The following is a 144179-nucleotide window of genomic DNA, read 5'->3' as shown; positions in this document are numbered from 1 at the left end:
CTGGCAACACTTTAAGGGGACTCTTTCTTAGAGTGCAAGAGCTCTCTATTCCCATATGTAATAAATTAAGCAGGGAAAGTAGGAAACTGGCATGGTTGAACGAGGATCTGCTGGTTGAACTTAGGAAAAAGAAGAAACTGCACAGACAGTGGAAACAGGGCCATTGAAGACAGAGAACTGGTAACAACAGACATGGAGAAGGCTGAGGTACTTAACTTCTTTGCTTCGGTCTTCACTAGCGGTCAGGCTTCACAAGGCTCTCAAGTCCCCAAACCTCTAGGTAGAGGCTGGGGGAGCAGAGTCCCTCCCACTGTAAGAGAAGAGCAAGTCTGAGACCTCCTGACACAATAACTACAGGTCTATGGGACCTGATGTCATGCATCCCAGGGTCCTGAGGGGAACTGGCTGATGGAGTTGCCAAGCCACTCCCCATCATATTTGAAAAGTCCTGGCAGTCAGGTGAAGTCCTGGAAAAAGACAAGGGTCCAGAGGAGGGCTACAAAGATGATCAGAGGGCTGGAGTTCCTCTCCTATGAAGAAAGGCTGAGACAGCTTGGAGAAGAGAAAGCTCAGGGGTGACCTCATTACAGCCTTTAGGTACTTAAAGGGGGCTTATAAAAAGGATGGAGAGGGACTCTTTACTTGTGTGGATAATGATAGGACAAGGGGAAATGGTCTTAAACTAAAAGAGGATAGATTTATATTAGATATTAGGAAGAAATTATTCATTGTTAGGGTAGTGAGGTACTGGAACAGGTTGCCTAGAGAAGTTGTGGGTGCTCCATCCCCAGATGTGTTCGAGGCCAGGTTGGCCTTGGCCAACTTGATCTAGTGGGTGGCATCCCAATGGCAGTGGTGTTGGAGTTAGATAATCTTTAAGGTCTCTTCCAACCCAAGCCATTCTGTGATTCTATGAAAAGGAAGAACCTTTTGTCCTTCAGCACACTGTGAGAAAGGATTTAAGAAGCACAAGAAGAAAGCTGAGGAGTCCTGACAAGTGCCTTCTTGGCACACGTCAGTACTGGGTGGACTGGTCCTATTCAAGGCCATATCCTCCCTTCATGTTTTCTGTTTGCCAACTTAGGTAGCAACTGAAATCCTATCCTTGGAGCAAGATCTCACATCTTCAAAGTCCTGCATAAGCTACCTGAAAGAGCTTTGGTACCTGAAACAGTATTACACTGAGCAAACTTGACCCTGGAGGAGACTGATGCCATAAAAATAGCACTGTGAAAGCAAGGCCCTCAAGGTGAGCACTGTGAAATAAAACAAGTCCCAGAAGACTTTTTCCAAAGTCATTACTGCTTAATGAGATGACAATTGAAGGAGACAAAGAAAAAAGTAGTTTTCCCAAGGTTGTCAAACAGATGAAAATGCCAAGGAAGAGGACCTTGGCACCCAGCTGCTGGGCTGGGGCTCCCTTCCATGTTTTACTGTGATTATCTTGCACGATTCAGCGTCTTATCTGAAAATGCACTTCTCATTTAATCCCCACTCGGGGCATCTGAAAAATGCATCCAGTTTCCCGAAAGCCAGGCTGACGTTTTCTTTTGGGCCTCATCCCATTTTACTATTTCCTCTTGGCAAAGCTCACTAAATAATCTCTCGTTTCCTTTTATGTTCACATCTCAACTGAATCCTATCCTGTGATCCACCTCAGTCCTCTCCATGCCAATCTTTATGTATCAACCTCTTTAATCCTTCTTCACACGCCTCTAACTATCTAGGAACAAGGTTCCCATAAATGACACAGGCACGTGGAGACATACCACAGCTGTGGAGCACACCCATGTCTGCAGCTTGGGAAATGGGTGCAAGCAAAACTCTGTGCAAGCCATCTTCATCCAACGTTCTCCTTGCCACACGAAGTATGAAGAACACCTGGAAAGGTTCCTTCCAGCCTTCTTTAAGAGGTAGGAACAGACTGAGGTCTTTCAGACAAACTTTCCTTGAAGTTTCAAGCAGATTTTAGAGCTGTTTCATAACAGTAGTGGCACAAAGTACCTCTGCCTTTAGTTAGGGTGGTTGTAATTCAAGAGAGTGGTTGCAATTGCTTAAAACAGAATAGGTTCTTCAGCGGCAGTGGACAAGTAGTGGGAGGACTGATGGGGACCACTGTCTGCTCCTCAAAGAGCAGAGAGGATGTCACTCAATCCTGAACTAATTAATTTGACCTTTGAATTAAATGTAAATTGAATTTTCCATAAAGGTAGAAAGGGTGAGATTCAGTTGACCCAATGCACATGTCAGAGTTATCAGCTAAGCTGATGATATCCATCTAAAGGGAAATACACAGCGATAAGGTCAAATCCACATCTTCCTCAAAAGATACATAATATAAGGCAGTTGAGCCTCCAAAGTGTTCCTTTCTCTCCACTGACTATAAAATGAACCTGGGAAACCAGAACTCCTTGGGATGTCTCCACTACATGTACATCAAAATTACAGGAGATGAATCTCAGCTAAAATGTCTCAGCAGCAGCAAAATACTAAACAGACAATGGTCTGTTGCTGAAGAGCAGCATGATGCCAACTGGTAACCAGAAAGAGAAAAACTAATCTTAAACCAGAGTTATAAACACATTCTTAAATTAAAACTTGTAATTTGGTTCACTTTGACTAGCAATATTTTATTATTGGTTATTGGAGGGTTATGAGAGCATATCTGGGATCCTGAAGTGAATTGTAACATTCATTCACTTAAAAATTTATCACTGGAACTGTAATTTGGAGTTGTCGTCATGCTATTTAAGTTGTGTACAACCAGGGAGCTTAACTGATACCATATGTGCTATACGTAAAAAGAATAAAATAAAAATAAAAATAACAGAAGCAGAGGGTAGTGTAGACCCACATGAACAGTACAAGAACAACCAAGCATCCATCAGCAGCTCCCAAGTGAAAGGTCACCAAAGTTATGAGCAGGGTTATGAGACCGGTGGAAATTCAATTATTTTTGAACTGGGAACATTAGACAGATTAAAATAGAGCTAAATTTCAGAACTGGAGCCACAAGAGAAGAAATTGGGAACTTTTGCCACAGAATTAAAAAATTTCAGTGGAAATCTTCTTACAAATAATAACAGATACTCAGACATTTTGACTGATTAAGGAGCGATATTTCAAACCAGAAGGATTAATTTGTAGCAACTAGATTTGATATAAGTGCATAGTTCCCATTAGAAATAGCTAAATCCTCTTTTGGCAACACTTTGGTAGAAGCATCCATATTTTTTGCAACTCTGGATGAGTTAAATTAGAGCCTTCCTAAGAGTCAGACAGTGAACATCTGGTTTGCATCACTGAGATCTTAAGAGTGTGTATGCATGTGTGCAAAATAATTTCATTACTAACCTCCCCCTCTGTTGCTGCTCTCTCTGCTTTGAAATCAGAAAAAAATAAGAGGGAAAAAAATCACATGCCCTGTGATCTCAACACTTTGCCAAGGACTAGACCTCAGTTTCTCACAGGTTTTCTCTGAAAACCATCCTAATAGAATCAGCAAAGAGGAAAAATGAGATACTCATGAAATTAGTCATGGCTGTACATTTTCCATGTCCAAAAGATGTCAACTTTGGAGAGTATTTTCCAGCTAAAGACTTGTTTCATGGGGTTAAAAGTTTCTATGTAAACTAAGGCTGTCCTTTTCTCCCAGACTCCCCAGCTGTGTCCAGCTAAGCTGGTCTCAGAGGTCTCCAGACTGGCTGGGCTGTTTTCTGGTAGACGCCCCTTTGCTTCAGATGATTATCAGCTTTACCAAGAGGAGAGTTTATGAACTTAGTGCTTGGAAAAAAATAATAATATTTAAAAAAAAAGGCATTCAAGTCTCAGAAACTTTGACAAAAATGTCCAGGAATGGCTGACATGGGATAGAAAATAAACACTGGCATGGAGCCATTGCTGGTGGCCCATAGGCTACGTATACTTTATATCCCTGATTCTGGATTCGCTCCATGTATATGAAGTCTGTTGTATGAATCACAGCTGTCCCGGGGATCTCCATGACTCCTTGCCATCACCACCACCTTCTTTGGGGTGTATCCCGGCCTTGTAGGTGTGATGCTTGTGTTACATGAGTGCTTTTAACGTTTTCTGAAAGCCTGCCCAGGGACAGGACCCTTTCCCCACCCAGCTGAATTGAAAATGTCTTAATAACAGAGTGCTCAACTCAGCCAAGAGACAACAGTTCACATAAAAAGAGGAATGGGACACAAAATCCAAATGTCCTGACACCACTTATTATCCCATTTATAATGCTCTGAGAAACTAACTGAAGAAAAGAGGAACATTTATGAAAAATCACCTGCGTGTTGCTTTTCTCTCCACTTTGGCTGCTCCATGCGGTGTCAGGTCATGGCTCAAGATGGGAAGCACTGAGATCTGCTCTCAGAGTGTGAACTGATGATGGTGGATGGATGTAAATCGTGGCACAATTTCTCATGCAGAATGTATGATCCTTCCTTTAAACCCAGACTGTCCTTTCCACCCCTAAGTGCCAAGGATTTCAAATGGGCAATCAAGCTGCCTTTGGTTTGGAGTCTGAAGTATGATAAACCCTTGCTTTAAAGGTGACAGTCACACTTTTCCTGTGGACAGTATCTCTGTCTGTGTGCTGAAAGCTTGTGGCATCTGCAATACATCCCCTCCAGGGGATGTAGCTGTGATTACATTATCATTTCCTACCAGGATTTTCACACACTCTCAGGCCCATCATGCAGCTGCATGAACAAAGCAATCTCACCATCTGCATGCTCAGATGTCCGTGTCATTGGGATAATTTAGTTGGAGAAAAAAAAAGGGCATTAGTAAGAACAGCTCTAAAGTAGCACTTCAGTTTTTCAAGAGTGAAAAATCTTTGCTGGTAGGAGTACATAAAACCCAACAGATAAACAGCTCTACTTTGGCTTTAAATTTGGTGGAGATACACATGGTTGCAATTCATCTGTCCCAAATATTAGAATATTTTTCTGAATATGTGTCCTGGTATGCTTAGTTATCAGTCTTATTTCTCCTACCACACCCATGGGGTGATCAGCTAACCCCATGAGAAAAGGCAGTAGAAGAGCAAAGCGGGGGAAAATTAGTTTCTGAGTATGGTAATGTCTTTCTCCTAAAGGAGTCCCACCAAAGCCTGGCAAAGTAAGACTATGATCCCTTCACTGGCCTGGAGACCAAGACAATAAAAAAATAATGTGCCAAAAGTAACACCCTAATTTGCCTTCTCTACTGACCTAGGCAATGGCAAAACCAAAGATATTTAGAAACAAGGAACTACCAGATAATTAGCTATATGCATTTGGTATGACTGACTCAGTCTAGTCCCACTCAGTCCAGCTCCCAGTGCAATGAGAAATAAAGCAGAACTGGGACTTGAACAACTAATAATTGTAATGGTATTCACTGGGTGACAAACCATGATAAGTTGAGGATATACCAGATCCACCCAAGTGAGTAACACAAGCCTATGACAAGAACAGAAATCAGGTAGAGAAACAAATGTGGAACCACAACTTACTCCCAGGCCAAGAGTTAAAAGTATTACCCCCCTGCCACTAAAATCATTCAAACCGAAGGTTGGAGGAATCCTCCTCCCTTGTAGCTGACACATCAAAACCTGGCAGAACTTTCCTTAGAAGTAGTGAGATCCCGATCCTGGCAGTTTTGTTGTTGTCACTGCTGTTTGGTTTTGCTTCATGAAATAAAGCTGATCTTTCCTCCAGAGCATTAATGTCTGATGGCATTTATCTGTAGGCCCTTATGTTAAACTGACAACTCACTCGACACGCCTCTTCAAGACAAAAATGTGGAGGGAGTAAACTATGTTCTCTGATTTAAAACTATTTTCAATTGACCAGTCTAACCTTTCTGGCTCCCTTATCTGAGTATTATTCATTTCTCCTTTAACTCAGCTTGAACCCTAGGAAATTCTAGCACTGAAGCTTGAGACATTTCAGCTAAGAATTACTACATATTTTCAGTGCCCCCTCATGAGGTCAAGCTTTCTCAAGGAAATACAGGCAGAGGCTGCAGTTATTTTGAAGGTGTCTCATTCAGCAATGTAGGCTTTTGGATTATAAATCACCTGCAAAAAGATTTATCAAACTCCTACAGTCCACAGTTTTCTAAGCAACAAGGAGCTACATCTGGGTTTGCAGATACTCACTCTGATCTACTAACAGTGATGTAATTTTGACAGCCGTAGTCACAACAAATATCTGGGAGAGTTTTTTTGAATTTTTAGCATGTGGCAGTTTTTTAGATTTTTTTTTTTTTCCTTTTTCTAGTGCACAGCTCTTTAAAGTCTGTCAAGGAGGTGAAACTCCTGTTCGTTAAATCTCCAGGTTCATAAAAATATTATGAGACTGACCACAATAGCAAAAAAAATTATGTGGCAAAAAATAACACTCTACCTTGCCTTCTCTAACTGACCTGGACAACGACAGCAACAAAGATTGGTTCAACAAGTGTTTCTTTTGATAACCACTATGAACAGAAAAGGCCAATATTTTACCCCATGTTCAGCCTATCTAATTTGGGTTGCTGATGCTGTTGTTTTGATCATTGCTGTGTGTCCCACCTTTTACACTCCCTGCATATCCTTGCGTGGCAACTTTTGATGCTGAAACAGGTTTGTTGACCTAGCCTTGAATTATCTTCAAATTTCTTATAATTATTGGTGTGTTTTTTTGTTTGTTCGTGGGCTGTTTTTGTTGGTGGTGGTTTTGGTTTTGGTTGTTGATCTTTTTTTTTTTGTTTTGGTGTTTTTTTTTTTTTTTTGTTTATTTGTTTTTATGACAGGGCAATTTTCTTTTCCAAAAAAATAAGCTGATGTAATTCCTACCGTCAAGATTTGTGTTTGTACAAAATTACTGTATGCCACATCAGATCACCTCCTTTCACTTGCAGTAAATATACGGTACTAAAATTACCCTGAGTACTCCTCTAGCTCTAAGAGGAGGCTTTGCTCTTTCCTTACATCCACAGCAGCACAATTTACATGTATGGTTAAGTCTCAGGTAGAAGGACATCATGTTATATGATGAGTTACTCCATCTTTCAAGACACATGCCTGAGTCATCCCTTCTGGTACACAGGTGTAAAATTTGAAAACCTAGGTAGAAAAAAAAAAAAAAAAAATATATATATATATATATATATATATATATATGAAAAGGTCGTATTTCTTATCCCTTGGGAGGTTTGCAGGACTTTAATGACAGCATATGTAGATGGTAACACAGAGCACTCTGGCCCAGAGGCAAAATTCTTGCTAATCCAAATGTTTCCCAAAAGGACTGAGTAGGTCTCTAGGAAACAAACAGCAAGAAACAAGACAGACCACATCACCTTTTACTCATTTCTCCCAAGAACTCACTCTGGTGTACAGATGCTGTAAGAGTCCTTTCACTTTTCAGCTGCGGCCAACGGAGCTTCCAACATTTTCTCCATTTTTATCACAGAGATGACATTGTTCATTCCCTTTGATGAACATCTGGGGCCAATCATGAATGCATCCTCCAAGGCGTGCAGATCATGAATCAGCAAGCAGCTTGAAAATAAATCCAGCCCATCAAAACTGTCAAGTCTACAGCATGATCTACTGATACATTATCTTCTTTGATTCTTTGTCTTCAATAAATCTTAATTTCTGTCATCCAGATTTTGTCTCTATGGACATGACATTAAAACATAGTTTGTTATTTTCTGCCAGCGATAAAGAATTATTTCCTGTCTCATACCTGGAGACCCCAAAAGGGCAGGCCAACCATGCCAGGATGAGTTTATTGAAGCAAGAAATCATGTAAGAATTTGGAGCATCTAGGAACACAACTTATTAAAGGAGTCTCTGGTTGTATGAGCAGTGCTTTAGCTCTGATTAGGCTCCCATGTGAGGGCTCCTCTTCTCCTGGGGGCACAGAAACCAGTTTCCTTTTGCTACACTGTCCTGATGGGATGGGAGACCTTCTCTATTCCATACTTGTGCTGGGAGGGTGACCATGTGAGTAATCAGAAGGGGATGAGATGAGGTGATGACAGACACTATGCTGCTATGTAGGGAAACCACTACTACATCATGTACACATGTGGTGCTATAGTAGCTATGAATGTGAGCAGAAGTCCTTGGACACGAGGTCTTAGAGCATCTATCCAGGGATATCTATGCACTCCTAAATAAATACTTACTACACACTAATGAATAAAAGCATGTCAGGTGAGCTTGAGACCTCAGCTCCTCCATGTCCACCCTTATACAGTGTTCCCTAGCTCCCTGACTCCATTCAGGCCTGAGCTTGATCCAAGACAAGAACCAGCCATGCAGTCCTCCAACACTGGTTCAGCAAGCTTTGCACCTCCCAGCTCCTCCATACATCCTGCTCCACCACCCAGAGCATTCATCACTTTTGTGGTTTCATCCCATCACCACACCACACTGGTAGGATCAGCACTGCCTATATTGTCTTAGGGCCACAGAGTTCAGGTTATGTAAATCAATGCAAACTGTTGACTCTAGAGAGTGGTAACTGTAAGCAATAAAGATGAACCTTAGCCCAGGTCTCAGTCCCTGTCTCTCTTTGGTTTAGTGGAGTAGAAAATAAACACTTTCTATTAATTATAAAGTGAGCCTAGAGTGACGTCCTTGTAACATGGAAAGCACAGCTCATTGCCTATATTTAGGTAGGATGAATCTAGGCCCTTCTAAAATGTTTACAGTGCCTTTTATTTGCGGTTTGAAGCGGAAGATAGCAATTACACATATTCCAGATGGAGAAAGATGTTTAAAGGGAGGCTTGGCTGTAACAGGAACCCTGTTGATCACCTTTTCTATTTAGCTGTTTGGTCATTCTTCTACAGAAGGAGCAGGAAATCTTTAGGGACTGGTTTTCCCTCCTCTGCTATTTCCAAGAAACTGCACCACTTTGATTTTTTTTAGTCTTGCAAAACCTGGGCCTGCCCTTGTTCCAACTGAAGCGAGTGGAAGACTCAGAGAGTCAGATCTTGATCTTGATGTAAATAGGCACAACCTCTGCACTTCAAAAGAATCCTGTTTTACACCTCTTGTGGGCCATAATCCTCAAGGTCTTCACAGGATACAGACCTCATGTGGCTGACCTTGGTTAGTAAATTACTTAATTAAAAACAGTCATTAAATAATCTTTAGTCTAGTGTTTATTTCTCCAGACTGAACTGTTTACACTGCTTGTTGCTGCTCTGCATCATGCCAGCGCGATGGGAGGCTACAGTGAGGCCATTCCTGCAACGTGGTTGATTTCAGTGCCTGAGCTGCAGCTGGAAGTCTTGGGTGTTTGTTCTCATGAAAAAAAGTGCTGTCTGTTGCTTAGATGGGGAGAGGGAAGCGAATCCTGGCATGGGGAAACCCTGGATATATGTACAGAGTGGGGGACACCTGTACACACCTTGAGCACTGTGTGTAGTTTTGCAGTTGTGGACACCGCAAAGTAAAAAGGACATAAAACTACTAGAAAGTGTCCAAAGGAGGGCTATGAAGATGGTGAAGGGTCAGGAGGGGAAGGATATATAAGGACTGGCTGAGGTTCCTTGGTTTGTTCAGCCCAGAGCAGAGCAGGCCGAGGGGAGGCCTCATAGCGGCCTGCAGCTCCCTCACAAGGGGAGTGGAGGGGCAGGTGCTGAGCTCTGCTCTCTGGGGACAGCTACAGGACCCACAGGAATGGTATGGACCTACAGGACCCATAGGATTAAGGACAGGGGAGGATCAGGCTGGGTGTTAGGGATAGGGTTCTGCACCCAGAGATGGTGGTCAGGCACTGGGACAGGCTGCCCAGGGCAGTGGTCACAGCACTGAGCCTGCTGGAGTTCAAGAAGTGTTTGGACACCACTCTTAGAAGTATGGTTTGATTTTTGAGTGGTTCTGTGAAGACCCAGAATCTGGATTTGATGATACTTGTGGGTCTCTTTCCACTCAGGATATTCTCTGATTTTGTGATTCTATGATGCAAAACTTCAAAGTTGACACCTTTGCTAAGCAGACTCTTGTCCTCTTCTGTGTTTCCTCATTGCAAGAGAGTAAATTCTACCTCGAATCTCAGATCCAAGAAAAAAAACAGAACCAAAACCAAACCAAACCAAAACAAAAACAAACAAACAAAAAAATGGTCTCCTCCAGACTGAGGTTATGCAGGTGATTCTTGCTGCCAAAGAAAGGCTAACCTCATGCTCCAGCCTTTCACTCAGTCAGAGCCCTTACGGAGACTTTCTCAGAGCAGTACATTTTCATGACAGTCTTGAAGCCCTCTGGATGACATTCACTATTGGGTTCATAAACAAGGGCCTGGCAAACTGACCCTTCCTACAGCTAACTCGTGGAGCCACACCATCCTAGGAAGCAGCCCAAAACCCGAGGCTGATCAGGCTGCACAGCTCACTTGCACTGAAAGGAGGGTTTTATCACCTCACAGGTTGGAGGGCCAATGCCTTAAGGTCCTTAGCAAGGTTTTCCAGTGACTCTAGACTGAATTTGGGAGACCTGGTTTCTCGTAAAACTCAATTTTTGAGCTCCCCAGGAGCATTGACTTGCAGAGGACTCTCTTCCTTGGCCATTGGCTTTATGTGCTCAGGATAGGGATCGGGTCCTGCAGAGCAGCTCATCCAAAACTCAGCTCACTCTTCTCAGTTCTCTGTGCCCTTCTTCACCTCTGAAAAAGCAAATGGCAGGAAGACAGTCTCCTTAGCACACGTCATTTAATCTTTCAGCTTTTTTTTCTCCCGATTTATGTTTATGGTGTTAAATCCCAATTCCTCTCCAAAAAGGCATCCTTCCAACCTCCTTATTACACAACAGAGGAGAAAGACTTGGATCATTCTCACATGTACAGACAATTCCTGGTCAATTTGTAATAAAGAATAGGATCATTAACACATGTGTTTAGATATATTTTAGAAAAGCCACTTAAAAATGAAATTTGTGATGCAGATCTGCTAGGGATGGGTTCTCAAATGCTGAGGTTACTCCTTCAGGCAGATCACGCTGTCATAACAAACATTTCACCAAAATAGAAACAATACCCTGGGAATCTGAATGTCAGAATGGAAAGTCAGCTTCCTGGCAGATATTTAAAAAGTGCTTTGAAGATGCAAAGAATGACATTGCTACTAAAAAAGTATTTATTCTCCTTTTTTCACTATTATGTTGATGAGCCAATTTTTTTTTCAGTGTGTAATATGACAGAGAAGATGTCTTCTCCACACTTGGGGATAAAAACAAAATAAAAACCACTCTGTGATATCTCTGCTATCAGCAGAAATATAAACACTGCTGATTTATGTATAGATTTTTCCATGGCTCTCACCACTGTGGTATCTGAATGACTTTACAAGCATTTAACATAACAGCTACAATATTTTTGTGAAACAGTAAAGTATTGTTATTTATATTTTGCCCAGAGGGAACTGAAGCATAGAATTAATTAAGCAACACAAACTGAAATAGCAAATTACATACTGAATGCTGATCCCAGTTTGCTGTTTCTTCTATTAGATGATGTCTTTTAGCTAAAAAAAAAAAAAAAAAAAAAAAAAAAAAAAAAAAAAAGCTGTTTAGTGCAGTTCATTGGCCTGAGTTGTGCAACTCAGATAAGATTATTAGAAAGGTCCTGGCTAGCCCCAGAGCCTTGAAAATTATTAACTTTCTCTGATTCCTTTGTGAGCTTGGGTATAAGCCATTTTATCTATGTCTAGTCCACCAAAAGAAAGCTTTAGTGTGTTGTGAGGAGTGAGTGTCTTTGTCTATCCCATGTCTCAGCTGTGTTGTGTTACCATCAACTGCATGAGGACAGGCAGCTAGCTGGGCAGGAGACCTTACAAATGCTGATCTGAGAACCCACACAGGGGAGAGAAAAAGAGAAAGAGGCTCTATAAATGACTCCACAGCGAGAAAAATTTAACTTAGAGTTCACAGGCTTTTTAGGTACCAAAAGCAATCAACCAAGAACCACAGTTCAGTAGGAAACTTGGCTTCCCTATTTCCAGTGCTTGCAGGACTCCTGGGATTCTAAAAAGTCTGAGATGAACCTTTTACACTATAAACCATGTCTCCCCTAGACAGGAGATTATCAGATCACTATTCATTTTTGACATCAGTGGAGAGTGATAACCGAATCTGGCTGTAGATGAGACACCATCTGATGTTCAGTCAAGACTCAGCCCAATTAGTCATTCAGAAGACAGATTTGGGGCTGGTTTTTATTCTTCATCTCTGTTATCACTTCCAGCCAGGCTGAGACATCTGTCCTGCAGCCAGAGCTTTGCCTCACTTGGTTTGTACACCCCACATAATGTAGGTGTCTCCTGGGCTTTATATCAGGGTGGGGGCAGCCATACCCTGGTATCTGCAGGGTTTCGTGGGAAGGCTCATGTCTCTGAGGGAATGGGTGGGTCATCTCCCACCCTATCCTCATTGATAATCTCAGGAAATGTGGGACAAAGGAGTGGACACTGAGGTGGTTTGAGAACTGGCAGAGCTCATAGCGGTCTAGAGAACTGTGAGACCTTCTCTGGAGATATTCAAAACCCACATGGATGTGATCCTGTCTGATGTGTGATGGGTGTCCCTCCTTGCACAGGGGGTTTGGACCAGGTATCTCCAGGGATCCTTTCCAACCTCAACCATTCTGTGATTCCATGATGCTGTGAAGTCCTAGCACAGCCCACCCCACTGCTCCGTGGTGATTTGTACCCCACAGGGCTCAAAGAGCAGCCCTGGTGAGGGAAAACATTAACAGACCCTTGATGTGACCTGAATTGTGTGTGTTAAGGTGATTCAAATCAAGCTGAGGAAACAGTTCCTATGATTATTGTGAATTCACATTGTTATTCCAAAAATAAACCAGGAAAGACAAAGAAGTGAGATACCTATGTTGTACATACTGGAGAGAGAAGAGGAATGATAAATTATTCTGAGTCCCTGGATACGTGGTTCAGGTCAGACCCCAATTTTTTATTTTTCACTTTTTGCTTTGGGTCTTTTTGCTAGGAAAAGAATAGTAATAAATCATCCTGTCAAGATACCTAGAACAAGGTTTTCCAGGTCCATTTAGGTAATGAGAGTTTCTATGAAGAACAGATGGGGAAGTAGCTTTCTCGTCCAGTGTTCCCCTTGTTAACCATCTGTTTACATGGTGGTTGTCATTGGAAGTGCTCTGGGGTTTGGTTATTGTTCTCTCTCTGTTAAGGAGGACGGGTTAACCAAAAGCAAATATGTCAGTGGTGTCTCCTAACAAGCTGCTCACAGCTGTTCCACGTAGGAGCATGGACAAGAAGAGACAGTTTTGGATGTCTGGTATTTTATTTTTTGTTGTTTGTTTGTTTCTTTGTTTGCTGGAGGTTTTTAAGAAGCCTTCAGGTTTAGTAGAGCTAAAAGGAGACATTTCTTTTGTTTTAAACCCACCTAGCAGGAAGACAATTTTCTTGGACTGTAAGTCAGGAGGTTCTAAACCACTGAAGCAACCCACACAACATGTTTATTTCCACACTTAGGAAATAGTTATATTTGAACTCTTCCCAGAGATTCAATTTGGAAATGACCAGGCTCCCCTCTGCGGGGTAAGGTTTCTTTGTGGCAGCCATGGTTTGAAGCAGTCATAAAGGGGATGAGGTTTCTTCTGATGCATGTGAAGAAAACATATTAAACTGTGGGCAAGACAGAAAAGCATGACTGAAACATTTCATGCCTCCTCTTTGGCATGTTACAATTTTGGAATTGCCCTAGTCCTAGTTGCTATGAGTTTGATGTGGAAGAAACCCCTTACACTCTCCTCCTCTAAGTGCTTGCTGCTGACCACTGGCAGAGCTAGGAAAAAGGAATAGAGGGACTGTCAGGTACCACATAAACTGGGATTTCTACTGTTTGTTCTTCTAACTCACTAGAGTGAGTTAGAATCCATAAAATTCACCTTCTTTTTTGTCTGGAAAATATACACCCAGGAACACTGATGACTGCAGAGCTATTGTGCCCTCTGTATGGTATCTTCAAATCCCATCTCACAGGAGCCAAGGAAGATCCCTGTAATTCTCACAGTTTTCATTCCAGTCTGGTTGGCTGAATCTAATCTTGCTTTATTTTCATATTTGAAGGCTACAGATCTATTAATGAAAATTATGAGCCTTCAAACATCTTGCCTGCAGCCCTTGTCTTTGATACAATATCCATCAATATGCCCGTTAATTTTCCTGTATTCATCTGACGTTACTTCAAAATTTAGTCTCTCTACAAGAGAGAAATGTTATGAGTCATCTCATGGTATGAATTACTCCAAAGCATGTTTCATTTTGCATTGCATAGAGATGACTAGAAATAAAAATAATTAAAAAATGTTTAAAAAAAAAACTCTGGAGGGATACCTTGCATATTGATGTGTAAAGATGGTAAGTTCAATGAGAAAAATACAGTGCATCGTGTGTTCCTCATCAGTGCTTCATGAGTCTCTGTACAAAGGCAGGGCTTGAAATGGTGTTCTCATTGTCCATGAGGCATAAAGCTACTTCTACAGTCAGGAATGTATTTTCCTCTTACTCACACAGAGGAGAAAGCCTGGGAGACTTCAAAGGCAGATGAGTGGACCTTGGTGAAAAATACCCTGAAAAGACATAAATTAGGTGAATAATAAAGACCTAGAAGACTGTTTAATATAACAGAAGCAGATAGAAAATTTGTCTGAAGTTTCAGTGGAAATACTGAAGGTTTGTGGTGCTGCAGGTGTGTGTGGAGTTTAACTCCAGTGCTTAGCCTGGATTGTGAAAGGATAACTCTCATGAGAAAGAGTGTACAAGGCAGGAGCTAGGACTATAACAGAGATTTGCTACTCTCAGCAGAAGAGATGGGGAAACACAGTTCACTTCTATTGTGAACCAGAAAATATTTTGCAGTGCCACTTAGTATTGTAATGCTGTCAAACTGTTAAGACAATGGATTAGTGGAGTGGTGAGGTCTCAGGGATCTGGTGGTGAGGCTGGAAACTTTTTTCCATTCTCTAATCCATCATTTTCTGGATAAGTTGATCTTATTGGGGCTTTAGGCTTCATCCTGGAGAGACTCCAGGTCATTTGCCCATGCACAGAGACACCCTATTCCTTTTCCAAGACATGTCCCAAGGAAGATGCCCATTCCAAGAGAACTATCTCCAGGTGCCCATTAGCTAGACTAGCAGAAGAGAGCTACACAAACAGTAGCTCTCCAGCTTTGGAAGTGCAAATTTTTATATAAAAAATAAAATAAAATAAAGAAATTGGTATTCTCTACATACATGTAGAATTTCATGACTAATCCATTATCAGAGGACTGCTTCCCATCAATAGCAACTTGTCCACAGTAACAGCCAACTACAGCTGCATCAACAGAAAAACACACAAAAAAATCATATGAGCCTTTAGTTAAACATTAGTTTCAGAAGATTTTCACAAAATAGAAGGTGAAGTTTCAGGGACTGATACCACTTGAGAGGTAGAGATACATGACTGGTTTTTGCAGTGGAAGTATAACACCAGGCAGCATCTGTAGGATCTGGGATACAGACTGGAACATGCAGTACATCCATAATCATCTGAAAAAGGGGGAAGGAAAAATTAGGGGACGTTTTTGTGAAGGACATTCAGTTACTAGGAATCCTAAAGAGGAAAGCAGCTGTAAAAAGTCATAGCAAGAGATCATCTTGCAGAGCGGTTGAGGGATAAAAGCCAAAGGCAGTAAATGTTATGTGTGGATTGACTTAAACAACCTTTTTTCTATAAAGTGAAACTCCCTGAACTACCCCTTGGCACTCAGAAAAGAGAGGTTGGTGCCATAAGAGTAAGTTCTATGCAAACATCAGTTGAACATTCAGTTGTGGTTAAAAACCATTTAAAAGTTACCATGGGGAAGCTATTACTAGGGAAGGGATAGAAAACTACAGGATGATGTCAATAAAGAAACCACAGAGTACCCAAATTTTGAAAACTCTTCTGTCCTCTGAGCTTTGCTCCTCAACCAGGATATATAAGAAAAGTATTAAAAGGAAAATGTTTTTGCTACAAAAAGTGCACAAAAAGGATAGGACTGGTCAGCATGGTAAAAGCTTATACAAGAGAGATACAACAAATGTCTTAACAAAGAGGCACACTGAATAGAGAATAATTGTCAATTCTTTCCAATAATGGCAGAACCAGGGTCATCAAATGACGTTTTTAGGCACAAAGATGAGGAGGACCTCAAACTTCTGCGTTTTCACAAAGTCTGGAGATTAGTAATGGACCTTGTTGTTAGCAGGCATTATGAATACCAAACACTTGTACAGATCCTAAAGGGAAGTGAATAGATAAGGGAAGAAAAGTCCATCAGAGGCTCTTCAACACAAATGTACCACCTGGAGCTTGGCAAGTCCCTAAATATCGCTATCCTCTGCTTTTATTCCCCTTTACTAATCTTCCACCCCAGGAGCAATGTACAAAGGTCACCAGCACAGCTGCTCTTATGTCCTTACATGCTTCTGAAATAGCTTGTAGAGTTTTCTTGTCAACTCCAAGCCAGCAGCACTGTCTGCACAATGACCCAAACCCCTGCTTTTGTTCAGCACATCCAGCCCTTGCAAACTCAACGGCTTCCCAGGCATATTGGAGAGCTGGGCGAACCCAAGGCACTCCTTCATTCACTGTTGGCATGAAGAGCTTGTATCTTAGCACACAAGACAGGCAGAGAGAGGGTCTTCTTCAAAGAAGAAGTCCCAGGTCCAGTTAAGTTGTCTAGTAAAAATAAATAAATAAAGAGGCGGGACAGTACAGGAAGGAGTTTGGCCTCAATTTCCCAAGTTTTGATCCCATTTCTTGTTTCCGGCAGCTCTGTGATACATCTGTGGTGCTCTGCGAGTAATAAATGCCAATTCTACCCTAAACTAAAAGCAGGAGTAACTGAACAATGTAGACTTGGCCAGGAAATTCCTGTTCGTTGACCTTCAGACATGCTTGCATGTAAAACCTACAGCAGACAGTGAAGCTACATCTGCTTCAACCTCTCTTGCTCTGTGTCATCATTGGGCATTGTCCTTTTAATATTTGTCTCGGCGTCCCGGGAGTCTTCTTCTTGTTTACATATTGAAATATTCTCCCTTTTATCCCCTGTGGTGGCTTAATGTCTCATTCCCTGTTGGCTTAATTGTATTTCTGATTCAAACTTTCTCCGTATGGGGCCATTCAAATATGAAACAGCTCTGACCGAGGCAGCTGCCACATTGCCAGTTTTCATTTATACAGACGATGACTAATGCTTTCAGCTTATGATTTTGGTGGGTTTTCATCCTTGACCCCCGCACTTGGATTGCTGGCATGGGATTCGCCGTCTACAAAGTTCTCAACATATTGGTCGACTGCTAGGATTTCATCTGCATTTGGTGCCATCTCTGGCAATGTCTCTCTTCCCAGACACCCAGTTTAATTCATGTCATTGCCTTCTGTTAATGTGCCCTTGGTTTACCGTAGCGAATTGCTGGAATCGGCATCACACCCTCCGGTCCTTGTGTGGGAACGGGCTACTGTCTGTCCTCTGGGATCTCCCCCAGCCCCACCCTTTCTCCTTTTATATCTTACAGTCATCTCTGGAGCTACATAATGATCATATTTTGCTGTGGCCCGGGAATGTTAGTGATGGCTCCCCAGGAGTACTCATCATGCTGTGTGTGAAAGTTGATGGGAGGATGAAGACCCTTCTCTTGCCACTGACTCTGCAGACCCTTGTACATAACAGCAGCTTCAAGGCAAGAGAAAACCCAAAACTTGCATCCAAGTAGCTCTCAGGACAAAATTGCTCACTAAAAATCTGGGAAAAAAAAAAAAAAAAGACGATGATATGGGGCCACCCAGCCAAGTCTTTTGACTCTGATTGCTCTTACAGATATCCATAAGGGCTTGTGGACTCACATGGACTTCTGCCAACATCATCCCAAGAGATACAAGGTCGTAGCTATAGCATTCTGCTCCAAACACCCAGTAAAGGTTTGGTAAGAGATTCCCCGTTCCCAAAGAGCATCCCATGTACACCAACTAAAGGAAGGCTGTGCCATCACCTCCATTTTGCAGCAGATAAGATGAGCAGATCACAAGAGCAGTCAAATCCTATAGAGATCAGTAGGAGCTGGACAGTTGTGTACTTCTCAGTACTTCTGACTCTTTCAAAACAAATTGGTGACTGTTCTAGACCACAGCTTTTTCTGCCCATTGCCACATGATGAAATCCTGAGGTCTGCAAGAGGTAAGGTCTCCCTGCAGAGAGTATTTGCAGAGATAACCTGCTACCAGAAGAGATCTTCAAATGCAGGGGAACGGAGATCTTCCTCCACCAGTCAGGCTGAAAGAAGGGGACTTGCCTTAGCCACATACATCTTCTACTCCTTCTGCTTTAACACCAGACTTTGTATCCTTGCTACTAGATTTGATTGCTTTTTATTTAGAGAACGTTTCATGTCCCATGCAGTAAGAAGCTTTTTGGCTTGTGTCCTAGGGAAGAGCAATAGGGGTTTTGAACACATGGCGGACTGAAAGCAAGTGTCTTCTTCATATCCAGTGGAGCAAGAATGAGCTCCTGTGTCACCTCCATGATGAAGGACCCATGCAAACACCTACATTGCCACTTTCTCTTGTGCAGGATGTATCCAGCTGAGGCTCAGGGCTTTCCTGTAGCACCAGGTACCAAAAGGGACAAACCCAAGTCTCCTCCTTACAGCGTTAGCATAAAGTCTGATCAAGTTGTTGGCTACAGAAGACATAAATGTGTTGGTGCCAACTAGCAGAAATGTCTAGGTCTCAGGTCTAGACAGTGGCTGAGCAGCAGTTCTGCCTGCCATGCCCACCACGACAGCAGCAGACAATTACTAATATATTTAGTCCAGATCTGGCAAAGCATCTTAGGCAAGCTCACAGACTAGTCTGTGGCAGAGCTGGGAACACAATCTGATCCCTTGAGGTTCTGTCTAGTGCTTTAACCACATAAATAAATTTCTCATCTTATCTGCTCCCCTTTTCCTTGAACTCTACTTCACTGTATTTTTCATACTTAATTTGTTTCTGATCATAAGGCAAAAACAACTCCCTTTCAAATGCATCTTGCACCAAACGAAAAGCAGATTCATGGTCTGAGATCCTTAAAGCCTTTCCTGCTCTAAGCCTGCATGAAATATGTTCTTCGGGTGTTCATTAATTACAAAGATTGTGAGATGGGAATTTTAAGTATAGTAATAAATCTACTCAGCTAAATCATAGCGCTGTGGATTTCATCCAAGCAGGGGGTTATTCTATTAGGTTACAGAAAAAGTTTTCTGAGACAAGAGGAGCAAGTCAAGATGTCAGTGTCTTCAGTGACGAGGCAGTGAATGTGCTGATCCCTTGTACAGGATGAAGGGAAATCTCTTGCACTGTCCACAGAAGAAGTGGTAAGTGGTTCAGTGGTTTCTTGATGGCAAGGAAACAACAGATCCCCTAAATTAAGCAGGGTTGGTCATGAGAAATTGGTAGGTAGAAAGGTAAGACAGTAACACAGCGACCTGAAGACCTGGAAATTTATAACAGTCAAATGAGCAGCTTGGTCTTACGGGGGATGCAACTCTGCAGGCTGGACTTTTCACGCAGTTCACTACTCCAAGCCTTCAGGTGTTGCAATGTATTTGAGTTTGTACAGCTTGCAAAGAAATACACAGTTCATTACTTGCTGTTGAAGCTAAATACCTTCTGCCAGCCACACAGATATTCACACAACTTTTTGCCACTACCCTGGTGGCTGTCACGATGTTCCATGAGGAACAAGCATCGTGCTAGCCTTTTCCGTGACTTCCCTCCAGGCCATCTTCAAATCCCTCCTCCCTTAAACTAACTTGCCTGCAGAGATCAGCATCTAACAGGGACAGCTGATACTCTTCATCTCTCCCAGGCCTTCACGTCTCTGAAGAAATGGAGACGTTGAAGCACAACGTGTTTCATGTCCTGGCAGGATCCCATCTCAGGGACTCCCAGCCTGCACAAACGTGCTTGCTGTGCAAACTCCGAGCACCTTTTGCCTTCTCCTGGGAGCAAACCTCTCACAAGCGCTGCTTTAGATGCTCTCCCTGCTCCCTGTCCTCACTCTCTGACTCCTGGCATTTTCCATCTGTGCTATTTCAGCTGCTCTGCTGTGTGTCTTTCCAGCCGGGTGGGGCCAAGCTATAAAAGGGATCTGACTATCTTCCGTCCCTTGGCGCGAAGCCTTGGGTTATACACAGCTCAGCTCAATCATTCCATGCATTCCTTTCTCTCCCGGGGAAAAGTGTAATTCATTGCAATGGTGTTTTTTTCACCATGCCCTCCCAAGACAGAAAATTCTCCCCTTCACAGCTGCCTTCACACATAGGTCTTGGGATGAGCTTATCTCAAGCATCTTGTGTGTAGAAAGGTTCCATGGCAGCCTCGAATAATAAACAGATCTTGAAAGAGTGTGCAGCATGCATGCAGCCAAAAAAACGCTCTGTGTTCCTAGAGAGACGTTTCCACCCTGATCTTCCCGCTGCCATTATCCAGACAGAAAAACATGGCTTGAACTAACTACCTATTGATGCTCAAATGTCAGCATTTTTTTAAACCTGCTGCAGTTATCATTCAGTGTACTGTGATACAGCTGTGTTTTAGAATCCTAGAATCATTAGGGTTGGAGAAGCCCTCCAAGATCACCTGCTCCAACCACCCCCTGCCACCAATGTCACCCCCAAGCCCTGTCCCCAAGCACCACGTCCAACCTCTCCTTGAACACCCCCAGGGACGGGGACTCCCCCACCTCCCTGGGCAACCCGTCCCAAGGCCTGACCGCTCTTGCTGAGCAGAAATGTCTCCTCATTGCCAACCTGAGCCTCCCCTGGCACAACTCGAGGCCGTTCCCTCTGCTCCTGGCCCTGGTTCCCTGTGAGCAGAGGCCGCCCCCCAGCTCCCCACCCCTTCCTTTCAGGCAGTTGCAGAGAGCAATAAGCTCTGCCCTGAGCCTCCTCTTCTCCAGCCCAAACCCCCCAGGTCACTCAGCCGCTCCTCACAGGACTTGTGTCCCAGGCCCTTCCCCAGCTGTGGGTTCAGAGAATCACAGAATCACAGAATTTCTAGGTTGGAAGAGACCTCAAGATCATCGAGTCCAACCTCTGACCTAACACTAACAGTCCCCACTAAACCATATCCCTAAGTTCTACATCTAAACGTCTTTTGAAGACTTCCAGGGATGGTGACTCCACCACCTCCCTGGGCAGCCTGTTCCAGTGTCTAACAACCCTTTCAGTAAAGAAATTCTTCCTAACATCTAACCTAAAACTCCCCTGGCGTAACTTTAGCCCATTCCCCCTCGTCCTGTCACCAGGCACATGGGAGAACAGGCCAACCCCCACCTCGCTACAGCCTCCTTTAATGTACTTATACAGAGACTGAGGTATGGGATTAAGAAGGCCAGAGGAGCCTTCTGAGAGTTATGTCTCCTTCCTAGGAGACTGCCCTGTATATTTATCCAGCGCTTTTCTCGTGTCCAGAGTGGTAACCGAATGTGTTACAGAGCGAACGCACACCATCTCTGTGGTCTACGGAGCCAGTTTTGCTGGGAATTTGGAAAAACCAGCAAACCATCGTGCCTTTAAGATCTTCTGCATTTCAAGCTTCAGACCGCTGGATAAATATTTGGCTTACGCTGTGGGCAGCCTCTGGAATGCGGCTGTGAGCTGAACGGAGATGTGAATGCTTGGGCAGGGTGAGAGGGCACCGCCTCGCTCCGAGGGGTCTCGTAACTGGAGAATTAACTTCTTGGAACAGCCTTGCCATTGTGGGTTGGCTGTGCTGGGCATTCCCCAGAGGATGCTCTGGAGGAAATGGGTTTTCTCTAACACAGAAATATGACCGTGCATTCTGGGCTGTGGGTGACGCTCCCGCTGGATAAAGGGCGATGGGATTTTGGATGAGGAGCTCATGCAAGGAAGGAATATTTTGTCTGTTTTCTGGTCATCCGCTCCAGGGTTTGTGGGGCACATCCTGTTTGAAGAGTCCAGTTTTTGTAAGCAAAGGGCTTAATTTCCATTTGAATTGTGGAGGATTTAGCGTGTCCCTCCCTTCTTTGCTAGATTTGACAGCAGATTGAGCACGTACTCAGTGTTTTGGTGACTTCAATGAGAAAAAACTTCTGGGGGTCTGCTCAAGTGGTGACTAATTAATTACAGACATACCAATCTAGATGTTTATTCCTGTAGTTTTGAGCCAAAAGCGACTGTCATATTTCTTGCTGCTGACTCTATCTCCATTTCTTCTGCAAATTGATCAAATTAGGTCTGTGAAATAGAACAGTTAAGGATTCAAAGTTTATTGTCTGAAGATAAAACCACACAGATTTATCTCATTGCTACACCAAAATTCTAATATTTAGTATTGTGCAACAAACTTTCCAGTGTGAGGGGAAAAATTGAGTGGCTGAAATGCTCACAAAATGCCTGGTTTTCTGTCTCTTTCTCCAGGGACAGTGTCTGTGTTTGAGGGAACCAGAGCTCCAGGTAGTGCAGGATCTGTATTTAGTGGCTGTATTTCTCTTATCACGTCATTTATCACCATCACGTGGTCGAGGGGCTAACTTTTATAGGAGTAGACATTCAAAATGAGTTAAATTCATCAATGATAAAACACACGGGAATCTGACCACCTAAGTAGGCACTGGGTATCATGCCTTTCCAGAAAGTGGTTACCAGATATGTGTGCGATTCAAGACTGAAAACGAAAGAGGCTGCAAAAGAGAAAGAGCTGGGGACTTCTCCCTAATGGCAAGACTTCTCATTGAAACATTCCTGTTAGAGGGATTGCTCTTATCATTGGAGAATGCCTATTAATAAAGGAAATTTGTCTTATATTGTAGCCCTGGCTCTGAATTGGTATTTATTGTAGCAACTGGTTGCAGACCTCCTCATCTAAGCAATATTCAGTTTATGCACTAGATTATGGCAAATGAGATGTTTCCTCATAGATTTTTGGGGAGCAGGCCACAGCTCAGGCTTCCCTCTGAACTTTTTTTCTTCTCAGTTATGACCTGTACTACTGCTGATCTAATTCATCAGATAGGTACCTTATTCAGAACATACAGGCTGTGAGAATAAAACAAGATATGTTTGTCCCCTTAGTGAACCCGGATTAGAAAAACATACGGGGAATGGCTGAGTAAGCATTAGCATGGAACACACATGTTGTTAATTTCCACATATTGGGATGCCATTTAGTTTCGATAAGAGAGCTAAGACCTGTGTAAAAAGCTGCTTATTATGTGGTCTGATACCACTTGCTGGAGCCTGCAGGAGGATGCCTATAAGATGCTCCCTAGGCTGTAGCCTCCTTTGACAGTAGCATCACAGGAACAGGAGGACAACACATCAACACGGAACCTGCATTTTGCATCAGGATATCTCAAAAACCTGAAAAAAAAAAAAAAATCAAGACTCCTTATCAGTCACCCTTTACAGATGAGCAGGCCAATGAATGAGCACACAAAGAGATGCCCTGAGCATACCTCGCAGAGTGCAGTGTGGTACCCAGTGCACAGTGATGAGCACAAGCCACCCAGCTACCCTGCTCTGTGGCTCTGCAGACAAACAAGTGCCACGATCCCTCTCCCCACCAGCTCAGGACTGTGGCCAAAAGCCATAAAAGGCTTTTATTCCATTAAAGGAAATGGACATTTTTAAGGCCGTAAAAAAGCTGAGGTCAGGGTGACCTGAAAGCCTGGAAGACATCAGAGTTTTCCCGTAGTGCTGTCTTCGGCTTCAGACTTTCTGAGTTTTTCCATCCAGGCTATACGTCATTTTGCAGATTCTATGTTACACACATTCACGATATGGCCCCTCCTAACTACCCACACAGGTACGATGCTCTCATTGTCTTTGTGCTTCTGTTATTCCAACGTCCTTTACTCTCATCCTGACAAATACAAAGCAAAGATTTCTTGCCATTCATTAAATCATTTAAACTAATTTTATCCACCTTCCCCAACTTTATATCCCTCCATGCGTATTTATTTTTAGGGCATGATGAAATACAATCTGTTTTTCTTACTTCAGGCCTCTTCTCAAGTTATGCTTATATCTTATATTTTATATCTTCTTCCGTTCGGGGCTAAAAGTTCATGTCCCATCTACAATGGACATATTTGCTATGTCCTAGACCTCTAAAAATAATATTTTTAACTACTTTTGTTAGTTATGCATTTTTAGTCCATGTCTGTAGAATGTCTCATACAGAAAAGCCTTCATATGACCTTAGATGAAGTCTTCAGACATTACTGGAACCTAAAGATAAAGGTTTCTCTTGGAAAATCAGCTCTAGATTACAAATAATGTGATATATTCTGCTGCAGAAAAGTGTCCAAAGGTACTTTGATGAAATGCAGGTAACAGTAGATAAACTATAGCAAACAGAGCATGGAAACCTATTCTTGCTATTGTGTAGGGCTGGAGCAGAGGACCTCAGGCTCCTGAGGTCCTTAGCTGTAAAAGTAAGCTCTGGAAGAAAACAAAATTCCTCGAGCAACAGCAAAGGTGTTGCCATTAGCAGTCCAGTCACACTGTTGGTGTGGGAGTGGTTTTCATGCCCGTTCCAACAACTCAGCAGGAGCAGTTTGCAATTCTGAGCCTGGGGATATTTTGGGTGTATGTATATTTGTGCTATTTTTATTCTTTTTTTACCTACATGATTTTTTTCCAGTCGTAATCTGATAATCTTAATGTTCTGGGGAAAAAAAATAAATAATAATGGTGCAAACAATTATTGCTCCACGCAGTCAAGATTGTTTTCATTTACTCCATTACAGCACAGACTGGTCGGAAAAGAAGTCTTAGTCATGAATTTAATGCTGCATGAAGGGAAATTCCTGGGGAGTGACTGAAAGCAGCAATCTCTCGATGCCTTTTTTCTTTTCTTTTCTTTTCTTTTCTTTTCTTTTCTTTTCTTTTCTTTTCTTTTCTTTTCTTTTCTTTTCTTTTCTTTTCTTTTCTTTTCTTTTCTTTTCTTTTCTTTTCTTTTCTTTTCTTTTCTTTTCTTTTCTTTTCAGTACTCTATAAGAAATGTCTGCTAAAACCCTTTTTAATGATTTGTCATCATTTTAGTCTGAAGTCAGCACTTCACATCCACGTTCTGCTCCTCACTGAGTTAGCCTGTACTCACTTTACCTTTCCAGTGTCATGACTAGGTGTATTTTCACTGGGAGCAGAAAAAGGTCAAGATTTCCTCCCCTACCCAACCTGAGTCAGTATCTGGAGGGAACATTTCCAAACCTTGTGACGTAGTGATTGCTTTGCAGCTGGACAGCTTCCTGATTGAGATGGGGGGGGAAGGGGTTACCTGTAATAACCTGAATTTACATCTGTTAGCGTGACAGAGAAATTTTGCCAATATAAATAATGTTATCGAACCTCAATGTGTCTTATTCCATAGGAAGAAAGGCTTTAAGTTGTTTAAGTAGATCCCAGGAACTTCTGGAAAACACTGAAGGAACTAAATTATCCTTAGTGAACTGCAAATAGACCAATGCCCAATCTTTGGTCTTCATTTCCATCCCTGATGCTTAACAAGTGCAAAGACAGCAAAACACCCCTGGCCACATTCTCCGGGGAAACCTGAGGATATGTTTATTGCATGTTTAAGAATAAAAAGTGGGGCTTCCTAAATCTCTCTTGAAGTCTATTTGGAATGATTATGATGGAAACCAGAGTTCAAATACCACTGGAATCTCTTAGATGTGGGCTCCTACAGTTTCATTTTTCATTCTTCTGACTTTTGAGCACTACCACAAACTGATGAATGCCTAACTGTATGAAACACATTACATCCCACATTGCATTTCATCACTTCTGAACCCCCCAGGTCCTTCACAGAGAAAAACAGCAGCTGCCACTTACAAGTAACCGCTTGCATTCGAGGAACTTGGACATCCACCGAGTGACCACATGGACCCAGGTAAACCCATTTTACAGATACAAAATAGAGGCACAGATAACAGGACTGGAATCAGTCTGACCAAAATTCTCCCCCTGATTAGGGTTTGAGTCACCCTGGGCTCTCCCTCTAACTAAGGGGAGATGCCAGCACTCCTGGGGTGCGATTCACCTCCCGTGGAAGCAGACATCTAAAACAAATGAGATGAATTGCAACCTAAAAGTGACTATTTCTCCCTGCTGACTGCAAAGGGAGTCATGGGTGACTGGGTCATATATAGACGGCGACACAGCACACATCTAAAGCTGTGTGTGAGGTATCACATCTAGGGTTTGCCCAAGACCTGACAGCCAGCTAGCTATTGCAGCAAAATCTGAAGCTCATTTAAAAGTGACACTCATTTAATTAACAAAAAATGAAATAAATAATATAATACAATATAATTAAAAGCTTGTACTCTGGTCTGAGATCTGACTACTTTAACTGACTCAGAAGTTGTTATTCACCATTTTTAAATCTCTGTAGCAACAGGATGTCAATACATTGTGGACTACAGGATGTGTAGCAACTTTCTGTTGCAATAAGATTGTCGGCCACAATGAAAACTAGGGGGGATCTCTGGGGGATGAGCCTCATGCTGTGTGTACAAGGCTTACAGGAGATGCAAGTGATTTCACATCCTACAATGTGTTCCACAAAGCATGGAAGGCTGAAACACCCCGATTGGAAAACCTGACCTAAAATATCCTGGAATTTACCTTTTGTCTTACTGTTTATTCTCACAGTTGCTGCTGCAATTCTGAGTTCAAAACAACAGCGGAGCACCTGGACTGCTCTTGGTGCTTCCTCCTGGCAGGAGAAATGGAAATCTGACAAATCCCCCATGGATATGAGACTTGGGACAAATGGTATCAGCTCCAGGGGCTGAACTCAAAGCACACCCAGCTGTACCAGTGCTACGAGCTGTGGGTTTTAGGAGAAAGCTGGTGGTAACGAAAGCGTATTGTCATCTCTAGATGATCCATTGGTCTGTGCTTGGTGGTCTCAGGATATTTCAACAGTGGCCAGGTTCCTGTGGGAAAAAATCATCACCCCAGTAGTGTTCATCTGGGGCAGTTGTTTGTACTTGCAAAAGAAAAGAGAAGAACTGCTCAGAGCTGTACAGGTGTCCTTATCTTAGAGACTGGGGTTTATTCCTTGTTGTAGGGATGGCTCCAGCAGGCACAGCATGGAGAGCTGCAAGAAATGAGGGAATTTGCAATGCTTCTGGAGTGAGACCACCAGAAAGCTTGAAACTGTGGAGTGGTGCCTTCAACTGAAATAAGGTTTTCACCTCAAAGACCCCAAAAGGGTTTTTTTCCTCACCCTGGTGCAAGCTCTGTTCTTTGCTGGTCCCAGCTGAATACAGATCATGATGGGGAACGATGCTCTTGTCTTCTGCTATGATTTGTAAACATCTGTAACAACCCCTACATTATGGGCACATTAGAAAATCGATAAATATAATTCTCCAATATTACTGTCAGTTACCTTTCCTGGAGATGTTTTTGGCACATTTTTTTTTTGGTCAAATTCCTTGGTAAACCTTCATTCCTCTATAACAGATCACAACTACCATGCATTTGTTTCACAAGACCCCATAGCATTGCGGTTCGCTTCAGTAATTATTTACAGTCTCTGTGTTGGAAACTCAGTTTTACCATGAATTTTTCAGGCAAATGAGTCAAAACTGGGTGCCTACAGCCATACTTAGGCTTTCTGAGAAATGTGATCTCATTCAGAGAAGCGTCAAGAATTTTTCTGTGTCAATGGAAAGCAGAGGTGCTCAGCACCTTTGAAATACTTTCAAACTCAAGTATCTAAAGATAGATTTAAAAGCCTAATTTGAGAACCTGGTTTTAAAATGTTGGTCTAGAAAATTCTGTGGTTTAAATTTTCTTCCACTTGCATATCTACAGAATGTAAAAGGTCTGGGGCAATGAACTATGAAATACTTGTGAATGTTACATCTCAAAAGCAGTTGCATTTCAGTAGGGAATTTGTGGTAAAGACAGTAGAGATTTCTGTTCAAATTAGGTAAGTGTCAGTTAGATGATGGCCCATTTCCCTTGAGGAGGTTCTAAATAATAACAATAAATCATTTTAAATATCCTCTATGTGTAAAAATCCCATGAATTCGTTCAAGACGCAAACTATGTTTTTACTTTTATTGCATAATAAGTCTAGAGTAAACAAATATGTACAAAAATATACACATCCGTTATGCCATTTCCTTTAAAACCAGAGAACATTAATTTGGTAAGAAGTCATTTAACCGAGATTTCTGATGAACTTTCGCTGAATTATAGGAATTTACATTATGAATTTGGTTTACCATCTTGTCTGTTTTTGTTAGGAAATACTCAGAATAGCAGTGGGATCATCTGGGACAGCAAACCCCAAATCTCTCAGCGTCATCACTCCCCTAAAAAGAAACGGATTGCACAAAAGGATGTTTTGCTCACGATGTTGGTTTTCGATACAGAACGTGTTTTCTTCTGTATTTGAGTAATAAATTGAAAGAAATGTAGCAAATTTACTAGTTGCTTATTGAAATCTCATTTAAAATGATTTACTTGTCATTTATTTCTACTCAACTATTCTTTTTTATGGTCATGTTACCAGTAGGAAGTTAAAAAGAAAAAAAGTAATTATCTCATGCATAAATTTAATGATATCATTTTTAGGGTCACCTATACCTTTTAACAAGCAGTTTTAAAAATAACCATGACTTTCATTGCTGGTGTGAGTTTTCACCAGATACCTGCTGAGCTTCTGAGCATCCGCATTATCTTTAGTAAAATGACGTGTTTTCCCAGGCTCAGATATTTTAAGACATATTAAGACGTAATTTACAATTTACATCACTCTTTCCAAACAAACTGTCCCATGGAAAGTCCCCAGCTGCAAACGTTTCATACACACATACACACACACAAAAGTGATGAACTGATATTTGGCAACAAACCTGACAGACCATTGTAAAAATTAAACTCAAGAGGAAAAGGGTGGGGGTGTCTAGTTTTTAAAAAAAAATAACCAGCTTATATTACCCCTCCCTGTAAGCCTACGATTTTGCTGCACAACCAGTTCTATTCTCAAAAGAAAATTCACTTGGTAACACGGCCCCATATACAAAGACTCACACTGCACATTGCAACTGCAATGATGCATCCTGGGCCTGATCCAGTGTGGGCTAGAGGTGATGGAAAGGCTGTGCATGCCTGGAGACACCAACCCCAACCTCAAAGTCATCCTGAGAAGCACTTTGCAGAGCACCTCTGAACTCCCCAGGGCCTCTGAGGAGACCACAGCCCCCATCGCTGCTCCTCTCCCCAACAGCACATTGAGTGAAAGTTCAGTTGGGCAGTGAAAGATGTGTTGGTCATCATCTCCAAAGCATCTGGTGGCCTCCCCCAGCGTATCTGAGAGCCCTCTGCTCCACAAAGGAAACCCAAGCAGAGCTCTGTGGTTGTGTTTTGACTGCAACAATGCCATGACTGCATATTACAAGGCAGAGAAAAAAACTCAAGGCCACCTTCCATCCCTTCCTCTCTGGGAGGCCATGCACGCAGTGTTGGCCCAAAACACTGCTGAGATTCCTTATCTACCACCAAGAGGTGGTGTGGATCTGGTAGGAAGACAGAGGAGGGATCAAACCAAGCCAAGTCTTTCAGATCCAACCACCTTTACACCAACAGCAACACAACCAGCTTGCACCTCCAGAGAGTTACAGTGACATCAGAACCACAAGCAGTGGGATGAGTCCTAAGCAACTGAATCTGAAGAATGGAAAGAATTCATGAAAGACTGGAAAAGCAGGGAAAAAAATCTAGCTGGAAGTGTTTGGACTTTGTGCAAGAAGTGTGTTTGGCCTGGCTTTCCGTGGTTTTTGCCAATGTGAGGTGAAAACGTGAGTCAGTGTGGGCCTAGGTGGCCTGCTCTCTTCAGGCCTAGCTGTGGGAGCACAGCCCAGGGAAACTTGCTAAGAAGGAACAACTTGGAGAAAGCAAAAACTTGCACAAGATGATTTCCCTCATATCTTGGCAGTCACTGTTTGAGTTCAGCCACAGTTTCATAGCAAGAAACTACTGCTCACTGCAGACACATCCCAGACCCCTCACAGTTTGGAGGGGGACAGCACGACACCTCTATCTAGGCAGAAGCACACAGCTTAGGACATTACAATGTCATTTTTTTGATTTTTTTTAATGCTCTATATGCTTCCATCTGTTAAGCTCTCCCATCAGATGACTCCTAGACAGCAGCTGTGTGTCTTTGTGTTCAGTTTCAGCTGAATTTGGAACAGCAGCCTAAGAAACCTGAGCCCTCAGCAAAACCCGATGTGGGTCCATCCCATGCTGGAGGCTGAAAACATCCCTTAGAGGTCTTAGGAGTGAAGAAATCAAATGCTTGTTACCTCCAGGCCTCACCTGTGAGCTTCAGAAGCGGTTAATGGGGTGGGATGCTGCAATATTACACTTCAGGCCCTTTTCTGTGAACGAGGACCTCGGCTCCGCCAGGCACAGACGTGAGGCGACCTCAGCCATGGTTTGAAACTAGGCACAGGTAAACGTAATTAAAACGAAAGCTGCTCTGCAGACCTGAAGGTTGCTAGATAAGACCGAAAGCAGAATGCACCATCAGACCAGAGCAGAGGAAATGAAGAAATGGAAGCAGCCTATGCAATGGGGACCTTACCACCGGAGGAAACATCTTATCATACCTCTCTGACTGCTTGCCCGTAATTTCAGTGCTAGCGTCATTCAACTGGGAGCACAGCACCAACAGGTTTGGGGGATTTTTTCCCCCTCCACATCTGCTGGCAGAGGCCGTGCCAACCGAGACCGGCTTTGTGAGGCTCGCAATGAACTCTCACCGTGTGCGAAGGCGGCAGCGTGTTGGCAAATACATCCTGCCCTTCTCAGAAGTGAACCTCACAAATTGGGTGAAGACATGCTGAAATCCGTCCGAACCTTTACCACCTGCAAGTCCTTGTAATTAACTACAGCTGAGACAACCCTGCAGACCTCTGGGCTATAGGAAGCCCCATCCTCAGCTCCGATGGATGTCCCTCCAGCACAGATGGAGCTCCTGATAAGCCTAGCCCCCCCCTCTGCCACTCCAATCTTCTTCCACCAAGCCCTCACACCAACAAACAGCAAAAGAGTCAACAGCACTGCAGTGATGAGTGAAGTGAACCCTAAGCATCTGAGCTCAGGGGCAGTGCTTAGCTTGGGTATATTCATGGTTCTTCATCATTCATGGCTCTGTTGACCTGCACAAGCTGGGGATGGGATGGGGCTTGCACCAGCCGTGGTTTCAGCCCCTGACATTGCTGCAAGGACCATTGCAGATCCCCCTGCAGACACACACCTCTTGACTTCACCGTGTGCAAGGTGGGGACGTCCCCAGGGGCTGGTTTGGTGGCTGTTTCTGATGAACAGCCTGGAAACCACCACGGGAGGTGAAACCACCGAGGAGGCTCTCAGCAGCCTGCCAAGGCAGCAACTCAAGCACCGTGCAGCACAAGGGCACCTCAAAATGCTGACAGTGGCTGTGCATGGTGTTGATCCTTTATGTTCTGCAGCCCCCAGATAGAACAGGAGCAAGGTCTTTCTGGTACCTTTGGGGGTAGAAGATACCAAAATCCAGTCTTTGTGCCCCTCCCAGGGGCCTCCTGCTTGTTCCTGTACTTAATGGTACGTGAAGTGGTAAATGTGGTGAAAAACAATGATTTACATACAGCTTTGGAGCCTGAGGCTGCTTTGCTAAAGGACGAAAAGATCACGTTGACCAGCAACTTTTATGCCTTATTCCCACACACCAGATAAGATTTGTCTTTCAGATTAAAAGACTGTGACATTTACAAACCACCACGCAGTGCAGGCTTCCGGATAAATAATTATTCAATCCCAATTCACCTGCTGTTCCTGGTCAAAAGTAAACACTCATAGACAGAGAAAAAGACTCGTGGGACTTTACTACAGTGAGATAAGATTAAAGGGCTGGAGAGAAGAAGCCAATCAATGCACATATATAATTGGGCACAAAGACTTGCATTTACCTTGAGATGTGTGCAGCACTTTGGGTAGAAAGCCAATGAAACCGTGCTAAAAAAAGAGACAGGTAGCAAAGGTCAGGATTAGCCCTGCGTGCAAAGGTAACCCTCAGCTTTGTTCTGCATTGTGCAATAAGAGATAATTAGGCATGGCATTGAACAAAACCCCAAAGCTTGGCTGTTAATAGTCACAGCGATGCTACAAGCAGTTCTCAGATACATTGAAATTGCTCTGGGAAAGAAAACTCCAGGGGCAGCGAGATTTCGGTAAATGTCGATGAACCTTGTGTGGCACTGAGTTCCCGGTGAAGTGGAGGAATAAATCAATTTGCTTAGTCATTAGCGAGGTAGTCATTGCTATCCACAGAGCCACCCCCATTCGTATGTGGGATGACACCGTATCGATTGCATTTTTTTTCATGGGGTAACTGGGAGGAGTGGTGAGGGCTCCAATTGTCCCCAAATTTTCACCACAGACACTTACTCTGATGGAAGTTTTCGTCCCTGTGGAATTGTACTGGTGTGAATTTGGGGGAACGAGGGAAAGAATGACAACCGCTCCGGGAACAAAGCACAAAGCACTGAGATTTGACGTGACTTGATAATAGTTTTAATGAATTTCACTGGTGTGCAGGATCGGAGCTATGATACATCACTGACTGTATCCCTCTGCTAATTAACAAGAGCCCTGAAGCAATTTTTCCCCGTGTATGTCATTGAAGCACAGCCCGGTCTTTCCTGCCTGCCCCAATACACTGATTAATATAATTAACAGTCAGATTTTATGATTACTCCAACCCACTTATTACCAGTCAGCCTGAGCCAAAAATTCACTTCCCTCTTACTGACAAGCCAACTATTTGCATTATTATTTTGTTTCAGACTCTAAACACCCTTCAATTTATACTGGTGAGTCAATCTCCTCTAGCTGTAAACCGCTGGCTGGCAATTTCCCTGGGAAGAAAAAAAAAAAGAAAGAAAAGAAAAAAAAAAAGAACTAGCTTTCATCCTTAGCATCTTTGTGAGGGGGAATGAAAGCCACCATGCCAAGAGAATCATCCTCTTGATATTTTTCAGCCTCTCTGCCTTGACTCCAAACCTTTATGGGGACAAGAGGTGCCATTGGGGTGTTTCATTGGGGTGTTTTGTAACACCAAAGTCCCTGGGCAAGTTCCCTCTGCTGTTGGCAAATAGGGGTGAGCGTAAAGCTGGGATAAATGTGAGGAGGTAACATCACAGGAGAGACCCTCCTGGGGATGTCACAGGGTTTGGGAAAGGAAATCCATTTCTTCCATCAGGGTGGATACAAGCTGGCTGCAGTCTCTTCCTCCATGGTCCTCTTCCTCCACGTCTGCAGTTCCTGGTAAACCGCCGAGCGACTTCCAGATGGGCTAAAGGCCCGGGAGTATTTTTAAAGCTTTGTTGCTTTTATTTCTTCTGTTTATCTTTCTGTTCCGTGATGACAGCTGAAGTAATCCCAGCCTTTGTGAATAAACTCAGCGTTTCACCTGTGTTTAGTTAAAGACCACGAGGTACAACACTTCGCACAAACACAGCCTTGTCAAAGGAGCCATGCATCGTGCATTGTGCTGGAAATTGTATTACCCAATTAATTAATTACCTTATTTTCCATTCTGCCAAGACCTCAGCTGAAAGTTTGTTAAGAGCTGTCCCAGCCCACCTCCTTTCGTTACAGACTAGCTGACTCTCAACCTTTTTTTTTATTATTATTATTTTCATTTTAAAATATGCAGATGTGACTTGCAAATTGCATTATGGCATTCTTTTTTTCCAGTGAAATTCGCAATTTCCAGTGAAAATGTTACATCTGAGCAACCTACTGGCATCACTTTCTTCTCTGAGATGAATATTCATCCATCTTGCATTAAGCCCTTTAGCCAAGGCCTTTATTTGCCAAGTACAATTTCTTTAGTCCAAGCCCTTAACCTCCAGTCCTTCTTTTGCTGGCAGCCCGGAGCCTGAATATTTTGGGACAGATGCTCAGGGCCATGGATCATTAAGAAATAAAGATCGTTAAGAAATAGGAGTTTGCTTTTCTCGGAGTTAGTCTGGAACATTTCATCCAACGCTCATTTTCCTGCACTCTGCATTTTTCATTTTCATTTTAATTTTTAACTAAGAGGTCTAGTTCCTATTTTCTGGCTGTAAGTGAAATAAACCACACAGAATCTCACTTCTCATTAAAAAAAAAAAAAAAAAAAAAAAAAAGAGAGAGAGTGAGAGAGAGAGACTGTAACACTGGTCTTGTGTGGATCTCAGGAAAAGAGCACGTAAAAACCACAAAAGATTCAAGAGGAAAGCTCCACACCCTTCGCCCAGGAGACACAGACTGCAGCACTTTGTGTACCACATTTTGGAGCACCCACCTATTGCTCTGTGAGGTTGTAGAGATGCACCAAGGTGTTGTATCTGATAATCTTTTGGGAGATAAGAATTTACAACCTGAATGAAATGGGTGATCCAACAGAAGACTACACCGACTTCATCACCGGATGCCAAAGCTTGATCTCTAATTCCAGGGAAGGGTCAGGTTGGAAATGAGGAGACATTTCTTCTCAGAAAACTTGGCAGGAAAAACTTGGCAAAAAAGCAGGCAGAAAACTTGGGTGCATGTGCAGGGAGGGACCCCCAAGTACACCACAGCAGCTCTGGTGGCTGGGGAGAATCAACTCAGGTGAAGTAATGGATCATCTGCACTTCATGTGACTTTACTTTCCTGTTGTTTCTAAAGTAAACTCAAGTCTTCAGCTTTTCAAAAATCTCAGATGAATTTGCAAGAAAATTTTGGTTTCTGTCCCAAGCTTGGGTACCCCCTGAGTTCCCACCTAGGCTGCACCCAACACTCCTGAGTCTCATTTTCTCTCCTATTTCTATTAAGACCAACAGGAATTAAAGTCCCGTTCTACCAGAGGGGCACTTGGGTGGTACAAAAGGTGTTGTGATACATCCCATTGCATGGCCTAAAACCCAAGAAGCCAGCCTGGGAGAGTTTTGTAATGCCCAGCTGGGCACCCAGCTTGGCCACGCATTGCTCCTGAAATGGTGCTTTGTCTGGATTCCCTTCATCAGTCCACTGACACCCGGCAGTTCCATTTCCCCATTGCTCACCCTCCTTACACAAAAACCATAGCCAAGCTCTTTGTGCGTCATATGATGAACCTCCTGTCTGAGGCTCTGGAGCTTGCTTAAACTCACCGTTTCCCAAATGAAAGAGAAACTAGAAGATGAGCGCAATGAGATCACGCAGAGGAAAAATATAACATGCTGTGAATCCTATAAAGAAATCTTAGGTCTTCATCAGTTAGGATGGATGTCTATTGACTCATGAAAACATGTTTGAAATAAGTATCTATGTGTTTTTATCTTTTCTACACAGAAAAAAAAAATAAAAAAATAGACCAAGAGCACATGCAAATCTCTTCCAACAAACTGCTATCACTCTCTGGAGATAGTTTTTTGTTTTTCTAGTTTTTAATGATAATTTTTACATTTGAAAGCTGTAAAAATAAAGCTTCTGTGTTATTTTTTTTTTTTATTGTTATTTTACAGTTTTTTGTAGGAAGTACAGCATGGCGAGGCTGGGTTTCTGACTTGGGTCCATGGGAGAAGAAAGGCAGTAGTCCTCTTGCCTGACCGATGCAGAGCAGTATGTGGGCAAATTCGGGAAAAAAAGAAGAAATGAAGCATGTGAGCTCATTTAATTTTATTAGCTAGTTATGGAGTCCACCAAAGAAAATATTGCATAGGTCATTTCTTCCTTCCCTGTCTTCTAGAACTGAAAAATTACATTTTGGGAGGAGCACAACTCTTCCGGGATGTTTATATTGGTAAGGGAGCTGTTACAAATGTAATTGTACACAGAGGGAAAAAAGATACTTAGAAATTAATTAAAATATAGCAGGAAGGGATGATGTGATGGTTAATTCTGGAAAGAGGAACAACCCTGTGATCCACCTGACCTTGTAAAAGAGGTTGGGAGCCTAGGAAATGGTTGATTATGGGTCCAGTTTCCATTGGCAGAAATGCTGTCACTAGAAGTTTGTGGGTCCCAGAGTACCACAAAACTTCACTCGTCAGCCTTTTATTACCATCATTGGCATTGAAAGGACACGAGGACACCTGCACAAAAAATCACTGGGGGACATGTTCTCTGCCTTACCCTTACAAAAAGCAGGGTTTGCAAGAAAAAAAATTAATACGAAAACCAAGTTCCTACATGAGAATATGCTCTCCATCAGAATTTCTCAAGACATGGTGTGCAAAGACACATTCAGTGGTGCATAAAAGATCAGGAATTATCCCATCTTCGTAATATTTCCAGTTTCAAGTTTAATAGAAACATCTTGCTTCACATGAAATGTCAAGGACTTTGAAGGTTTGTGGTCCAAAATAATTGACAGTCTATTATCTAGACCAAAATTAATGTGCAAGGACTTTGTGAAAAAATAAAAATAGAGTATGAAGACTCTAAAAGATGAGCAGATAACTTGTGAAAAGTAATATCCAACCCTGCCTACTCTTTCAGGCATAATCCAGTTTAGTAAAATAATCACGAAGAGGCTCACAGTCTGAATATCAGCATCAGTGCTGCAGAGATATTTCTGCTACACGCCTGCCCTGGATGATCACTCCCTCTCCTGAAGTGCCACCAAGCACAGTTTGGGAAAAAGCACAGGATGTTCTGACACAGTGTTTGGTAGGGACTGTTGTTGTGCAACCTGGACCCAAAAGAAAGAGAGAATCCAAATCTATTTCTTGTGTCTTTGGGTAAAGGATTCACAGCAAATGCAACATTTTTAACTAGTTGGGTTGAATGTGGAGGTGTCATCAAAAGATGTTGAGTGGCTTGCTGCTTCTTACTTCAAACAATGAACATCATAAGGTCCATCAGCATTCCACTTTTCCCTTGCTTTGCTGTGCAAACACCCCTTTTTTGTCAAATTAGAGATTCAGCTTGGCTGCATAAAGCCAACAGTCAAGGAGGCAAAGAAGCAGTGCTGACACGTTTCAAGTAATTTTGCTTGGGATGAAAAGAAAAAAAAAAAAAAGGAAAAAAACTTTCATGGGCACAGATGTTACCCCACATATGATGAGTGGAACCTGTTTCCAGCAAAGCCAAAGAGTCAGTGATAAAGCCAGAAAATAAACTTGGGATTTGAGTCTTAAACTACAGACAACCCTGTTGTCTCTAACTGAATACTAAATGGAAATGAAAAATAGAGGGAAAAGAAAAAAAAAATAGAAAAAATAGAAAAAAAAAAAAAAAAGGAAAAAAGGAAAAAAAAATACTAAACAAGTAAAAAAGAAGAATAACTTCCGATAACTTTGCATGGAAACGTGGCTGAAGAAGCTATGGATATTGATAACAACATGGACACAAAGCAGATGTGCTGACCTGGTATTTGTTGGCAGGAATTGTCCAGCAACTCGACCCAGCCTGCTGAAGGCAGGGTGAGATGGGAAGGGAGCCTGCATGTGCTACGCATCGCTTGTGGTGTTTTTTCCTCCACCTACTCATACAGTAGGTTTGTGACTTGAATCTGTTTATTTTTAGTGGGAAGCCCGAGTAGGTAAATATGCGCTCTGAGCCGATATTTTAGACAGGGAGGTTTAATTATGTATGTGTGCTAATTGTTGTTATGTTTCTGAGCATTATTGATTTTGGACTCGCTCCTGCACACCCCTACGCACCAGAAGAGGAGAGGTTGTTTGGCTGCTCTTGCAAACACTGCTACTGCTGTACAAACCGATCAGGGTGCGGGATTTTTTTTCCACTGGGTTTTTGCTGGAAAAGTCGGAGCTGTTGGAAGCTGCCAAAAAGGTCTTGGGAAAGAAGCTGTCTGTTTATCTGCGGAGGAGAGGCTCTGGAGAGGCACATCCCTGCCTTACACCTGCAAAACACAGCCACCAAGAGGTACAGGTGACGTGGGACTGAACCTCTCTTCTTGCTCTGTGTTTGCTTTTTCCTGCAAGAAGCCATGAGATCAGCTGTGCCAGCACCAAAAATACCAACAAGCCTTGCCCACCCTGCCAAATTTGTTGATGGCTTACACCTTACCACGTCTGATAAGTCAATGAAGCCGATCAGGGTTCAGGTCAGTAAGAAATTGAGTCTTTCTCCTGCTCACATGGTAAATCTGCAATCCTTCAACTGGTTGTGTAAGCGCTTGGCCGTGCTCCAGTCACCCCAAGTCCCACAAGCAGCATGAGATTTCTGTGCTGTGCACAAATGTGTCCTAGGGCATCTGTGCATGGGAACTTTTCCTAATGAAAGCTTCATAAAATGGAAAATTAACACTGAACATGGGCGCTACAGGCTAATTTCATTTGGATACCAAATTTTCTCCAAACTTCTTGGTCAAGACCTCTGAGAATAAAGACCTTTTCTTTTTTTTTCTAGAAACACTCCAGTTCAGTCCCAAACCTGATCTACATTTTTTGGGTATTATCAGAAAAATAAAACTTACTATAAATAATAACAAACAAACAAACAAAAAACTTAAATCAGATGGGCAAATAAATTGCAAGGTGTAGTAAAATTACATGATCGTGATTAAAACTGAGCATGGAAAGGCAAACCAGAGTTTAGACTTTAAATGACCCAGACCAAGTTGGACTAGCTGAAGACCTATCTTAATATCACCCATAGATTTATCTCGTTTCCACTCATTTTCTAGTCTTTAAACCAAAAAAAAAAACTCTAATCACCCTCACCCCAAGCAGATCTCTCTTCTAATCACATTGTCATGACAATACGTCTTTTTAATATTGCAGATGCTCAGGAACATCTTATAAACAGGATGTAAGTGAAATATCTATTAAAAAAATTAACTAGATTGCTGCAGTTGCTAAATATTATTAGATGTTTCATAATACTCAGTGTTTTATGGCCAACATATAAACCAGCAGCTGCTGTTAAGACAACTTTGTTTTTCCACTCGTAATCAAATTTTGGCTTGTGGAAGGGTGTTATTTTGCTACTCTTATTCTTTTTTTTTTTTTTTTTTTTTTTTTTTTTTTTTTTTCTCTGGGAATTGTTGCACCAAGCACAGACAAACAGAAAAAACACTGTTATCTTAACTTTTATTTTTTTTCCTGGGTTTCTTTATTTTTGTGTTTAACCCACCCACCCACTCCCCCAGCTATTGCTGATAGCTGTCCTCTGTAGCTTTTATGCTGCTGGGGATGGCTCAATGTGTCTGCAGCTGCTGCTCGGGGGCTGTTTTCCAGGTCCCACACCTGGGTGGCTGCCCCAAACCCTTTCCTGAATCTGTACCATCGTGAAGCTGGGCTGTGTGTTGGCTTTTCCTTGTGTGCTGCTTTCCCTACAAAAGAAAACCTGGTGTTCAACTGGCTCCCAGTTTTGGTCCTCTGTATTTGTTTCCATCCACCTTCTCTCCTGATGTATTTCTACCAGGCTCTGGCCTCTACACTCCACCCTGGCGGTGCTCCTGGCACTCTCCACCCCACCACATGCCCAGGACCTGCAACTCAAACATTACTATTATTTTTTTTTATATATTTTTTTTTCTCCAGGAAATAACTCATTTTCCTTCCAGAACCACCTCTCCTCCTCCCATCGACTCCCACACCTTTGACTCTTTTTTCTCCTTTGCTTCCTTTGCTGCAACATGTCACTTGGTCTTTTCTTTGATTCCCAAGTCCACACTTTCCTCCTCCTTTTTTTTTGGGACTCACAAAAGAGTCCTCCTTTTTTTTTGGGACCAAGACCCCGCACAGTATGCAGCCGTACACTTGAAGTTCAAAACAGAGCTGTGCAAAGACCTCTTCTTTCCTACCTTCACCAATCCTGCCTTTAAAAACCTTCGTTTTTCCTGTAAGGGCCAAGATTTAGATAGACCCTCATTTCAAAACACACTGGCTTATCTCTATCTTCTCATCTAATTTCTCTTTTTTGTCTCTTCACATTCTTGGCCTTGTGCCTTTGCCCCTTCCTTGTGTTCATCTGTCAAACGTTCTCTTTTCTTCAAAGCACTGCTTACGACTCAGCCCTCCAAGCAGCACTCCTCTTTTTTAATCACTGGTAACCCCGGATAATCCTTACCATGAAATATTTTCCCATGCTCTGCCATGTGTTTAGCTACTTCAGATTTCAAAGTCTCCTAGACAGGGAGTATGTCTTATCTGTGATCTATAAAACACTGTTCACGTCTATGCTACCTTACAAACCTTATCTAACACATGGATTTCACTGCAGCGTGCTCTGATCAGCCACGAAAGGATGAGAAGGACCAACTAAGATGTGAAGTTAACCATTTAGAGCCTAAAACAAAGAACCCAACAACACGAAGAGATTGATTTCATGAGAGATTTTGATTTCTATTGTAAAGAAATTATTATTCACAACTACATTTGAGCAAAGGTTAGCTTTTTTTTTCCCCTTTTCTTTTTCTTTTTTTTTTTTTTTTTTTGGTACATTTGGGTGTTTTTTGTTTTGTTTGAGTGTGCTTTTGTTGTTGTTGTTGTTTGTTTTGTGTTTTTTTTTGCTCCATTGCTTCCACCCAGGAGGAATTTCCTCTGACCCATAAGTTTGTGAATAGGTATCTCACGTTGCTTTGTTCTGATGGCAACTGCTGTGCTAACACATCAGGTCTGGACAGTCACTGGACCATGTTCCTCAGGACCCTGACACCCTGACCCTGTCTGGCTTATTGGAAGAGTTGTAGACTGTGAAATAAAGCTGTTGGGAGCATGCGTACTGCCAAAAGCCAGGACGGTAGGGAATGAGGCAGAAAAGTCAGAAGTGGTTTTTGAAACCTAAGAAAGCAGGGTGACCTTCAGTACTGTTATAGTCCCCAAAATGGTACCTCCAGACCTCCTACATGGTGAGAAGATCATTTGGGAATAGGGGCAAAGACAACTTTTAACATCAGCCCCCTATTAAATCACCCCGGATCTCTAAAAACTACCTCGCTGCAAACGCAGTCAGCAGTTTCCCAGTCTCTAGCAGCAGAAGGTTTGGCAGGACACACAGCACCAGCTGCTGTGTCTTGTGTACAAAGTCAACACCTAGATTGCCGTTCCCTTGTAAACTGAAGTTACAACGTGCGGCTGTTGTTAATGTTTTCATATTCCACCCCAAGTGAAGTGGCTCAGCAGAGTGACTCTGGCTGACCTGCTGCGTGTGTAAGCATGGCCTTGGTGCTGAGGCCAGGAGGAAGGAAAACGAATGCTACTGGCAGCTAACAAAGCACAACTGCTGCAAAAGCTCCCAGAGCACCTCAGCGTCATCTGTTGCTGACCTGCACAAACCATGGTGGTTCCAGTGGAGAAGGAAGGACGTGCTGACATTTGCTTTCAGAAAGCAGCACACTTACCCAGCCTCCAGCAGATGTGTACTCCATGAGCATGTTACTGGAAATTTAGGTTGGATATTAGGAGAAATTTCTTTAAGGGTTGTGTGGCATTGGAACGGGCTGCCCAGGGAAGCGGTTGAGTCACCAGCCCTGGAGGTCTTCAAGAAAATTGTGGATGTGGAACTTGGTGACGTGGTTTAATGCTGGACTTTAGGACTAGGTTAAAGGTTGGACCAGATGATCTTAAAGGTCTTTTCCTACCTGAATGATTCTGTGATTCTGAGTGCTGCCAACCTAGCTTCTGGCTTCTTGAAAAGTCCAGATTATCCTACAGAGTATACGCATGCACAATAAAATGTAAGGCAACAAGTAATTTTCTTTACATTTGAAAAATGAATATCAACATCTAATTCATGGGAATTGAGGCTTCTGAGCAGGTAAGATCTAGTAGTGTAGCTCTCTTGCCATCAGTATGGGCTGATCGATGTACACACCATATGAACCCAGCCAAATGCTCTTAACCCAGCCCTGAAAACTGTTATATCTCCTATCAGAACCATGAAAACCTAACCAGCCTCGGACATCATACATTAATACTTGTAAAGTTGCAGCTATGACCTCTAAGGATGCACAGGGAACAGGTTATCTCTGGAAGAAACAATATATTTCACCGGGTCAGCTATGCAGCCCATAAACAGTAACATTTATGGCATGCAAAGCTATCTTCCCAGCTGAAATCAGCAGTGGAGAAGGTGAGTTGGATGCTACAGTCCAGAATTTACCCACCTAGCTTTGGCAGTTCATTTTGGCAGCCCCTAAGACATTGTTGATCGAGAGTGTGCAGCTCTCTGCAGTCAGACTCATCTTCTTGGCCTGGAATTAGGTAGTAAAGATGATCTATCTATAACCACATTAGGTAATAAAGATGATGTATCTATAACGATTTTAGGTAATGAAGATCATATATCCATAATAGCAAAATAAAGCTGAAAATGAGCACTGCTGGTCACCGATGGCACAGGCTTCCTCTGGGGAGCAGATAACACGGGGAGAGCCCTGGATGAGGACAGCAGTCGCGTTTTATTGTTCAGGCACCACCCGGGGACGTTGCAGGGCAGAGAGGAAGCAGGCGGGAAGAAAGTGATGAGTTGTCAATTAAAAGTTGCCAATTAAGAAAAGAAGTTGCAGGGCCCTGCAGGGAAGCTGCTGAACGAGGACACCAGATGAGCAGCGAGATCGGCAGCTCAGGATGGCAAACTAGCCCGAGGAAAGACACAGCAGTTGGTTAATTACATGAAGAAGGCTGAGGACCAGAGGGAAGACTCCAGAAGATGCATTTCTCTCTTTCTTTTTTTCTTTGAGAGAAAGAAAATAGCAGAACAAATGATTTATTTGCCTGGGGTCACAGAGACTCTCTAACCCAGATGATAAGAACCCCAGTTCAGCATTTTCACCACAAAGGCTTGCTCTCCCCGAAGGAGGGAAGCTGGTCAGCAACCTGCTGGGGTTTATTTGAGAAGAGAGGCCTGAGGACAAGAAAAACACTAAGAGAGAAGGGACAGAGATTTCTCTCACACATGTGCAGATCACTGTAGTATTATAGAAGTTTTTCACTGGTAAAAATTACATGTGTGTTATTTCCATCTATGCCTACACACTGGAGCAAAGCTCACCTTGCACAGCACCATTGGGTCAGCTCATGAAAGAGATGGGTCCTGGTAAAGGATTATGGACAACCATGGACCTATTTTTCCAAAGGCTGCATAAAAGGGACTTTTGCATCCTTTCCGACATGGAGGCTTCAGGTTTCCAAGCTGTCCCTTCCACCACCTGAACAGCGTGGTGATGGCGACGCATCTTCCCCAGTGCAGAAGCACTCCTTGTGGTTGTTAGACTGGTTGTTTAGTACTCAGTACTCGTAAAATCACTCAGTGCTGGATGGTCTCCTAGTCATTTGGATCCAACATGGTCTTCCTTGCTTCAACAAACAGCTTTCTTGTTCAGAGGTTTTCATATGAAAGTCCACTTGGATAAGCAGAGTCCAGGAGACAGTTCATCTCTGCACAAATCAGAATTTCTCTTCCTCCACTCCAGCTGTGTGTTCATCTCTGCTTCTCCAGAACTGGGAGCTGTTAATTTTCTCTTCCCTGAGGTTTCTACATTGCCCTCGGAAATGGAAGCTGGGTTGAAGCCCTGGAAATGTCATGAACACCAAGGCACCAACAGTGTCAGCTCTGTGACTCACAGTAAGTTTGTGTTTGGGACCCTGATGGATGCTCCAGTTTTGCCATCTCCAAGACTCCATTACAGTTTCCACCACCTGTCCCTAGAGACCATTAGAACATAACAGAAACTGCATTGGGCATATCCAGAAATATCATCTTTAGTTCCATTTCTCAAAGAAAATCCTGTAAGGTTCTCCAGGACAGCTGCCATCCTAAGCAAAGTTTACTTGCATGATGGCTGTATAGAGACAAAATTTAATTATGATTTCAGAGAATAAATTACTGCTCTCATTCTCTCCAACCCTCATTTGTTTCTCTTACACGTGTTTTCCACATAGCCTTCAGTGGTTAACATAAGCACATTATTCCATTACAGGAAACAGCTATCCTTCCTCCTTCTCAAAAGGACAAATAACGGAGGATTTCCCACAAATATTTTAATCCATCACAGTTTCTTCAGTTCTGGACTTCTGAGAACATTCTGTTCAAGATGCTTCTTTTCAAGTAATAGCTTTTCTATTCTTATGTAAATCGCTTATATAATGTCACCCATTAAGAGTTGCAGAAAACATATAAAGGACTAAACAGGGCCTGTGCCTTTTGGTCACTCTTAGACATCACTTCAAATGTCAAGGAATGAAGAGAAGGGTGAGAAACTAAAGGCAGATTGGTAAAAAACATCACTTCTCTTCCAGTTGAGTCTGGGAAAGAACTGAAGGATTCATGTCCATAATGCCATGGAACATGGCATGACCAGAGAAGAGGATTTGGGTTTTTTCTGGTAGTAATTTGTATTGTTTCATTTTAGAGCCATTTCCTTTGTCAAGTGATCATGAAGGAGACCAGCCTGCTACCAAGCTCAAAGTGCAAAATAAAAGAGTGATTAAATATTATTGTTCTTTGCAGGAAACTCTGCACCCCACTGTAAACAGCTTGTGCTGTTCTGGTTTGAGTTCAATGTGAAACATCTGCGTAGGGTTGTTTATGCTCCTGCAAAACAGCAGAGAGCTCACAGCATGGTTGGACAAACCTGGCTTGATTCCTACAGGGCTTCATGCAGGTGGCATCTGATAGACACACCTGAGCCTTTGATTTGTCTTTTACGTCAATAAGTATATGCTCTTAGGTCCGTCCTTCCCCCCAAATCACATGTTTGAGACAAAACTCACGTAAGTCATCTGCCAGCTCAGCCCTTCAGCATCCAAATACAAGGCCATGAAAGAAAGAAAAAAATAATGACGTGCTCATGTTTCAGAACTGAAGCATCCAATTAAACGAGTCAGTCTTTCCCAAGTAGCAACCTTTCTCCTCTCCCATTATAATCAAGTTCTATTCTTTTGACAAAACAATTTTATTTTCAATGAAACAATAAATGCTCAGCAGCTGAATCTAAAAGAAAACAGAACTTGGAGCAATGTCACATAAGCCCACGACGATCTAAAGTAACATTGGCCTTTAGTTCCTCAGATTAACCCATTCATATTACATGTTCCTCACTGTCAAGGACGTCAGAAATCTCGTGGACTCATTGATTTCATCTTACCACAAGTCTTACCACAAGCCAGCAGTATCCTACATAATTTGGAAGAGAGTGGCATCACCTAAATAGTAATGGAAATTAAAATTGTGTGCTAGTACAAGGCTGTAAGGGAGAAGAAACAGGAACAAGTCCCAGAGTCTTTCTCACCTTGCCCCATCCTATTTCAGTCCTCCCCACTGCTCCACCACAACTCAGGGTGAGGAGAAACTAGAGCATCCTTTGGTAAACATCCAAAAAACCTTGATGCTTCAGATTTGGAGAGTCTGCCAGGAATGATGCCAATGATATCCCAGACATCAAGCTTCCTAAAACCAAGCCCTTCTACCACAAATATCCTGTGCTCATTGTCTGAACTCTGGTCATTCAGCACATGGATTCTCCCCCAAGTTCTTCTGCAGGCAGCTTCTGATAATTCCTTGGGTCATTTTGCACCTTCTTTGATGCCTACCAGATGATACACTCTCTGGACAATTTGCAATCCTGCCCCATCACTGAAGAACTCACCATGGTGACTCCTCACAGAACCACAGAATGGTTTGGGTTGGAATGGGCCTTAAAGGTCATCTCATTCCAACCCCTGCCACTAGGTCAGGTTGCCCAGAGCCTCTTCCAGCTGGCCTTGGGCCCTGCCAGGGCTGGGGCACCCCCAGCTCCTCTGGGCAGCCTGGGCCAGGCCCTCAGCGCCCTCAGAGGGCAGAATTTCTTCCCAAGGCCTCCCTGAAGCCTCCCCCCTGCCAAGCTCCAGCCGCTACCCCTCATCCTTTCGCCCCAGCCCTGACCAAGAGTCCCTCCCCAGCTTTCCTCTAGGCCGCATTTAGGTACTGGAATGCCTCTGTAAGGTCTCCCTGGGGCCTTCTCTTCCCCAGTCCCACCACCCCCAGCTCTCTCAGCCTGGCCCCACAGCAGGGTCCAGCTTCTCACCCCCCATCACCCCCAGCTCCCTCTCCTCAGGGCTGCTCTCCAGCCATCCTCTGCCCATCCCAGATTTGGGCTTGGCATTGCCCTGGCCCTGCTTCAGGTCCTTGCACTCGGTCATGGTGAACCTCATGAGGTTTGATCCATCCATGAAGACGGATCAGCACATGACATTACAAAAAAACTTTTCAAAAACAAACAGTGTGTGGAAGGAGAGGATGAATTTGTACACACCACGACACCACAGTCACAAATTGGGAGGAGCAAGGCCGTAGCCGGGACACCATGCTCAGCATGGAGCTTGTTGCAACAACACAGCTCTGCTGGGTCCCTGCCAAGCCAACCAGAAGGTATCTACACTAAAGTCCTCTTGGGTTGGATTATTTATGTTTTGGTATTAAAATCTGACAAATAAACCTAACAATATTTTTGGCAGGACTCCAACGGCAGCAATAGTGTTATGTTAACATAAGTTACTACTTACTGCACTGCAATACGCAACGTGTCTGGCCAAGGGAAGCAGAAGACAAGTCTGCTCGACAAGACACTCCAGACAGCGTGAATTGCAGGAACGAGGCTGCCCCATTTCGCTTGACTTTTTTTCAGTATTTTCTTGACAATGAGGGATGAACTCTCTAGAAGAATTAGTACGATAAAATGAGTGGAACATAATAAATGGAGGACTCAAATTACAAGCATTTGAATTTTGATAAATCAACCAAAAGAAAAAAAAGAAAAAGAAAAAAAAAAAAAAAAAAGGACAAAAATTCTAAGTCTCCAGGAGAAACAATCATCATTTTCCAAAGAAACAGAACTTGGGCTACCCAAGTGCATCCCTACTTCCTTACTGCTTGTTGTCTTCCAGGGATCACCAATGATCTCAAAAACCAACGAAGGAGCTGTCATTACTTTAATGGACATTGCCATGGGACATTGTAGCCACTAGGCTGTCCAGGGAAGGTGAATGCTTTTGTAGGATTGGCTCATTCATTTGCAGGGGACTGTATGGTATTGACAAGGAGCCACAAAAATGTGAAGCAAAGGAAGAAGGGATCTAGGTTGCTTGCAGGAGACTCTAAGTTTGTGGCAGTAATTGCAAAGTTGGTGTCATCACACCTCTTGGTGGCATTGACCTGCTGAGCTCATCAGTCCTGGGCTACAAAAAGTGGTCCGTAGATGACTCCTCTGTCTCTCACCAGCCCCATCTGGGGGCCTTTATCTACCTGTGGGGTAGTTTATGCAGTCCTCCAAAGACAATGCACGTGTGCAACACAATGTCTTGCTTTGAGCCGTGCAAGCAGCGTGCCACACACACTCCTGCCTAAAATCCCATCCCAGAGCAGCCTCTCTTCTCCAAGGCACTGGGTCCAGGTCTGTTTGACCTCTGGTGAGGAGGTGGCTTCATGCTTTTCTGCAGCCATCTTAGCAGTCTACAAAACTTTTTGGTGATTTCCAATGGGAATCTCACCCAGACTCAACCTGAAAACCTCCATTCATTACATTACAGCCATCCTGCTAATCTCTGTGCTGTAGACATTACTGCAGCATGAACGTGACCTCCAGGAAGAAAAACGAAGAGAAGAAGGGAAAAGGTAACTGTGAAGTCCCTTGGCAGGCGCACAAAGGACATCCTTTCTGCCAGAACCAAGAACCAGGGTGTGATTCAGGATGAAAATGAAGCTCACTCTCTTAAGAAAGTTGTCAGACAGGAAAAGTGATTCTCAGTGGCTTTAAAAACTTCAGAAAATTTATTTTCTAGGGGTGGAAGGTGAGGAGGAATGAGGTAATGGAGTGCTTAGTTCACCTCAGTCAGGAATTTGATATCTTTGTTTTACTTTGAGAGCTACTGTAAGCTTTGCAAACAAGCATGCCACCACCAAGTTGCCCATCTGAGTACAAACCAGGACTAACCGTGTCTCACTATTACGGGGATTTTAGCCATCCCCCTCCAGTTGTCCTGCTGGCATCTGCACTCCATTGCTTCCCACATCCCACTCGCCCCTTGGCAAGCACCGCAAGGCAAGCAAGTGCCCAGATCACTCTTTCTGCTCAACTCTTGCAAAGCTTTGGGGTCAGAGTTGTCCATGTGTCTTCTTGCACCTTGCTTGAGAAAATTCAAATGGCCAAGGTTACGTTTACCCTCAGATTCAATGTCTGCAACTGCCTGGCTCCCAGCCCCAGTTTATTTTAGCTTCAGGTTCCTATTTTATTCTTATTTTATTCCTATTTTATTTCGAGACTCGCCCACAATATTGTTCTATAGAGCATCTGTACCGACATTTATAGTAACAGAAGCAACTCTGAGCCCCACGGTACATACAGAGTAGAGCATCTGATCAGATTAGGAAATTGATCTCCAACTCAATAATAATTTGTCATTAAGCCCTATTAGGTGCTCTCTGTACTCAACCAACTCTGTTTTGTAGTTCTTTGTCTTTAGACACTTTTGCAGATCTTTATCATGATTTTGGTCTCCACAACCCCACCTATTGCAGGAGAACTCGTCCAGCCCTCAGGATGAATTCACAGGAGGCACTGAAGCAGTATCAGCAACCAAATGGGTTCATATGGCCTCAAGACAAAGCCAGCCAGGCTCCGCTTTGACCAAAATCACTGCTTTACAGGGGAGGCACTCTCAAATTCACACACACAGGCTTGCATGTTGTGCGTTTACATAGTAGGGTAGCGCAAAAGCCATAAATCATGCCATAAAACCATGTTGTGGTCACCCGTGGATCTATATTTTGTATTTTCACACCAAAAGAGGAAGATGCGTGGTGCTCGCTAACAACAACTGCACCCAGTTGTAGATTGATGCAACTGAGAAAACATTTCTGAGGGCTCAAACCCTTGTCCAGACACTTTTTAATATTAAGGATGCTAGAAAGTAGGAGATCACTACAAAGCTGCGTTAGTTCCTTGCGTCACCGTAGTCCAAATGTGGCTGCAGGGTGTATGCACAAGTAAGAGTCGAGAGAGGAAAACAAATATCCCTATTTCTGGGAACGCTGGAGCTACAAAACTTTGTTCTCACTAAACTTGTGCTACTTCCTACTTCTTGTGGTTTGTTCTCAGGCTGTTTTTAACCTCTTCTCAACCCAATATAGTATTTCTATTTCATGTCCAAAACAAACTAAGGAAAAAACAGAAAACACAGCACATATGAAAAACAATTGAACAGAAACCTTTTCATTCCCAAAAGGATTTTAACCACAATTTAGGTCTTTTTTTTTCCCCCCTAATGAGTTCACATGTTCCTATTTTAGCTTATTACAAAAGCAGCACTGTGGTGCCTCTAAATAAAGCGTAGGCTCTATTTTCCTGTTAAATAACAAAATGGACAGCTTTGGAAAAAAAAAAAAATCAGCTGAATTTCTTGCTGTTTTAAAGGTGATTTTTCCTACCTCGTTACTACAACCTCATATTAAGAAAAACGGCCAGATGGGATGAGAAGGGGGTTGCATCCTATGTGCTTTGAGAACTTGTGAAGCAAGGTGTGAAGAGTAAAGATTTTAAGAGCTATTGAAGAGCTTCTCCTTGACCCTTTGCATTGGATTCCCATGTCATCCATGATGATATCCTTCTCCTGCAGGACCACAAGAAGGGTTTAAAATTTAGAAAAGGAGAAGAGGTCCCAAAGGTGCCACTAGCATGGGAAGAGCACCTTCTTGTCATAGGACAAGCAGAAGGGCAATCCCAACAGCAGCTCCTCGTTTTGGCTCAGGATCCTTACTTCTTTACACAGTCCCGCTGTCCAAAAAGGCTCTTCCCTCCCTCACAGTACCCCAAAGTAGCTGTTTATCCTACGGGCTCTGTTTTTACTGCTGATTTCAAAACAAACCTTTGCCATTTCCTGACCAGAAAAGCTGTGCTTTTAATTCAGCGCTAGAGACTTTGAAAGTCGAGGTACTGCTGCTTTCCACTATAAATAGCCCCGGCTCACTATGACATCTCGCTGTGACATTTAGTTCAAACAAAGAAAGAAATCTTGACAGGAAACAAACAAACAAAAAAGATACAAAGAAAAAAAAAAAAAAAAGAAAAAAAAAAGATAATGAGTTCTGGTATCTCTGGGAGAAAATCATTTCTGGATAAATTCGTAGCCTTGAACAAAGTCCTGGTTTCCAGCCCTTGGGACACGTACATACCCCATAGAAACTGCCTGAGCCTGATGCTGGAGGAGGCAGACCTTCTCCATATGACACACGGCAAGAAAAATTTATTCCATCATTTCTCAGTATAATTTCAAACTATTTCCTGGTATCGTTTTCACACTTCCCAAAACCCATGGCTATCATCCCTCCGAGTTATAACTGCCTTTATTTCCCAGAGCCCTGAGAGCAGAAGTTTGTATCACACAGTTGAAATCCTCCCATCATGTCACGTAAGGGTGGCTGAGCACTGGAGCAAGTCATCAAGTTTGGATCCTTGGAAACTTCCAAAACCCAGCTTGGCCCTGGTCCTGAGCAGCCTGCCCCAGCTGGCCCTGCTTTGAGCACAGGGCTGGAGCAGATAAACTTGCAAGAAGTTGATTTTCCTGCAAAAAGAGGAGCTGGGACAGATCACTGCGGTGAACTAAACTTGGAAGGAGAGCATCTACCTACGAACGAACTCAGAGAATTAGGAAAGGAGAGACCTGAAGCAAGCAGAAGACATTTGTGTGTTGGCTTGCTTCGCTTTGAGAAAAGGCTGCAGTGCCAGATAGCATTTTAAGGATTAATTATTGACGTTTAAGGATCAATTAATCTGCTGGGAAAGCCTGGCCGGATGAAACATCCATCTCAAAGGGTTTACACTGCTGGAGACAGTGGCCGTGGTGACGACAGGGTGGCAATGACACTCACTGTCATACGTAGAGAAAACCAGCCTGTTCTGCACTGTGTATGCATTAAAAATAAATAATAAATCCTTAATAGCAAATAAACGTCTCTGCAAAGAGACTTTCAGAGCCTTCAATTGGTCTCTGGTAGAGACTGATGTGAAGTCCCCAAGTCCTGGGGCCCTACGAGCATCCAGGACTGTTCTGGCCAACAGCTGCCAAAAGCTGGGCTTGTGACGAGGCACAGCAGTTCCTGAACAGGATTTTCTGTAACGAGCAGTAAATGAGGCAGGTTTGCCCACTAAGAACCGTCAAAGTTTTAGCCAAGGCTCCATCAGAGAGGAGGCAGTGTAATTTGGGCACCCGACTGACAAAACCTCTTCCAAGTCCCCCACAACATCCGTGACGGACGTGCTGATGTGCCCTGCTGCCCTCTGAAGGGTTTCTTGGTAACCCCAAAGTCCTAATTACTCACCTCAATTAGGCAATACAAGGTTTTCTTTTGTTTCAACAAAACCCACTTAAACGTGGCTACAGAAAATGGGATCCCAGGAAATTTCCACAATGCTAAGGGAAGTTTACAGACAAACAGAAAGCTGAGAAAGACATTGAGATATTTGTCATTAAATAAAGAAATGATCAGATTTATCAGAAGTGGCCAACTACTGGGCAAAGCCAAAGTTGTATGCAATTTTGAGTAGGAACTGATCTAATATTTATTGACAACTAAGAGTCTCATGCTCCAAAAATGATTCAAGGCTATACTACTGCTCTTCAAATAGCCTCCAGTGCTTACATTGTTCCAACCCCAAATAATTCTGACTCTTTTCTCTAGAAATGCTCTGCTGGACAACCACCAAGTTCCCACGTACTCATTTCCAACACCCCAGCAACTTTTCACCGCAGCCCAGTGCCGTAGGAACCACCACCTCCACCACAACCCACCCAAGCTCACCATTTACCTCCGTTTCCAGCCACACATGCCTCGAGTTCCAAAACGTGTCACCCAACGATGGGATTTCCATCATTTAAAGCCTCAAGATGCCAGTGCAGATGTCCAGAAGAGGTCACTGGATTTCAGCCTGCAGCCCGTGTTTGCTGGGAGAGCACAAACCCCAAAAAAGATTTTGAGAGAAAGCACATGACGCCCCCTGGTAGCCCTAGTTTGTTATCCTCAGTCTTACCATTAATTTTTGTAGGTTTTCATCTCCATTCATGTCTACCAGACTAAGGAGCCACTGCAGACAATTTCTTCTTGCACAGGAACCCACAAATACTCAAAATCTCAAAGCACTTCTTGCCTAGCTTTCTCTTTGTTAAGCTCATCATATCAACCTCTGAACTTATCATAAGCTAAGTCTTGCATTCCTACATGAAGAAACAAGACTCACAAATTGCAGTATGGTTTTAGGACAGACTTTGGTGGAGGGGAAAACAAAGTCCCATGGCCTGGAGGAAACTGCAGAGGCTGTTTTTTACCACTAATGGCTTACCTTGAACCTAGCGAAGGGAAAAAGTCCCAAGCCTGGTATGGCCAGACGGGCACTAAACATACTACAGCCAACACAGACAAACCTTTGAGTAGTGTGATTCTTCTAGCTCAGCACCATAAAAATTGTGAATGGCCTTTTCAGGACTGAACGCTGCCAAGCTGAAACTGCCTGCCTTTTCTGTGCCCCTATGGGGGATACAAAACTGGTGTTTCATCTCTGAAACATGTCTTAGATTTCAGGAGCTGTTCACACACCCAGGGAAAAAAGTACGGTCTCAAATTTTCCCGACTTTGATTTTTCTAAAGGTCATTGGTTTTGTTTTTAAATCCTATTTACTCAAGCATTCTGTTCAAAGGGCCCTCCACACGTAAGATGACATTCCTCACTTCTTCAAGCAGCTTCTGGTTTTCCATTTTGCTCTCAAATTTCAAAATCCCATTTTGTCAGTAGAAAGACTGAACGTGTATTTATCCCGATGGTCAAATCTTTCCAGGAAACGTAGCCCTCCGTGACATCCTTAAACCTCTCCCTTATTTCACTACTTCCTCCAACTTTGTTTCACTGCATCAGATTTTGTTGATTTACATATGTACTATTGCAGTGCCAGGGCACATTTGTTAAAATGTTGAATTCAAAGCAACTCTTCAGTCCTTTTTCACTTGCTCTCCAACTCACCCCCAGCTTCCCGCTGAGCTACAAGCCTATTACCTGCCAATTCCCAGGAGCACCGACTATGATCATCATCGTAGCTCACCTTTATTCTGTTCCAAGGACGGTCATCAAATTTATTTCAGGAAGGACGATGCGGCTTATTAGGGATAAGGGATATGCAAATGTTACTGTGCGCGCTGATCTTTTATTTTTAGCAGCTCGGTGATATTTATGAGGCTGTGGAGAACGGATGCAGGGCTGCAGGGGGATGAAGGAAGGACTTCAGGGACAGGTATGAAAACTCTGCACATCTGCAGGGCAGGATGAGTGCCTGAAATCCATGCAGAGAAGGCCAAAAGCCCCAAGCATCATCATGTCTTGTTGCAACTCTTCTCAGAAATCAAGTAACTAGGAAAAAATTAACAACTTGACCCTAACGCTTAGCTCATCTCGTACATTCCTCATTACTAAAGTTATTTATGTGGTTTAAAGTGCTAGAACAACAAAGTAAGGGAATCTGAAACATCTCCTTTGTGAAAGAATGGAGAGAGGAATTTCAAGGTAACCTGAATACACTGATTTCAACAGTCCTTTTCCTGAATGTCTTACACAATCCTTAGATACACCCCCCCAGAGTGCTTCAATTTGCCAATCCACAAAACAATTACCTCTCCTGGCAGCACTAAAAGCCTACTTGTTTTTCAGGATTTTGCTGTCTTCAAGGAACCGTCAAATATTCCACTGCAGATCCACTCGTGCCTTTGCTGTAAAGTCATCGGTAAAGGTGCAAACAAAATCCTTACATAAAACATTATGCTCAAAATGGAACAAGATCCCAGGTGATGATGAAAACTTGATCCAAGCCAGAGGAACTGTGTATGGAAAACTACAGAGGATGCCTTATGCTGGCACCTGCAAAGCCTAACAGGCTACTTGCCCGATCTCACTGGCAGACGAATCTGTATTTAAAAGCTTTTTGTCATTCTGTAGTATCAGGGAACTTCTGGATCACAACTTAGTCCCTTTTGTTGGTTATTTCCCTAAAACAAGGGTAACAGCTCCCAAATAGCTACCACAACCTGACCCACCTACAGCAGCATACAGGTAGGGTTATTTTAACTAGGTGAACACCTAAGCTATGTTTCACTTCATATATATCCTCTTCCATCCTAAGTAGCACAGAAATCAAATCAGCACCTATTCCAACATAAAGGTAATGCAAAAAGTAAAGTTTCCTACTCCACCTTTTCAGCATGTTGTATTTATCAGGATACCTCTCCACCATAATAAACTGCATGATTTTAGAACTACTTTTTAAAAGGTCTTTAAAAGACGTTTAGATGTAGAGCTCAGTGATATGGTTTAGCGGAGGACTTGTTAGTGTTAGGTCAGAGGTTGGACTAGGTGATCTTGGAGGTCTCTTCCAATTTAGATGACTCTGATATTAATGGAAAACAGTAGGAAAAAATCTGCATGGAAGTCACAGGAGCTTGCTTTTTCATCTAACTTTGGTTATTTTATAAAGGAACAGCACCATCTAGAGGATACTGCATGCTCTTAGGCAGCTGGATACTCAGCACAAGTAAGATGAATGTTTTTTTTTTAGGTTTTGTATTTTTAGTTGGAGAGTTTCTTGAGGTGGAATTTAGTCTAACTACAATATCAACAGTAAAATCACAGCTTAAAAAAAGACTGACGCAAAAAACTGTATTAGACTTTGGATGAAATCTACTTACAGTAGTACTTCAGCACCAAAAAGTGGGCAGTTAGGCTGATAGATGTATATACAATTAAATGATATGTCAAAGTCTTAAAATGCTTAGTTATTTATAATGAAATCTATACAAAACAGTTAAAAACGTGTTTTTATATACATTTGAGAAAAAAAAAAAAAGTATTGTCTTCATTAGCAGAATGTATTAAAACCGGTTCTGTTATCCCATCCGAACCCAAACCTCTCTCTGCGGCTTGTAACTATCACAAAAAACCCAATGTATTGCTTCGACAAGCCAAGTCATAAGGCTAATTTCCGAAACCTACCGCTGCATTACCGATTTCAGCTTTTAAACTCCCCAAAATGGTCACTTTAAAAACAGCATGTAAGAGTAAAATACAGATTTGTAAAAGCCTTAGCTCACTTCTAAATTCGGGGGTTCAGCTTTGAAAGATGCTGAACCGCTTATCCCCCAATTTTGAAAAACGGATTTATAACAAAATACATCCCCCGCACCTCTTTTGTACTAGAATTTACACACCTGCCTGTTTAACAGGAACTTTTTAAACAACTTGGCCTCACTTTAAGTTTCATATTTAAATAAATAATCACAGATTAACTAGAGTAGATGAGCATTTCACGTGCTTATGGCACAGAGAAACACCTCATACACTGTTACCCTAATTCTTGTAAAGCATGAAAACAAAAATCCACTAGCAAAGCCACATTGCTATCAGTTAGTGATTTTGCTTATTTCCAAACATTCACCAACAAGAATTTTAAAAAAATAAACTATATTTTTCGGCTTATGAAAAAATCTTAACTCTAAGTGAGCACAAGTGCAAGAAAGCTAACCAATTCCAAAATTCCTGGGGCTTTTCCAGCACTGTCAGAGACACTTTTTCTCTCACATGCTATTTAAAAATACAAATATTTATTAAACATCTTTTTTTTTTTTTTGATGGTGTTTTGCTCAACAGCTAACAAAAAGACACAGCAAAATAAGGATCCCTTTTCACTGAAAGCTCTTTCAGTACCTGGGCAAAGGCTTCGATAGCACGAGCTGTAGATTTCGCTGCAGATTTGTTTGTTAACAGGAGTACATTCCACTGTCACAGGTTTACTATATCTCAGTAACTACATCTTTTTTTTTCTTTTTTTTTTTTTTTTTTGGAAACGATTTTTAAGATGCAGCTTTTGCAATACTGTCTTGTTAAAACACACTGATGCTTCAAGGGTCCAATGAACGACTCTAATAGGCAAAGTGCTCTAAGACATCACAATACGAGGGCATCTTGGAGACTCGAATCCCAAGATATTTTAAAGTGCACTCCCGTGTCCCAATTCCTTAGGATTGTTCAGCAGAACTTTGTGAGGGGCTGGGCTCGGTGCCGTCCTCGGTGCTACTGTCCACGTCTTGCTCCATCGCCGTCTCCTCATCGTCGAGGCGCTGACTGGTGAAGTTGTTGAGTTCCAGGAGCCCGCTGGGTTCCACTACCACGTTGGAGCTGGAGTGACAAGGGATGGAATATTGTGGGATGGTCTGAAAGAAAGAAAGAGATTTAAGTTTTAACTTGCACAGCTTTTGCAGGTAAAGGTGTCTGCACAAGTGCAGGTACTCATGGAAAGGGGCAATTTGGTTTCTAAGAGCACTCCTCCCTAGCTAAGGCCTGTTGCATCTCACACTACGTTAGCCAAAGCTTCAGAGCACCCTCTCACAGGACTAGGTTGTGAAAGATAAAAACCTGAATGCTCTTGCTGGTAAGGCACTGCTCTTGAGCTTGGATCTTCACTACAGGTCTGTGACAGATTTCCAGCTGCTAAACTACTGATATCCACCACCCATCACTCCCCACATGCAAAGCAGAGAGAATACTCTCATCAGTCTTAACTTTTCCTAGTTCTGTTTCAGACTTGATGTCCAGTTTTAAGGACTAGCTATATTTCCTGTACATGATACGATACCAGCTCTGACCCTGCTTCAGAGCTGCAGTAGCACAGAGGCTGAGGAAACAAAATGGATCTAAGCTATTTATTTCTGCTTATGCTGCTGTTGGTTCTAGGAATTAACTCTACATCTTTATACAATTCAAGGTTCTGGGGAGTATTTTGGTTTGGAAAAGCTTGTAGCATGCCACAACGGTAAACGATACAGATTCTCAAAATACACAGTTTCGAAGTAAAATAGAAATCTACCTTCGTCTATTTAGGGAAATGAGGACTAAGAATTAGTACAAAAACGATTTCTACAAAAGCAAAAAGTTAGCTGCAATAAAGATTTTAACAAATTAACATGAAAAATTTGAAAGTTCTGTACACAAGTATTCTTTCCCCATCAAAAGCATTTCACTGTAACACGATACACAACAAAACCATTTCAATCCACACCATTTCTGTAAACATATACAGTGCCAACTTGTCTACAAAGATTCATCCTATAACACTGAGTCCTCAGATGACTTAAATACTTCACCAGTTGACATTTTGACCACATATTACATCATAAAACATCATATCAAGAACAGAATCAATTAAAAATATTCATCAGGTAGGCAACGATTCAAAGCATTTATAGTCATTTTATCTCCAAAGTGGCAAGACTTCATATGCAAAGTTAACAAACTTCCTTGTGAATCCAGACCATATTTGCTGAACTCTCCCCACCCACATAGCAAAACCCCTTTACTTCATTTTTTTGCCCTAATTATTATACTCAGAGGTAATTCTAAAAGGTATCAAAAAATTCTAGATGACAGTTCCATAGCAAGCGGTGATGGTCACACTTTTAACCGTTTCAAAGGGAGGTTTGTAAGAGATGAGCTTGTTTTGTTTTCTCAACAGAAAAACAAAGGAAGACACTAGGAACACCGTGAATGACATAGTGCCGGAGAAACTCATTTTAACGAGAGCTACCTGCTTTGAAGTAGCAATCCATTGCAAGCATAGGAGTGGAAAAACACAAAAACTGAAGAAAAAAATACTCGAACATTGTTCAGTTGCTATCATCACATTAGACAAAGCGAGTTTGCTCTGCTCAACCTTTGTCTCATTTGCTCTGGTCTTCTCTTACCTGGATAACAATTTCTGATGAGCTCTCTTCAGCTTTCTTTTGTGATATATTCTGAATGTGTATAAACTGCTTTGTTGTAGGCATTCCTTGTGCATCGAGTTTCCTCTCTGTTACAGAAGGAGCAGCAGCAGGAGGACTTGAACTGGATTCTTTACACGGCTGTTGCTGGGGGGTGGAAGTTGCCGTCATCCCTACTGCAGCCACCCTCGGCACCTGGGTACAAGGTGACGCCTCTGCTTCGCTAGCAGGTGTGCTAGTGGACGTGGCCTTGCTGGGGGGCTCCACTATCACAGTTTCTACGTTTGTATCACCTTCCACCACAGACATTCTCAAAACGTCTGCTACTGCTGTCTTCGTGGATGCCTGCGTGGGAAATAGGCTCGTGACCGGCAGTGCCAGCTGGGGCACGGAACTGCCACCTGCTACCTTTGAAACAGAAGGAGGCTGATGCCCCTCAAAAGTTATCTTTGTAACTGTGGATCCTTGCGTTATAATTGGATGCTGCACCTGAAAATCAAATTTTTGTTGTGCATGTTACAGCTAGACTTTTTTTTTTATTGAAAAATCTAATAATCATTTCCAAGGACAGTATGGCACAAACAACATACTTGCTTTTAGGAAGACAGTTGAAACTCAGTGTTTTAACAAAGGAATTAGCAATGATATGGTAACAGTTAATTGAAGCCTGGGGAAAAGCAGCTCTTTGGGCTGCTACGTAAGGATTGTAGCAGTATAATACCACAGCAGCCTCGTTTTCCTTTGGGATTTACATCCCCTTGTGATGTTTGTTAACCCTGTTGTTTTCACATGTACTCCTGAAAGGGCTAAAAAAAATTCTGGAGTTAATTTTTTTCTCCATGTTTCTTAGTCTTTTTGTTTTCCCCTCCCAAGGAAAATCAAATTACTCCTGTACATGAAAGACATTTAACTTCAGGAAGATGTAAACTACAAAGGAAGACGTACAATGGAGCCTTAGGAGACTGCAGTGTATTCATCTTTATTTCCACAGAAATAAAAGTGCTACGGGAACGGAAATTAATAACGTGTCATATCTAAAAAAATAAAAGAAAATAATTAGGGACAAATTCCATGCACCAATGGTGGCAGAAATTCATAAAAACTGTCCAACAAAACACGTTTGTGAGCTCTATGGATTTTTTTTTTCCCCTATAACATGTGCTTCTCTTTCCTAGTGTCAACCTTCTGATGGGGGTAATTAACACCAGCGGAATGAGGAGTTCTCTCTTGCCAGGACAAAACACTGCTACAGCGACAGGGTTGGTGTTTTGATTTTTTCCTTGAATAGCGACGTGTATTTTGCATGCTATCAATATTCCGTTACCTGGCTCGCTGGCTGTTTCTCTGAAGAGGCAGGTAGCTGCATTTGACTCTGGGGGGGTTGGGGTTGCACGTAGATTTTTTGTGCCGTTGGTGCCTGTTGCAGTTTGGGCAGCTGCTGCGTGGTTTTTACTGCAAGCACCTGTACTACAGTTTGCTGTGGCTGTGCCACTAAGGTAGGGAGTTGCCTTTCTTTGGCCATCATGTGGTGGGGGGGGTGCTGTGCATCTGGTTTGGTCTGTGCTTGCTCTTGCTGCAGGGGGGTTAGCTTTTGATGCCTTATGGAAAGCTGGGGCATTTGTGGGAGTTTGTGCTGGATTTGATCGGCCTGCAGGTGGATTGTCTGCTTCTGTTTAGTCTGGAAACACTGCAGAGTTTTCACTTGCAGTTGAGTCTGTTCCAGCTGCGGCTGACTCAGTTTTTGCTGTTTTTGTGCCTGCGATTGTGTCAGGGCAGATCTGTAGAACAGGCCGGTCTGAGGATCTAAGGTGTCCATCTCTTCCACTTCTCCCTCCTCCGTTCCAAGTTGTTCACTGTGTTTGGTGAACGCAGTGTGACTGCTTAAGGCCTTAGGAAGAAGAAGTGAAGAGTGAGTTAGTAAAGAGAAATCCAAATTATAAGGCCGCACAATCTAAAAACAATTTTAATTCTTCAGCTGTACTACTTCAACTTATTTAACAACTCACGTATACCCTTATGCAGAATTCATGGTTTCTATGCAATCAACAGCTATTTTTAACACCTTAAAACGTGGCAAGTCCCCAAGTGACAACATTAACTACATAACTAATCCTCAATGGAGATTGGGTAGCCCTTGCTTGCATCAGACAGAGGTTCAAAACTACTAGAACTGCATGGCAGTTGAGTAGGAAGGCGCAGGGATTAGCAGGTGGTTGAATCAGTAGCTACTCGCAACCAGAACATCTACACAAAACCAGAACATCTACACAAATTCTTACTATGCCTCTTGAAAGCCTTGCCACCTACTCCATGATTTCTGCTGCAGCTCCCCATGTACCTATCTATCTATCCTTTCTATTTCAGTACAAGCCCTGCTTTTTCTTTCCCTCCTCAAAATTTTATTACAATTTTTCTTGGGCATCACACAAACATCGTTTAATTTTTCTGATGGAGCAAGAGTTACTGTGCTTCGTAAACCATGGTACAGACATACTAACTAGTGACTCCAGCAGGAAGAAGCAGCCTACACAAACATCAGTGACAACGTCCTCTTTGCAGGGGGTTTATAACCCTAATGTGGCACTGCCCTGGGCCACAGCTGAGGCTGCCAGAGGTTAAAGCATCACAGAGTTGAGCAGCATGCATTCACTGGGTGGGAATCGATTGTACTTGACTGACAAAAACAATCAGTTCTTGAATGAAGGCAGCAGCATGGCTTCAGTAATATTTCTCCAGAAGCTCCCCAGCTTGGGATAAGCTACACAATTGTTTGGGATCCTTACCATAAATGTCTAAATACAATCTTGTTTTTTGGTTCAGCAAGAAGAGAAGTTTTCATATAATTCATAAACTAAAGACCCTGAATCCAAAAGCCACTTGTGCTCTGTGGACTGCTCAGATTCTGCTTCCTCTTTCCCTACACTAACACCAATGTAATCTGAAGAACACAAACCCCTAAAACACAACATAAAGAAAGAAACAGCTTGTTGCTGTCAAAGAGGTGTCACACAGACAGCAAGAACTGAGCTAGGAAAGTCTTTTCCATGGTGGCTGTGGATACCTCTTGCTTAACACTCTCAAGTCATCTCATTAACTGCTTCCCTTTTAATAGGGAAAATAACCACCACCTTCCCCACCAAAACAGGCAACGTTAAACTGAAGTTATGAATTTGCCCTCAGACTTGGCATTTTCAGTGGCACCAACATGCTCATTCTGAACAAGCCCTGGTCCCATACAAAATTCACTGTTTATAGACTGCTTGGAAAAGAAAGGGTACAACCTGCTGCATGATATGGGTAATTGCGCCTGTGGAGGATGCGGGGATAGATTTCACCACAACAGAAGTCTGCGTTGCTGTCTGTGACTGCGCCACGTGCTGCAGCAGAGTCCTCTGGGGCTGGGATGACTGCTGGTGGGGCTGGGACCGATGGCTAACTGAAAGTAAAGAGGTGAGTGGCACTTCTCCAGAACTGACTGAAGAACTTAATTACTTGCTTTCTATTTAACCTTCAGCTGAAAGCATGAGTGAAATAAAAACGTGCGTTTGAAATGCATCTTTTACTGCATGCTAGCTTCAACCTTTAAGTGCACAGCTATTCTGAGAAGCCTCTTAAAATAGCATCTCAGGGGTTTTGCTTTTGTCTTTAATTCCTAAGTAATCATGCTTGGTCCAAATCTCTCTGGTTTCCCTCTCCCAACACAACAACCTTGCATACAGGATCTATAATTTCAGCTAGGTTCATTTTATATAACCAGCACAACAGCACACAGCAAATTACAGTGTACAATTACTACAAATTATTCTGTAATCTTTACAGGTGCTAAAAGCACCTGCACAATTGACTGCAATTAAGAACAGCAAGCCTTGCTCACTGAATTTCTATCACTGATAAATCACAAGAAATGCTCTAGAGCATAGGCTAAACTTGCAAGATTAGCAATTGGAAAATGCTCTGGTATTAAAGAAAACAAGCAAGGTTGATAAGAAATCACAGCCCAAAAGTGGAGACCTTGTCTTAGGTCTGTGACTCTTGTTAGAGCAGTTACAGCTAAGTTCTGTCGCTACAGTTACGGCTCTGTAATTAAACAGTGGATTGACAGAGTAATGATATTCTGGTGAGAAAAAAACCCAACCATTCTATATTGCAGTCACTGATAAGATAAGAATCCAAATTATATGTCTGGCCATACCAATATGTAAATATTTGCTTTAATTAACTTTTTAGTCATACAATACTGAAAAAACAAAGGATAAGTAGTAGTTTATACCCAGATACAAAATAACTGAAAGTTAGAAGATACTAAAGACCTTGCTGAGAGTCTTAAGAAAGGTCTATTTTTGAATTAATATGACAATTTTACTTTCCCACTCCAGGAGAGGAGTTGGATTATATCAGTACCAGCCTGCATGCTGTGCCAGGTCCGTCGTGGATATCCCGCAACAGTTCCTGCACAATTTAAAGCTTCATTTAGAAGTAAAGTTTCTAACCTATATGGTTGTGTAGATATTCTTCCGAATGTGAACCAATACAGTGTTGTCTTCCTGAGTCTGCAGACAGACAAAAATAGTGACACTAAGACGCGTGAACTGCTCCCCTCATCTCACTCGGAAGCACAAGTTGAATCCCAGCTCCCAAACAGATTCAAAGGTATCTAAATCCTTCGGTCTAAGCACATGCAGGAGATTTCACAACAGATTCTAGCTTGCAGACTATCTTATGACTGAATTTTAGCAGAAAATACACCTCCGTGGATTACTGATGAATCCTGGGAAGCACAAATTAAAACAAAAGGAAACACTGCATTACCTGCATGCCCTGCCAGGGTGCACTTAACCTGAGTGAAAGGGAAGGGGCAAAAACTTGAGAGCAAAATAAGCAGTTTTGTGCTCTAACAGAGACTGTTGTTAGTCAACCCACAGTAGCCTGCACTTCTCTGGTGGATTCCTCTAAATCATCTCAAAGTTTAAAAAAAAAAATAAAAAAACAAAACACCATTTCAAGCAGTAATCACAGTTTGGGGAAGTTTTCAACTTTTATACTCCATATGGCTTCTGGGCTGCAGGAAAAGACTCCAGCCTACAGAGATACTGCCTGGAATTCCTTCTTCTCCCCCTAGTTTGCATGAGCTTTTACAAGATCCAGCAAAAACTAGAACCTTGAATGTCAGTGAACATGACTGACTTGTTAATTGGAGATCAGTTTAACATTATTTATGGTACTTTGGAGTCTCTTTAAACAGGGATCCAAGGGAGCATGACTCAAACATTCAAAGCTGAAGCCAGATACAGTTAAGTGCTATTTAAAAGAATAACACTAGTCCTCCACCCCCAGTTCCACAGTGCTTAAAATTAGATCGTACAAGGGATGAGAGCAAGGGGAGGAGGTGAGAACAGGAAAATGAAAAAAAGGAAAAGATCAAATTGGACATTTAACACTGAGAACACTGAAGTTATGGACAGGTATTTATTCCTCTTTTTCAATGCATATTTTCAACACACTTCTTTTTTCCTAATAAAGTCGGGAGACCAATAATGTGGAGTTAAGAAATTAAAACAGGAAACACATAATTTGATCCTTTCATGTATATATGAAAGGTAGCTCATAACTGGAATTCTGGGGGTAGCAGAGAGCATCAGAGATTCATGATACAATTAGAGAGCTGTCCAGTGGAAGGGATTCATTGGGTGAGACAAGAAAGGACAACCAGATAAGAGAATTCAAGAGTTAAAAAAAAAAAAAAAGGGTTTATTCCCAACCATAATTCCAGCTTAAATAATTAGTTTTAAAAGTACAAATTTAGCAGATCCTCTCAGCAAACAATGAAGCTGAGATCTACGCTACCACACTAAATGCCCACCTGTCTGAACAACCTAGATAATGGTTGTAATCAAGTAACATTTTGCAATTATGGATGAAAATAAATCAAAATCTGCCTTCTCTCAAAACAATTGGTGCAGTTCCTGTAACTTGGACTCAATGATCCTTACAGGTCCCTTCCAGCTCGGAATATTCTATGATTCTATGAACTTCATTTTTGCTTTTTCCTTACTAGACATTTTCCCTAAGGACAAGCGGAACTGCCTTTTCTCATCAGATCAGAGGACAGAATATCTTTCCACTAGGATGTCCTAAAGCAACAACCAATTGTTTCAGTTTGAAACATTCTCCAGCATGTCCTAGAAAAGCAGATGCAGTTTCTGCCCCTTTCTGCACAGGACTTCAGGAATGGAAGAAAACTCATTTCCATTCAGGACTGGAAGAGAATTCATTTCCTCTATTAAGCATTAGAGTGAAACAAGTGAAAGACAGAGTAAGAAAACTTCAAATGAAGTCCCCAGACTTCAACTGCAAACCCACAATCATGCTACCTTAAGTCACTTACCAGTTGTGATATATTCGGCAACTAATTCCGACTCCACTACAGCAATTGAAGGGCTTTCTGGAGAATGCCTCTTCTCTTGGGTCATCTGGATTGGGACAGCCATTTGGCTCAAGTCGATGGTGGGCTGCCTTGGCTTCGATTCTAACTTCTCCTTCACTGCTTTAGAAGAAAAGCAGAATTCATTAAAACACATCTCCAACACAAATGCAATGGTTTAATTAAATATACTGTGAATATTATGTAATTGTTTCAGATGGACTTTTACAGGAATTACGGTGATTATAGAAGATATCATAAATTGCTGCTAAAACAGGTGGCAGCTGAGTGCTTTGAAGTCATCTTAAACAACCACATGCGTTTTCACACCTGTTGTCTGCTGAAGTTCTAGCAAAGCTTTTATCGTGGAAGTAGCTGACTGAGACTCATTGGATACATCCTGGTAAATTATTGTAGGGCTTGTGTCCACAGCTATTTCATGTTCTGACCAATCTTGACTTCTTGAAGCAATCACATGGACTACAGGCTGAGAATCTGTTCACAAGAGAACAAAAGCACATCAGGTTGACATAGAACCAATTGAGTTGGAGGTCTCTCATCCAACCTCATGCTCAAAGCAGAGGTAGGGTTGAAAACTAAATCAGGTTGAACTTTAACAAGGATGCATCATCTCATTCTTCAGCTCTCTTGTTTAGTTTTTAATTACAAGCGACTCGAAGTAAAACACAGCTAATGTTATCAAGTTACTAACAAAAAGATCCTGTTTTTTAGTTGTTTATAAAAGCTTTGGTTTGAACAGTCAAAGTTCAGTAGGTTTCTGTGTATGCTGAATTCACTGCTTTTCAACAAGTTTTTCACAAGCTTTTCAACAAGTTTTTCACAAGCTTTTCAACAAGTTTTTCACAAGCTTTTCAACAAGTTTTAGTGGTTCAGATCATCAACATGTATTCGCATTCTCAATTTACACATCATATATTAAGTTTGCTGAATCTTTGACATTTTTAAAAAGCTACTTAAAATGGTTGTACAGACCAACAGATAGGAATTATTATAGAAAGTGACTGATAGCACATAAATAAGTGCACGTGTTTTACTGAGAGTCATTTGCTTGTTTGCTTTTTTGTTTGTTTTGTTTTTAAACACAGTGATATACCTTATGGCCACTCCTGACCAAAGGCTGGGTGTTAATTTATAGATAAATCTATTTATTCTCCTCTATCACATGAGAAGTTGCACAGAAGAGCAAGTCGGAGGCTGGGAAGAAAACATCATTCCCACTTTTTGCACAGGAAAATGCTGCGCGTAGTAAACAACTCATAGAAGTTAAATAAGCTCCTAATGGCAGCAAACGCTGACACTCACTGCTAAGAGACTGGGTGAAGAAATGTGCTAAAGAGATGCACTGAAATATATGAATCTTGCTGGCATGTTTGAGAGAAAGACCATTCATATGCTATGAAACACGAATACATACCTTGAGAGCTCTGGGAGGACTCTGTGGAAGAAGAACTGCTATCAGTGTAGCTTTGTGGTTCTTCTTTCACTTCTGGGAGAGACGAATTTCCTGTGTCTGCTACCCTTGATGCCTGCTGCAACGTTTCAGTTACCAACTGCCTAGTTTGTTCACTCACAACTGTCGCTTGAAATGTCACTGGCTTTGGTTTTATGAGGACCTAGTCAGAAAGACAGATGGTGTACAGTAAGAGGACTCAAGAAAACAGATCCGAGCAATCAGAGAACAGCGTGCCACGAAAAGATCAAAGTACAAGACTCGTATAATATTGGTAACTCACTATAAGAAATCTACCTGTAAATTCAGCAGCTCTGATTATGAAACCAGTAAACGGCAGTGCACAAGAATGCACATCTCAGTAATTTGGAGCACTTAACGCAGTGAAGCACTAAACAGTCATTCCTCATGGCTTGACACAATGGCGTGGACAAGGGAAAAGCTACACGGGTGAGCTGGAACATGCACTGGATTGATAAAGACAAGCACCTCTCTTCCTTAGCCCACAATAGTCTCGAATGATCAAGACATTAAATATTATACCTGATGTAACTTTAGGTTTTTTACATACAAAGTGCAACCAGAAAAAAAAGTCTTAACTGACAGTGTCCAGAAACAAGCCAGATTCTCTATCTACAGCCCCACCAACAATACAAGGCTACAGGGACAACCTGAACATACATCAGTGATAGAGCAGCTCCAATAAAGCTCTCACATTTGACACATGGCCTATGTCCAGTCTCCACATCTTTACCTTTAACAATCTGATCATTAGCTTTAACATTTAAGAGGCATCCAGAGCCATCGCCAGATAGCTTAAGTTTCAGCTATGTCATTATTTCAGCTATGTAAAGATTTACCAATTTCTTTCGGCTCGGTCGAGGCCTCCAAGAACAGCTAACGAATGCCAACACGGCGCTCAAGAAGCCAGAATCAAGGCCACCTCAATACTTCCCTAAGTCTCGTTCCCCAGAGACACATTCTGCATATATTCATCTTGCAACAGATGTGGCAACACAGTGAAAAAATGATCTATTTCCCGTTAAAATTTAGGGGTACATTTCAAAACAGAAATGGGTCCTCACTGTACCTGCGTTTTCCCTTGCTGACCATAAACAATTTTAGTTGGGATGATTTTGGTGGCTGGCTGGACCGTGGACCCTATTCCTTTTGGCTGTGTAACAATCATTTTTGTGATGGGTCTTGTGGCAGTGATGATAGCAGGTTTTGCTCCTGCTGGCACTGCCTGAATAGTTTTCTCCCCCTGTAGAGAAGCCAAAGTTTACAGGTTAACTGAGTGAAATTGTTCAGCGAGACCCACTTCTCTACAAAAATACACAGTTATTGGTGAGTGTGTGTACCACAAAATCAACCTGCTGCTGTTAGAACTAGATGTATTTAACACAAAGAACATTTAAAGACCAAGAACAAAAAACCCTATGGCTTTGAATGGAAAAGCTACCAAAATCCCCTTTTCCATTGCTTTACCTTTTGAGCTGCTCTGAAAGGCTGAGTAAAAAGAGTAACTAAATGACACTGAGAAGTTTTTGAAGTTGCTTCAAAGAATTCACCTAAGTTGGAACTTTCTTCAAATCCTTCACGAATGTTTTTTTTAAAACTTCTTGTTTCTATTAACACTAATTTTGGCACAACATCTATGAAACCTGAATTGAGATTCTAAAAATAAATTAATTAGAGATCTTTGTATTATCCTCATGACCAAGACATTAATTATGTCTGGACTTCTTTTTCCTAAGTAAAATTTCATTTATTAAAAAGAAAATGCAGATTCACAGCTGTTTCATGGGAAACATTTGATTTTGGAATAGTTCTGACACATGACTAGACTCTTGATAGCTTAAGAAGAGCAAAGAAATTGAGCATGCTTTTTTAGTTCTGCACAGTAACAAACCATACAAGGAACTACGTTAGTTAGCAGTTCTCACAGCACTCCTACTAATTCCCGTCAAGTAGCTGGAAATCCCAAGAGCCATAGTTGTTTCAGAAATATCATCACATTCTCATGTTTCCTACTGTGTAACATCACAAGATGCCCATTTTTGTGAAAGCATGGCTTTAGGTTTTTTTCTTATTTAAACTACAAAAGCAGAAGTTTTCAAAAAAAAAAAAATGTTTCCTATCAGGTTTCAAAAAAAAAATCCTACTGAGCTCTGCTAGCCAAGTAGACTTTAAAAGATTCCATGATTAAAGCACTACATCTCACAGTTTTAGCTAGGAATGTAAAGCAGGTTCATCATTTTTGCTAGCATTTGAAGGAAAACCCAGCTGAAGCTGGAAACATGACTTTGTTCTTTCTACACATCAGGTTATTCAAAAACTAATTTAGCATTATACAGGACTCTTGAACAGGCAATCAAAGGTGTGAAGGGACAGCTTATTTCTGCCCAAAAGATACACAGGTGGATATGCAAGCTTATAACAGGACTGGGGTTCTCATTAGACCACTAACAGGGTAAAATTTTACTTATTTTCCTGTGCTTAACCCCTTCAAGATTACAAAACAAGGGTAAGCACAAAAGTTTTTATTTTCATTTAACTCTGGGAACAATTCCAGCTTGTTTTAAAGATCTTTCGTATCCTATAAAACATACTCTCCAAACACCCCAAACATTAAAGCATGCTGTATCTGTTACTGAGCTCATGCACAATTTGCTTTTAATTGGCATGTTAGCATAAAGAACACAGCAGCTAACACATCCTGTCACTTGGCCATAGACTTTAAACTTTACTTACCCCAGCATTCAACAATGTTGTGACAACATTTTTGCCTGGAAGCCCTTGAATTGTAGTTCCTTTTCCAGTAGTCTTTTGCACAACAATCACATTGGGTTTGGATGTCATTGGAATCGTAGTGATTTTGGTTGTAGTTCCTTAATTTTAAAGGGAAAAGAAGCAGTGTGAAGTTTCTCACATGTACATTTCCTTTCACTTCAGAAGCTGATGAGCTGCACAAGGGTATTTAAATGTGACAGCACAACAAAACAAAGGGTAGCATACATTCCTGTTGTACGTGCTGCCAACTCAACATATAAAAATCAGTTAACCACTCTAAGAACCTTTCTTCTACAGTCAAGACGCGTGTGCAGGACAGGAATAATTCATTCTGTGTTAGTGCAGTCTGCCCCTTCTCATGAATTACAGAGCACACTAATGCAAGTTTCTCAATCTAATTCGTCTAACTTTTCAAAGACTCGTGTTAGGAGAGATAAGGGCAACACTAATACTCAAGTCAAGGTCCTATTTGCACAGATAAGTTGACTGAGATGACTTCAGAGCACACAGATAACCTCTCCAGAAGAACGTATGTACTGAGATAGAGAAAAGCCTTCACTTTCCAGAACTGAGCTGTTGCAATATAAATGACCAATAGTGTACTGGCAAAAAAAGCTATTGTTTTAAGAAGCAGTTCTTGAAAGTTGAGTATGTAAGTGTTTTTATTTTTATTTGTTTTTAAGTGCTGTGCTGAATATTTCTCTTCCTTTCCCAATTTTTATTAAGTTCTACTCCCCGCATCAGGTTATCTACCTACAGCAAGAGATAAATTTAGACAACCTCCCACAATCTACAAGAGTACACACGCTCATATTTAAGTAATTAATGTTATCAGACTGCCATTCCAAAGATGTACTCAGGCAGCTTTTTACCATCCCTTCCACTTTCTCCCTGAAGAATGTACTCCTCTATCAATATAGCTGCAATCCCAAGGATTCCTCTCACTACCTTCTACCCACTAGTCATATCTGCTGATACTTCATTAGGTATTTCTGATTAATAGTTGTATTAATTCTGAGAAAGGGAAGACTTGTTTGGACAAGACCATCATCAAGTTTTAGTGACCTAGGAATATTCTAGATGGCTAGGAAATTGCACCCACAGCTGGGAAAAGAAAAAAAAAAAAAGAATATGAATCAACAGCACTTAAAATAAAAACAGACATCCTTTCCAAACCTCACCCCACACCACTCACCATACCTGCAACAAGCTGAAGAAGCCCCTTGTTCCCAACAAAGCTACTCTATTAGTCCCAGGTACTATTTTGTAGAAATTAGGATGTGAAAAATTGAAGTCTCTCTACCAGACTACGCTCCAGGGTGGGTTTACCAAACTGCCTGTGCCAGGAGCTGGCTGGTGGCAGGCTGGGTCTCTGTTAATCAGCAACAGTGTAATTCAGAGACAGGAAGCACAGACCCAGCAAATTCTGCTTCACACCTGCACCCAGCTAGGAAAATGAGGCAGACCTTCTCTTCATAAGCACTGTCAAAGTCCAAAACAAACACTGAGAACTGCAATTGGTGCAAGCGTGCTTGGTCCTGACCCTAAGGAGACCCTATGTACTGTGGTTACATGGACAGAGAACATAGAGGGTGGTCAGCAGACTGACAAAGACAAGCAGCTGGATCTGCACAAAGCTGGGAGGGAAGATGTAAGGATGGTAAGGGAAAGACAGGCTGACACTATTAAAAAAGAGAAGGAAGGAGGAGACTGCGTAGCTAACTCTACAAGCTACGAAATTAATTTTATTCTTTTTTTTTTTTTTGGCTGTGCAGTGGAAGAAAAATAGCACCATCCACATTACCGAATGTTTTGAACTGGACAGTTTTATGACCTTCCAGCCCTCTAACAAGAGACAATATAGCAGTTTTTCTCCACATTTCTCTTTTCTTTCAGGCTTTCCTCACATTAGATGTTTCCATGTTAAATATGAGAATCACTGCAATTCACAGGAGTACTTTTCTTCCATACCTTCCACCTGCTATTTTCATTTTTATCCTCAGCTATTTTTCTTCTGAGTTAACTTCTCCAATAAAGCCCTAAAATTTATTTAAGCACGTAACCCATAGAAAAGCCCAATTAAAGCAAGTAAAAACTTGCTTGTGACAAAACTTTAAATATCAAACAACACATATGCCTACCAGAAACAATATTACTGCTGATAATCTTGCCTCCCAGCGTAGCCAGTGATTTTGGCACTACCGTAATGATGCTGCCACTTGTGGTTTTCACATATGTTGCAGCCCCTGGGGTTCCAGCCATCCGGGCCCCTATAGAGGGGCTAACTGTTGGCCGCGTATATGTTGCTTGAGTTCCTGTTTGGAAGAGAAAACAATAAAGTTTGTTGTTAGAATATAATTCCCCACTAGTATTTATTGGGAAAAATAAGTTAGTCTAGACAAAAAGCACTAGAATTTATTCAGAGAGCTCCTATGCTGAAATTTATCACTACCCCTTACGATCCCACAGGCAGTTTTTAAACCTGCAGAGAAACATTCAAGTATATGCCAGCTTTAAAATAGTCTAAGAGTTTTGTAAAATATTATATTGTACTTTACAACTGCTACTTTTTAATTCATATCCTTGTCCCGAAGGCTTTGTGCTTTTTTTTAAACTGTTCAATAGCTATGTAGATTCTACCTGTATGTTTGCCTCTTGTTCTGTCAGATGCCCAAGAATTCTCTGATGAAACTACCAGAATGGATTCCTCTCTCTCGAGGGATACCTATACTCTCACTTCACCCATGAGACAAATCATTTAAGAATGCTGACAATGACTGATCTAAGTATATCTTTAAGTGAAAAGTGCAATTTTACAATGACAACATAATTTACAGGTTTAGTAGTTGGATAAGTCCTACCTACTATTTTTTTTTAATCCCTGTTCCTCAGAATGGAAAGAGATTTGAGTCCACAAAAAAAACTTGCTCAAAATAATAACAGGAGTCAACACTTACACTAACACTGCAATTCCATTCTGCTTGTACGGCTGCAGATACTCTCTACAGACATTAATTGCTACCGATCACACAGCAAAACAACTTGCTTTAACAGGAAAACCACGTGTTCAGATCCAATGGAGCAGAATACAGGTTTTACCAATTAAATAAACTACAGAACTGCTACAACTTTTATATGCTTTGAAATGCTTGTGTGAAGTATTTCAAGAGGTAAAGTTTAAAAAAAGAACATTAACTGTTAGTTTATGCTACTATCCCCAACTCATGCTAAAAATTCAGCATGCAAATTAGAGTTTTCAGAAAACTGGGATAAAGCTGCCTTGCAAATTTTCCTCACACAAGTTTCACTTATTTATTTCTGCATTATTTCTGATCCTCAATCAGTAAGACACAAATACAATTAGATCCCCAGAAAAACACTGAGTTTAAAATTCAATTTATAGGCTTTTTTTTTTTTTTTTTAAGTTTACTGCGAGACTATGAGCAAGTCATCTGTCTTCTAAACTCCATATATGTAAACTAGGAATGACGATGAGCCATCTACTTAAGGCACCTAAAAATTAATTAATGTAAATTATGTAATACAAGGTACTACAGAAGTGCAAAGTATTGGTGTAAATTGCAAGAAAATTTCCTTTAAAACAAACTCAATGGCGATGGAATTTTCATGCTTTTGTGAATCAATTTAAAGGGATCATAAGGGAATAAAAGAGCACTAGATGCTACAAATCCTAATCTAGAACAATTATCAACATTTGTGAATGCACTGTTGTGCTCACTGTTTACAAGAGAGAAGTGCTTTTTTTTTTTTTTTTTAACCCTAGTAAACCTTGTTTTATTATTTGCATGTCTGGGTTTACCCTCCCTTCCCTTCTCAGAACCATAACTTACCAGTGGGAGTAGTGACCAGTTTAGTTGTCATGATAGTCCCATTACTGCTAACCACCATAATAGGTGAATTGCTACTGCTGGGCAAGGTCGCTGTAACTGGTTTGGGAAGGATTTTACTGGGCTGCACCTGCTGAGTGATTATTTTAACACCTAGGAAAGGAGAAAGGTCACTGTTAAAATACAGGCACGAAAAGTTACTTTCTGAAATGTTTTCTCAGACCAAGCCCTGGTGGGCAAGTAGCCTCACGAGGCTTTTATTCTGAGACCAAGTATTCTTGATCCTGAAAAAAATGGTTTTTGTTGTTTTTTTTTTTCTTTTCAGATTTCTTTGCAAATAACAAGACAATCATCATCTTTGCTTTTCACGTGCCTGTTTCAATTCCTAGCTACTCCCACTGAGGCATGGGATTCCATTCCATCATTGATTTGTTTTATTGATCTTTTCTGGATATTGATTTTTTTCATGATTCAAAAAGTAGAACACATTTCCCAGGAACCAACAGGTTACAACCAATACCAAATTGGATTGTATACAGTGAAGGATCTAAAAATGAAGAAGTTCTTCACATATTTAGCCTGTAAATTTTAATATGCCTTTAAGAGCATAGTTGAATTTCATCCCTGTGAAACAAAAAGCTTCCTGCACACTGAGTACTGATGTGCATAAGGAAGCAACTGTAACACTGGCTACACAAGGTTGCTTTCAGTAAACTATCATCTCTCCTCTTGATTTATTGGTTATCTTGAAGTTGCAAAGGAATTGGGATGAAACAAACTGAGTAGAAGCAGCAAGAACAAAAGGATGAGGGCACCTTATTATGGCAAGGATTCTGCTCGCTTTCTCTCAGTTTGTGTAGAGGAGTAGTATACGTGTGAGATTCACTTCTCAGTTGCAAACCACAATTCACGTTTGCTTTTCAGAAGTATCCCCAGGTCACTTGCATCTCAAGTGGTGTTTCATGTTGAGATAAATGAACTGAATTGTGTTGGGAAAATGTCATGAAACACCCAGGCTGAAATAAGCCCATCTAAATGCAGACATTTATACTTGTACAAATATTTCTAGGCAAACAATTTTGTCCGTTCAGGACATGAAACATCTTCCAGAGATATTTGCTTCTTTCTACGTTGACCATAAAAGCAGTACAAAGCAAGTAAGCTCCAAACTTAAGTGCCATAATGAAGTTGGGAAGACCAAGGCCTTTGCATTCTCCAGACAAACTGGATAAAAAGCCAAGTCTCCATGAAAATTAGCTCACATCTTTCAGAGAGTAGGTATCAAATGGCATTTCCAAAGATACTTTAACTAAAAAACACTCTGAGCCTAAAACTATAGTAGAATGCACAGAGTGAAGCTCTTATTGCTCAAGTATTGTCCTGTTACTAGGAGTAACGGGACAAGTATTCTCCTGTAACAGCTCAAGTATTCTCCTGTTACTAGGAGGATGGAGGCCTCCAATGTTTCCTCATTAGTGGATATTTTTTTCCCAGGCAATGGTGCTATAATCCAAGAGGAAGTTTATTAAAGGACAGGGGTAAGGTTGTTTTTTTTGTTTGTTTTGTTTTGCTTTGTTGTTTTTTTCCCCCATTCTATGGCCTGATAATACAAACAAAATAATCAAATACTGACCACATGACTAATCTAAAAATATGTACATAAAAATACTTTGCACTTTTATAGCATTTCTTGCTTTAGAATTTGGTAACTTTGCAAGCATCAGTTCTTACCACATCTCACTAAGAACTGCACTTTACAGCAGAGTAAAGCCAAGGCAGAAAGATCATGCGACTTGCCCAAAGTCAACTGAATGGATCAATGTTATAAAAAGAATCAAGTCCAACTCCCAGTCTCAGATCTAATTGTATTTTTGCTTTGACAAATATCTCAGAAATAGATTTCAATTTCTGGACCCAAGAAAATAATTAAAGCGCAGATTAACTTTTTTTTTTCCAGTCGATACTGTTGAACAGCTCTTGGATCTTCAGGAAACTGGTGTCTTCAAGTTGCCAACCAAGTTGCTTTTCAAGATATTTACATACCTTTAAGTGTCTAAAGATAAAACATTCATTCCTAAAACATAGTCTACAATACCTGAGTCAAACAAGAAGAATGACAGAACCAAATTCTTCAGTTATTTTTAGCTGAAAACATTAAGACATCCTTTACTACCTATCTATTTTTGTGTTTAATGCACAGTCCAGTACTCAGGTACTTGTGCCTTAATGACAGCTCCCCACGTACATTTGAGACAGAATTCAGCCCTGCTTTCTTGAGGTGTGGGGTTAGACCTCAACAATCAGCAATACAACCGAAGATTAACTCCAACTACCTGATTCCTGCTTGATCTGAATGGTGGGCTTGATGCCAGGTGGCAACTGAGATTGCTGTGGCTGCTGTTGAGCTACAGAAGACTGTGCCAGCTGCTGCTGCTGCTGTTGCTGCTGCTGCTGTTGTTGCTGTTGTTGTTGCTGCTGCTGCTGTTGCTGCTGCTGAGCCTGCTGTATTTGGTGCAGCTGCTGTTTGGGGGACTGCTGATGCTGTTTGGGGAACTGTGCTAAGATCTGGGTTGGATTCCCAACCAAACCTTTGGGGGAAGGTAGTCTGGTAGAGGCAACTTTAATCGCCGACGTAGATACACCTGTAAAAGAGCAAATAGTTTAAGATTGAATAATGTGATATAAAATTACAATTTCTTGTATACTTTTGCATTTAAACTGCCTCTACCATTGAAAGATGCAAATAAATATACATTAAAAAAACCCTCCTACTTAAAAAAGCTCCTACTTGTATCAGAAATGCTCTGTACAGAGTCAAGGGAGCTTTATGCAGATTTTCAGTGTGACAGTAAAACATATTACGGCAGCTAATACAAAGACTCAACAGTCTTAGTCTCCTTCCTGCACTTTTTGTAGTACAAATAACTCCACTAATCTTCACAAAGCCAGACTTTAATCTTCAATAAAGCAAAATATTTATAGTAAGAAAAAAAAACAACGAAGACTGCAACAAGCTTAGGGATGACAAATGTCAAATCCATCAATATAAGGGAGTATCCCTTAGTGAATGCAATGTCACCATACAGGATTGAATCAAGTAATCATGTTATGTAGAAAATTGTGGAACATTTTTTTATGCTGGTAGGTTAAACAATCTTACAAGTAATAAAGAAAAGCAATAGGATACAAAAACAAAGCTCCCACATACATAAATACTTAGGTCTTGCACTGTTGTCACAACATTTCCAACAAATTTTGGCTTTATCTAAGCTTCTCATCCATAAGCACCAAAAAAGACAAAGTATGTCTTACACTGGCAAGGGCTTGGTTAAAAACTGCCTAAGGGGAACATTGAAAGAAAATCTCCTCTTTTACTTCTCTATATTTATAGATGGCAGTGACAGTGCTAACAGCCATAATAAGTTACAATTCTGGCAATCTAAATAAGCAGCCTTCTTCTCACTACATCACTTAAGACAGATTCTCAATTTTCTTGCTCAGCTGTTTACATTCATAAATTTCACTTTCTTCTCAGGGGAAATGATTATTCGTTTGTCACAATGGTTCATCAGTATTTTCTGTAATGACATTGAATCTTTAACTGCATGGGTTACTTTAGAACTGTAGCTGTCTCTTCCAAGATTAAATCCAACTAAAAATCCACAGTTCATGTTATTTGATGTTCTATTGTATGCTTTTATGCTCCGTAAACTGATGGTCTACCTTTGGGACCTAATAAGTAAAAGTAATAGGGAATGCGGAATACCTCCTGAGTTGCCCAATTTTTTGTGGAATGGAACAAGAATAGAAAATAATGGACCAGGAAAAATTGGTGTGTAACACTTGTCATTTTTAGGCACAGTAAGTGCTGGTCACTGAGGTCCTTTCATTTTTCCACAGCTTCCCAGCCAAACAGCTGGAGGTTGTACAGCTGAATCAGTCAAGCTAGCACATAGATGAAGCTAGAAATTAGAAAACCAGGAATTTTAAGTTCAGGCTCACTCAGGTATTAATTTGAAGGACCTGAAAGTTAAGATGCTGAGAAAATACACAGATAAAAAGGTGTAAGTACTTCTCTATGTTTCAGAATTGTCATCAAGACTAGTTACCACAAGAAGTATCCTAAGATTAGGCATGTCAAGCATTAGTTTCAGTGAGCTGGTGTTAATTTGTTAATTTTGTGTATTTCTATAAGTTGGGCATTGAGGGAAACAATATTGGAAATGATCATTCTTTGTGCATGAGTTCTCAAAAGCCTTTTTTTTTTTTGTTTTAATGCCACAAGTTTTTTTTTTTTTTTTTTTTTCAAACTAAACAAAAGCTATGCCACACTATCTCAGATTCTCTTTAAGAACTGGATCTGCACACCACTTGTTGAAAAGGGAAAGAGCCGTATCCAGCAAGACCTTTTCTGGAGTACTTTGGATTAGTTTCCTCAGACTTTTTTCACGTGTCCTGTTCTTTACTCAGCACATGTAAACACAAAGCACGTCTCTACGCTATTCTCCAAGTCTAACTCAGCAGTGAAAGAGCTTTTACACACACAGAATTACTGCCATACCTTGTGCTACTGTTGACATAACGACAGATGGCGTTGATGATACCACAGCAGTCACTGCAATAGTACTTGCAGTACAGGAGGGAGTGGAACAGCTGCTGCTACTGCTGCTGCTACTGACCAAAGAGGACTGAGAAGCAGTTATAACCACCGGTTGCTTCTGAGTAGTTGAGGCAATGACTGACGTCGGGACAAGTTTCGTAACCGCTGCATAGTTGTGGGACTTGGAAAGGATGTTGGGTACAAAAGTTGAGCTTGGAGAGGTGGTTACTATGATCACCTGAAAGGAGAAAAGAAAAACAACAAGAAATTCATTTGTTCTTCGCACTTGTTTCAAAGCATAAAATTGCAGCAACATATCGGTGTATGAGTGTTTAGTTTTACGGATATATGCTTTTCAAGACCATTTGAGACTGGCAAACATTTGCTGGCAATAAAAAAATTCCCTTGGTTTGAAAAAACACTAATAAACATTTCCATAAAATTACAAATCTTTTTAAAAACACAATTGCTATTAATTAAAGTAGAATTATCTCATGTTCGAAGACAGACAGACAGGAATGAACTGCTTGGATTCATTTAACTGGGCCAGGTAGCCTGAAGCCCATTTTGAAAACAAAACCAACAACAACAACACAGCAGGGGTTTAAAGCAAGTTTTAAACACCATTCTCCCAAACCCTCCACTTATATCAAGAAACAGCAATGAAGAGAATAGAGATGTCTTGTTCTCTTTAACAAACAGTTGCTGAGTCAGTAATGGGCAATATTTTTGATCCATAATGCTGTAAACAACAATATTTCATCAGCGAAAAGCCTGGTTTAGGCTCAGAAACAATTTCTGCTTCAATTAGTGCTCTCAGTAACAGAAATTCTTTCCTATCTGTCTGAGAAACATTTGTCTGAAGACAATGAACGTTACTCCTAGTGCGAGTTACAATTCCAACCCCATGAATCTGATTTGACATTGAAATACATAGAATCCATTATAACGTTGGAACAAGTCTGCTCTTACGCAACTGACCTAGAAAGCTAACCATTTCCTACATTTTTAATACAGGGACTGCTTATGTAAGGAGGTTTGCTTTATTCTGTTTACACGTACCTCCTCGTACTTACAAACACAGTTAAAATGAAAAGGACACTGGAGAGAAATACAATGCATTCAGTTTACCACGCAAAAACTTGAAGAAATGGTTTCAGTAATGCAATTATCCCAATAAAAGTGTCATTTAGTAAAACCCTAGAACTTCAAAACCTATTCACGATTCCACATAACAAAATCAAATAGAAAAAAAAAATTACATAAGGAAGAAAGAAAAGCTTGGTCAGCTCCAATTGAAAATCTTACACTACCCAGGACTACAGAAATGCTGCCTGACACAGAAAAGAAATAATGTGATAATGGGACCAGAAATAGACTTAAGTGATAAACCAAACAGGAAGAGATTAAGAGTTTAAATTTTGTTTAAAAAAATAAAAATTAAAAAAAAAAAGATAACCACATGGATGGAATAAAAGCAGCATATTTCACCACCATGGTTGCCTCCGGCCCCCCTTTCTCCCTGTTGTGCCCAGTTTTATGGACATGCCACTTAGCTGAGCCTTTCACATCTTGATCTGAGGAAAACCAAAACTTTATTACCTCCATGAATAACAGGAGGCTGACCACACCTCACCACTGCCTGAAGGACAAGGTTTCCATAGCTGCTGCTCTACCACTTTATTGCTTTCTCCTGGGAGAATGTTTCTGCTGTGTCACTCTTCTTTTTGCCTCCTGCCTAAGCTTGATTTATTCAAAACACTTCTGAAATTGCTCTTAGGCTATGGCCAAGCACACAAGCTGAGCAGTGCACAGCTCCAATCTGGTACTAATCCTGCAGGTGAAAAGATCCTGGGATGTGCCTCTGGAGTTTCATTCTGTGTCTTACATGGTCACTTAACACTAGAAATACTTCCAAGTTTTTGAATTTTAGAGCCAGCTCCATTCCACCTACGATAAGTGATTGAGGAATACAAAGGATGAGTTGCAGTTTACTGCAAAAAAGGCAGATTACTCACACCAACCTTCCTACAAAACTCAGTGCAACAGGACAACGTCAGCATCTCCCTTAAGTACAGACATGCAGGATGCCTCTGGGCATCATCACAGCTCCTGACCAGCTTTGTTCTTCATTCAAAGCCAGAGATAAACCATCCAGTCTGAAATTATCACTTAATAACACTTTGTTTAACCACTTAAGGAGAATAGCTGGTAAAGGATTATAGTTCAACACCGACTGCTGTCCTGTGACTAAGCAGCTTGGGATCGGTATGATCTGTTACATTCATTTTTAGAGAAGAAATGGAATAAAAATTAGTGATCTTCACATGTGAAGCATATCCAGAAAGCAGAATTTTCTGATGAAAAATTTACAAACATTTAAGCTCAAGACACAATTACATTTTTGAAATACTATTTTCAAGTCAAAAAATTAAAAGTGAACTTGTCAGAGGTACCAAAACTGCATCACACCTTTCCACAGCAAAAAGACTGACTACTGTCTTAATAGCAAGTTGCCTTTTTTGTTGTTGATTTTAACTGTAAAGTTAAAAATAAAAAATAAAAATAAAAATCAATCCCTTACATACACTGAGGTACGTCCCACCAGCTCTATTTTGAGAAATATCAAAACCTAATTTCTGGAGAAATAAACACACTACATGGCCAGAAGCTTCAATTACTAGTTTCCTTCTAAGTCCCAGACAGAGGGCTTTATTTTAGGAGGATCCAGAAATTGGAGCTGTGACATTATTAGCTGTTACGACAAATCTTCCTCCAGCCTACTGAGATGTCAAAACAATTCTGAAAGCTGGCATGCAGAAACTAAGAATTACATTCATATCCAAGATCTTCACTCATACCCAACTGCACTTCTTTAAAATAGTACATTTCCAATTTGAGTCTAACAAGTCTGTCATTTAATTTGAAACTCCTAAGAGGGATCTCTCTCACCAAAATTATCCTGTGACGTATTTTACCATACCTAAATACAACGAAAGAGGGCAGTGTGACAAGTTCAGACAAACGCTATTATGGCTCCCTAATGAAACAAAACGATTTTCCTATCAGGAGATTAGCAAGAGAGTCAAATAATACTACACAAACCAAAACCTGAAATCTTCACGTCAGAGCAAGCAGAGGCACAACTGCAGAAGGCCCTACCAACACTCCATTCTCTTCCTTAAACAGCTTTAGCACCCTCCACCTTTAACTACCACAATATGCAACATGCATATTTAGTACACTACAGACATTTAAGGCAAAAAAAAGTCTTCTTGCACAGAAGATGAGCCTAAGAAGAGCAACAGGCTAGGGAGGTGAAACTCTAACCCAGCTGTGTGTTTGCAGGACATTTTAGTTGATGATATGTGCTTCCTGACAAATCTCTATGCGTGTGTTCTGAGTTTTGATTAAGGACGCTGTTAAAGCACAGTGAATCAAATGAAAACAAAGAGCTCTGAAGTGGGAAGAGGCCAGAAAGTAACCTCTTTGTTGCACGTTACTTCAGGTAAATCCTCTCCTTGTCTTTTAAACTTTCCCAAATCAGGACATGGGAACTCTGCTGATCCAAACAGAGCCATAAAACAATTAACAAGACTAATAGAACAAATAGTGTGTGAAGGTTTGAGCTCAAGAGTCTAACTCTCACAGTTGGGAAAAAATGCTTGTTAGCAGCCAGCCTACAATCAGTCTGTCAGTATCAATGCCAAATTCATTTTTTTCCTCTCCCAAGTCTGCCTTAATTAATAACTGCCCCAAGAACTAACTTGGTCTGACACATTAATCTTTTTTAAACCTCAAGGACAAAAAAGCAGAGACATGTGAAGTGCATTGTAAAGCATGGGAAAACAGCCATGCCGTAGATCAGGCACATAAAATCCGAGTCCATTACAAAATTTCACTATGGAAAACCTCTTCCACAGACTGTACTCTGCATTCTCACAAAGCCTGTGCACACTGAGCTCATGAAGTTGATTCTGACCACGATAATACTGTTAATGTAGAATGAGAAATGGCACACTAGAACTGAAAGGAAAATAAAACCCACCCCCCTGTCTTTGATCAGCTCCAAGAATAAGCCTTACAGACCCCCAGGAAGTAGTCTCTAGACAAAAGGAATGACAAGGGAAGGTCCATGCCACCTCTCCTGGAATTCTACTACTGCAAAGAATAATTATAAATAAGGAAAATAGAAATAAGAAAGATTACCTTTGACCAATAGTTGTTACCATCTGAAGGCTGTTCAGTGGCCTATGTGATCCAGTTCTCAGTGGACTAGTGTCCATATCACAAAACCCAACACCACAAATGGTACTAACTGGCAACCTTGTTGGCAGTCTCACCAGAGAGGCCAAGAATTGAATGAGCATGGAGACTGAATCCCCTCTCATCCCTAGAAGTGGTCCCTTCAGGTCAGGGTTGAGGCACATTGGTGGGGCAGTCTGGGGGAAGCTTGCACTCCCGCTGCCTGTGCTGTACCTGTTCTGTGGATAAAAAGAGGGCTTCAGTCTCCACGGCTGTCAATCCAGGTCCCTTCACACACAGGTGAACTAAATTCATACAAGACTTCGGTTTTCTCTTTGTTCTTTTTACAGAGGGATTACCTTATCCCCAGCGCAATCCTTAAAAAAACAGCTAGACAGTTCACAGAAAGGAAGAGTCAAACATCACATCTTATTCATTGATAAAACCAGAATAAAGGAACATTTGGCAGCTTCCCCCACATACCTTCTGTGTTGTCGTGTTTGTTGTCTGTGTTGAGGGCTTAGTGAAGGTTATTTTCACAGGCGACATGTGTGGTGGTAAGGAGTTGGCAATGCTCTGCATTATATTACTCATCTTGGGGCTGCCACTTACAGGCACTGTGATAGTTTTAGTGACAGGAGTCACTGCCTTTGGGACTTCTTTCAGGAGAACAGGGGAAGAACTAGAGGAATTAGTTCGCCGTCTTTTGCGGGGCTTTTCATCATCGTCCGAGCAGCTGACACCTGGAAGAGAAGTGCTTTGCTAAATTATATTTTCCCCCTCTGCAGTTCCCAGTGCTTTCTAAAACACTTCAGACTTGCTGAGTCCTGCACACACTTTCAAGTAAGAGAAGAAAAAATATAAATTACATCTTATGGTCACAACTAACCCATAACACACCACAGATGGTCTTAGTCCTTAATATAGACCACACTTACAGTGCCAGAAAGCAAAGAAACAACCCCTCAGATCCTGAGCTAGTCAGCCACTGGGTTACTTCATTCTTTTTAAGGGATTAAAAGAACACAAGAGCCAGTACACAAGTTTCATTCTGTCCCCAGAAGTTTGTCTAATGAAACTAAACACACAGCATTTGGAATAATGCCATGCATGTTTCAGTTTAAAACTTTACCCTACCCTGCAGTTATTGATTATGTTTTACTGGACAACTAAAGTTTATCCTCCTACAGTTTTCTCTGATTTCAACCTTTGCACCTACTTCCATGCCGTGCTTATTGTTACAGTAACCTCCTTTTCACCTCCATGCAGCATCTTGAGATCTAATTTTTTTTTTCGTAACATACAGCTGTGAAGGTCAAGCCTCACTTTATAAGCTTCTGCTTTGTTTTGTGCATCGTGTGGAGCAGTAAAATATCACCTAACATCAAATTGTGGAAAACAAGGCGAGTCTGGCCTTTAAGTAGTTCATTCATCCCCACAATCAACTTCTGCACATGTAGAAACAAATCTGTCGTAACATTCAGCTGAGCAACAGACATCTCTTTAGACAGCACTATCTAGGGATCTTAAATTCCTACGAAACTTTCCTAAGTAAGCAAGGGGTTCATAAATTGTTACGCATTAGAAAAAGACACGGTTTAACTACCTTGAAAATCTCTTACAATTATTAGGAAGCATTTATGTTTACCATCACCTAAGGATAAACAATTAAAAAAAAAACACACAAAGATATGCAGGAAAGACTCAGTTCCCCTATACAGAACATGACTGAAGACCTTCTTTTGTATGCCTGTGGCTTACAGACAGAAAACACTGTCATGGTAAAAAGCAGTCTTGCTGGTAACCCAAGCAAACTTGGTTGGCAGTCAGCTTCTAATTAGGGTCAGGATCTAATTACGGTCAATCTCTAATTAAAATAACTAAATATTCTGGTATTCAGAAAGTAAAAGTGCAGGAATTAATATGGACAAGAGAAGGCCTAGTGGCACAGCATGTGAAAAATGAAAGTTTCATAACTTGGTATTGTGTGTTAGTCTAGGAACAGCTCATCTGCAGGTATACTTCAGAGGCTGGAGGTTGTATCATGAAACTGAACTACAGAAAAGCCAAGGTTCTACTTTGACCTTGCTTTCAGCTTCAAAAAATAGTTTTAGAACACTGTAGCAGTATGGATGAAGTGTGTGTGGATCTATGAGTCAAAGCTCTAACCAACAATTTCCTTTATGGCAGTAAACTAGCCTAGAGGCCAGCTCCATCCACAAAGCAGACTCAGTTGCAGGGCTAAGATCTACTAAGAACAGGCTCTGAGTATACCGTGAGGGCACTTGGTAAACCTGTAACCACACGGCCACTGATGGCATCAAAATCCTGCAGGAGTTTCAGCATCCAAGTATCCACCTGAATCATGAATCCACGTTCAGCTTGGCTGGTACTTCAGTGGGTTACAAAGAAATACTGGAGGTAAGAAGTATTTGTAGGCGTCCCCTTCCACAAAACAAAAGGAGCAGCAAATTAAGCTAGCTGAATATTTATCTTTTGTTCTTAGGTACAGCTTGTTTCATTCCTTGTTTTCACTGCTGGGGTTTTGTAAGGATGCTATTCCTGTAATTTCATGGCAGAAATTCTGCTTGAGCCAAATATTCCACAAGCCCTTAGCTAAAAGGTAACAGTGCTGGGCTGTAACTCACACTGCAAGGAAGCAGAGGCACGGAGGGGTTAATAGCTCGATCAGACCGTGACATGAATGAGGACAAACAACAAACCTAACCCTAACTCAGGCCTCCTGGGCTTGCTCTTAACCAAATCGGTTAAAATGTGATTGGTAACAACATCCTCTGGAAGATGCACAATTACGTTAAAAAAAATAGAATAAAGTACTTCAAGTGTGTTTGGGGAGGGGAAAAAATCCAGGAACGGATGGAATAAAAATGAGAACCTTTCATCCCTCTATTGTGCGTCTAGACTGGTTTTATACTCATTACCATGTAATCATTCAACAGAAGTCTAAATTAAATTTTTAAGAGGTTAAGAACATTTTCCCCCGAATCTTCAAACTAAAGCCAAAGTGATTAGTGCAATAAATCAGAAAAATGAAAAATCTGAACGTAATGGCTTCTGTGGGTTGATACAGCCGATACAGATGATGGCTTGCAGTTAACATTGGGTTTATGTTCAATTTGACACTTCTGGCTAGCCAGAAGTTTATACAAACATGCACATATAGCACTAAGATTAATATTTATAATTTTAAATATTAACTGTCTCCAACATCCACAAAAACAGTAAATAGCACTTCTGATCAACTTCACTATTCATCTTTTTTTAAATCATTTGCATTTTAATAGGCATCAAAATTCAAATAAGGACAGATTAATGCATTTTTAATTATTAGATAAAACTATCTTGGATGAGCTGAACATATTTATGAGGACATACTCTGCTTTTGGAACTAGCTGATTTATTAGACAAGAAATTAAAAAAAAATATCAAACAAAACAACGTGAAGAAAGACTGATTCTAAACATTACACCCTGGGTTTCCAAACCTAGTAAATAAAAAATATGTGAAGATGGGTATCTGATAGGATTTCATATCTGATGGGATTTTCATAATTGCCTAGGTATGCAAACTTCACTAAAATCCGCTTCCAAATAAATCACAGAATGACTTGACTTATAAATATTGTAATTTGTTCAAACACAACTCAGAAATCTCTGTATTCTCTCAAGCTTCTAGCTGCATATAGTATGCAAAGAGCCAAATCCTTACCCAGCACAAGGCTAGATTTGATCACGGGGGAACAGCCCAATACCTGAATCTCTAATTAAAATAAGGGCACGCATAGTTTCCAAACTACTGTGTTCTGAAAAGGTCTAGGTCAACAGTGAAAGGGGGAAGGATCTTTTCTAACTCAACTAGAGTGACCACCATGCAATACTTAAGCAGGAGAGGGAAGAAGGGAGTCCTCTGAAGAACAGCATGCAGTGCCACCTCGGAGACAATTCCTGACCAAGCTGGATTAGAAATCCACTGAAATATAGCAATGACTATATTTTACTTTCAAAATACTTTCCAGTCTTGCTATCCTTGCCATTACTGCTCCCTGCAGCATTTGACAGTCCGTGGATTTATCCTGAACACGATCTCTCTGAAAAAGAGAACCAATTTATTCAGTCTTGAGACTGAACTAAGGCATAAAGGCATTAAATGACTCGCCCAAGGCCAGAGCGTCTAACTCGCTCCATGCTTCAGCCACAAGGTTGTCCTTTTCTTTCCCTTTTGTTAATCAGTTACTAGCATCACTTACTTTTGACGTAAAGAGTACTTCCACTTGGCAAGGCGACTACATTGGAGGCTGGACTGGCGGGTCTGGGGGACTTCACTGTTGCTACACTGCCACTTGGAACAGGGGTAGATGTTGGGGTTGAAGTGGTACTTGTGTAGGAATAGCAAACCACCACTGAAGAGGAGAAAAGACACCTTCCATATAACTGAAGTGCAGGATCCTGTAATTCTATCACTAGCTTAGCAACTGAAACTGAAGCCAAAGACTTATTGGGTCATTATCCACATCTCTGCCTCTGCAATCCTGTTACTGCTGAAAACTCACGGGTTTGACCTAAGCATGGCCATGGAATTAACTGCCTTCAAAGGTAGAAATCTAACCTTCTCTTCTCCCATACCCAGAAATTTGTGCTGCCAATTCTATGGTATGCTTTCTTCTTTTTCTTTATCATAATCAGATGTTTTACTTTCCAGCTTGATGTATTTTAAAAATTATTATTAACTCAATATTTGATCCTTGCTTTTCTATAAATGACCTACAATGCTTATCTAGACTGTTAACTGATAGAAAATAGTTTGTGCCTCTTCTTCAACTGATGTACCACTGAGGAACTAAAACATTCCTTGAATAATGAACAATAGGCTTTTTTTTTTAAAAAAAAATGTTGCTTACAAGTAATAGCACAGTGGTCCAACAGTTCTCAGAAGAACAGAAAAAAAAGCAGCCTATTTCAAGAAGTGTTACACACTCTCTAGTTGCTTTCAAGCCCATCCAGCCAAATCAGATGGAATGTGTACTAGCATTATTTCAAGCCACAGAAAAAGTGGAAATCAATCTTTTAACTTGATCCATTTTTAAAAAATAAAAAGAAAGACAACAGAATTTCCTTCACTTGCATCAAGACCTACAGAGATCTATACCTACCTTCCTAAAACAAAATATTCTGAACTTACAGAACTTTACAGAGCCTTTAACCATCAATCTAAGGTTTTATACTTTACAGAACTTAACAAGTTAAACAGTGCATTTCCTCACTTCGTGGCTTTTTTTCCTTTTTTTTTTCCCCACTTCCAGTTCCTTGTATACTCACTACTAACACAAAGCTCTCAGATTTACACTACAGACACTACAAAGGTATATTTAAAAGAAAAAAATATATATATTTCTACAAATATTGTGCAATAAAAAAAGATTCATTTTTTTTCTTCATTACCTAACACTAAGAAAACAATTTATACTGTGACATTATTTTTATATTCCCATAGTTTGTGCTAGAATCTCGGCGTTCTCTCACCTTCTTTGTTTCCAGTTTCTGCAGGAACTGGAAGAGATGCGTTGTGCTGAACAGCTGCGTTGGCAACAGCATTGGCAGTAACAGTAAAAGCTGTTTGCGGAACGAGTCGTGGCATCAGCGGCACCAGTCGACGACCTTCTATAGACCATTCCGAAGAGCTATTTGGTCCAGACATACTAAACAGAAATGCACATTCTTTAAGTATTCTGCTGACTTTCCAAAACGCTCAGTACTCTTATTTAACTTCCTTTTTGCAACAATGAAAATTTAAAAGGCTGTTACTAAAGCCATACTAGAGAAATCATCTAAAACCTTCCTTATTTCTTGAAAGCCCTTACACATTTTTCCCCATTTATGTCAAAATCCTCCCATAGCAAACCTAAGGGTTGCTGCTTCTTTTACTTTTAATGTTATGTTTTACAAACAGCCCTTAACGGGCCAGAGATCTGTGGATGTCATGTTCAACCCCTCCCCCAACAGATTATCTACTATTCAGGTAGAATTAATATACTCTCTATTTCTAGATGACAATAGATAGACATCCAATAGATTTCATAAAATTTTATGCAAACTGATCACATTACAGGAGAAAACCCTCAGCTTCTAATGCAAATCTTGTTTTACCTCAGCAGAAGTTTCTCAGACTTATTCATGTAGTCCCAAAGTAAAAGGACATGAAATGACTTAGGTACCTGTGCGACTTCTTCAAGAGAAACCAACCTGCTGCTCTGATTTTCTCTTAACCTTAGTACTTACACACAAACTAGAATGCTTCCCAAAAATGCTGTTCTCATCTAGATCGAGAGGTGTTTGTTTCCGACTGTTTTACACCAGTCATTTGTTAAATCAGCAAAACTCGAATTACAGATTATTTTTCAATGCTGTTATGTCGTTCTTAAACAAACCAACCCGTTTAATGTATTAATATATTCTGAAAACCAACTTCCCACATGAACTATTGCAAGCAAGTTGCAGCAAAATCTACCACAAATTAGTTCGTAAAATGCAGAGGATCTGCTCCATTGTTAAATTCTGATATGCTTCAGCATTCTTCATACATATTCACATCGTATAAGCAGAGCTGCATCAGCTGAGGTAAAAATACATTTTTTTAAATCAAAAACAAGACTACAAATGTTGCACATAGCAAAGCTAGCAAAGACTGCTCTCCTAGTGAGTTAGAGAATTATTTAAATCAAATACTATATTACCAACCATCACTTACAAAGAATTTACCAGAGGAAAAATAAAGAGATGCAGCACTTTATAGTTGCACCTTGTCTGGATTATAATATCTCATCCGTTTGAAGTTCGATACATCAGGACAAACTGTACGCTTGTTCTGTAAAATGCTAAAAACAGAACTACTACTTAAAAAGGATACTTGGTTCAAGAAAATAATCCAGATTTGACAATTAAATACTTAGTTATTATTTTTTCTCTTTCGCTAAAGAAGTTGGTGGGATTTTGTTTGGTAAACAGCAAGTTGTAACTCTTTAAACATAAGCATTAAAATACTAAAATGTCCTTCTGTAACACGACAGAGGCATGCTGATTTTGGCAAGTCTCAGTTCTGACAACTGCTAACTCCAAGCAACCTGCTACCTGCCCAATTTCCTTTTTTCCCTCCCCATAACACCTAAGCTACATGAGTCAAATTCAAAATCGGTGGTTATAACACGGAAAAAAATATGGAAAAAAAAACCACACTTAAAATCCATCGTTTTTCAAGCACGTTTCTTAAAGGTCAGGTTATTAACTACCTCCAGAGATACGTAAGCTCTTGCCCCCTTGCTCCTCTCCACCTCTCAAAATCACATGAAGCTAGCAAACGCAAGGAGGAACCAGCCCAGCTGATGCTAGCAGAGCAGCTGCATCAAGCCGGGAACAGTGGACACTGATGTCATCAGACAGCTTGCTGCAGGGTGTTGTTTTTTTTTTTTTTTTCTCTCCACCCTGACCATTTTTCCCCCCTCTATGCTGATATATGACTGTTTTCCACTGCTCTCTCCCACCTCTTTCCCTCCCTTTGTCTTTCTACAGTTAAGTCTCTTTTAAAATAACGTTTTCAAATGGATATGAATAAAACTAAATTTAAAAAACAACTATAAAACAAAGATGAAATTTGTACACAAGAAGCTGTTCATGCTGTTTGTTTTCCCTCTATTCTGTTTCTTCTGTTTATTTTACGGAAAGCTCCTCATGACAAAGGACTGTCTCCTACGTTGTGCTTGTGCAGCAAATGAGAGTAACGAGTACTAAAATAATCCTTTCCAGCACCCTGATCTCAATCAGATACAGTAACTCCTTTGGCCATATACTGTTTTAACTACTGTTCTTTAAACTACCATCAATTTTGAAAATTCTATCATTCAGCTAATAGCATAATGGGCACCTTTGGAAATTGTGTAGAAAATAACCCAGAACTTACTTGTGTGCAATAGTCGTGAGTCGTTCATCATTTACTGCTCTCCGAACTTCAGCGCGATGTCTCTCCGTTGAGATACTGTTAAAAAAAAAGCCAATATATTTTAGTCAGAGGGAGACATGAACATTTATCTAAAACTTCCAGCTAAAATGAAACTTATGAATAATCCAGTCAGGGAGATGAAAGGGAACAGGCAGTTACATTTAAGAGATTGTCACTTAATTTTTGCTATCATAGAGAGAAAGAATGAATGCGTTATTGTTCACAAAGTATTACTGAAGAATGAAGAGAACATTACTGTTCACTGGGTACCGCTGCAAAACAGTGCAATAAATTTAAAGTACATGATAGAAAAAATTGCACCAAACATGCAGCATTCTTCCTTGCTGCATCCTGGGCCTGAAGATCTTCAAATCCTACCTGGAATAAAATCCGAGCCAGCACGCACTCACGAGCTAGCTGTGATGCTTCTAATGCTAGATATCTCCAAAACCATCAACAAACAGTAAATCTTCAACTAGAGAGGAACAGTTGTTTTCTTTATTCAAAGCCAAACTGGAATCAAAGCTCCACAAGATGGAGAATTACTTCTCTAAATGAAGATTTGCTTTAGGATGTGAGTGATAGAAAAAGCACGTACTACCTTCAAAGAGAATGGGCCGCTTGTTCTTATTTTAAAAAGGTCAGGATTACCTAAGCACTTTCGAGAGCTCTCCAAGAAGATCCTTCTTCTCTTTCGTAAGGTCTCCTTGTGCACGTAAGGCACTGATGACACCTGCATATGCCTCCAGTTCTGAGGAATTAGAGCAAACGGTATTTCTATTTAACGCTCGCAGCAAAGGAAAAACATTATTTTCAGTATTACTGACAGTTTTCCATTAATTTTCAAAGTCATTAAAAGGAACACGTCTTTCAATTATTTAGTGCTTTTCAAAAGAGATTGATGGTTTAGAACTCTCTCAGTCAATTACGCCGCAGCGGACAGCTTTTCTATGAAACAATTCTATCATCACAGAGGATTATCTAGTTTATACACCCAACCGAACATCTCAAGCTCTGAGCTGGCAGTTCAAGTCAGGGACCTTGAAGAAACAGTCCCCAAACCCAGACAGTACCTTAGAATTCTCTAGAAACAATAGAAGAAGAAACTTAATGAATTAAGTTATTATTAAAAGTTCCATGGAAGTGCCTGACTTGCAGAAGAAATACACTACAAAGAGAGCAAATGATTTTTTCCTAACACTGTTCCTTCATTAGCATGGAGAACAGAAGCTCTGCTTTGTTAAATATGCTCACCATTATCTTTTATGCCCATTTATTTGATATGTACAACAGCTCGAATCTGAAAACAATGCACTGTGAGTGAATTAAACCTGTCCAGAGCATGAAAGAAACAATCCAGCTACTCTTAAACGTAGAAGCATCATTAGGATCAGCACGCAAAAACGTAACTCTGACGGAACAAATTGATTACGCCAGGTGATTCATGGAAATATTCCATCAGTGTTTTCAAAAAATAATAGTCTTAAAGCCTACTGGAATTTCTGAGTTTTGTCATATTGGGAAGGGTGAAAACACACCTAGTGCAAGTGACGTTGGAGCCTGCCAGATTCCCAAAGAATGACTTGCTGTTCTAGGCTTAGCATTAATGTTTTAAGAAAATGTTCCTGGGAACCACGCTGTGAGCCAGCAGGACAAATTCTTTCACTGCTTCTGAAGATGACTTTCATTCAGCACCCCTTTTCTGCAGCCAACCCACCCAACCCCACAACAGATCCCAGGTTAACCAAAAACACAAATCAAAGGGGCAGGCCACAAGCTAACAAGGGCCCAAAACCACACCGGAGCTTTCCTGCACAATAAAGAAGAGGATGCTGCTCTGAAAAGCTTCCAGATTAGGATTCCAAAGGGCTCATTTACAAATCAAATTGAGGAATTGTGTTGAAAAGAAGCCCTGCTCTCCTGTCCTGATTAAGCAGACAAAACCCAAAACAGAGTCGCTTTGGCTAAGCAGCCTGCACAGGGATGCTGAGTGACCTAGAGAAGCATTTACAGCTTCGGTTATAAAACATTTGCTAATTAACGCAACGGTTATTACTAATATCAACATTTATTTAGACAACCGTGTTACAATATTTAAGAAACTAATTATTTTCCTCTGTTAACAACGTAAAGTAATCCCCGCATACAACCATATAATTACTTAGCAAGGACAGATTTTTTTTTTCTTCTCCTTTTTGCAATTTTAATGGAGATGCTTCACACGAAGGTTTTTAAATGCACATTGCAGCTTTTGGGAAGTTGGTAAGCTAAGTAAATTACAGAGCAGCTATGACCAGCTTCCTCATCCTTCTGTCTTATATAGGGGTCACGAACCAGTGCACTCTCTTTTCAAGATGAAACACGTCAAAGAGGCAAAAAAAAGCTTCAAAAATTGGCTTTTACAAATAAACAACATTATTTCAGGTGCAAGGTTACAAACCCAGGACACCGCTAGGTATTGCACGCCTGGGGGATGCGTTTCAGCCTCACCTACACCGTGGCATTTCACTCGTGGAGCTGTGTGGAGCTGGCGAGGCAGGACTCTGCATCCAGCAATATCGATCTGCTGCACGGCTGTCAGACAGCTCTTTGCTCCCCCTGCCCCTGCTCCTTCCCCCTGCAGCCTCCTGCCGTGTCTGGATAAACCCAGAGCTTTCCTGTCCTCCGAGAGCCACGGCTGCTACAAGCTGCGATCCTCTGTTACGCTGGCAGGGCCCCCTTGTGGGGACACAGCTCATGCCAGCAAAGAAAAAAAAAAAAAGCTTTTTTTTTTATTTTTTTCCTGTCAGCCTAGGTTATGTCATTGAAGGAGGTGTAGCTGCAGTTCTGTTTGGCTCAGCTGCACCAGCAGGGTTCTGCCAGCACACCGCCATCAGCTGGGGTGGAAGTTGTTTTTTTTTTTTTCTTTTTTTCCACACTTCTAGCCAGCAGATCTACGTGAACATAATTCAGTAGCACAGATCCGGTCTGAATTTTTTGGCATCCCGCACTTTCTCCTAGTTTTTGTACTCCTTGAGCTTTGCTTAAGACGTAGAGCTGTCACCTCAACGGACGTACAGCTTCGTTTTGGTGCTGTGCACAACGTCTGTGCCACTGTCTGTTTCAACAGAACGCAAATCCCAGATTCCCGAGAAGAGAAATAAAGAGGAAATCAAGAAAAAATAACTTCTCAGTTCTCAGAAAATAAAGTCAGTGGCTTCATAACGTCTGAGAACCTTTGCACAGCCAAGGAGCACAGCACAAAAGCTTTTAAGTTCCAAGTAAAATACAAACAAGGAGCTAAGTGACTCAACTGTCACAGGAAGTTTGTGGCAGTCTCAGCTTTCTTCCTGACATCATCTCCTACATTATGCTCCTCAGAGGACAGCCTTTCCTTCTAATCCTATGCATCATTTAACTGGGGAAAAAAAAAACTAACTAAATACAAAAATTCAGTTCCTGAAGAATGCAAAAAGCACATTGCTTCGTCAGATCATTGATCTAACAAAAGATCTCCTCCCCTGTGACACCCAAAGGTGTGTGCGTGTGTGTTGGAAACAGCAAATATTTTTATTCTATAGACAGTGCTATATCTCCTTGTACTCATATATTTACAAGGATGGAACGTGAAAAATCTCACAATATATTTATTTTCCTGTTGGGCAAGGTACCCAGATGTTGAGCTAGATTTGAAACAATGCCAAAAGCTCCTGCTTCTTACAACAGTAAGGTGATAACACTGTTTTCACATTTCCCTGACAATCCATGTACCTGAAGACTGAAAAATCGCAACTTATCACACAGTTTGTTGGGTTCTTGTTTCAAATCTTTACACCAGAGCCTTTGCTACTTGTGCTCGATCTCGCTGCATCAAACAAACCAGGATTCCATGATTTTGGGGTATAAATAAAGAACCGAAAAGCAAATGAAAACCTCTCACATCTTAATAGCCATGAAAAATACAGCACTGCAACATCAAGGCTGAGATGGACCAGGACGTCCGTGAGAGATTCACCCAAACCAAACCAATTCCGTTCTACTCCTTTTGCTCAGGCAGAGCATCTGCCAACCATCATTTTAAGCCCGGGCTGTCAAACCAATGACACATGCAAAAGGCAGGAAATGACTTGTAAGTTGCCTGTAGACGCATTAAAGTGTTTCACGAAAGCAGCGGGCAGGCAGATCTGGGAAGGGCAAACATACAGACCCACAGACTGTTATCTTACTGTACCCAGTTTGCGAAGGATCCTCTTGCATTCATCTCTGCTGAGATCCAGGAGAGTTGGCCACACCACAGGCATCTTTCCCTCGCCTCTGTGCTCCCCCAGAGCTCGGCCTGGCTGAAAAGGAACAGAAATGCAGTCAGCGCGAGGCCACCATTTATCGATCTCCCAGGCTGATGAATGCAAACTCCGCTGCCTGCTCACAACTCCACCAACACATTCGCTGCCATTCCGGCTCCAGCTTTTGTGCTGGCATGTGTTACCGTGCAGGAATCCAGCGGCTCCGCAAGGGCACGGGCTTCTTATCCTCCCTTCCTCTGATCCACCAGCCGAGCCTTTCTCCTGAGTTTCCCATCTCCTCCTCAAGCCCTTTTTTTTTTTTTTTTTTTTCACGCCGAAACGCTCCCCGAATCGATGCTCTCCAGTCTCCTCCCTCCCTTTATGCACAGAGCACCTATTATAGGAACTCTTCCAGCTAACCGCACGCCCCCCCACACACCACCACCACCTTTCCCCTCGGGGAACACATTTAGCACGAGCCTCTCCTATGCCAGAAAAGCAAAAACACGGTGAAATTCGCTTTCCCCCCCAAAACGGGAACACCCCCTTTCCCCACTGCATGGCGGCGAGGTTTTGGGGAAGGAAAGGAGAAGGAAAAGGGGGGGCATCTCCTCGTTATAACGGGGAAAATAAACGGGAAAAAAGGACCGGAGGAGAGCGGGAGGGAAAGGAGGGGGGGGGGAGCTGCCAGCACGGCGGGAGGCGGGCACCGGGAACAAAAGCCCCGGCTCCACCGCAGCTCCCAGCGCCTTGCTGGCTCCCCTCAGGGGGCAGCCGCCACCGGGAGCCCCCCGCCCGCCTTTCCCCGGTACGGGGGCTGGCGGAGGAGAACCGGAGGGGCTGGAAAAAAGAGGGTTGGGAAGGGAAAAAGGGCAAAAGAGCCCTGAGGGGACCCCCCCTCAGCGAGCAACCGGCGGCCTGGGACCGTGGCGCTGCCGCCGGGCCGGGCCCTGAGGTGAGGCGGCGGAGGAAGGCACCGGGAGCCCCGGGGAGCGCGGAGCCTCGGCGAGCAGGACCCACCTGCCCGGCCGTGCCCGGTACATCGAAGGGGGCTCCTCAGAGGCAGGGCCCGGCCTCGGCTGCCTCCTCCTCCTCCTCCTCTTCCTCCCTTCCCCTTCCCCTCCCCCCCCTCCCGGTGCCGCGCTCCGGTTTGTTTGGCGGCGGCGGCGGCAGCAGCGCTTCACAGGACCAAGATGGCGGCGCGCCGCACTGCTCATGCGCCGCCGCCGCGGGGCACGCTGGGAGTTGTAGTCCCCTCGCTCCCCTCCCTTCCCCGGCTGAGATGGGAGAAGAGCGGAGGGGGGTAAGGTGGACACAGGGTGTTTGTGCGCATGCGCTTTGCCGCGGGGTGCTCATGGGAGTTGTAGTCTTTCGCCGCACACACGCTGTTGTGGACGCGCTGCTGGCCGTCCCGCCATTGCCCGGCGGCTGGGGACGGGTGGCGAGAGGGGACAAAAAGCCCGCGCGCGTTGCTGAGGCGCTGAGGGAGGCTGAGGCGGCGGGCGGCGGGCTCGTCACGCCCCGCAGAGCTTGGGGTTTAACCGCCGACCGCTGTTTGTGTGAGGAAATGTGGCGAGGTGGAGGCTGTCCGGCCGTTTTCTGGCTTAAAATCGTCACCGGTTCGGTGTGGCGATCAGTCAGCCCGATTCTGTGCAAATAAAGTGGTAATAAAGTGGTAATAAAGTGTGTGCCCCAAAAGCACCCAAAACATGGCTTCGTTTCACCCCAAAGCTGTGAGGGATGGATCCAGAGATCTGGGCCTGGCAGCACCCACGGGTGCTTCATGCGTGGTTTTCACAGAAAAACAAAACAAAACAACACAAAACACAATAAATTATATCTTCTAAACAGTCCTTAGATCAGATTAGAAATAGGAAAAGAAACCATCTCCAGTGCGCAGCTGAGGCTTGAAGGCGATGTGGTGTCAGTTTGTGGCTGCTGTGTCACGGCAAGAAAGAAAAAAAAAAAAAAAGCCTAAGCCTATTGGTAAAACAACAATAAAACAAACAAAAAAAAGCCTTTTCACAAAACTTTCTGTGAGGTAATCACTGAAAAAACACACAACCGGGTAAAGCTTTGGCCCCTGGGGCTTCATTTTTGCCATGTGCACTTGTTTTTTCCGCCCTTCCTCTCGCGGCTTTTCTGATTTTACGAAGGAAATGTGCACCCTGGGGCTGGATGAAGAGGAGGGAAGGTGTCCCGCCTCATGGCACCCATCCCGTGGGTGTTCCAGCTTGCATAAATCTCCTGCTTTTGGGTCCACACCTGCACTAAACACACCCATGCCCTGATTGCCTTACGGAAATTCGTTACCAGCTGCCTCACCCGCGGCGTGTCTTTTAACAGGAAATCGCGTAAAACGAAAGGAATCGAGCCTTTTTTTCTTTTTTTTTTTCCACCTATATAATTTGAAAGCTCCAGTGTGCGGAGGCTTCTGCTGGAAATGCCAGCAGGAGAAACTCCCTTTGTTCCCGTCTAGACGTTTTACTGGGGAAGTGTATAATGCAGTGCTCGGGAAGCTGGTGGCTTGCTCGAGAGAGGGCTCATTGATATGCTTCACAGCACTGCAAGGAAGGATTCTCGATGTCAGTGTCCACAAGGTAAACGCTGGCTACGGTGTCTTCCGTAGTTCTCCAGGAAAAAATAAAAAATAATAAAAAAAAATCTTAGAAATGAGCAATCTCTAAGGCGCAGTCTGAATCTAGATTTTGCCCACAGTTTGCAGCAAGGAAATAAAATCTTATTTTATAGTTTGCTTTCAGAAGGCCAGAAACAGCTGGAAGCTTTTTGAGGTGAAGACAAGGCGAATGGTGCGCTTTGATCAGCAACACCTATTTTCAGATCTGCAAGTGCTATTATTTCCACCCAACTACAGAAAAAAAAATAAATGTTTCTTCCCTGTGATCATTGATGAATGTTTTCTCACTTGCAATTTCCTATTGTTCTCCCCAGCGGTATAAATCTCAAGTACCTGAAAATAATTATGCTGAATGGTACAGAAGAGCTAGAACAATTTTCCTTTTTTTTTTTTTTCAATGCCTTCTTAAATAAGAAGTGGCTGAGGGCAAATAGTGTCATCCCTGCATAATATTACCTAACAAAACCAAATGCCATAAGCTTTGCACAGAGCTGAGGAAGAGGCAGACAAGGATGGTGCCAGAACTTGCACCTTTCCTTTGCAGGTCAGAGGATCCACTGCAAACCTGCCTGGAAATGTGACTTTTAGTACAATTATCCTGTTCAGTATGAGAAGTGCTTAACAGAATAATATAGCCCTTTTGAGGTTTACTCGTCAGTCATAACTGTGATGCTCTAGCAGAGAATCATTTTTATTGCATGAGGTGTTTAACAGCTGTCCCTTAAGTTTATAGAGTAAATTGTTCCCTGAGCAAGAAACTACTTAAACTTTTTTTTTTTTTAACAAAATATATCTAAGTTGTAAGATGAATGTTTTCTTGAAGTTTGTGTGTTGATGAATGCACTCTGTCCTCATACACGCTCTCCAGTGAAATCTCTGTGAACAACACAGCTCACCTTTTCTCAGAGAAAGCATTAATAATGTGTTTTCTCAGCCTGGATCAGCAGTTTCATTAAACTTAATGAGATTGCTTCTTTTTTTTTTTTAGATCTTTAATTTTCTTCCAGATGAGGACTAAACTGGCCAATGGGATCAGGTTATTCCAGGAGAGGTAGACAGATGCACAGCAACACTCACATGAGTACATATGTATGTGCTCAGGAAAATCATACACGCTTCATTTCCTTCTGTGCACAGAACAAAAGAGAGGTAAAAGCTGAGCCAGTTATGTATGAACTGCTTGAAGCTGTGACTGCCGTGTTTTCGCAGATGTCGTAACACGATTTCCAAGAATACTTCTTATTTTCATTAAGAATAAAGACCCAGACAGAGAACTATGCAGGAGAGGTCCAAAAAGTCTGAAGGCCAAATTCTGCCTGTAGTTACAGCAGCACAGTTGCCATTTACTTCAGACCCACCTACTCAGCTACAATCAATTGTCCATTACCTGTAACAATGGGGAGCCTGAGATACTGTGGACAAGGAAGAAAAGAAAACATAAATAATGAATCCTGAAAAGCGTAAGAGGCTACCCTGACTCAGAATGACTGCATAGGGTATTTTAGCAATCCAGGGAGGCTGCCCAAATGAGGCCAATACTTGACAGAATTTCTTTACGTCCGATGAACAAAATGTCAAGAGTCTTCCAATTATATACGAAAAAATGAAAATAAAGACAGGGTGGTTTAGACTTCATTAGCACAGAAACATAGCTAAATGTCTCATGGGTGAAATTTTCTCAGCAAATTCATATGAAATAGACTGATTCATTGTGGGTAAAAGAAGAAAAGGCAGTATGTGAAAATGCTATTTTTTTTATATATATATATATATTCTTAGTTGCCTTCCAAAAGTTAAGCATAGAACTATTAAGTTTGGAAAAGCCCTCCAAGATCACCTGGTCCAACCACCCCCTACCACCAGTGTCACCCCCAAGCCCTGTCCCCAAGCACCACGTCCAACCTCTCCTTGAACACCCCCAGGGACGGGGACTCCCCCACCTCCCTGGGCAACCCGTCCCAAGGCCTGACCCCTCTTGCTGAGCAGAAATGTCTCCTCATTGCCAACCTGAGCCTTCCCTGGCACAACTCGAGGCCGTTCCCTCTGCTCCTGGCCCTGGTTCCCTGTGAGCAGAGGCCGCCCCCCAGCTCCCCACCCCTTCCTTTCAGGCAGTTGCAGAGAGCAATAAGCTCTGCCCTGAGCCTCCTCTTCTCCAGCCCAAACCCCCCCCAGGTCCCTCAGCCGCTCCTCACAGGACTTGTGTCCCAGGCCCTTCCCCAGCTTCGGAGCCCTTCTCTGGCCACGCTCCAGGGCCTCGATGTCCTTCTGGGAGTGAGGGGCCCAAAGCTGAACCCAGCACTCGAGGGACGGCCTCAGCAGAGCAGAGCCCAGGGGGACGAGCACCTCCCTGGCCCTGCTGCCTGCACTAGTCCTGCCACAAGCCAGGATGCTGTTGGCCTTCTTGGCCACCTGGGCACCCTGCTGGCTCATGTTCAGGAGATCATCAATCAGTAATGCAGGACCCATCACTTGGCCATGTTGGACCTCATTCCACTGCCCTCTACCCATCGACCCATCCTGTCCAGGTCTCTCTGCAGGGAGAGAGACCTGGCAGATCTACCAGAGGGTAGATGTTGATCTACCCTCTGGCAGATCAACATGTCCCCCTAACTTGGTCTCATCTGCAAATTTACTGAGGGTGCACTCAATTCCCTAATCCAAATCATCAATAAAGATATTAAAAAGGCTGGGCCCCAACACCAACCGCTGGAGAACACCACTGGTGACCTGTCACCAGCTGGATTTCACTCTGTTCACCACCACTCCCTGGGCCCAGCCGTCCAGCCAATTTTTAACCCAGCCAAGCATGTACTTGTCCAAGCCATGGGCTGCTGGCTTCTCCAGGAGAATACTGTAGGAGACCATGTCAAAGGCCTTGCTGAAGTCTAAGTAGACTTCGTCAACAGCCTTTCCCTCATCGTTCATAGAAGAGTCACCCGTTCATAAGAGGAGATGATGTTGGTCAGGCAGGACTTGCCTTTCATGAACCCCTGCTGGCTGGGCTGGATCCCTTGGTTATCTTGCACACATTGTGTGATTGCACTCAAGATGACCTGTTCCACAAAGGTGATCTGTTCCATGAATCACTTTCTTAGCTCTCATTACCTACATCCTCCGTTACTGACTGAGTCACCAGTTAAGGAGACCCAAAATTATAGCGCGCTTTCTGACTTTTCCAAAAGGAAAACAAGAGAGAAACTTGTTGACAGCAGCTCCATTTCACCTTATTTCCATGAGTAAGGCTCGTGCAACCGTGCTGCCTGCCAGTTCTGCCCCAGGATAAGCAGTAAATCTACCGACAGTCCAACCAAATTCAACAAGTGACTCAGGAGCTGATCATACAGAACTGGTTCCTTAGGTATAAACGTGTCAACAACAGCTTGCTGTTAGCTTTCCTATTACAGCCAACTGACACAGATAAAACTGGAGCTCATTGGGACCTGGAGGATTCCTCATCTGATGGGGACCCACCAAAAAGTTGTTTCGCCTTTCTTGTGCCTCTGTTTCCTACTTTTATAAAGAATTTAAAAACCTAATGGCAGACTGATATACAAGAGCCATGCATTATCATTGATAACAGCCAACTGCTCGTCTTTTAAAGAAATTGCTCAATTATATGTATTTAAGCATAATTTGTTCCCCCTAAGAAACACTTCCAGTAAGAAATATAGTGACCACCACCAACAACTACTTTGTTTCATATTCTCCAGGACCTAACAACCTCAGATCCCCTATTAGTTTAACTAATTTGATTCTCATCAATTACAGGCACTGCTCTAATTAATTACAGACTTTCTGGGAGCTTAAATAATAATCCGTGTTTCACTATGTTTCCCTCTAGCATGCAAGGCGATGGAAGGGAGAAGACAACGCGCTGTAGTTTTGGGGCGCTGGCAGTGAGATGGCACAGCTCAGGGGAGAAGCGATGATTTTCACTTGGAGAATGCAATTTGTATGCAGCCCAGGTCACCAGCAGCAAAGCTGTTCCTCTCAGCTCTTTGGGGGCTCGTACAAAACGAGCACAGCAGCCTCACTGCAGCTCTTGCCGGATTATTAACTACACCTCGACTCACGCCACTACAAACTCCATTCTCGTTGTGGCACCCAGCTGACAGACTCACATTGATCCAAGCTAGATCCGGACTTCTACAAACCCCGAAATACCCCTTTTCTTCAGAGCAGTCTTCTGAGGGTAGAGCAGAAGTAAAATCAGCTCGCTACTACGGGGTGAACACGCGCAGCTATTGCAGCTGCTGCTTTTCTGCTGTAAATTGTAAATTTTCAACTTTCCAGTTTCACACTGGTAAGTTCAAAAGTAAAATTGGAAAATCAAGAAAATGGTTTTATCAGTCTGCTAGCAATCAAATTCCCGCTACACTCTTATATTAAGATAAATGCAACATTGTAGAGAAATTAAAATTTTAGGGAATTTAAAGATGTTTTAAAATATCTTCTATATTTTGTATAGGAGAGGAACAGTCAGCCCAGGTTCTAACAAAAGTGAAATCCTTTCTTGGTCAATTTTCTGGGCCTAGCCAACAGTTCACACTTCTCTTAGGAGATTATTCAGTGGCTCGATACATTTTCCTGACATAAGCATCTCCATTTTAGTTTTATTCTGTCACCCTTAGACTCCTAAACTCTTTCTTCTTCCCTAAACCCTTTCCCGTCACATTTTTCTCCCGGCTAAGATAAGAACAGAAGCCTCAGCAACATTCAGGCGCTGGCAGCTTGCCAGAGGAGTCCTTTTATACACAGCCTTGTCAGATGCAGGGATTGTCACTGTGGGCCCAGGACTAGATGTACTTAAATCCGTAACAATATTTCACCTTCTTTCCCTGAAGGTAGTTGTGCATTACCAGTTAATACAGATTTTTGCCTTTTTTAAGTAAGACATGCTGTATTCAATGCATATGTTTATTTTGCAAATCTTAAGAACTTCAGTGCTGAAAGCAGTCAAATTCAGCAAGATTTAAACCCATCCAAATGCCACCTTGCGTCAAGTTAAGCACCCATTTAAACACTTTGCTACACTGAGGCAAAAAACTTGATTATATAACCTAAAATAATATATATAAAAAAAAAAAACTTCATCGTGTCACTCTGCAGCACGTCAAAGAGCAGATTAAAGTCAGTGCCCTCTGCAATCTAGAGAGATGGATGCTTATCTCCATTCTCGTTGTAGCATTCAATATGTGTTAAGAATGTATAAAGGAGCAAAGGCACTTCTCAAGAGAGAAAGCATGGAAAAAATAAAATTATTAAAGATATTGGTACACTGTAACTCGTGTCCTTTCCTGTGGCCACATACATGTACTGCAAACTGTGGGTAACACGGCTGCAATTTAGGGCATTTAACCTAGATTAGCATGCAGCAGAATTTAGCCACTATAGCAACTGATCCGTGTTGTATTTTAGGTAAGCTTGCACCTTCTCTGCAGTTGCACTTTTCACCCAGCACACTTGGCATTGCTTCTAAGCTGAAGTCAACTCGTGATTGAATGACTTGTTCCCAGTTTAGACATAAATATTTTTACAAGGCTGGATGCACTAAAAATGAATGCTAGAGAAGCAAGGGATTGTATCCACTGTAAAGGATATATTCGATCACATTACAGAGACTGGACAACTAAAGCAGCTCGATTGACCGTAGGAGAAATGGTTAAAGAGTGCAGTACCTAATGGCTGATGACACCCAGCATTTCCTTATCTGGACAGCCACTGTCCTTATTTTTCCTAGCAATATGATCACTTATCCAGCCAATTTTGGAGTATTCCATGCCAGAACACCTTCCAAATGAAAATTTACTTAAACACACGGTATTGAGGCAAGATGAAAACACCCATGGAAAAAAATGGATTGATGAAGATGTAGAAAAGAATTTGGCCAAGTGGCAACATACCTTGTGGCACCCATATTAAACACACATCCGACAGTGCCCGATTAGCTACTATTTGTTTTGGAAGTTTTTCTGTCTCTATGTACTCATATCAATATATTGTGCAATCAAGACAAGGTATTGAGGAAACACAAGGGCTGTAAATTAAGGTTAGCATCAACAATTAAAAATGAACGCCTGCACACAGGGGCAGATGGGCAGGAATTCGCTTGGTTGCTGCTTTGTGCATCTCTGCCAGGAAGCTAGATACGGCTCCGCCAGCGTGCGCTGCCCACAGAGCAGCACAGAACGTTGCAATCGTCTGCTTTGGCTGGAGGAACGCTTCAGAAATTGCAGCAGCTGAGGTGGAAGTGAAGACTGAGCACAGAGCATAACTGAGAAGGCTGCTTCCTACATGGGGAAGAATAGCTGTAGTCCAGAATACAGGCAGCTTGGAGTAAATAGCTCAGTACAGGTTATCTGGAAAGCTATGGCAGCACACAAAATCACATTATTTTGGCAGACCCTTACTGAAACAGACTGCACCCTCGCTTAAAAGTTGAGTGGCACAAAGCCAATCACCCTCTGTGTTTTCCTGTATCGAAGACTTGATACTAAACCTTCAAAACCCAGTGTTCTTTGAATCAGCCACGACTTCCATGAAACGGATTCCAGTAAAACAGGGAAAATGCAATGGGAGATGGGTCTGATGACCTAAAATGTCATCCTAGATACGGTAACTATAATTTGCAAAAAGCTAAACTGCGATGATGGCACCAGGATTCTGCATTACTCCAATTTACAGTTGCAGTTATGTTGCATGTACATCACCAGCATGGTCTCAGAGGTCCTCTTGTACATAAGAATTGGTTATTCCCCACCTTTGCCTTCCAGTTCTCCAAAAGCTTAAGCAAGCCCTAGACACAAGGATCTTGTTTTTCATCCTGCCATCACAAATTTCAGCCTGTCTCAAAGGGGAGCACAGATACATCTGTGGGATTAACCTGATGTCTCTTCAGTTCCTACAGACAGGTCATCCCACCAACAATGTGGCTGTAGGGCTTGTTACAGATTATATAACAAAGAATCATTACAGCAAATTAGACTACAAATATTCTGTTGCAAAGCATTTTTAAAGTTTTATTAACAGGAAGCCTCCAGAACACCACAATCATACTTGAACGGTATTATTAGAAAATAAAGGCATACTAAGCTTCGCCTTGTCAAAGAGACACCCAGCTCATTTCCAGAAATAAATTAAAGAGATTCTTTTGCAACCACTGTAATGTTACACAGAGTCCAGGATTTAATAGACAGATAACTTTAAGAGGGGAGAAATGAAGCAATTAAAAATCTGTATGAACACACACAATTCCTTTAATAATTTATCCAGATGATACAGATGACTTGCACAACACTACTACTACAGTACGTAATCTCTATTAAATGTGAAGAGAATATAGAGATAAATTTGGAAATGTAATTGTGAACAATACTTGAATAATCTAAAGTTTTTTAAAAAAATCAACATACAAATTATGCATTCAGTTTTCAGAGGCTACACAGAAAAGGTGTCAATGATGTCTGTACTCCACAACAGAAGCTAATTTTTGGAACTTCCAACTAAGTAATATAAACTAATTTGATTTTAAGAGAACATACTTTGAGTAATATTTTTTTTTGAAAGCAATTGATTTTTGTTTCTGTTCAATGGAAATCACTTAAAAAATTGCTCTCCTTATAAAAGTACCATCCAGCAAGCTTCAGTAAGTTAACTTTAAGCATAAGCCATTCCATCCACTTAATTAGGAAATCCTATATACTTATATATACACATCCAGAACATAACAGCTACAACATGCTTCTATGGTGATTGACACGATAGAATATGAACTGAAGTTTTGATGAGAAGTAGCCATTTAGAAATACGTGCCAGGATTAATTTCTTTTTAATGCTGCCATTATAATCTTCTCGTTTGGCTTTTCAGAATCCTCAAAGTAGGTTCTACACACAATCCCTCTGTTTGGAGAATCAATTTGAAGGGAAAAAGGCCCTTTGCTCTTGGGTAAAATAAACTAACAATTTTGTTATTAATTAAGGGTGAATAATTATTTTTTCATACTGAAACAGGTTTTAAAAGTGTTTTTAAATTACGGAGCTTCACCTTAACATTATACATTCATGCTCCTCAACTATTTCTTCAACCAAAAATGATCCTGCTCTCTCCTGCATGAGCATGAACATTCATGCAATCTGCATAGGAAATCAAAGAACAAATTTACCTGAATTAGAACTGACCTATCAAAGATATGTATTTTTTTTTCCAAATTTTTTTTTCTTTAAACAAACAGCTTTATTCACTGTTTTGAAAGACACATTCTTTGTCTGTTTCGTATATATAGATTATGTTTCCATAATCCCGCTAAGTCTCCTTGTCAGGATTCTTCTCCCATGACTTTAAAGGTATGTAAGAGATGTCTACATCAAAGCTAAACTCTTGCACAACAGTGCTACTGTATCTGAAACAATTCTTGTTTGACATCACCATTTATACATTTCAGAGCTGCTGGGTCTAATTCCTCAAATTACCAGCAGGCCATTCTTGGTGCATGAGTCTCTTCTTCTATCTACTTTTCTATTTCCTATTTTTTTTTAATTATTATTATTATTATTTTTTCCTCTAAGCTCTGTTTTATTTTTGCCTATGATAGAGCTGATGAAGTCTTCACATTAGGTATACTCCCTGTTTCATTTACTTTATTACTTATAATACTCTTTTTCAGCTCTTGGCTCGTCTCGATATCCATCCAGGCTGTGGATTAACACCTCCCTAAAAGAGAAAACAGGATACACCAGATAAAAAGGTCATGACCTCATTCTGCAACTTAAGTTCATTTTTAGGGTAAACTTACTCAATATAACACATACTTGAACATTATTCATACTGTTTGAGTATTATATTGTCTGTACAGTTTGCGCTTGAAAACTATAAACTAGCTAAAGCTATAATAAATCAGCTTGTTTATCTAGTATCAAGTGCAGGTTTCTTGATTTTAAGCACTGTGATTCTTGAAGGCACCACAATTAAGTGGATAGAGGAATTAATTAATTAAATTGCCTCTCCCAGGGAAAGCAGGCTGTGCCGCCCAATGGAAGGAGCTGGGAACCAAGAGTGACCAGGATTACCTAACTGACCACCAGCAATACTTAATTTTTATTAAAAAAAAAAAAAAAAAAAGAAGGTGTTAAGAGTCATTTTTATGGCTTTAATGGATGGGTTTCATTAGTGAGATAAACTTTGAGCCTGGAGAAGAGGAGGCTCAGGGGCGACCTTATCGCTCTCTACAGGTACCTCAAAGGAGGCTGTAGCGAGGTGGGGGTTGGCCTGTTCTCCCACGTGCCTGGTGACAGGACGAGGGGGAATGGGCTTAAGTTGCGCCAGGGGAGTTTTAGGTTAGATGTTAGGAAGAACTTCTTTACTGAAAGGGTTGTGAGGCACTGGAACAGGCTGCCCAGGGAGGTGGTGGAGTCACCATCCCTGGAGGTCTTCAAAAGACGTTTAGATGTAGAGCTTAGGGATATGGTTTAGTGGGGACTGTTAGCGTTAGGTAAAGGTTGGACTCGATGATCTTGAGGTCTCTTCCAACCTAGAAATTCTGTGATTCTGTGATAAAACCTCAGGAGCCTGAATTTATTGGCAACGAGGAATTAACCCATTGGAGGGGGTTGCCATGTTACTCTTAGCTCTTCCTCAGCCTACAGAGCGTCTACAAGCAGCCTAGAGCCTTAATTATTGATTAACGAAGCATTAATTAGGGATTTAACCCCTTATTAACACCCCTAGGCCTTGCCCTCACCCCCCCCCACTTTGCCTTCACCCTCCCTCTCCGCGCATGCGCCGCGCATCTTCCCGCGCAACACCCCCCCCCCTTTACCCATTACCGCGCATGCGCGCGGCTCGGCGGGAAGCACCCCCGCTGCCGCGCGGCGCCTTGTGGGAAGGAGGCGGCCCCGGCGCGCTCCCCGTCCCGGCGGTGAATCCTCCCGGCCGCTCACAGCACTGTGGAGCCGCTCCCCCCCCCCCCCCCCCCCAACCGCCCCCCTCTTCATCTTCCTCCTCCTCCTCTTCCTCCTCCACCCCCCTTCCCCCCCACCCCCCCTTTCGGATTTAAAGGGGCCGCTTCCCTCCTCCTCCTCCTCCTCTATCGGCGTGGGGGGAGGGGGAGGGCTTTATTTATTTTTATTTATTTTATTATTTTTTTCTTGTGGCCATGCCGAACTTCTGCGCGGCCCCCAACTGCACCCGCAAGAGCACGCAGTCCGACCTCGCCTTCTTCCGCTTCCCCCGCGACCCCGTCAGGTGAGGGGATGGGGATTTGAAGGGGGGGGGCGGCTTCACCTCCTTTATTTTTTTATTTTTTTACCCCCACACCTCGCTAGCAGCTCGGCCTCATCCTAAAAGGGGGGAAAAATGGGGAAGGGGGAGCGTTAAGGGAATAAAAAAAGGGGGTTGTGAGGAGCTGCGGGCTCCCGGTGGAGGCCGCCCGCCGTGTGGTGCCCGGGGCGGGGCGCTGCGGGACCCCCCGGCCTGAGGGGGGGAAGGGGGAGGGCGGCTGCGCATGCGCTGGGACGGCCGTTGGGTGCCCCCCCCCTGTGAGGGGATGAGGGGTGATAAAGGGGTGAGGGGGGAGATGGGGGAGAGGGGATTTGGAGGGGGTGAGGGGGGGGGTCTGGGGGAGATGAGGGTGTTGGGGGGGAGCTGAGAGTATGAGGAGGGGGGCCTGGGGGGAGATGAGGGTGTGAAGGGGGGGTCTGGGGGGCACTGAGGCAGGGGGAGGGAGCTGAGGGTGTGAGGAGGGGTCTGGGGGGGAGCTAAGAGTGTGAGGAGGGGGTTTGGGGGAAGCTGAGGGTGTGGGGGGGGGGCCTGGGGGAGATGAGGGTGTTGGGGGGATCTGAGAGTATGAGGTGGGGGAGCTGAGGGGGTGAGGGAGGGGGCTGGGGGAGAGTTGAGGCCCTGTGTGTGTAGGGAGCTGAGGCTGGGGGAGGGAGTTGAGGGTGTGGGGGGGACATGGAGGGAGCTAAGGCTGGGGGGGTGAGCCGAGGGTCTGGGGGGGGAGCTGATGGTGTGTGTGGAGGGGCCTGGGGGGAGCTGAGAGGATGAGGAGGGGGCCTGGGGGGGTGTGGGGGGGCATGGAGGGAGCTGAGGCTGTGTGGGGGGAGCTGAGGGTGTGCGTGTGGGGTCTGGGGGGAGATGAGGGTGTTGGGGGGGAGCTGAGATTATGAGGAGGGGGCCTGGGGGGGAGCTGAGGGTATGAGGGGGGGTCTGGGGGAGAGTTGAGGCTCTGTGTGTGTAGGGGAGGAGCTAAGGGTATGAGGAGAGGGTCTGGGGTGTGCTGAGGTTATGAGGGGGGGGCCTGGGGGAGATGAGGGTATTGGGGGGAGCTGAGAGTATGAGGAGGGTGTCTGGGGGGGAGCTGAGGGTGTGAGGAGGGGGTTTGGGGGGGGCTGGGGGAGATGAGGGTGTTGGGTGGAGCTGAGGAAGCTGAGGCTGTGAGGGGGGGGTGTAGGGGGAGCTGAGGTATGGGGGAAAGGGGGGAGGGAGTTGAGGGGGGGGCATGGAGGGAGCTGAGGGTCTGGAGGTCGGGGGGGGGGTTGAGGGTCTGGGGGAGGAGCTGAGGGTCTGGGGGGAGTCCTGGGGGGAGATGAGGGTGTTGGGGGGGGGGCTGAGAGTATGAGGAGGGGGCCTGGGGGGGGAGCTGAGTGTATGAGGGGGGGTCTGGGGGAGCGTTGAGGCTCTGTGTGTGTAGGGGGGCAGCTGAGGGTATGAGGAGGGGGTTTGGGGGGTGCTGAGGTTATGAGGGGGGGCCTGGGGGAGATGAGGGTGTTGGGAGGGAGCTGAGAGGATGAGGTGGGGGCCTGGGGGGGGAGCTGAGGGTGTAAAGGGGAGGGTCTAGGGGGAGCTGAGGCTGGGGGGGGGTGGGAGGAAGCTGAGGCTGTGAGGGGGGGTGTAGGGGGAGCTGAGGTATAGGGGGGAGCTGAGGCTGGGGGAGGGAGTTGAGGGTGTGTGGGGGGGGGTCTGGGGGGAGATGAGGGTGTTGGGGGGTAGCTGAGAGTATGAGGAGGGGGCCTAGGGGGGTGCTGAGGGTGAGAGGAGGGGTCTGGGGTAGAGTTGAGGCCCTGTGTGTGTAGGGGGGCAGCTGAGGGTATGAGGAGAGGGTCTGGGGGGAGCTGAGGGGTTGAGGCGGGGGGGTCTGGGGGAAGCTGAAGGTGTGAGAGGGGGGTCTTGGGGGAGCTGAGGCTCTGTGTGGGGGCGGGGGGTTGGGGGTAAGCTGAGGGTGTGAGGGAGGGTCTGGGGGGCACTGAGGCAGGGTGAGGGAGTTGAAGGTGTGAGGAGGGGGACATGGAGGGAGCTGAGGCTGTTGGGGGGGAGCTGAGGGTGTGAAGGGGGGTCTGGGGGGGAATTGAGGCTGTGTGAGGGGGGATGTAGGGGGAGCTGAGATTTTTTTCTGGGGGGAGAGCTGAGGGTGGGTATGTGGAGGTCTGGGGGGAGCTGAGGCTGGGGGGTGGGACCTGAGAGTGAGGGGAGGGGTCTGGGGGAAACTGAGGCTCTGTGGGGAGGTTTAGGGGGAAGCTGGGATTTGGGGAGGCGCTTGGGTGTCAGGGGGTGCCTGGACATGGGGTCTGAGGGGATGCATGTGTGTGGGGGGGTGCGAAGGGGTGCAGGAAGAGGGCCAGTACTGCCTCAGGTGGTGGAAGCCCCTCGGACAGTCCACATGAGGTGGGCTGGGACAGTGGGTGAGAGGAGTGGGACACGTGCAAGAAATAAATCCTGCATTTAGATGTAGAAATTCCTATGTAGAAGCTCACTGTGTCTACCTGCCACCTCTTCACTTGCTCCTTGCACTTTCGGAAGGTGTCATCCCTGCAGCAGTGGCAGTTCTAACAGCAGGCAGTTAAGGATGAACTTCCAGCGACGGATACGTGACACCTGCTGGTTTCCTCCAGGTGCTTGACACATATGAAAGAAATACACAGAAATATGTGACAGAAATATATCCAAAAATGTGCATCATCTATGTTAAGTTAAACAACATAAATTACTGAAACGTCCATAGAAGTAGATCACAGACGTGGTTTTAGGCAGGGTGTACTGGCTTATATGTCTACAAAGGCACTGGTACGGGTAGGAGTTCTTTCTGTTTTCATGACTACTTTATAATCCCCGTGAAGTAGTTCAGGCTAAAATGATTAACATTCCTCTAAGGGAGTAGTAGAAAATAGGTAAAATCAACCCTGAAGGATGATCTAGACAGTTTCTTTGCAGAGGAAGGAGAACCTATACCTGAGCTCTTTCTAACATTTTTTGTCTGTTGTGCTCTTAAAAACATGCAGTTACGATGCTAGCTACATTTTTTTCCCTAATACCTTATACTTGTTATATCCAAACCTGTAGCAAAATGTCCAAAATGATCGTATATTCAATTTAATAACTATTAACATGAACTGCAGCACTGCTCTGCAAGTAACTGTAGATGTCAGGCAATGTTACTGCTGTGGCCTTGCAGTGCTGCTTGCTGTTGTAGAGACCTCTTACCCTCGTAGGTCAAACGGGAATGGGGAGCAAGGTAGTTTGTGCCAAAAATGTGGTTTGTTCTTGGCAGCTAACAGAATTAGAGTGAGTCTTGGAAACTTTTAATTAAAAAAATCATTGAGAAATACATAATTCTAGGTGAATCGTCTGTACAACCTTACTGCTTTCAGGTTTTCTACAATAACTGAGTAATTGCCTTTACTTTTTTTCCAATTCAGTGCTAGGAGCTCTAACCCTAAAGTCATTAGGGTTGGAAAAGCCCTCCAAGATCACCTGGTCCAACCGTCCCCCTACCACCAATGTCACCACCCAGCCCTGTCCCCAAGCACCACGTCCAACCTCTCCTTGAACACCCCCAGGGACGGGGACTCCCCCACCTCCCTGGACAACCCGTCCCAAGGCCTGACCGCTCTTGCTGAGCAGAAATGTCTCCTCATTGCCAACCTGACCCTCCCCTGGCACAACTTTAAGACTGGCTTCACTGCTTGTTGCTATCTGAGAAAAGCAAGAGCAGGTGCACAGGTTAGGCTTTGGAAATGAACCAATTGAATGTAATGGATTTTGTTTAGCATTTTCACATCAAACATGAATGTAAGTAAATAAGTAGCCTCTGTTATGCCAGTAAGGAAGAGTATTTATCATTTCATGCAGCCCAGGCAGACAGTAAGATCCGTGTTTGTCATCGAAGGAAACCTCCTTAAAACTTGATGAATGGCTTCTAAGCGGAGGTGCAAAATACCGTACTGGAATGTATTTTAATTTCTGCCAAATATTTTGCAACTGAAGCACTCACACCACAGTGTACAGCGTGAGTTAGTTGAACGCTTAAACAGCAAAGAAAGTTTTGTACCTAGTTTTATTCTAAAATCTTTCTAATTGCATGGTGTTATCCAAGCAGCACAGCTACGCTGTGTATATTCAGGCATCTGACCTTTTTTTTCCTTTGTTCTGCTCATTCTTTGGAGAGAACTTGTTGAAGAGCCAAACCAGTAGACAGACTGAGGTGCCAAATGATGAAATGATGGAGTTTGTATCCAAGAGCTTGGGTCCAGTCATTTAACCTCGACCATCTCCCTTTCATCCTGTGGCTACCTGAGAAAATATCATCACTCCAGCCTTTGCCAGTAAAGTTTCCTAGACATCTGGAGCTTCATTTACTGATCTTCTGCTCCAGTGGGGTGAGGAGCCTGGTGCCTCTGCCTGATCAGGATCCACAAACTCAGGCTGTCCGTGCCGAGGCTTCTTTGGGACTCTGTGCTCAGAGTTAACCAGCCCAGAAGGTCGCAGCTGCTCTAATATAACTGGGAGAGAAGTCAGGAAGGGAGAGGTGTATTTGGAGGTTGATTTTATCTTTGTTAAACTCATTTCCTGAGACCATTCTGAGAAGCTTTTGGTATCTTTCTTGATCTGGTGCCTACCTGCTGCTACCATCTTCTTAACTTGTCTTCTGGATGGTAACATCAGAGGTAAAGGGATTCGGGCTGACTTTGTCCATGACAACTGTGGGGCAGTTCTGGGATGTGTGCTGCAGACACATTATTGCTGCCACCAGTTTGTTGCCGTGGGTTTGCCAGGAGGTTATTCAGAGGAGTAGTAACGTGAGGAGCTTTGACTTTGCTCCATGGTGGTCTTCCACGGCTTCCTTGAGTCCTTGGAGAGAACAGGTAAAAGATCTGCCAAGGTCAAGCTCTTGCTCTGGACTGAAGCCCTCACCACAATAGGAAGGTTCATCAGCCTGTGTGGCAGCCCGATGTGATTACTTTTAATTAACTGGCTCGTAACTGGAGCAACTGCTCAAAGTACTAAAGCCAGATTCAGTATAACCTGCACATTAAAGGTGTCCCATGGGAGAGGTCCGTGTTTATGCTGCTTGGTGAAATGAACAACGCAAGAGTGCAAGGTCTGTGCTGCCAAAAGGCTGAGCAAGAGAAGATATTTTTCTTTTAAGCCTTAATTAATAATATTATGTGTAGATCTATAATAACAATCTATTAGAAGTTATCCCTGTTTTATGGTACTTGCTGCCAGTGTTATTTTTATGTTTTGCATGAGCTAAAGTTACAATGCACAAACAGCGCAGGGAGCAGGATCCAAGATTCCTTTTTCGCTTGCACAGTTGTCCTTTGGTTACTCAGTTAAAGTAGATGTGGTGGGGAATCCACACAGAGCTGTGGGTTTCTTCATTTAGGTCGCCCACCAAAACACCTTGAGAAACTGTCAACCCTAAATTGTTGAAAAATCACTCATTATTGTTCTTCCTTGCTCCAGTGAGCAATAATTTTATTTTTGTAGTGAAAAAGAATCATAGATTTACTTATAGCTTCTAGCAATTTATTAGCTAAGAAATTTGAGTTGAAAAGCTGAAAAGTATGTAACTGAGAGATGTGTTGTAAAGTACAGTAAGAATATAATGAAAATTCCTCGCTTTTCCTGTAGCATTACTGTAATAGCATCAGGATTCCTTACCATGTAGCTGTCCCTGGCCTTCTTGTGTTTGACTGGGGGGAGATTTAGCCTAGAAGGGAGCTTCTGCAACCTCATTACGCAGTTAGAACAATGATCAAATCATCAGCTACATTCATGTGAAGGTTTTAATCATCTGTGTTTTCAGCTGTATTTCCTCATGTGCAGTTGTGGTCGATCTGTGATGCCACAAAGTGCGTGTACATGACAATAATGCTTCAGGGAATTATTTTTGCAGGATGGAAATGATTGGGTTTATCTTTTAAATACTGAGATATTAATGGCTGCTGGAATCTCGTTAATTTGTATGTGTATATTTACTGCGTGGATAAAATAGATGAGTTGTACTGGAGTAGCTGTACAGAGTCAGTCTGTGCATGGCGTTGCTCAGAGGTAACTGTGCAGACCCCCTTGGGGGCAATACAAGCTGGCTGATACGCTTGCATCAATTACTGAAAGTCGTTTACTCACCAGAGGAAATATTATCTTGTGTATCTAAAAGGAGCCCTATTACTTGGTAAAATGTTTCTTTAGCTTTGTGTTGTATCTCGGAGAACTAATCTAAAGCAGAAATAAATGTCATCAAAATCTAATGAAAACTTACTTCAGGCTTCGCTGTCTGTGGAATGGTTGCTTTTGAATTTTTATTATTTCACCTTTTGAAATTCAACTCTAAATTCCCAGGTGATGAGAATAGATAAGGAAAAAATAATTTTTTTTAAAGGTGGGCAGAGAATATGACTATTTTCACAGTGCTTTGAAAAGCCATGGCTGTATCTAGTCTACAAGCTTTTTTTTGAATATAATTCTTGTTCAGAATTAGACGGTTGGGCTTCGTGAGCAATTGCATTGCCATGTTGTACATATGTGACAAAGGTGAGAGGGAAAAGATTCATGACTTTGCTGTTAAATGGTGAACAAAAGGAGAAAAGCAGATTTTAAAAAAGATGTCATGGTACTTTCCAGGGGAAGGTGCACAGAGCTTTCCTCAGCCCTGCGTGGAGGGCAGGGATTGCTGCACTCCAGTTGTGAGTAAGTTTTGAAATTGAAAGGGATTTTATTTAAACTGAAGACTAATTTTTTCTTTTTGCTTACTTGCAGATGTCAAAGATGGGTGGAGAACTGTCGAAGGGCAGATTTGGAAGATAAAACTCCAGATCAACTCAACAAGCACTACAGACTGTGCGCTAAACATTTTGAGACTTCTATGATATGCAGAAGTGTGAGTAAAACCAAGCATTTGTTTATTGCACATTGCAAAATGTAATTAAGGTTTTTAATCAGTATGCTGCATTTTAATTTTTGGTCCCTTGGGTAAGTGGTCCCTGGGAAAATGAATCTCCTTGTCTTAATTGACATCCTTGTCATGGTCCAGGGCACCGCACAGACTCACAGATGTTTGTACTGGCACAAAGGATGAGGTGGAAATGAGCAGTTTGGGAAGAGAAACTGCTTCAGCTGGCTTAATGTGTTTGTGGCCTTCATTGCAGTTCTTTTCTCTTGCAAAACCATGCTTATTTTGTTTACTGTCACTAGATGTTACAACATTATATAATGTATTCCGTGTAAAAATGTAAGTTTGCATACCCCTAATTACTTAAAATCACTAATGTGCTGTTAGTGAAGTATGTGGTGTAATTCAGTTAAATTGCACTCGGCTGTGGCCAAGAGGTTTACACACACTGTATGTTTGTCAGGCTTCTGGTTCCTGCTGTATTCTATCCAGTTAAATCATGTTACTGTTTCCTGTTAATGAAATAATAGCTTTCAATTCTTCTTGTTAAACTGATGCTGATTTTAATAGCTTGCTTAGCAGTAGGAACCGATGGATTTGTGGCTTTGTACCAAGTCTTGATTTCTAGGCTGAAAGACACAAAGTTGGTTCTGTGGGGTAATTAAAATACGTAGGTCAAACTTGGAGCCCTCGTTGGTATTACACATGACAGGGTCTCTGATTAGGCTGCTTCCCAGAAACAAACCAACAGATGACTATTGGAAGAAATTCTGAATATGAAATGAAGCTTTGTGAAACTGCTTGAAATCCACTTCAGTGTAATGACATGTAGAAACACGATCAGTCAAAGGTCTGTGCTTGATGGAAATGGTCCAGTTTAGATGACACAAGTTCACAGCATATTCAAATATATGTTATTTAAAACACTTTTAACTGCTAGAAACATTTACATGACCACATGGAAGCCTTCCTCCTACTCATTTGACAGTTGTGTTTTCCTTCAGTATGGTCATTCACTGGAGTTTTTTGTGGGTATGCATAATTTGATGTAAAGAAGCAGATGAACGTTTTCATTGCGAAAATGTTTGTGTGATTGTTTCTAGAACTGTGAAACAAGTGATGATAAACACAGCACTAGTAATAAGCAGTTTCCTTTCTGAGGCATAGGTGTCTCTATATCCAGAATATTTATTTTGTTAGAAATTTTAATATTCAAGTAAATTGAAATTATGGCATTGGGGATCTGTGATGTGAATACAAAGGGGAAGAAAAAGTAGTAGTGCTTTGTTTTCTTTTTTTTTGAAAACATCTTCTAATTTTCAGTGTTCTCGTTAAATCTCTGAAATGTGAATTGCGTAGCACAACTTCCTATTTGTTCTGATGCATCAGAAAGTGAAAATAATAAACAGGAAAAAAATTCTGTGCACCCACTGAATTTCATAGGCCATGCTCTTTGTACACACTGCACAAAAAAATGAAATTACACAGAGGCTATTTTTTTAAATGTACATTCTGTTCGAAAACACGAAATTTCAGAGGCCATGCCAATTTCCTAAAGGCATTGCTAATCTAGATGTCTCTTCACAGAGTCCTTACAGAACAGTTTTACGGGATAATGCCGTGCCAACTATATTTGATCTTACAAGTCACCTGAACAATCCCCACAGCAGACATAGAAAAAGGATAAAAGAGCTGGTAAGTTTTTAATGTAAGATTTTTTGTTTCATGTTAAAACACTGAAGACAAGGAAGTTCATATGAAACCATATAATGTCTAATAATACGTAGCACTTGGGTGTTTGCAGTTTCTGTGCTGCTATTCTAGTACAATTTTGCTGATAGTAAGTTACATGTAAATACCCAAGTATTACACTGGTAGAACTCTTATCTACTCAGAAAAGTTTAATGAAATAATTTGGAAGATGAGAACTGATCCTGTCTTCAAAAGCAGGCGTATAACTTCCTTTTACTTGTTAATGCAGCACTAACTGAATACAACTTAGGCATGCTACCCTGAAATTCTTGCTATATGATGACTCTGATCTTCAGTTTGCCTGATACTGCTCTGAAGTCTGCAGTAATTCAGACATGCATGTTTTAGCTTATTGTTTTCAAAAGATGATCATGTGTAAAACCAAGATCAAGCAGTTTCTCGTGGAATTGTGACTTGTCAATGGCTCTTCTGTGTCATTTACACAAAATGTCTATAGATCTCTGGATTTAAGTATATTGAAAATTATGAGGAATTCAACTCCTAAACTCAGCTTGTATGTCAGAGAAATACGATTTTTAAATATTTCTTCATGAGTTTAATAAGTCTGTTGTTTAACTGAATCTTAGGAAATGATTAAGACAGTTCTTTCTGTTGGCATAGTGCATGTTCGTACTGAAACAGAATTTTTTAACGAAAAGAATTTGCTCATAATGCAGATTCAACAAACTCCTAATACAAGTATGGGAACCTGAGTAGTAGCAACAAAGTATTGCCGTGTTGTTACTAGTTATGCTGTGACAGCAATAAACTACCTAAAGAACCTCCTTCTCTCAGACCTTCTAGCACTTTTTAAGTATTAAAAATCTCAATATGGTCTCATCTACAATATTTGTATCTTTGTGTTTTAGTATCTTAAGGTTATGTGGTAGACATTGACATCAATTTTATTTTATTTTTTTTTAAGAGTGAAGATGAAATAAGAACACTGAAGCAGCAAAAGAGTAAGTGGGCAAAATAATTGTTTGAAAAACTTTGAAAATCTTAAGGCTGATGAAGTAACGTAGAATATGTAACTTTATGTACAGCAGGAGGATAATTGAGTTGCTGCTTGATTCAAGTAGCCAGTCTAAACTCATTCCAAATTATTCACTTTTCAACTGGAAACACACTCTCAACTCCAGTAACTTAATGGTAATGGGGATAGTAGGGAAAAGCAAATATTATGTTTTTGTCGTGTTATTTTAACATGGTATTTTACGTTTTGTAGTTGATGAAGCTTTTGAACGGGAACAGGCAACCCAAGAACTGAATGAAAGCAATGCACAAAACACTGTCTCAGAGGAAGGCGGGGAAGAGCAAGAAGAAGAAGCCACTCCTTTAACACTGGAAGAAAGAGAAAACAAAGACTACCTTAAATCTTTGTTTGAAATTTTGATCCTAATGGGGAAACAAAATATTCCCCTGGATGGCCATAATGTTGATGAGCTTCCAGAAGGTATTTTTGCCTCAGATAACTTTCAGGCTCTGCTGGAATGTAGAATAAATTCTGGAGATGAAGTTCTGAGGAAACGGTTTGAGATGACTGCGGTCAATCTGGAGTATTGTTCAAAAACTCAGCAGAAACAAATGCTTGAGATCTGTGAGAGCTGTATCAGAGAAGAGACACTGAGGGAAGTAAGAGACTCGCACTTCTTTTCTATTGTTACTGACGAAGTGGTAGACATAGCAGGAGAGGAACACTTGCCAGTCTTGGTGAGATTTGTTGATGATTCTCACAATCTACGAGAAGAATTCATTGGGTTTTTACCTTATGAGGCTGATCCTGACATTTTGGCTGTTAAGTTCCATACGACTATTACTGAAAAGTGGGGACTAAACATGGAGTACTGTCGAGGTCAAGCCTACATTGTCTCCAGCGGGTTTGCTTCTAAAATGAAAGTTGTGGCTACAAGACTCTTGGAGAAGTATCCGCAAGCCGTTTATACGCTGTGTTCCTCTTGTGCCTTAAACGTCTGGTTGGCAAAATCCGTTCCTGTTGTTGGAGTTTCCACGGCACTGGGAACAATCGAGGAAATTTGCTGTCTTTTTCGGCAGTCCCCGCAGTTGCTGGAAGAACTGGATAATACAATTTCTGTTCTTTTTCAGAACAATAAGGAGAAGAGCAATGAGCTGAAGGAGATCTGCCGTTCTCACTGGACAGGCAGGCACGATACTTTTGAGGTGTTAGTGGACCTCATACAAGCCTTGGTGCTGTGTTTGGATGCGGTAAACAGTGACACGTCTGTCAGGTGGAACAACTCCATTGCCGGTCGAGCATTTGTACTTTCAAGCGCAATAACGGATTTTGATTTCATTGTGACTATTGTAATTCTGAAACATGCTCTGTCTTTTACGAGAGCATTTGGGAGAAATCTCCAGGGGCAAACGTCAGATGTGTTCTTTGCAGCTAGCAGCCTAACGGCAGTGTTGCATTCTCTGAACGAAGTGGTGGAGAATGTCGACGTTTACCATGAGTTTTGGTTTGAGGAAGCAACAAATTTGGCTACAAAACTGGATGTACAAATTAAACTCCCTGGAAAATTTCGCAGAGCACAACAGGGTAACTTGGACTCTGAGCTAACATCAGAGAATTACTACAAGGAGGTCCTTAGTATCCCCACATTGGAACATATAATTCAAGAATTAAAAGATATATTCTCAGAACAACATTTAAAAGCTCTTAAATGTTTATCATTAGTGCCCTCAGTCATGGGTCAGCTCAAATTCAATACGTCTGAGGAGCATCACGCTGACATGTACAAAAATGACTTGCCTAATCCGGACACTCTCTCTGCTGAGCTTCATTGTTGGAGAATCAAGTGGAAGCACCGAGGGAAAGATATTGAACTTCCATCTACTATTTATGAAGCACTTCACCTGCCTGACATAAAGTTTTTCCCTAACGTTTACGCGTTGCTTAAAGTCTTGTCCATACTTCCAGTGATGAAGGTGGAGAACGAGAAATACGAAGTAGGACGGAAGCGCTTAAAGGCGTACCTGAAAAACACCTTGACAGAGCAAAGGTCCAGCAACCTAGCTTTGTTAAACATAAACTTTGATATAAAACACGACCTAGATTTAATGGTGGACACCTACATTAAACTCTATCCAGATAAAGTTGAATTTCAAGAAGACTTTATTCCCTCAAACAACTCTGAAGTAACAAAAGATGCTTAATTTTTTAAGCTCTAGCCAGCCTCGTGAAACAGCTTTTTGCTCACTGAGTTTCAAGGCTGAAGGAAAAAATGACTTTGAAATCCCAATAAATAAACACACAAATAAATTACTGCAAATGTATTTCCATTTTAGGTCTCAGATTTGAGAAGGTGTGGTCCGTGACCCAAATCACGTTTTGTTAGTCTGCATTAAATATGTGATGTGAACAAACAAGCCTGAAAATAAGCCCATGCTCTTAGCAGAAGTGCTTTCTGCATCTGATTGACTTAACTAGGTACTTACTTTGTTGCATCTTGGCAAAAGAACGTTGTGGTGATTGTAGATCCGATGGGGCTGTTACATATTTGCTCATGAATTAGGGTAAGAAAAAAAACCTGAAAATGTTAAGGGTATAATCCATTTCACTTCTGTTACTTAGAATTTTTTTTTTTCGTAAACTTGTCTTTAACTGATGTGCATTCAATTGGCATTTTGGAGAGTGAATCCAGCAACCGCACAAGCTTCGTGCTGTGGACTGGTCTTTGTGTAAAGCGAATGTTGGTGGTACAGAGGTACGTTTAAGGTTTCACTGGAAGAGTCAACCTCTTTAATCTCGTGACTGTTTACATTCCTTTGTGTGAGACACACAACCTTTTTCTTTAGGCTTTTAACAGGCATGGCAGGAGTAATGAAGTTCCTTAAAGACACTAAAAATCAAGATTATTCCAAAAAAAAACATTGAAATCCGTTTGTTCAACGCAAAAAATGTGCATCTTATTATTTGTTTACTTGTAAACTCACCCTGGAAAGAATAAAATAAAAGTTTGCTGTTTGTCTAGAAGTAAGATTGAAAATATTGCTGATATTTTTGGCAAGAATAAAACATTTTTGTACAGTTTAATGCAATTTAAATAAAATGTGAATTGCTTTTTACGTAGTATTGAGTTTATTAGTAAAGTAGTGCCTCTTTAAGAATGCCTACGCTTTTGTAAGGTACCTTTTAGTTTTTATTGTTGTTTTCACAATCCTAGTGAGTGGCATTGTCTTAAGACACGAGAGAAAAAAATGTGTAATAGTGCTTATGGTCTGTTGGTTCTGCTGAAGGTTTTTTTTAAACTATTTTGAGATGGTTCTAAATACAGAGCTTTTAATTGTGGAAACTTTGTCCAACTGAAACACTGACAGGTGGAAATGGCTTACGTTTGAAATGGCTGAGAAGTTAGCAGTTTTGCAGCTATCCTGATGCATGCCAATTTTATCACTTAGTTGTCCTTTTATGTACTTGCTTTCCTGTTACAGTGGAGAAAAACTCCAGCAACGGAAAACTGCTTGTAGAGACTTGGATAAAATACAACTCTCAGGGTATTAGCACAGTCAAACAATAAGAATAAATTTGAAGAAAAGAAAATAAAACACTTGAGTTACAACAAACTTAGATATTCAAGTGGCTGTGTGCATCTTAATGCTTTCAGGAGCTTTTATTTACATGGGAGTAGTTAAAAATTACTCTTTAAAGCGTTTATCTTTTCTTCCCCTGCTATTTGTATTTGCTTTCTAACTACCATGCTTTCCTGCTAATGCAATTATTGCCTCAACCAGTAAAAAGTGTCCTAACTAAGAGCTTGTTCTTTTCCTTTGGCTATATGAAAATAGACAAAATCTTTGACTTCTATTAAAAAGAAAATTTAATATTAGAATTCAGACTTTTTTTTTTATTTTAAAGAACATCTCAATTGCAATTTTAATTAAAATAATGGAAAAAAAAAAAAAGCTTTTCCACCCTGGGAGTGTTTGAGTTCCTCTGCTGAATCGAACACAGCAATGTGAGATGGTGGTGGCCTCTGAGATATGAAATGGTGAGCCTCATCAGCCCTCTCTAAGGGTGCTCTCTGTTTTGTTCTGATCGTATTTGTTCCAGTTTGTCTACTTTTCATCGCTGATGATGCAGAGAGAACAAATACTGCAGTGCAGCTGGCACAGTCAGGTTGGATGAGTCCAGATTTAGGTGTAGTCAGAGAAGGAAAATTGATACCCAGTGCCATCTACTCAGCCAAAGGAGCTGAAGACTCTATGTAAATGAGATCTTTTGACTGATGCACTGAGACAAATTGAAGAGAAATGCTGTAAAATGCCCCTTTAGCTACCAGAATCTTCTGGAGCCGAATTGTGGCTAGCTTTGCTAATTAGCTGGCTCCGAGTGCCTCGATTGCTTGCTGTGCTTGATCATTGCACTGCCTTTCACAGAGATCCTTAGGCTGCTGTAATCAATCAAAAGCTCCTTACTTAGGCTGTTTGAATTGTCCCTTTGCTGTAGAATGCCTCTTTTTTTTCTCTTTTTCACTTTTTTTAGGCATTTCAGTGCATCTGTTAACCTGTAGCAGGAAGTCTGAATAGTGATGGCTTTGCATGGTGCACAGGACTAGCAGATTGCAGTGGTAGGTACCCCCCTAATTTAGGAGAATTGCGTGGAAGAAAGCCATCTACCAAAAATACAGTGGCTCCCACCTTATTGCTGAAGGTGCAAATAAAGGTTATGACCCAAGGAGAATCCAGTAATGATTTGAAAGACAACATTAATGCTAGAAGAGGCCAGAGATTGATAGAGAAGTATCTGCAAATGGGACAAATAATCACTGAAAGTAATTTTTGGTTCCATTTTGTAACAGATTCTTGAGACAGATGGAATTGTCCTCTTAAATATCCTACCAATACAGGGCAGTGTGTATTTCCAAGATGCACCCGAGGTACTTACTTTGCTTTGACCTTGCTTTTTGGAATATTCCATGTGATGAGGCAGTATGTCTGCTTTAAATTATTTTAAGTATCCTTCCTCAGAGACTGATAGGTTTTAGTGAAAGTGGATTTTTCCTCAGCTGATGGTGTTTTGTGAAAGCAACGCTTGTCTTAAGACTATACATTCTTTCCTTTTCCCATGCACAAAATTCCTGTACTATAGCTTTGAAAAGTTGCATGTAGCTTTGTCTCCTGCAGTGCTTTTTCTATCGCTGGCTGTAGAAACCCTGTAACTTCTTGTCTGGCTGCCAAGGTTTTGCTGGGAGGAAGCAGAGGACCAGAACCGCTTAATGATTCTGGATGCAGCTATCCTGTTCCCCCTGCACCCTGTTTCTGTGAAACCCTGCAAATCTCAGCGTTGCCAGAAACATCCAAATTACCCTGAAAAGATGAAAATAAATCTCCTTGCTGGATCACTTTCAGGAAACGGTTCCTAACCTAGCATAACAATAGGTGTTATCCCAAAGTAGGCTTAGCATTCAATAATAGCCAGACCTCTAATGCTCCCTAGCTTCCCTAAGGAAAAAAAAAAAAAAACTTACAGAATAGCATTCTCCCCACTGTTGTGCATGTACATATGCAGCGAGGCATCAGCACAAATAATAGAGCTGGAAATTACTGGAGACACCTACAGCAGTTATAAAATACGTGTGTGTTCATTGTAAGCTGCCCTTGTTGTGCACAATAAGGTTGTGTTAATCAAAGGGAAGTCTATGGGCTTGTTCCACAGCACAGTAATTGTTTGCTGCTTTATTGCCCTAATTGTCCGTTTCTTCTATTATTTATTTTCATGTAGCAAGCTTGTGCGTCTTCTGTTTTAGCTGATAACACGGTGACCTCTGGAAGTGCCCTTGTAGGAAGGTGCTAGTAGGATTTGTTGGGTGATAGCACCCTATTCCTCTCTTTTGCAGTGTCCCAAAGTTAAACGAGTCATCGAGTAAGCTGGCAGTGTGAATGCCCAAGGGATCTGACAGTAAATGTCGATGCTGTTGTGTTGCAAAAGGTTCCCAACCACTTTGTGGTGCTTGGGGTATGGACTGCAGGATGGTCTCAGAGCTGCCTTCACGGCCATATAGCTCCATGAGCCACACAAAAATTTGCAGGGATGGCAAAGGTTGTTTTTTTACTAAAAACCCAGCTTCTATCACTGCTGCTTCAGCCAGCAAATATCTCCGGATCTGGGAAAGGGCTTAATTGAAAGGACTTAAATTCTCCTGGCAGAGCACCCAGAAGGGCAGCTCGGTGAGATGAGACCCCTGCCACGGCCCCAGAACCTCTGAGTTTTTCTGGTAGGTAGATTCTGGCTGCTAGGAGACCTCAGCATCTGCCATCGATGGGACGTGGCATTTGAGGGCGAAGAATGTAACACCAGCAGCTTGTTTTTTTGTCCCTTCTGATTTCCAGCACCGAGGAATTTCAAACTTCATGGCTGGATCCTAGTGGAGCAACAAGATTCTTCCATCTAGTGAGATTTCTATCGTTGTCTTTCTCCCTAACAGCTACTTGGGGTGCTTTCTGTCATGACTGTGGACTGCACTTCGCCTTCAGATGAATTTCATCCTTGTCAGGCACACGTTGCCCTTTAAGGACAGGTCTCAGAGCCCTGCATACCTTTTCCTGAATTCTTTGCCAAAATCTGTGAGATGGAGACTGCCTCCTTCTTGGCATACAACGGGCTGCACTGACCCATCTCCCTTAGTACTGTGCTCGGACTGATAAGGATGTTGGAAGGAGGCTGGAGGAACAAGGAAACATCTTTATTTGTATGTAAAGATTTTCCCAGATGATCACTATCACAGAATGGTTGGGATGGGAAGGCACCTCTGGGTCCATCTGATCCATCCTGCCTAGAGCAGGTTGTCCAGGATTGTCTAGGTGGCTTTCCAACACCTCCAAGGAGGCATTTATTTCTGAGAAATAAAGATGGGAGGCACCAATACAAGGTCACCCCCCAGTGGTCCCTTCCCCTCATCGCCTGGTGGATGCACGCCTGATAGAAAATGCTCCTTGTGTAATTGACTCACCTCAATTTTTATTCTGTATCCCTCAAATCCAGCGTCAGATGCTTGCAGGATGCATCCAGGAGCTGGTTCCTATCAAAAACCTCTTAGAGTCAGTGGTCTGAAGGTACGTTTCTTCTGTCTCTCTTTGGGAAGGGCTGGTTTGGGGAATAGGACGCTGTGTCTCGAGGCTCCAGGCAGAACCGACCCCTGTCTTTTCTCCCACAGTTAAAACCTGGTGGAAAAAGCCCAGCTCTGGCTGCTCGGAGGCTGATGGCAGCGCTCACCAGACCCCAAAGCATCAGGCTGCCTGCCTAAGGTCTGTAACAACACCCAAGGGGGATTAAGGAAGAGCTCTTGGCCAAAATGGGTGGGCCTGAGAGAAGTCCTTAGGGACATCCAGGGGTGGGAGGGATCAGGGATGAGTTGGCTCAAGCCCTCATTTGGTGGTTATTTGGTCAAATTCCCAGTCTGGAGCCTCTCAGACAGCAGCCGAGGCTGTGATTAGTGTAACGATGGGTGGGAGCATGTAATGAGGAGGGAAACGGGGAAACCACGTCTTTCTTGTATCCCAACAGGCAAATGTTCTTGCAGGCATCCTTATACTTTATTTTTATACCATCTTTACATTTACCAAGTTTGGGACATGGGGGTGGCAAAACTACTTGCAGTGTTGATGCTGGAAGCTCTGATTTGTATCTTGAAGGTTCTTGGTGGCTTTTTCTGCTTTCTCTCCCCTATCCAGAAACCATACACCAGGAACAACAACAGGCATGGGCAAAATTCAGCCTAATCCAGGATCCAGCGTGCAAGGGCATCCTCAAGAGAGCACGTCTAGAGGGGAAAGGGCAGGAGGAAGGGACCACAGCTAAACAGGCATTGCCTTCAGGAAAGAGAAGCTGCTTGGGAAACTGGCTCTGCAGTCCCTTCTAGTGTAAAGGGAGGTGGACTGGTGGTGGTGAGGAAAGATGTTTATGAGCTATTGGGGAGGAGGGAGAATTGGTTTTGGAGCACCACACAAGTCCTGGCCTTCTCCATCCCCATCCACCAGCCCACAGTGGCATCAGGCAGCCCAGAACTGGGCTGGAGAGTTTTGGAAAGCTCCCTCACACAAAGCACGTTGGAGGCAAGCGGCTGTGAGGAGGCTGATGGTGCTGGAGCAGTTAAACCTGGAGAACTTAAACCCTTACTCCGCATCCCCGTGGATCCACCATCATGCAGGCAGCCAGCTGAAGGCACACTTGACCTAAGCTGGGGGACTTAACAAGTTGAAGGTGAATCATCTGTTTTATTAACTCGGAGGCCACTTCAAGGACCGCAGCCCAATTATGCCACATGTTGTACATATCCTGAAAGGAATATTCGCGGAGAAATGGGATCCATATGGGCTGATCCTTACTGGTAAGCACGTCCCGCTGAAGAACAGCCTTGGGTATCTGCCCGCACAGATCAGCTTAACAGGATTCAGGCTTTAGCTCTTAATTTATAGCGTTGAACAGCTCTCCAGAAGAGGGAGGGATCTCTAGGAGGCACGGTATTAAGCGGACGGTGCTGTGACATGCATTTCCCCTCCAAGGATTGAGGCTTGCTGCCTTCGCTTCGGTGTAAGGCTCTGTGCTCCAGAAATAAGCAGGAATATCACGGTCTGGCCTGAATTCCTCTCCTGAGGAAAGAGACAGATGATATCATTGTTGGAGTTGCTTGGACATCATAAAGGTACTTATTGAAATGAGAAAAATATGGTTTTAATTCCTTTTTTTTTTTTTTTAATAATAAAAAAGTAACAGAAAGCCACGAGTGCCAGGAACCTCGCTGAGAAAAGAGTCTTTGCACCCTGGAGAACTTTGCCTAATGAATAAGCACTTCTAAGTCATTTTTGGGTTCATTTTTGTCTCTCTCTCTATATATATATATGTATCTAAAATATACAAAGCCAGATGTAAAGAAGTTACTCATTTGTCTTGCAGATGTCAACGTTGTTGAGCAGCTATGATGAAGAAGAAGCAAGCCCACAGTGAAGTGCTCACAGCTCATTCCTGCAAGGCTTTGTCCACACCGTATAGCTCCTCCTGAACCTTGCACCCTAAGAGCCAAGCAGACAACAATTAGCAAAACGCATGAGCCTAAATGTTAATTATCACATAGTTTCCGCTCTGATGGAAGAGATGAAGTGAGCAATGACTACGTTTTCAGGTACGCCATGCAGAGCTACACCTTCCAAATGTCATGCAGGGTGCTCTGTTCAATGTCAGCAGAGACGGCCGTAAGCTTGAAGGAATTGCTCCTTGGCAGGTGAGCAGAGCTCTCCCCATTTAGCTGTTGGTATAAACTTTAATCCCACAAGTGTATCATCACTGTAGATGTGTTTATTGAGAAACCCGTGCTTTCAGTGTGGTTTTTAGTGTATGTAAAAGTGCCCTTCTGCATTACTATAAAAGTTGGATTTGGCAAGTACTTGTAATATGTATAATTTAACTTCAGGTATTCCTGCACTTTCCAGACTATTTCACATTCTCCTTGTAACAAAGGGAATAATGGAGCAGATTCGCAGCTCAGATCCTGAGTCTTTGCACCTTTCAGGCAGGACAAAAAAGAACCTGGATGTAATGGCCCAGCTGGGAGCACACCATTGCTCCTGCGAAGCTCTTCAAGGGCAAGATGAATGCTGACACAGCCATTTCCTGCACTATTTGCTTCTGCAAGGAATGCTTAAGGTACCACGCTTCTTTCCTCCCAACACTGATATGCAAAGAGCCGCAAGGAGGACAGGTCTCTCCAGAGCCAGCTGCAATTTTTCTGCCCATGTGGCCCATGGTTTTAGGCCTCCACTGCTATCCTTTAAAGCCATGCTTTTCAAAAGTGAGTTCCTGCATGCCTGTGCTTTAGATTTCTCAACTCGAGGCTATGCTTTTTAGAAAGTGGTTAGCATTACCCTGCTCTGTGAAAAGAAGCTTTAAAGCTTCAAGCTGGCCAGATGCAGTTCAAGGCACCGAAACACACAGATTTTGAGAATCTTGGTATAGGAAGAAAATTCAACGCCCAAGGAGAGTGCTGGGTCTGTATTTGTTTTGCTACCTTGGTATTATGTTGGATTTCCCATGTGGTTTTCAGTAGATAATAAAGTAGACGATATCTTTCCCCCCAAATTTGATCTTTTTTAATATATCTTCCCATTTTAATTATGGTTTGGAGAATAGAAGAACTCCACTGAATTCCATTTTTGCTATTATATATTGAACGTGCAATTCTTTTCTTCATTTACTATATTTTACTTTACTTTTCTTTTCTTCAGTTACTTCTTTTACTTCAATTACTTTCTCGTTCCCAAATGCAGCCCCACAGTCCTTCATGCTTTTTGTCCACCAAGTTGCATTCTCTTCTCAATTCTAATTCAAGTTGCTTCTGATCTTTACTGAACTCTTTTATTCTAACCATGATAAAATTGCAAGTTGATGAGCAATCCATAAGTTTTTGGTGCAAAGGTAATTTCTTTTATAGAGGGTGTATTTACTTTATGATGGTTGCTAGATGAGCTGCTAACAACTAAAGAGATATAAACACATTTCTTGGATCTCTTGGATATGGCTGGTAACTAGGAAGGGAGATGAAAAAGTAGCTGAATCTCCAACAAATAGTATCCTTAAAAATGTATGTGCAACTTCAAGAGGAAGCGATATGACCAAAATCTACAAGAAAATTCCCTTGCTCCAGGTCCTGTTGTGTCTCTCTCCACAGCAACCATGTTCAGCCCTGTCAGAACAAGCCTTGTGGTCAACTCTTAAGTTGTGTAACTGGGAATTGCACTGCCTGTTGAAAACACTACATATTTCTAGTGCTGGCTTTTACTAAGTGCTATTAACTCATTTCAGCTTGGCTTTATGAGATGTTATAGACTTCCCAAAAGAGGCAGGCATTTAGTACTCCTCATCTTTAGTTCTTGAACATGCTCTCATTTCTTCCCAGCTCTGAAAATTCTGGTTAGAGTCACTTTTTAAACAAACAAAATCACCCATTTTCTCACCTAGCCTCCTGGTTTTTCCCAGTCCTAAACGTCTGCTTTTACAGATCACGCTTTTAGAAAAGCAGCAAGTTCCTCTTCATTCTTCTTCCAATACCAGCTGTAGGGATTTGTGCTTTCCTTCTGTACCTTGCTATGCAAGGAAGCCAGCCAAGAGAATAACTCTTACAGTCCTATGGGAGAAGGTGCCCTTCAAACAACCAGGACTGATGAATAAAGCTTCTAGGCTTTACACTGGAATGTCTCCTATGTGAATCCTCCACTGTGAGTACAGGAAAGTATTATATATTAATTAGTAAACTACAATCCTAAATAGTATAAACCCAAGGAATGCTTTGCCCACTGACTGTGGCAACCTGTTCAGCCTGGATTTACATGCAGCACTTAGTTATTTTGTTTGCTGCTTCTTGGGTTTACCACCATGTTGTTTGTAATTACCTATTGTTTAAATTAAAGACATAGAAAACCCTCACAAATGCCTTTTTAGCCAGTTAGCAACTTTTTAGTTGCTCAATTTCTCTGCTTCTTTGCTCAAAGATAAGAACGTTATGAGGTGTTGCAGAGTATTGACCACTCTGGTCACACAGTCAACATGGTATTCCAGCAATGAGGATTTGGGTTACATATCAGATCCTATGGATCCATACACTTTGCTTTTTGCACGTCGTCATGTCCATGCTGACTCTCAACTTCTAAAATGTTTGTGTCATCACATTCCTCCTCCTACCCATCTGCATAAATTGTGAATCTCACCATGCTTGGCCTGAAGTCTTGTGCAGGTCTCTGGTCTTTGCGAGCAGGTTTCATTCACCCTCTGCTCTGCCCACGCTCCAAGCAAACTGGAAATCAGGAAGCTCCAGGACTGCTGGTTGGCTGGAGACACAGGTGAACTCATTTTCTTTTGTATACAAAAAGCCATATGAACATAGTCATGGATATTCATGCAACTTCCATTCCTGAAATATTTTTAATTTCATTGAGCTATTTATTTGCATAAAATCCCTAGGATATAAAGCCCAGTTATTAGATACCTGAAGTTATTATTGTCTACATCTTTGTCACATGAAAAAATATCAGTGAATCAGGACACTAAATTAAGGTTTTCCTAAGTCCTGACTAGTGCCAAAATAAATGTCTCTAGTCCAGGAGGCTTACAGATATGACATGACGAGAGACAGTGAAAACAAGACATGAAGTAGAAAGCAGAAGGCGCAGCAGGGGAATTAGTGTGGGGTAAATGAACGTACAATCCATGTTATTCATAAAAGATGACAGTCCCTTCTAACGTAAGTATCATTTTGGATTCACGCTCAGTGTAGGACAAGGAAGGATCACCAGCAGAGGATGAATCTTCAAAACTTTCTCCATGTGGTTTTGGTTACATAGGCATCTTTGCCTCCCGTGACTGTCTCCTCTTACAGTGACAGCGGTTTATGAATGTTTCCACTTCACATCTTCCTCACTGCACTGACACTCTCATCCTAAAACTGAGCATCTCTGCCAAAATGAAGGTGGGAACAAGTTAGAGACAGGAATGTCAGTGTAGGAAAGGAGCACGGGTTGGTAAAATCCATTCAAAACACTCCATATCCACAGCTGCCTCAGAAACCTACCTCCTGTGTTTATCTAATTACAAAAAAATTAATATGGTCATTTCTTCATTTTCAGCAAATCAGCATTTCCTGAAGTATTGTGATACTTTCCCTGAGCTAAGCATAACTCCATGAGGATTTTCATTTACAGACATGCTGGTAATATCTTATTACATGTAAGAGTTGTGCTAGGTTAGATAAAAATGTGTCTTGCATTCCTTGCTCGTCCCAGAGCTGCTGCATGGTAGATGTTTGAATGTGCTAAAGACACAAAGAGTTATAAGTCTGCAGTTTTTCTGTCTTACTTTTATTTATTTATTCATTTATTTATTTATTTTTATTTAGGGGTATCTGACTTTATCATAGCCATCACAGAGTGATGTCTTCCGGGCTGACAGAAAGTTTAAGAACAAAGCTATAACATAATACATACTTCTGATTCTAGAATAACCCTAAATAATTAAAAATGCTGTCTTTTAAATAAACAGTCATAATCTGGTGTGAAATATCATTTTATAATTTTTAGCTCTATCAAGATTAAATTGAAGGCATATTAGAACAAACTTGTGTGGTTGGATATAATCAAAATAAAATAATTCAGCTTAAAAGCATTGAGTTTCATTTATACGTGAACCGTTCAGGAAAACAGAGCAATTCACAGATCATTTTCCAAGTTCACTGAAAGTTTCAGCTGAAAACCTTGGATGAATACGGTGTAAAATCATGTCTGTACTGCCCAAATCCACCTCATTTTCATAATGAGAAAGAAATGAAATCACATGATAATGAAACCACAGAATCATGAAGGTTGGAAGAGCCCTCTAAGATCACCAGCTCCAACTGTCCCTCTACCACCAATGTCCCCACCAAGCCCTGTCCCCAGGCACCACGTCCAACCTCTCCTTGAACACCCCCAGGGACGGGGACTCCCCCACCTCCCTGGGCAACCCGTCCCAAGGCCTGACCGCTCTTGCTGAGCAGAAATGTCTCCTCATTGCCAACCTGAGCCTCCCCTGGCACAACTCGAGGCCGTTCCCTCTGCTCCTGGCCCTGGTTCCCTGTGAGCAGAGGCCGCCCCCCAGCTCCCCACCCCTTCCTTTCAGGCAGTTGCAGAGAGCAATAAGCTCTGCCCTGAGCCTCCTCTTCTCCAGCCCAAACCCCCCCAGGTCCCTCAGCCGCTCCTCACAGGACTTGTGTCCCAGGCCCTTCCCCAGCTTCGGAGCCCTTCTCTGGCCACGCTCCAGGGCCTCGATGTCCTTCTGGCAGTGAGGGGCCCAAAAAAAATTAAAGGTGTTTGTAAAGACGAAGACAAGCTTACTTTCATGTTGTTTTGCTTTTCAATTTATTAGACTGCTCATCTTATTAGAGGCAGTGCATGGCAGAGCAGTGAGCAAATCTTTTGTCTGTGGTTGGGTTTTTCTTTTCTTTTGGCGTAGTTTATTAATAAATATGTTACAAGTGATGGATGGGGCACATGTTGGATAAGGAATTGGCTGGGCAGGTGCACTCAAAGAGTCGATGGCTTGATGTCCAAGTGGAGACCAGTGACAAGTGCTGTTCCTCAGGGGTTGGTGTTGGGACTGGCGCTGTTTAATATCTTTGTCAGAGACACAGGCAGTGGGATTGAGGGACTCTGTTAGGGCTGGGAGGACAGGACGAGGGGCAGCAGCTGGAGCCTGGCAGGGGGGAGGCTTCAGGGAGGTCTTGGGAAGAAATTCTGCCCTCTGAGGGCGCTGAGGGCCTGGCCCCGGCTGCCCAGAGGAGCTGGGGGTGCCCCAGCCCTGGCAGTGCCCAAGGGCCTGCGCTCGGGGGACATGTCCCTGCCCATGGCTGGGGGTTGGAATTAGGTTGAAAGTCCCTTCTTTAAGGTCCTTTCCAACCCAAACCTTTCTGTGATCCTACAGTTCTGAGTGTTACTGCGTCAGGGTGGGGGGAAGACCATTTGTTGTTACTTGGACAACTTGGCCTTCCTTTTCCACGTGGAATAAAAGCACGTGTTTTATTACAGAGCGGTCACCTTAGACCTGACATTCTTATGTTTCATTCCTATATTAAAAAAGCAAAGAAGGAAAATTGTGTATTAGGAAAAAAGATGGCAACAACAATTTCTCAGTAGGAGTGCAACGGGCGAATGAGCTTTGCTTCCCACGCAGGTGAGGTCCAAGGTAAACACCAAGCGGTTGTGTGTGCAGATTTCCTGGAGTCCTTGAAACGAACGTGTTTCTGCACAGACTTTCCAGATGCTGCAATTAAACCCTGAAAGTCTTTCTGTAAAGTTACACCACGTTTCGGGTTCTGTACAAGGGGATGCAAATCAGCAGAGCCGGGTGGGAAACGGCAGCTTTTTTTCTGTGCTCTCAGCACTTTGCTATGCTCGTGTCTGCTGCATAAAAACGATGTGTGTATCTTCATTGTGTGGTGTTATTTCATTGCCACTTCCTAATACATGATTCAGCTCAAAGATTTGGCTGTCCCTGAACATGCAAACTCACACTGCAGGGTAGGGAATTATTAAAATAAAGCCCTCACCGCGTTACAAAAGACGTTTTAGTGATCAAGACCGTTTGCTTCTACAAATGTTTCAAAAGGACACCTATTTTGCAGCAACTTTTAAAGTTTTGCAGTGCTTTAGAGTACTCCAGGCACTACACAACTGTGGCAATCGAGGGCAAAGCAGGCAGTGCTGTGTTCAGCAGGCTCCTTTCCAACTCTTTTTTGGATCTGTTTGCTTTTACTTCATGGAGTAAGTGTGCCCATATCCCCTTGTGGATAAGAATTACTGGTGAGTCCCTTTGTTCTTTGCAAAGTGTCATCACATGGGGTCAGGGGAAGAAATGGGAAAGGAGATAGGGCCTTAGTTAGTTGGGTAAGGGCAAGATTTTGCTGCAGTAGTGATGGTCACAGAGAACTTCAGCAGAGCCCTTCCCTGTTTTTCTCTTTTTTTGTTTCCTAAACCTCCAGGATCCCATTTTATGTGTGGCTTTTCCATCAGGCACTCCAACAGAGTCACTTTGATCCTGCCTACTGGGAAGATGACCCACGGATCTTAAAAGCTGTTTGCTCAGGTGTGTCTCTCCCCCCCCCCCGCTTTTTTTTTTCTCCACAAAACGCTTCATTTCTCAGACTTTTTTTTTTAAGGAGAAAGATTCATCAAATGAATTTCCACAGCAGGTTTTATTTGGCTGCAGTATTGACTCAATTGTGGTGCTGCTGATGCTTTTTTTTTTTTTTTTTTTTCCTCCTGCAGGGTAGCTGTGACAGGTTGGAGCACCTCATTTGTGCAAGCAGGCTGCCCAGAAAACGAGGAAAATGCAGCAGCTGGAGAAAGCCAGCTCCAACAGCTGGAACGGTTTCCTTCTGCAGATTTCCCCCAAATCGCAGCTAAGAAGGGGCACAGCTCGCGGGGAAAATGTGTGCCCTGTAAAATAAAAGGATTAGGAAACCACTTTATGGCTTGTGAGATTTATGGATTCGGAACAAACGCCTGTAGCTCGCTTGGCCTGCGGCTCTTGAGGAGGCCAAAACAAACTGCTTTTAATGCTTTGGTTCAAAAGGAAGGCTCAGATCCCCCCTTAGGTGGGTTTTGTGAACGATGGGAACACTGGAAAGAGCCTCGTGTGTCCTGCAGCACCTCCAAGCCACCCCTTCATGTTGCCTGAACGCGGCAATATTGAAAAGCAAATTCATTCCCAGTGTCCCAGCACGGTGGAAATGTCAACCTGGGAACCCAGCGCTGTCTTCTCTCATTATATTTCTCCGAAAGTAGCCAATATTCGCAATAAGCACCTCAAATTAAATATATTCTAAAGGATTCAGTCTTCCAACCCAGTTACACGAGGACCCGCTGAGGCATGACCAGAGGTACAGGGCTCTTTGTCCCTGCCTTCTTGCTCCAAATTCAATCTGGATGCTGGGAGCCCAACAGGACTCCCAGGCTGCTGACAACGTGTCTCAAGCCCAGCTGCTGGAAGGATGCTGCTCGTAGGCAGCCCCTAGTGTGTCACGGGGAAAACATTTCCTTCTGCTACGCTTTCCAAGTCACTGAGGGCCTTCTGTGCAAACAGAGACAACTCCGAATTCCTCCTTGGCAGCCTTCAGCGTGGCTCCGCGGAGCTGTCTGCCTACCACAGAGAGCCACCTGCAGTTACACGCATTCACCTTCTTTGCATTAATCGAAATGTGCTCAGCAGCAGCGGGAATGCTCTCGGCAAGCCAGGAAGGACAGCATCTGCCACGGGCAAATGCATCCAGATTTTCTAATGAGCCTGCTGATCGTGGATGCCTCGGATTTCAGCTGGTTGTTCTGCAGTCTTTGCTGAAAGGTTTTCTCTCTAGACGTTCGTGGCTACTGCCTTTGAAATTGGTTGCCATCAAAATGTTATTTTATTTTATTTTATTTTATTTCATTTTATTTTATTTTGTTTTGTTTTGTTTTGTTTTGTTTTCATGTGTTTTCAGATTTCTGAGGATTCCAGCCATTCTGAGAAATCACAGCACTGGGACACCCCCAAAGGATCTTAAGGATAGTAGTTGTGGGGTTTACTGGGTTAGAAATGAGAATAAAATTATCACTTTCTCGCTGTTCAACGAGTGATTGTGTGCTTTGGTACCCAAATCTAAATCCTTAGAGAAATGGCCTGATTTTGAAGGTTCAGAGATTGTTGGTTCTCTCTTTGCCTGTCTTTAGGGATTGATTGCTAAAGCTGGTTCCAGATTAATGCATTAGGAATAGCGCTGAATTTCTCTAAATTTGTCCCTGAATGGCAATTTTACAGCTTAGCATTAGAAAGTGTTGTGACACTGGTTCTTTATTTATATTTTTGGCACGCGCCTAACCCAAAGGTAGCTTAACAAACCAAACCAAACAAACAAAAGACCCACAATAACAAACCAGTCCTTGTTTTTGCTGTGCAAACAGTCTCTAAACGCAAAGAAATGCAGCAAGCAGCTGGAGGCAGGCTGGCATGACGAGATGTAAGCAGCCTCAGAGTGGGAAAAAACTTGTACAAGCAGGGGCTCTGCTCCTGGGGTGGAGGGCAGCGTGGTTTTGTCCCTGCTTTCTGACACTTTCTAGGTTGGCATGGTTGAAACCACCGTGTTTTGGTGAGTATTTGGGTGCTTGGAGATGGACTGTGCTGTGTAAATGCTTTTCCAGGCCAGAAAACAGTTGCTGAATCATCTCAGCTACTAGAAGAGACGTAGGCATCACTAGTGTACGGCTCTGAGCTGCAGAGACCCTGTTCTTGGATTACAACCTACAGAGAAATGCTGCTGGAATTAGCAGGCTTGGGGACAAGGACTTGATGGGGAAGGCAGCAGTGTCCATGCAGTGGTTTACTAGACCAGAATATTCGATAGAATACCTGTGAGCATGGCTGAAAGCTTTCAAGTGATTTTAAAATGGTCTCCATCATTTGCTTAGTGGATTTGATGTGGATGCTACTTGTAAAAGTGATGCTTTTCTTTGAAACTTAACGTGTCAGCAACTACTACCAAAAATACCCACCCCAGCCTCCAAAAAAAAATTGCTACCAAAGTTGAAAGGGTAACAAAAAAAAAATAATCTAATTTTGCCTTCATTTTCCACTGAATCCTCCAAACCTTCTAATGTTTCACAGCTGGTATGGAATCAAATCAAATATCTGGTCTCAACTGCTTTGGAGATCCCTAACTCCCCCTTTGGCCCAACCAGCAGGAGATTAGGTGTTGCAGAGTCTGACTTTGTGATGCCTAATTGACTTCAGAGCTTGAATTTGCTTTTCAAAACTGATTTACTCGTGGGAGAGCCTGCAGGTGATTGGCATTCGATGAGCTGAGACCTAAAACTCTGTACGTGGGTCGGGGAAGGACCACACGCATGGTTGGGTGCTGGAGCCCAGGTGATGAGCAGGGGTTTGCTAAGCAAGCTGCTAGGTTGATTCCTTTAGCTCTTGGATGCTTACAATCACATCCTCACTCTCTGATGTTCCTAAATCCTCCAAGCACTGTAGGAACACGGCTACATATCCATAAACATCAGGGTCCTGGTTTTCTCATCTTGTTTTACTGTCACAGCAACGATCTCCCGTCATTGGCCAAACGTCTTTCATGAGATGTACCTGAAATACGCAAATTCATCATAAAACTTGAAATTTATACCTAGACTGGCAGGTTACGTTCATGACTTTCATCTTTAGTTTGCAGCCTTATGTTTTAATCCATTTTCTGTGACTGTAAAATAAATCTAGACTAAGGACCACAGGCTTTCATGAAGATTGGCCACATTTTCAGTGCAGGTAAATTGGCTGTAATACCTGTTCCACTAAGAAGTTGAATTTTGCCATTGCTTGTTATACTCATAATGTTCCTTTTTGTTCTTTTTTTTTTCCTTTTTTTTTTTTTAAGTTGCCATAGCTGAAGAGTGGCTGGTTTGTGTCCAGCGCAGAACAGACTGGGACTAAATGGAACAGCTGCACAAAGATGTTCAACATAATAGGTAATGTGAGTCTTTAAACAAAACCCAGTGCCATCAAAGCCAAAATCTGAAAAGCTCTTAACAAAAAACATATTTGCGAAGAACAGATGGAAAAAAAATTGTTCTGCGAAGGGATAACAAGATCACATCAATCAGCCCAGCAGCAATGGCATACAGAAACCTTCACACATGAGCAAAGAACATAACCAGAACCAGACACCATAGCTCCAAGCTCCTCCAAAAACAAGAGAGGATGGGGGCGAGCAATGTTCTGGGAGACTGAGGACAGACAGGAAGCACAGTAGTTGTAGAGGTGTTTTATCTCCATAAAGTTGGGGTTTGGGAGAATTAGGAAAGCATCGTTCCAATACATTTTTCAACAGATCAGTTAAAAATACAACCTTCAGCCCTCAACCGGTCTTTTTTATGCGTCCTGGAAAGCTGGCGATAATCGAGCTGTCGGTGAGATGAAGCAAGCACTCCCATATTTTCCCCTGCACATCTTTGTGTTATTTTTGCCACTAGATGTCTCTGCTGGCTTCACAGTGCACTGCATGAGTTGGAGAGAGACAGAGGTGGAAATCAAGCTGGGACCAAACCTGCTTGTCACTATAGTTTGTAGGGTTTTGGTTCTCATTAATAATATGTCTTGTTGGAAGACAGAGGTAGTCCTCGTGTTGTAAGTCCAGGCGAACTTTCTCAGCTATCTCCCTTTTTTCAGCTGTTAGAGTGGGAATAAATCACATGCTGTCATCCATCCTTTCTCCTATTTTGGAGCATTTGTTGCTTAATCTGATGTTTTGACTCTCATCCCCTTCCCATTTCCCTGTTGGTCTCTTGGCTTTTTTTTCCAGGGGGTTGTTCTCCTTGGATCTCATGCACGCTTAACATGTACTGTGGACTAAGGGCAGCAATTCTTTCAAAGCACCTTGTGGCCAGCACAAAGGGCTGTGGGATGTCGTATAGAGCTCAGGATGTCCAAGCAAGGCACCCTTTTGATAGGTGCTATCAGATGAGGAATGTCATAGGAATTGCTTGTATGACGGGGGAAGGTGTTGGCTCCAAGCTCCTGTGCTCAAGATTTGAAAACTGGTCCAAAATGGCTTTTTTTCCTCCACTGATATCACTATAGGGACTAGTCCCTTCCCTAAGAGTCCTTCTCCCCCCCAGGACAGGCAGGAGCGCGCCCCACATAAGCTTTGTGGGGGAACTTGAAGTCTCAGGGCTACAATCTCCACCATTACAATAAGCTCAGCAAAGGGCTTCAACAAATCCTCATCATTTTTCCTTTTTTTTTTTTTTTTTTTTTTTTTTTTTTTTTTTTTTTTAATTATTTCTGCTCACAGCTCTGCGTTTCCATTCCTTCCTGACCAAGCTGGGGAGCTTTCCACCCAAACGACACCTTCCCAATTTCACCCCGTTCCCACGACAGCTCAGGGCAGTGGCCAAGTGCAGGGAAATTCCAAGGATGCTCCGCGGCGTATCTCAGGGGAGGAGCTTGGGAGAAAATATCAGCAAACTCCTGTTTTGACAGGCTGCCCTTGAGATAATGGTGAGAATTAGGGAGCTTTGCCCCCTTTCCATTATTTCGCTCCGTGTATCTGCAGCTGTTATCAGAAGGGAAGTGCTGCACGGGATAGGTGGGGCTTTGCCAAACAACCGTGGGATATCAGCTCTGGGGCTGGCAGATGTGGTCGGTGTATCTCCTGAGCTGACACAACACGTTAAATCTGAGTTTAAAACCCGTGACTGCAGGAAAAGAAGGTGGGATCCAGAGCTTGGGCTGGTCCCTGAGTCTGATATCATAGCTCTGAATAACAGACCTGAGAAAGGGAGCTGGCGTGCCTCTTCCTTCTCTTCATCTACTCCCACTAAAAGACAAGCTGTACCTAAAACTGGTGTGGTTTTGAGTCCAAATTCACTTTCTCCTTTTGCCTTTTATGATTAAAGCCAGGAGAAAAAAAAAAAAAAAAAAAGGTATAATACTGAGTGCTGTTCTGAGTTGCAAAAGGGTTCACTCCCGCTTTGCCATCAAGCTGCCGTGTGATGCAGGGGACACACTTAGCATCCCTGTTCTTCTGTTCGACCGTCTTAAAACAGAATATCAATATTGATTGAAAGGGATTGGGATATTTAAATGTGTGGTAAGTCCTGGGGGATGGGATGCTGAGCTGCATGAGGTCCTGTGGTACACTGAAGAAGAGAACTGGTAAGGTTGTGGGTGCAGATCATGTGCCAGCATGGAGACTATTCCCAGAAATTACATAGTCAATCTCATAACAAAAAAAAAAAAAAAAAGAAAGAGAGAGAGAAAAGAGAAAAGAAAAAAGAAAGAAGAAAAATGAATATAGGAAAAAAAAAAAAGAAGAAACAAGAAAAAAAAAAGAAAAAAGGAAAAAGGAAAAAATAAAAGAAAAAAGAAGAAAAATAGAAAGAAAGAAGAAGAAAGAAAAAAGAAGAGAAAGAGGGAAAAGAAAAAATAAAGAAGAAAGAAAGAAGAAAGATGAAAAAAGAAAAAAGGAAAAAGAAAAAGGGAAAAAGAAAAAAGAAAAAAGAAAAAAGAAAAAAGAAAAAAGAAAAGAAAAAAGAAAAAAAAAAGACAACTTGCAGTTGTAACTACTGACATTAATGGCATTATCTGGGATTTGCCATAGTGAGCTGATAATTACCCTAGAATTTAAAAGGTGTTAAGTGGGGACTTTTTCCTTTTGAAGGCTAGATGTGTCTAGCTTAATTATCTAGCCTGATTAATTCATCATGCAGATTGCTGGTTTTTATTCAGTGGTTCTTAGAAGATGCTCCAAAACGTGCAGTGCCTGGACCACTTGCATCACGGATGGAGCCAGGGTGTTAAAGCCACAGGTATAAAGAAACCAAATTAGCTCATTACTTCATTAAATTAAGGCAGGGGGGAACACTGGGACCCAAACGGGGATGTGTCACAGCTTTTTATTTGTCCCTTTTGGTCACTCATCCAGCAGCTGCCATCCCCCCACAGACAGCAGACAGATATGGATTCCATGTGGGATGCTCTGATGTTCATTGACAGTCATAATTGCTCTAAAAAGGCCAATAATAATAGTGTAAAGGGAAAAGGGGGTGCAACCAAGCTGGTTTTGTGGGTTTGGTTGTTTTTGGTTGCTTGTTTTCAGTGATGTTTGGTACAGACCCTTCCTTCTCGCCTGGCCATGGAGCCAGGGAAGAGGCATTGGCAGTGATCGTTCTGCTGGCATGGAAAAAGCTGAGATAGTGAAGTGTCTGCTCCAGGTGCTCTGGTATGATGAGTCGCACAGATCACAACATTTTAGCTTTCCATGGGTTCATTCATCTCTGTCCCTTGTCACACACGAAGCACATTCGGGGAGCTTGATCCTCGGGCTGGCAGGGGAAAAGATGGGGAGGGAGCGGAGCAGCTTTTACCGGATCACTTTCACCCAGGCTGATGTCTGCAGCTTTCCAAGGACGCCCCGCATCTCACGGCTTCGCCGAAGCATGAAGTCAAGCAGCTTGGCAGCAGCCAAGCCATCAGTCACTCCTCTCTGCTTTACAATTTTCCCTAATTCTTTGCTCCAGGCAGAACCGCTGAACTCAAAGCGGGAGATCCTACCCAGGGTGCATGCTGAAGGCAAGGATGCAAAAGAGATTTTTCTTAAATGGCACAAAATAATTCCCCTTGGCTGCATTTCAGTTGTTTCCCCAACTCATCCATCCTTTTCCTCGTGCACTGTTTGTACAGAAGGAAAGCTACTTTGTTAGGATTTTGTTCTGGTTCTGTACCATGTTTTGGGGCAAGCCAGAGATCAGATTTCCAGACCACAAGTACACCCCATCTTTTAATAATCTGCCCTGTTAGGAAGAGCTTCTGCTGATTGCTGGGACAGCATTTCCAGACAAAACAGGAAAAAATCCCTTTCCCTAAGGGAAATCCCTTTCCTTCCACCCCTGGAGATCTGCAGCATCGCATCTGAGCCCAGCATCCAGCTCCCCCCGAGCCATGATGCTCCCTGAAAGCAGGCAAGCACCAGCAGAAAAAGGGGAGATGGGGAAGGGGGATGGGGAAAACGAGGCAGAAAGATGATAAAGGGTTCTGAGCCCATTGCAAAATTGCTTCTGGTGCAAATCCCAGCCTCTCCCCGAAGCCCTTCTTTTAAGAATAGATGCTGGAGGGGAAGGTTTACAAAATAATAGCTGTATCTGAATTTAGGATGCAGTAAATCTCTAAGGTGTTTGTTATTTCGCCTGCACTTTAAATTAAATGGGTTTTACAGTGCCAGGCACTACCCATGCCAGGAAGAGCCAGCGATGGGCACACAGTGTGTGTAACTTTGTCATAAATAACCAGTGACCTTTATGGTTATCTCCCTGCAGACAAGGACTGCTCCTGCATCAGCTTGGCAAGTAGAAGCTGTCTCTGCAGCATGAAAGATGCACCAGAAAGATGAAGGGAAGTGGAAAAGGTGCAGGTGTTCATCACTGAGGACACCAGGAGGCAGATAGGATGCATTAATTTGGGATTCAGGTCAGCTTTGTCTATCTAAGGGCTTCATATAGGTATAGGGAACGGCCCCTCTCTGTGCTAATGGCAAGAGAGGTATTTCCAGAGGGCAGTTATCCATCCAGAGGGGAGATGTCCACCTCTGGGGTGGGCTTGCTTAGCCCCAATGATCCCTTCTCTCCCTTTTGGCTGTGGGAGAGCTCTAGGTGACTATCTTGTGCTGGTCTCAAGCCAGTGAAAAAAAAAAAAAAAACACAAAAACTCTCCAATGGAGGAAAAAAAAAACCAACAGAGGAAAATCCAGGCGTGACTGCCCGAATGACAGCTCGTAAGGGCCACAATCAGCTGCGAGTGTGAGCAGGGTGAGAACAGGAGGCTGAAAGAAGGGCTGCCTGAGGTGCCAAGCCAGAGAGATTACGTGGAGTGGATCAAAGGAAAGGGAAGCAGGGCATGATAAGGTGGGACAGCCCTTCTCCAGGACCCGATGTGATGGGATGGAAGCTCACGTCTGCAGGGGGGCATCAGGAACCCCAGGGAGCAGGACTTTAAAAGCAGGACTAGAGGAAGAAGCAGTGCGTACCCCCCAGGGAACAATCCCAGAGTCTGGATGGAAAGACATCCCTAATTTTGGTCATTGTTTTTGAAGGAATAATGGTTCATTTGGAGACTCCAGGGGCTACTGTCAAAATAAGGCAGTAACCAGCAGAGCAAATCCCCACCTGGCTCTACTAGAGGAGGTGAATAAAGCTGCTGCAGCTCCTGAAGGATGCTTTCCGCCGAAGCCCACACCACTTTTGAAGTCCCAGCCCCATTTCTGCACCGTTTGGCTCTGGGGACCATGAGGTGGCGCAGTTACCCCGAATATCAGCCCACAGCTGGCTGCACCCCGGCCAGGTATCCTCCCCAAATACATGTCCTCTCCCCAGCTGCACGACAACTACCGTGTGTTCAGGAGCTGCTGCTTTATACTCTATAGCTGCATCACCTAACCTCCTTTTTTTTTTTCCTTCCCCAGCGAATAAATGAGGCTATGTGGGACAAAAATGAGCAACCAAGGACACTGTGCTCTGCTATTAGCAAGAGTGTTGCTTGCAGAGATCCTTTCCCTCTCCTTTTTTCATACAGGGCTTAAAAAAAAGAAAAAAACAACATCAAAAGCGTTTTCTGTTTCCCCCTGGAAAGCACCACAAGGACATCAGTTGTTTTGCTGGAGGGGTGTCAGGATCCAAAATACCAGACCCAGACCGCATGGCAGAGGGAGGGGGGGTGGTGGCATCACGTTCAGCTTGGCTTTGATGCTCTAGTGAAGCTAAGGCTGGGGAGCACGGCCACGGTGTGTAAGCACCCCTCTGGGCACACTCCTTGTCAGGAGGTTTTTGGTATTAATTCCCTAGAGCATCGCCGATCCCCGGCGCGATACGGTGCCAACTCCCCCTCCTGCCCCACAGGGGCGTTTCGCTCTGCCTGTAAATGCCCTCCCCATGGGGTCAGGGCCTGATTCTTATCACCTGTAAGCTTGAGGGATCAAAAGAGCCATAGGAAAGGTTTCTTCCAGTGCAGGAGAGGTGCCCCGTGCTGCTCCGTGCCAGCACTCACTCCTCCCTTAGCCAAAAGTGCAGATCGCCACTGCCCTGAAAGCCCAGCGGGTGCAGATGCTGCCTTTGGAGAGAAGGGACATGCCTACCTCTTCCAAATTCCTTTTGCAATCGCTTTCCAAGCTCAGCACAGCTCCCACCACGTCCCACCTCAAGCAGGACCAGTGTTTGGGCAATGAAAAGCACTTTGGGCAAGGGAAATCCCTTCAGCAGCACAGCTTCACCCTACAGGCTCTATGTTAAGTAGGAACCTACCTAAAGCCCCATGAGACCCACATCGCCCTTCAGGGGTGCCCTTCTCCATCCTTTGTGTGCCCAGGACTCCTGACTGAACATCCTTCATACTGCAATTAACGATATTTAATATCTTTGTTGCCTGCCAGCTTCCCCCAGTGGCTTGTGTGATGCCGATTCCTGGACCCAAACCTGCTGAGTGCTGAGGCCTGGAGACACAATGGGATCACCCATTGGGATCAAGGATGGATCGAATGCTACAGCAGGGCCCTGGGCACCTTTGGGATCTCCAGTTGGGTTGCTCTTGAGCTTCTCCCCATGCTCCTTCCCCGTTGCCCGATGCAGGCAGTGCAGCCGCGCCTGCTGCTGGCTCCTGGTTGTGAGCCGAGCCCTGCAAACCCCCACATTCCTCCTTGCTTACACACCACAAGCTTTATTTGTTTTAATCAAAGGGGCCCCTGATAATTATTAACATATTTAATTATTTTTACTCTGAGTCACTCGGCTCGGGCGGGGAGTGAACCCAAGGATCGCTCTACCACAAAGCCCAGAGCATTCGCAGCACCGAGCTCCCACTGATGCCTGCCCCGAGCCCACCTTCCCTCGCAATTTGAGCTGCTTTTCTCTAAATCCTGACGTGGAAAGGAGCAAACCTGGGCACTTCCAGACAATTTGCAGAGCTCTGGGTTTGCACAATGAGGTAGGATCCCCGGGGCAGAGTTAGGTTCATCTGAGCTGTCCAGCTCCTTACTGGGGTTTAGTCCGTCTGCCCCCAAGGCCAATGTCCCCCCTCCATGCTCTGGGTTTGACAGCATCTAAGCACGTTACGTGGCCTTGCAGCAGCAATCAGAGCTCTGCAATTAGCCCTGTTTGTCCGAGGAAACTCCTAACTCCACACTTCCACATGATTTATGAGGTTCCCAGGCTGCGATCATTCCCAGCCCTAGCAGTTCACGGCGAGGTTGTCCAGGGTTTTCCAACCCCGTGGTCCATCGGGGCTTAGCAGGTCCAGAACCATTTCTCCAGGGTAGCTTCGTGTCCCCCACCCCATCACTGTGATGTCCTTCTGCCACCCAGGCTGCACCCCAAACCTGTGGGGAGACACGGGATGGAGTCTGCAAAAATATTAATGCAACCCTGGGCGTGCAGAGCCAAACAACCTCCATCTGCACCATCCTGGGTGGGCTTGGTTCCTCCTCCATGCCCAAGGGATTTCCCCAAAATAAGACAGGACCAGGATCATGGTTCCTACAGGACTGTCTCGTCCTGGGCCACCGACATCCAGAGAGTCGCCGTGGCTGGTGGGCAGCAATTGCTGCAACTCTGTCCTGCCAACAGAGCAGGGTTGTGATAGCCAAATCTGTAAAACCGAGAATGAGAAATGCAAGGATGCACAAATGAGGCCTTGGCAGGGCTGGGAACTGAGCAAAAATCTTCAGACACCTTAAGAGAATGTTGGCTCTTGTTGAAATCCGTATTTAAGAATAAGTTTTTGGTTAAATGCACATGTAAATATTTATACAGCGTGAGAGAGTGAAGGAGGTGGAAAGCAAGAAGCTTCACAAAGCAAAAACTGCACAATTTTAAACAAATCAAATCTTTTAATAAAAACCAGAACACTGATGCTACTTTAAAAAGACATAAGATAAGGGCTGCTCTGTGCTTTTCCTGGAGGGAAAAGGTTGGAAAATAGTGATCAGGCTGTTCCTACAAAGGTTGGGCTCTTGCTCAGAAAGCCCTTTTTTTCTTTTTGTGTGTGTATGTGTGTCTGAAGCATTTTATCAACATTTTTATTCACTCTAATAATAGCAGCACTTCTTTTGTCTTGGCTGTTTTCACTGCAGACTCCGGGAAGCAGAACTGGTGTCCCAGCATGGAAAGGCTTGTACTCACCACAGCCAATTTCCAGTCCCAGGGAGGACCCCAAAGTCCTTGTAATTTTGGTGTTGTCTCATCCTTCTGAAGCCTTTGTGTGTGTGTGTGAGCAGCCCCCGGTGCAGGAAGGAGCGGGTTTTGGGAATGAAGAATAATTGTGAGATGTGGTTTCCTCCTCTTAGAGATGCTGCAAGCTGGGGTGAATGATAAAGGGGAGAGCGGTGCCCAGCCCTACACCCTGATGCTGCCACAAGGAAAAGGGACTGCCCCAAAGCAGCAGGGTCCAGAAAGTGCCCCGGGATGCTGCAGAGAAGCAAGGGCAGGAAAGAAAAGAAGGAGGTGAGATGAAGCATCAATCCTGCTTGCTCCCATCAGACAAAATCCCATTGAAATGTAAGTGTGCGGGAAGCAGAGCATCATCTCAGGGCATCTCAGGATGTTGAAATCTCTGTGTTCCCCGAGCCTGGGTTATTTTTGATCCAGTTGGGCTGTCTGAGCTAATTCCTCGGTTTCACAAGCAACTGGCCTGGGAAAATGGAGAGGGGAGGATGAAAGGCCTGGGGCGGTGACTGATCACTGCTGCTGCTGCTGGGAGCGGGTTTGTGCCATCACAGCCTTGTCCCAGCCCCTCCACAAGGCACCAGACAAAGCTCCTTTATTGCAAGGCCAGAGCAGGGAGAGGAAACACAGGACCATTAAAGACGAGACTATATTCAGCCATGGAAAACCACAAAAATAAGTGCCTGCAATCCCAGCCGCGCTCAACCTGTCCGCTGACTTCCTCCCCGAAACCCATCTCAACCTGACCCAGGTGGGAAAACGCCTGTGGTCGTGACCATCCCCCTCCGAAAACACAAAGCCAGGCATTTATCTGAGCGTTTGATTGCAAAGCTCTGCGCTGCAATTCGCTCCGCTCTGCAAAA

At 42.7% G+C, this 144179-nt stretch overlaps 2 protein-coding genes and 2 long non-coding RNA genes across 20 annotated transcripts; 2 read left to right on the top strand and 2 right to left on the bottom strand.

Annotated features, from left to right (window-relative positions):
• Window positions 1-21443: 21443 nt before the first annotated feature.
• LOC137862496 (uncharacterized) lies at window positions 21444-31041 on the bottom strand. 2 transcript variants are annotated; one of them, XR_011100351.1, is made up of 4 exons: window positions 30719-31041; window positions 30426-30606; window positions 23738-25503; window positions 21444-23438 (listed from the first exon to the last, which is right to left on the bottom strand). It is a non-coding gene; the product is annotated as an uncharacterized lncRNA (long non-coding RNA). The 2 variants fall into 2 exon arrangements; XR_011100371.1 differs by lacking the exons at window positions 21444-23438; window positions 23738-25503 and adding an exon at window positions 26904-27025.
• Window positions 23755-26872, top strand: LOC137862451 (uncharacterized). Its single transcript, XR_011100309.1, has 3 exons — window positions 23755-23883; window positions 25882-25974; window positions 26739-26872. It is a non-coding gene; the product is annotated as an uncharacterized lncRNA (long non-coding RNA).
• A 23686-nt stretch (window positions 31042-54727) lies between the features above and the next one.
• EMSY (EMSY transcriptional repressor, BRCA2 interacting) lies at window positions 54728-94664 on the bottom strand. 15 transcript variants are annotated; one of them, XM_068693657.1, is made up of 21 exons: window positions 94507-94664; window positions 93430-93543; window positions 89876-89975; window positions 89186-89260; window positions 86755-86930; window positions 85482-85634; window positions 81698-81957; window positions 76931-77207; window positions 74703-75011; window positions 72373-72522; window positions 70663-70836; window positions 68483-68619; window positions 66819-66992; window positions 65693-65891; window positions 64588-64752; window positions 64222-64380; window positions 62327-62386; window positions 61118-61272; window positions 59161-59724; window positions 57819-58325; window positions 54728-56291 (listed from the first exon to the last, which is right to left on the bottom strand). In XM_068693657.1, exons 2-21 carry the CDS (start codon window positions 93458-93460, stop codon window positions 56097-56099), a joined length of 4020 nt encoding a protein of 1339 aa, XP_068549758.1. In that variant the 5' UTR covers window positions 93461-93543; window positions 94507-94664; the 3' UTR covers window positions 54728-56096. The 15 variants fall into 15 exon arrangements, with proteins under 15 accessions (XP_068549758.1, XP_068549698.1, XP_068549828.1 ...); XM_068693597.1 differs by having other exon boundaries at window positions 64222-64377; window positions 93435-93543; XM_068693727.1 differs by having other exon boundaries at window positions 93430-93539.
• Window positions 94665-106123: 11459 nt separating this feature from the next.
• THAP12 (THAP domain containing 12) lies at window positions 106124-119133 on the top strand. Of its 2 annotated transcripts, none has more exons than XM_068693272.1 (5): window positions 106124-106364; window positions 113160-113280; window positions 114880-114987; window positions 115970-116006; window positions 116273-119133. In XM_068693272.1, exons 1-5 carry the CDS (start codon window positions 106276-106278, stop codon window positions 118219-118221), a joined length of 2304 nt encoding a protein of 767 aa, XP_068549373.1. In that variant the 5' UTR covers window positions 106124-106275; the 3' UTR covers window positions 118222-119133. The 2 variants fall into 2 exon arrangements, with proteins under 2 accessions (XP_068549373.1, XP_068549446.1); XM_068693345.1 differs by lacking the exon at window positions 106124-106364 and adding an exon at window positions 108793-109009.
• The last annotated feature ends 25046 nt before the right edge of the window (window positions 119134-144179 follow it).

The sequence above is a fragment of the Anas acuta genome, chromosome 1 (assembly GCF_963932015.1).
Source record: "Anas acuta chromosome 1, bAnaAcu1.1, whole genome shotgun sequence".
Classification (NCBI taxonomy): Eukaryota; Metazoa; Chordata; class Aves; order Anseriformes; family Anatidae; genus Anas; species Anas acuta.
The sequence above is the reverse complement of the archived record's forward strand: the minus strand, read 5'-3'. Positions and strand labels throughout refer to the sequence as shown.

Excerpts from the sequence above, each read along its gene's own strand:
- THAP12 (XM_068693272.1), top strand. The coding sequence starts at position 106,276 with ATGCCGAACTTCTGCGCGGCCCCCAACTGCACCCGCAAGAGCACGCAG. Across the intron at positions 106,365-113,159 it reads TTCCCCCGCGACCCCGTCAG|ATGTCAAAGATGGGTGGAGA; the intron begins GTGAGGGGATGG and ends GCTTACTTGCAG. Across the intron at positions 116,007-116,272 it reads AACACTGAAGCAGCAAAAGA|TTGATGAAGCTTTTGAACGG; the intron begins GTAAGTGGGCAA and ends TACGTTTTGTAG.
- EMSY (XM_068693540.1), bottom strand. The coding sequence starts at position 93,504 with ATGCCTGTGGTGTGGCCAACTCTCCTGGATCTCAGCAGAGATGAATGC. Across the intron at positions 89,261-89,875 it reads GAGCTCTCGAAAGTGCTTAG|TATCTCAACGGAGAGACATC; the intron begins GTAATCCTGACC and ends TTTTTTTAACAG. Across the intron at positions 58,326-59,160 it reads AGAAACAGCCAGCGAGCCAG|GTGCAGCATCCAATTATAAC; the intron begins GTAACGGAATAT and ends TTTGATTTTCAG.